General features: G+C 41.8%; 5 protein-coding genes across 10 annotated transcripts in view; all 5 read right to left on the bottom strand.

The window, feature by feature from the left end:
* Window positions 1-23,593, bottom strand: part of efna2a (ephrin-A2a) — a 75,685-nt gene extending 52,092 nt beyond the window's left edge. The window contains exon 1 of one of the 2 annotated variants that reach the window (XM_034235355.1): window positions 22,165-23,593. In XM_034235355.1, coding sequence (XP_034091246.1) covers window positions 22,165-22,307 — 143 coding nt within the window. In that variant the 5' untranslated portion in view covers window positions 22,308-23,593. The remainder of the gene's footprint in view (window positions 1-22,164) is intronic. The other variant, XM_034235356.1, reaches the window with a different exon arrangement.
* Window positions 23,594-27,329: 3,736 nt separating this feature from the next.
* On the bottom strand, window positions 27,330-42,295 carry LOC117558879 (polypyrimidine tract-binding protein 1-like). Of its 3 annotated transcripts, none has more exons than XM_034235351.1 (16): window positions 42,193-42,295; window positions 41,381-41,434; window positions 41,162-41,192; window positions 37,594-37,654; window positions 37,268-37,440; window positions 36,728-36,874; window positions 36,396-36,605; window positions 35,910-36,020; window positions 35,543-35,726; window positions 34,594-34,671; window positions 34,008-34,162; window positions 32,726-32,759; window positions 31,667-31,759; window positions 31,298-31,514; window positions 30,186-30,263; window positions 27,330-29,953 (listed from the first exon to the last, which is right to left on the bottom strand). In XM_034235351.1, the coding sequence occupies exons 1-16, from the start codon at window positions 42,198-42,200 to the stop codon at window positions 29,821-29,823; spliced, it is 1,767 nt and encodes a 588-aa protein (XP_034091242.1). In that variant the 5' UTR covers window positions 42,201-42,295; the 3' UTR covers window positions 27,330-29,820. The 3 variants fall into 3 exon arrangements, with proteins under 3 accessions (XP_034091242.1, XP_034091243.1, XP_034091244.1); XM_034235352.1 differs by having other exon boundaries at window positions 34,594-34,662; window positions 42,193-42,294; XM_034235353.1 differs by lacking the exon at window positions 42,193-42,295 and adding an exon at window positions 41,644-41,879.
* A 2,307-nt stretch (window positions 42,296-44,602) lies between these two features.
* Window positions 44,603-68,220, bottom strand: palm1b (paralemmin 1b). Its single transcript, XM_034235354.1, has 6 exons — window positions 67,744-68,220; window positions 54,420-54,462; window positions 53,407-53,487; window positions 48,879-48,994; window positions 48,179-48,249; window positions 44,603-47,920 (listed from the first exon to the last, which is right to left on the bottom strand). The coding sequence occupies exons 2-6, from the start codon at window positions 54,459-54,461 to the stop codon at window positions 47,547-47,549; spliced, it is 684 nt and encodes a 227-aa protein (XP_034091245.1). The 5' UTR covers window position 54,462; window positions 67,744-68,220; the 3' UTR covers window positions 44,603-47,546.
* An 8,151-nt stretch (window positions 68,221-76,371) lies between these two features.
* Window positions 76,372-98,280, bottom strand: LOC117558929 (phospholipid phosphatase-related protein type 3-like). 2 transcript variants are annotated; one of them, XM_034235489.1, is made up of 10 exons: window positions 97,691-98,280; window positions 92,858-92,961; window positions 92,324-92,509; window positions 87,546-87,675; window positions 86,276-86,471; window positions 84,923-84,980; window positions 82,313-82,486; window positions 80,997-81,482; window positions 80,667-80,957; window positions 76,372-79,894 (listed from the first exon to the last, which is right to left on the bottom strand). In XM_034235489.1, the coding sequence occupies exons 2-10, from the start codon at window positions 92,936-92,938 to the stop codon at window positions 78,857-78,859; spliced, it is 2,640 nt and encodes an 879-aa protein (XP_034091380.1). In that variant the 5' UTR covers window positions 92,939-92,961; window positions 97,691-98,280; the 3' UTR covers window positions 76,372-78,856. The 2 variants fall into 2 exon arrangements, with proteins under 2 accessions (XP_034091380.1, XP_034091379.1); XM_034235488.1 differs by having other exon boundaries at window positions 80,667-81,482.
* A 7,061-nt stretch (window positions 98,281-105,341) lies between these two features.
* Window positions 105,342-120,665, bottom strand: part of LOC117558923 (glutamate receptor ionotropic, NMDA 3B-like) — an 86,733-nt gene continuing 71,409 nt past the window's right edge. Inside the window, exons 9-12 of one of the 2 annotated variants that reach the window (XM_034235477.1) lie at window positions 111,913-112,064; window positions 110,574-110,738; window positions 107,692-107,759; window positions 105,342-106,917 (exon numbers count right to left, since the gene is read on the bottom strand). In XM_034235477.1, the coding sequence (XP_034091368.1) occupies window positions 105,966-106,917; window positions 107,692-107,759; window positions 110,574-110,738; window positions 111,913-112,064 (1,337 nt within the window). In that variant the 3' untranslated portion in view covers window positions 105,342-105,965. The remainder of the gene's footprint in view (window positions 106,918-107,691; window positions 107,760-110,573; window positions 110,739-111,912; window positions 112,065-120,665) is intronic. The other variant, XM_034235478.1, reaches the window with a different exon arrangement.

Here is a 120,665-nt window from a genome sequence, read left to right as displayed (position 1 = left end):
AGAGTTCTTTCCTCTGCAGATGGCGGATGCAGGGAGAGGAAAATGCACACATGCACACACAGACGCACACATACACACGCAACTGATTCAGGGTGTTTTTTTTACTTCCCAAAAGCACTAAGCGCGGTTCAGATGTGTCCGTTTGGTGGAAAAAACGGCAAAGCTAAAGTGCTTCAGGGATGAGAGGGAGAAACCTGTGTTTTTGCCGAAGATGCCAACCAAGACGGCTGCGGTGAAAATGCAGAAAGGACTTCCTGCCTGTCACTGCTGTCAGGAGAAATTCCTCACGTCTCCGAAGAGCAGGCTTCATGGGAATACAAATATAGGCTATTCACATATTTACAGATTGTGAGCTGTCCAATTCTTGCTTGCAGATACTGGTGGTTTTACTTATTGTATTGGGGTTTTAGATTCCTGTTTTCCAATTATGTTTGTGTGTTTGATTTGATCTGTTGTGTTTGCTTCATTAGTTTGCTCTGAGAGGAGAGGGCCTTTAATCAGCTTGTTGTGTTTTTGTTTTTATCTCTGCCGCCCAAATTGGTTATTTTCTCTCTTCACATCTATGTTTAATCCTCAGAGCCTTGAAATCCACTTTCTACATATGGTACAATACAGACGACAGACAAAAGCACCATATTATGTTTTGTTTACTGCACATTAAGCGCATTAGCACATCCTGTTGACTCATTCTGTTTAAGGGACCTTCATTTGTTATCTGATTATTGCTTTGTCAGATGTTTTCCTCCATTTAGTGTTTGGTTTGGTTTCAGCTTCTGGTATCTAATTCAGTCATGTGTTTACCTGTTGTTTTTCTGATTTAAGGTCAAATGTATTCTGCTTTTCTGTCCTTCTTGTTTTTAACTGTTGTTATCATTGCCATGATAGAGAAAAGACAACACTTTAAATGGGTTTCATGGGAATTAAGTAAACAAAATCAGTAAGAAAACAGCAGGGAAGCCGACCAAAACCTGAAGCTAAGAGGTGCTAACATTGCAACCCAGTCTCACGGCATTTCGTGTTATAGTCACGAAATTGATTTAATCTATTGATTCGTGTTCACCAACACGATTTTCCCCTTTTTTTCGTGTCACACAGAACGATTTTCAAAGCAATGTATTTCTATTGGTAGTTTCGTGCCTGCGCCACGTCTTTTTGTCCGGTCGGGTCTTGGAAGACCGGAAGCTGTGTGGTTCATAAAAACATTTTCTTACTCAATATCTTACCCGAAGCCTAACCCTTTTATTTTAAATTGTATAATGTCGGAGTTTTTTGCCGTCCACGAGGAAAAGAAATCGCTCAGAGCCTCAGAATACTGAAATCTGTATTTTTCTAAATCTTTTCCTTCTAATTTGTTATTATTTACATTGCTTTTAAAATCGTTCTGTGTGACACGAAAAGAATGGGGAAATGGTGTTGGTGAACACGAATCAATAGATTCATTTCGTGACTATAACACGAAATACCGTGAGACTGTATTGAACATTGTAGCTTTGGTGTTTTTATCTTATTTTCAATGCAAGTGTTTACTCCAAAGACTGCTGCAATATATATCAAAATGACTGACTGTGCTCTCTGTCACACTTATGATGAAAGTCAAGAGAGAATCAGAAAAAAAACTGAAAAACTCTCAACGACAGTTAAAGCAGTCACTAAAGAAAGTGAAAAAGGAAATCTTAATAAAAAGCATTAGAAACCTCCGGCACACCTGGCTTTTGTCAATACAAAAGCAGCCTAACGACAAACAATAACTTTTGACATTGGTCTCCTGAAGGCAGCATTGACATCACCCATAAGCGTAGCCTAAGGGTGCCAGCCGGCATGCAAGCCTCACAGGGAAGGATTTGATCTGCAATGGTCGCCCAGAGCTATTTGAATTGGATAATCCCAGAACTTTCCTGGTAAGCGTACGAGTTCATATTCTCCTCATGCAGGATGCAACATTTCAGACTTCTCCGTGGACAAATCATTTGGATGCAGACGGTGGCCTTTTGGTGACACGGCAGAGAGATGGGCAAGACACAACAAGGCCATCAACAAACAGGAGGCTGAGTTTGAGGAAAGGAAGATGCTCTGCTGAGAGAAACCACCTTCCTCATTACTGACTGAGATGTTTGCTAAGTAGCTCCCCAGATGCTTCAGTGAGTGTGTTTAGAGGGCTTCTGAATAAAAGACCAGTAGCTGACACTCATGGCCTATTTGTTTCCTTTTCAAAAGGGATGAGGGCAAGTATTTGGATTCACCCCAAAGACTCCTAGTTTACTAACAACGTTCTGGTGTCCTGAAAGTGTTTTTCCTTTTACTAATGTTGTAATCTGTTAAGCATCAGTACTGACTAGTCGCTTATGAGTATATTGTTATAAATATCTCAAATCCGGGATGAATTTAAACATGGGATTTCAAGACGATAAGTGATTTCTACCTCATCACTCAAGGAACACGTTGCTGCCATGTGTAAAATGGTCATATCCAGTATGTGATTGGGGCCTTTCACACGCTCACAATAGGCCAGGACTGAGTGGCCTGTCAGGCAAGTATCACACAGCGACCATGCAGAAAAAACACAGCTCAAAATGTGAATATTTTTCTGAGCTATTTATAATTATAATCAGCATTATTGTGGAAAACCTTGAATAAGTTTCTCAAGAGGGAAAAAAACACATTTGTTAAGAATAATGTTGCTATGGAGAAAGAGAGCAATAGCATAACCAATCAAAATCAGATATGCTTAAACCAATATGAACTGATGGACATTAGATGCTGAAATACAATAGTAAAAAGGGGGGGGGGGGGGGGTCTGTAGTGTGGTATATAGGCTTTTGTGCATGTAAATGTTTTTCACAGGCTAAAATCCCAAAGTTCTCCCACACACTAGATTGGAGTCCTTTGTGTACTTCCAGTGACAACACCACGTACGTGATAGGCTGAGGGGCGAGATACCTCTAAGCGATTGTGTAATCACAACAGAGCCGGCCAGCTAACCAATCAGAGCAGACTGGGCTCTGGTTTCAGACAGAGGGTGAAAAGAGGTGCTGCAGCACAGGTAGTATGAGACAAATAAAGAGCTTTTTGAACATGAAAGCATGGAGACATGTCCCAGTAGAGGAACAAAATACTAATATGAACCTGCAAATGAGCATAAAAAGGCCCCTTAAGTGAACAGGGAAATCCCCCAATATATATACCCCTTGTTTGTCTTTCCCCAATATATTTGTATACGCAAACCTTGAGCGACAAAAGCCCTATTTATAGGAAAAAAGCCAGGTTGAAATAAACCAGATAATGTGTGTCTTTAAATTGGTTGGAAATGTATTGCCTCTCATATCTTGTGCTGAAATAAACATAATTTAAGGACATCCAAACTTCTATAACAAGGCAATCATTTTAGCAACGCATTGGCCTCACAGTTACATTGCTTGGCCGTGTTCTTCTTGTTTCTCGAACACCTAATAAGGTGGTGCTGATTTAAGCTCCAGGCTCTGAAATGTCCCACCAGAGACCTCACAGGGTGACATCACAGGTACTACACAAATGTTTTCCTACAGTCTCGCTCTGCTAGCACAGAAAACCTCAGATGCATTCACCGTCTCTCTCTGGCTGCACACCGTTTTATTCTCACATCATCTAACAGCTATACAACACAACATTATTCACACCTCCACCCACAGCTGACTAAACTGACCAACAATTGCACAGCTACTGTTAGTATGCTCTGTTAGCAGTAACAAATCTGCTAAATGTATTTCCTGAAAAACTGGAGGTGTTTGTGGGATTTGAACCCAGCACCTCTCATATCCCTTAAAAACTATTGTTTCCAGCAAAAGAAAAAAGAGTCAGGAGTTGAATTATTCCGATGCCGAGTTGTTGATGTCTTAATGTGAGGTCAGGAAGTCTACTGTAACATCAGAGTGTCTTCTAAATCCTCTTCAAAAACATAATAATTACTTATACAACAGCTCGAGGCTGAGTTATCATTAATGTCATGTTCATGAGCACACTCTGCTTTTCTGTTTCTCTGCACACATATTACACCCTTGATAAAGCACACTCTTACATGCACATGATCACAAACTCAAAAGCAGATGCGCACTATGACGCTTGTTCACAGGCAGGCTCTGCACAGCTGGAGATACAGTCCCGTGCATGCATTACTGTAGGCACACGTGTGTACACACACACACACACACACACACACACACACACACACACACACACACACACACACACACACACACACACACACACACACACACACACACACACACCAACACACACACACACAATGTATACATCACTTCATGGGACATTATATTGACTTATGCATTTCCTGGAGACTTATCCTAACCTTAACCAGAACCGACACATGCCTAACCCTAACCCTTACCCTTACCCTAATCCTAACCCTAACCAAGTCTTCACCCTAAAATGAATGATTCCCCTCATGGGGACCTCCAATTTGTCCCCATAAGGGAGGCGAGTCCTCAGAACACAGATTTAGGTCCCCACAAGTATAGTAATGCTAGGCCACACACACACACACACACACACACACACACACACACACACACACACACACACACACACACACACACACACACACACACACACACACACACACACACACACACACACACACACACACACACACACACACACACACACACACACACACACACACACTTCCTGGCCCGTGTCTAATCTACTCCCCACAGACTTCCCACCTTGCAGATCAATAATTCATCAATCTAATCTTCAATGATGTTCCTAATCAAACTTTCATGTGACAGGATGACTTTGTTAGAGTGATATTAATAGAAGAAAATTAAAGTATTTGTTGCAAGCCGCACTGAGAACGCAATGCAACATGCATGAGGAGGCACGGTGAAGAAGGTGAAGGACAGGCAGATATCACCGGTTGAGTCAAAGTGTTTTTGTTGAGCAGTTAGCGAGACCAGAGCAGACAACGGAGAAAGATAGAGCTACTCTGAGACTCCTCTCCACTAATGGCTCTAATGAGCTCCCTGGAGTCCTGGCTCTTTAAGACACAGAAATGCAGTGGAGATCCACAATGGGGGCAAACGGAGAGAATGAAGACATGAAGTGAACTAGATGTAGCAAGCGATTAATGGCGAATAACTTAATAGAGGTGCAAAGAGTGGCGGGGGAATGATAATAGACAAAATAGTGAACATGCATGAGCTCACACAGGCCCAGACACACACGCATGCAAAGGGTCACGCATCTCCATCATTCACACATTTGTGAGCCGCGAGGACGCCGCAGTCATCACCAGAGCCACAGTTCTTGTTTTGTTTAGGGTTGACCCATTTAAGATAAACAAAACATCAATAACGCTTTCCTCAGCACGCACGCACACACGAGCGTGCGAAAACCACGTTCCCGCTCATCCCGACTGCGAGAGGAAGTCAGCGAGGGCGTTTGAAGTGTGTTTGATCAAACAGAGAGTATGCAGCACCACTAGCGGATGCCACAGCCTATACTCCTCACAGCGCCCAGACAGCCATACACGCCTCCTGTCCATTTTCACTCTTTCTCTCCATCTCTCACGCTCTACTCTCCACCCTCATTTTTTCCCCTCTTTTTCTGCTCATCTGTGTCCATCCCATCCATCTTCCCCCCGATTTGAATTCTGGATTGGTTTGAAACACTTTTGAGCTCATTGCCTTAACAAATCAAACAGTAATTGCTACAGACACTAATCTCATTAAGATACATGGCTGACATACTTCTTTAAAAAAAACTATATTTCATTTCAAGCCCTTTCTTTTCATAACACATCCTTATCTAAAAGAAACAAGGAAGCTCCTCACAGCCATGTTCCTTCTTAGGCAAATATAATTCACCACTGTGCCTAAACTATAAATATACCCGTTACTATCTCTTCCTTCCTTCCCTCCTGTCTTTGGCTTCACCCCGGGCTTTGGGTGATTGGTGTCACAGCGAGCTTCATGGCACCCACTTGAGTCAGCCACAGTGCGAAATCAAATAAGTCTACACAGTAAGTCTGTTTGTTCACAGACTGATACTTCCAATAGAGAAACACCTTCTTCTTGTGCAACAGCTATGAAGGACGTCAACACAAAGCCCGGTGGATAACAGAGCCCTCCTGCAGCCCCTTCAGTAATCAGGGATGAGAAGAGGTGGGAGAGGAGGGAGCAAAAAGGGGGGAAGCAGTTGCTTCAGAACTACACAAAAGGCGAGGAATATTTGCCAGTCTTTGATTAGGCTCTTCAAACCGGTGTAAGGATCTTTTCTGCTACTGGAGAAAACACACTTACACACTCCTGAGCCACACCTAAACACCCTGACAATGGGCAAATACATTAAAAAAGGCAGTTGGAAGGCAGGCACACACACACACACACACACAGATATGATAGAAAAAAATGGTGGGCCACAAAAGAAGAAATGGTACATATCCCTCCTCATTTGTGACATAACAACTCCCTGCAACTGAGAGAGAGCGTTAGAGGTCTCAAAGAATGGAGCAATCTCATCAGCTCATTTTGTACTTCTATTCAAAGGAAATGCCAAAAAAGAGAGACTAATAATGTACTTCTCAAATCTCTGCCCTGCTTCCTTTTCAATAGACAGGCAACAGAGGAGCGAGAAGAAGAATCTTAATCGAGTGTTCCGATTCGGAGAGAGGGGAGGGGGATTTAAGGGGGTTTCTTAAAATTGGACTACAGGAGGCGAGAGAACAGCACGGAGTAGGTGACTCATCATGGTCCTTTCATCACTTTGAGTATCCTCAAACCCATTACTAATCACACCGTCTTTGAAATCTTAACAACACCAGGACAATCACTGAAAACATCACGGCTATTGGAATCATTGTCGTTATGTCTATTATTGTCAACACTATGGCCATCATCATCATCATCATCACTTGCAGGATTTTGTGACCTTTTTTTACTCTCCATCACCTGATTATATCTTCATCATACTCATCATCAACACTAGCATTGTCATCATCACTTTCCCCACTACCCCCTCATTGTCATACATTCTTCATCCCAGTGCAATCATTATGAAAATGGTTGTTATGATTGTTGTTACTATGGATACAATATAACCACTGACGTCATACTCACCAGTTTATCATCCTACTTTATAATGTGCCACTTTATCAGCTGCCTCATCATCAGTATCTGCATCAATCTGATCAATGATAATCACATTCACCATGTTTCTAAATGTCACCTTTATCCTCATTATGTACACCTCCAAGTGTGATGATGAACATATATTTTACAGCATCATGAAAAGAGTCCATTTTTTACATCATAATCATCATATCATTATAATAGCTTATCCAGTCAAATCATCATGATGAAAAAGTGCTTGCCTATTAGCAATATGGCCAATACCTTCATCCTTTTCACCATCCTCCTAGTCATCAGTGTATCCATATTAACAGCAATGGCATCTGTTGGAGCTATATATATCTCTTTATATTATTTAATAGTTTAACATTTATTTTTTTGCTGTTTATAATTATCATTTATTTATATGTATTCTTAGTTAGCGTCATAAGTTAAAGTAGTTTCTATGCTTTTATTTTGAAGGCATGTTTTGGGCACTGGGTGATTAGAGCACCTGGTGTAATTGTATATATTGGAGACAGGTGGGAGGTGGGAGGCAGAGCACTAGTAGGCAAACGGTTTTTTTATCAGGGTGTTTCAAGCTACACAAAGGAAAGCCATAGGAACGGCTTAAGGAAAACTGTTCATTGTACTATATTATTGGAATAAAATGCACAAATGGAGGTTCTTGTCTGGACTTGGATGATCATTGCCCTGCGTAAAATCCGCTAACTAGTGCCTCGGCGGCTGTTTTAGTTCTATAGGATTTTGGCCGCTACAGCATCAGTAAAACTATCAAGATTATAATCATCAAACCACCTTCATATTTATCCCTTTGTTCCTCATGCTTTTCATCATTCTTATACCAGTGTAATCCTTGTGATCATTAATATAATCTCCCATTGTGTTATTTTATATTTGTTCCCTGTACAGCACTTTGGTTAACTGAGGTTGTTTTAAATGTGCTATATAAATGAACAAAGATTGAGATTTAGCAGTGGCCTTTTTAAGATGCAACACCAGAGGATTACACATTTGGGCAAACAGTTACGCACAGGTGATAATTGGACTGTCACTGAGCACATACCTGTTCTCCTCAATTTGCTGTTGAGAGCAATTTCCCCGCGGTGTCCTGCCTCTATCATGTTTGGTAACTCTATCCTGTCCCAAAGACGCTTCTTGTTCTTACATCTACTACGAATGAAGTTAGAGCTCGAAGGAAGAAAAGACAGAAACGAAAACGCGTTTTCTCTGCCAATCTAGCAGTTTAATCCTGAATACTCTCCGTGTTAAATTACATTGTTTGGTTTCTAACCTATATCTAATCGAATATCCCGCAGCTTGTGGGTACTGTCTAATCTATGGGGTTCCTAAAGGCCCCTTTAGTAAAGGGGCTTTAACATGTGTGCTTGAGAAGAGAATCCACAACTGTCACGGTAACCGGAGTAACGCTTTCCGGTAACAACGATAGCCTACAAACTTCCGTCAATAACGAGAAAATAGAGGTTTCTCAATACTCTAAGTTCCCCTCCTCGACTCCTCGGTCCTCCGGTAGTGACCCGGAAATGGATTTTCAGCGCGCCATGTCTCTAATGCACATCGAGGACCGAGGACCGAGCATCGAGCATCGAGGAGGCTCTCTGGAGGAGCTCTAACCGGCACTGATGGGTCCTCCACGGATGCATATCCAGTCTCTGATTTTGTAACGTTATTATGAGAGTGCTCTCATACTTGTTTGATTCTGAAATTGTATATATTTATAAATATATGTGTGTGTATATGTCCGCATCTGTAGCCTGTTATTGTCTCATTATACCGCACTCTGAATGAATTAAAAGTAAATATATAAGTCGTCATGAACACATCTGTCCATCAGACAGAGGGCTGCTGTGCCTCCTGTCATCATTAATGGACGTCTCTTTAAAATGACCGCTCAGAGGAGAGGAGTTCTCATTTCTCTAACCGCCTGCTGCTTGCCCTTCTCTCTCCTCGGTTCCCCTCCTCGGCTCCTCCGCTCGAATCTCCTGTGAGTGGGACTAAGTCTTGAGGATAGGAGTCGAGGAGGGGAAATTAGAGTATTGAGAAACCTCTAGTGACAACGCTACCTTCCAAACAGCCAATCCAATTGCAGCCGGGCAGCCAATCAGCAACAGTTGGAATCAGTGTGTGTGGCGAGGGTTTCATGAAATAACCGTAATTATATTAAGCTAAATTGTAGATATAATGGTAAAACAACCGAGGTCATGCAATTATCTATATATCATATATAATATATCATATTGCAATAACTTGCCTATAGACTCTTATTGCATTATATTTCACTTTTTTAAACTATTTTTCTTTTTGTATTACTATTTACTTGCACTATATTTGTCTGTTTATCTGTGTTTTGTGTTGCACTGTTGGAGAAGCTTGTGACACAAGATTTTCATCAGCATAACTTCACTGTAGCTATGTTCGTACTGTATGACTAAATAAAGAACCTTATTCTGAATTATGTTCATCATCAGTAGCAGCAATAATAACCTTTAGGATGTTATTTTTATATTCTCCTCATTACCATGACCACCACCCTATTATCATCAGTATCTATATCATACTTGGGCAACCATTTCATCATCATGCCATGGTCAATTCTTAAATGTTCTGACGATATTGTGCTTACAAATAATATAAAACAACTCTGGTATACAAAAAGACGAGTCCCATTTGCAATTATGGAATAAACAGCACTAAAACAACCACATATCAAAGATGACGTTAAGTTGTTTAGCAAATATCTGACTGTATGCTGATTGGTGATGAATGTATGCATGCAAGTTAACACAAAATAAAAATGGTGTTGAGTTATTATTGCCATATATTTGTCTTCATTGGAGAGACACATTTTCTGTCCTAGTTTAACGACACACTTCAATTCATCCTCCTGATCACTACCCATCCTTAATATAATCAACATCACATGAAAACAAAGCTATAATTCCCATCATCAGTCACCAGCATCATTTTCCTCATCATTTTAATCACTAGTTATATTCCCCGCTGTTTTCATTATACGTATCATCTTCATATACATCATTAGCATCAGGGTTATGATCAACAATGATTTTATTAGTGTAAACAAAGTGTTAAATATATATATATCTCTAATTTAAAGATATGTCTATCAGCGCGGTTGAGAGAAACACAAGCTGGTTTGAAATCTATCGAAGTCGACATAAATCAAACAGCATTGTTTATAAATCTGTTGGGGAAAGTAAACATGCAGCTAAAATACTCAGGTGTAGAGAAGCTATGAAAGTAGTTGCTCAAACATCCACACCTCAGCATGGTGCTTAAATAAATAAATGGCCTAAATTAACCTTTGCAAAAGGCCTTTTGTCCCCGAGGCTGTCAGCATCCTCGACAACACCAGATGAACTATTACTGCTGCATTGTATTGAATCGGCACCTGTCCTGAATCTGTAATGTAATAGGTGCAGAGTTTTAATTTATGAGTCTGAGCTGAGATTGAAAACCCATTTCCAGACTGGATTCGTGACAGATTTTACCGCCATTGTATCATTCACACCTCTGCTGTCATCATAATCCATAATGTCGATCATCACCAGTCCCATGAGCTTAATCACATCAGAATGATCAATATCATCACCGCCATCTTCACATCTTCTCTGTCTGCAGGAGCATCAGATTAAAGGGCAGCTTTTAATATCAAGTGTTTTTTAGAATTAGCTCCACTACATTTATACTTTGTACATTAAAAAACACATGATATGCTGATATGGTATAATGAGGAAATGTTTTACTAATCTATACAGTATTTCAAGTATTTCAATTTGGTCCACATTGACGAACTACAATACTAAAATTATCTTACGTAAAAAGATTATAATAACCATAATATAATTCTGAGGAAACATCCATTCTACATGATGAGTACTTCTACTTTTGATACTTGAAGTAAAATTAGATGATAATATTTCTGTACCTTTTATTATTCTAAAATGGGCCTTTTTGCAGAATCAGTATTTTTTTGATGCAAATACTTTTGTACTTTTACATAAAGAACACTTTAAAATTGGGATTTACACGTAGTGCAGTATTTTAAGACCATAATGTTTCTACTTTTACTTAAAGTGGACCTATCATACTGTATTTGAACAATATATTGTAGGGCCACACGTATATAAAGTATATAAATATAGGTTTTTTTCAAAATACCAAACAGATCCTGCATTTTAGCCATGCCTCATTTCGCTCTATTTGCTCTTTCGAGCCCTGTTTTTGCAGGGGGCTGATTCTGTGATGTAGCTTTAATGCAAATGAGCTGCAGCTGACCACGTCCCCCTGCAGGAGAGGGGAGCATGCTCTGATCAGCTGCTGGGCTCTCAGAAGAGGGGGAGAAAATGAGATCTCCGTCCTCCGTGTTTTATTCGTATATGATTATATAGAGTCGTTATTCATTTGTTTTAAAGCTCAATAAATAACAAAGAAGACCTTTGACCGGCACTTTTCTAATTTTGTCCGGAAGATTTAAACTTTAACGGACATGTTGACCGTCGAAAAAAAAATCTAACTGAAACTCTGCCGCACGGTCCCCTCGTTCCTTGGAAGAGGCGGAGAGGTGGGTGTTTGTCATCTGCTGGTGGACTAACCGGAGAAAATTACAGCGAGGGAGGGATTGCATTGAATTACAGCAGCAGGAGCAAACGCTTGCCTTGGGGAGGGAGAAAAAGAGCCACAGTGGAGAATAAACAGAAGGGCAACCATGGCAACCATGCGCGGGAAATCTTCTTCGCTACTTTTGTGGCAGACGACAGCGCCACTTACAGGCCTGGCAAATGTTGATAAAACCAAGGTAATGCTATTTTCAAAAGCTAAAAAGACACCAGAGCCTGTTTTGGATATTGTTACTATGCAAGGACAAGTACTTGAAGTGGTTACCAGTTATAAATACCTAGGTATCTGGCTTGATGATTGTCTTACTTTTAAACTTCATGTCAATAACCTGCTTAAAAAGCTGAGGGTTAGACTAGGTTTCTTTTTCAGAAACAAGTCCTGTTTCTCTTTTGAAGCCAGGAAAAGGCTCTGTGACCTTTTTACCTGTGCTGGACTATGGTGATTTGATCTATATGAATGCACCTGCCCATTGCCTGGAAAAGTTAGATGCCGCCTATCACAGTGCTCTGAGATTTGTTACTAACTGTAAAGCACTTACTCATCACTGTACCCTGTATGCCAAGGCAGGTCTGCCTTCACTAACTGTACGGAGGCTCAGTCATTGGTACATGTTCATTTACAAAGCCATGTTGGGTAAACTACCTTTTTATATCTGCTCTCTGATCTCTCGACGAATTGAAAGTACATATTGCCTGAGATCTCATGATGTTGTTTTATTAAATGTGCCAAGTGCTAGGACTGTCTTAGGGAAGAAAGCTTTTAGTTGTGCAGCTCCACTAACTTGGAACAGTCTGCAAACATGTTTAAAACTGAGCACTTTGGTTCCCCTGCATCATTTTAAAACTCAGCTGGGTGACATGCTGTTTGATACTCATGGTACCTGTCTCTGTAAATAGAGTTTGTAAACTGTACCCTGTACATTATGTTGTTTGTCATCCTTATTGTTGTTCTGTTGTTGTTATGTTACATGTGTAACTAATGTCCTGCAGGTCACCCTTGAAAAAGAGATCTTTTAATCTCAAGGGGCTTCACCTGGTTAAATAAAGGCTACAAACAAACGTCCTATTAGCATAGTGTAAAATGAGCGGTCTGTTTACGGTGCCCCCTTTCTGGATGAAATCAACGTAGCGAGGCGTCCATAGCTGGCAAGAATTAGACAGTTCTCCCTCTGCCTTGTCTGATGGATTACACTGCAATGATTCACTCACTCCTTCTTTTGTTTGACTTTACACTCCTACTGTTTGAAAATCTATTGGGGATTTTCTTTTGGATGAAGATGAAAAACTGGTTTTCATTATTGCTCCAACACGCATGCCAGGACTCTGGTGATGCTATTGTGCTTTCTGACAAGGACAAAATAACCCCGTTGTTGGTAAAAAAAATGTACGGTCCAAATATTTTTAGGGTCAATCCGGTTGCCAAATTGTTTCGTAAAAACAAAAACATCCAGCGTGAAAGTTGCGGGGGTCAGCTGTTCATTTAGTTTAGTCTCACCTGCGATGATGCCAAGTGGAGAACAGGGAGGGGAAGCATCATTCGCCTCACCCCTCTATCTTCTCCTACTGTATTTTAAATGCCAACTTTCTCATTCTAAGAGCTGCGTGCGCCAGAGGGCATCTTTAACATTGGGCGGGGCTCTATGCTAAAGGCCAGTGTTTTCCCTGTAATTCCAGCCCCTCGACATTCACCTGCTGGGACCATCCAACCATGCGCTTATAGGAGCTTTCTCGCCAACTCCGCTGTCTGCCTTCATACTTCCAGAAGTTATTTTCCTTTGCTATTTTTCACCGTCACTTGTTTTCCACCTAACTTGTCTCCCCTTTTCATCTCCCTTCCTTAGCTTGGATTTCATTTCCTCCACCATGAACTCTTTCTTCTTTGTAAAAGAAAAAGAAGGAAATAAAATGGCCTTGTCTTTGTTACACTCAACTTTATATGCATGATAATTGATGCTGTCCTTAATCCTTCACACAGATCTCTCCATTCCCCTTGGATTGTCTTTTTACTCTCTCAGGACCTGTCTGAGGCGAAGCCACACAGTGGTGTGTGTTATTATCACCCTCCAGCTGGTCTATAGGACTGAGCGCCGGGGTCCCATCTGAGCATCAGGCAGACAGAACAGAAAGAGTCCTATTCTCTCGCTCAGCTAACACAATCAGGACAACCAGCCGGGACCTAAGAAAAAGTATTAGAGGGGAGCAGAAACAAGGATGGAGCAGGAATGACAATGTCTATTGTGCGCTATGTATTGAGTGCAGTCTGGCATCTTTCATATTCTGGGCTAGTATCTCCCTATTTTGTCCTCTCTTTTTCATGCTTTCATCCATGTCTGTTAGCCTCGCTGTCTCTTTTTTAAAATCCCTATAGCTCACAATCTCCTTGCTTGAACAGTTTCTCTTTGCTCTTCATTAAAACAACAACTCCTGGGATCTCCCCAGGTTGTTTCTGAGCACTTACATCATCATCACCATCACTGCCATAGTCATTACCGTAGACAAACCTCATTAGCGGGGGTAGCAACAGAGGCAGCGTTACATCTTTACCTCCTCCTCTGCAGGAACAATCAGGGGGGGGGGAAGTCAGGTAAATATTTCACATTACATATTCAGTGCCATGCTGCTGACAAACCAAACACATCATGACACTCCTATATTAAATGTTGATGATATTGTGCAGCTTGTGCAGACACTCGAGGCAGCATTGAAATCTGAAAACAGGTACATTTTGATTGAAAAATGCACGGTAGAGGTCTGGTTTCAATCGCTTTCTGGGGACGTTCTTTTTCGTAATCTTCTTTGAAAATGAAATCCTTTTTAAGACAAGGATTATGATTCAAGCCACTACCTTAACAGACAGAATTAAATCATTGATCCTGAAGTAGAAGGAAGATATTCCTGCCACAGAGAAATACAATGACAGCACTGGAGAAATGTCTCAATCTGACATTGGATTTCACTGCTAATTGTTACATCCAATGACAGTACGACACATGATATGCGCATTAGTATAATGGCCCGGGTTGCCTTTTAGCTTGAGGAAGATCAAGTGTCATACATGCAATAAAAAACAAATATTCATACCTAAAAGTTACAGAAAACCAGTCGAAAAGAAAACAGATTTCTCAAGCAGAACCATGAAGAATGAGAAACCTGAATGTGACAAAGTTTGTGCGTTTACGACATTTCCTTGTAGAGACTTCCTGCGTCCCGTGGGCATCAGCTGATTGGCAGTAACCAGGAGAACAACTTACGCAGCAGTGGTGTGAAGATGCTCAAATCAGGCACAACAAAAAAAGGAGATAAAAGCAAACTACTATTCTCATTATGTTATTTTAGTGTTGCTGACAATAAAAGGCAAGGTTTGAATCTCAGGAAGTGTCGAGGATAACACAACAACGTTTAGGTCCGCAACAAATGCATTTTTGTCATAATTAAATATTCTGTTGATTATATTTCTCTTAAGCCATGAATCTTTAAGTTTAAAAAAATGCACACACAAGATCACTCTTACAAGTCGACATGTTCAAACAGGTCTTTTTCACAGCAAATATGTATGCCTTGTTGTCAGAGCAGTTTGTCAAAGCACAGGTGTAATTAATCAGCTTAACGAGGCTGTGCAGCAGCATGCTGTGAACTTGAACACCTGCATGGAGGCTGCCAATCAGCTGTGTGTGGAAAGCCAATGTATTCGCAGAAAAAAGTCTATAAATTGCTTTTTTTTACTCAAAACTAAAAGATATCCAATTTATTATTATTACAAGCAGTGAAACGCAGCAAATTATTGCATTTCAGGACACAAAACAAATGAATGTTTGGTATTTTTCTTGATGAATTACTTGCATAATTAGGAATGTATCTGCATTTTTGATTACTTTTCTGTCTAATGGCTAATTCAGTCCAATTTTTTTTCCGATTGCGGCTCTTTTTCCATCATTCACAGCATTTCAAAAAGTGGAAATGTGGGGGATTTTCAACACGACAATTATGTTTTATCAAAATACTTTATGGTAGATATGCAGAATTTGAAGAATTTGTCAATACCATAATGTTTATCAATCATGTTTCCTTTTGAATTAAATCCAGCATTTCGAGTTATCTTTATTCAAGATCAAGAATCACATGCGTAGTTTGTTAAACATCTACTTTTTGACTTTCATGGCTCTAACGAAAATAATTGGCAGTGCATTTAAATCAGCAGAAAAACTGTTACGCTCTAATGCCCCTGAATATTTAGCTAACCTCAACCGTCAATCAACCTGCTGATGATTAAGATCAGAAACGCTGGATCCTGTTATGTAACCGTCTCTCCTGCTGAGCCAGGCGAAATCATTTACCCTGACTTTAATTACTCAAACGATCATCTTTAGCTTGACGAGAGAGGCACCGCTGTTAACTCATGAGACGGGCTCCTCTCAACATGAATCAAAGCAGTACTGACATTTAAAACAAACACTTACACTGTCCAATCATGTAGGTCATAACGAGAACATGTGACCCTATGTACAGCAGCTTTAAGTGTGCACGTACAGAGAGTGGTTGCCCGAGGCAGTGTATACAGTTCATGGTCGTGCAGAAGAAAAACATGCTAAGCACATCCCGATGGCAAAAAGGGAGGGGGGGGTTAGGGAAGGAGGGGGGGAGAAGTCGTGATACAAGAGATAAGAGAGAGTGGAAGATGAGTGCTTGATAGGGAGACACAAAGACAAAGGAAGAAAGGCTGGAGAGAAAGAGAGGTGGAGTGGGTGGTGGTGGTGGAAGATGGATTTAACCCAGGGGCAGGTTTGAGTCTGACAAACTGTCAGTAACTGAGCGGGGGTGACTACGAGTCTCCATTTAAATTGGATGCAAATCTGTATGTGTGTGAGTGTGTGTGTGTGTCTGTGTCTATGTGTCTGTGTGTGTGAGTGTGTCTGTGTGTGTGTGAGTGAGTGAGTATGTGTGTCTGTGTCTATGTGTCTGTGTGTGTGTGAGTGAGTGAGTGTGTGTGTCTGTGTCTATGTGTCTGTGTGTGTGAGTGTGTCTGTGTGTGTGTGAGTGAGTGTTTGTGTGTGTGTGTTTGGGCTGAGGAAGAGCTAGTGACTATACTACTCGTATGAATATGCGCCACCGGGGACGCAACAGAAAGAAAGAGAGTGTGTGTATGTATGTGTGTGTGTGTGTATTCATGTGCAAGGATAGCATGTTTGTGTGGTTGTACGTGTGCATGAAAATAAAACTTCCTGTGTGACGGTATATGTACAAGTGTATGGGTGATACGTGCATAAGGCACTTCTTCCTCAAGGAAGTGTGGGCGCATGTGTGTGTGTGTGTGTGTGTGTGTGTGTGTGTGTGTGTGTGTGTGTGTGTGTGTGTGTGTCTCCAAGGAGATAGATTCTGTCCCATAGAATGAGAGCGTCGTCAACCATCAGCACTTCTCCCTGACACGGAGTTCCTCAAAGACACAGAGATGAAGAGAGAGGAGGAACAAAGAAGAAAAGGAAAAGAGAGTCTTTTGAAGGATAAACCATGGGATTAGATAAGGTGCTCCTTCTGGACTATTGAGCCTGTGTGTGTGTGTGTGTGTGTGTGTGTGTGTGTGTGTGTGTGTGTGTGTGTGTGTGTGTGTGTGTGTGTGTGTGTGTGTGTGTGTGTGTGTGTGTGTGTGTGTGTGTGTGTGTGTGTGTGTGTGTGTGTGTGTGTGCATGTGTGTGTGTGAGAGAGGGTTTGTGTGTGGAGGAGAGCCCATTGCTCTGAGCACATTAGCTGCTTGGGGTGAACAAAGCCCCTCACCTGCGAGCTATATAATACGGGCCTGGAAGCCAGAAGGGGGCTCAGTGTGTGTGTTCACGTGCACGCCTGTGTGCCAGCCAAAATAAAGGGCTTTCACTCAATAGAAAGCCACTCTGAGTGTGTGTGCATGTGAGCATGTGCATGTGTCCCATATCTAGCTGCCACTAACTGTTTGCGTGAGGGTGTGCACATGACAGGGAATAAATATAAAAATGTAGGCTTCCTAAACGGGTATTCAATGAACAGCCATTCTGGTTGCATGTGATTGTGAATTTGTGACCGACATCGAGCTACCACTGGAGAGAGTGTGTGTGTGTGTGTGTGTGTGTGTGTGTGTGTGTGTGTGTGTGTGTGTGTGTGTGTGTGTGTGTGTGTGTGTGTGTGTGTGTGTGTGTGTGTGTGTGTGTGTGTGTGTGTGTGTGTGTGTGTGTGTGTGTGTGTGTGTGTGTGTGTGTGTGTGTGTGTGTGCCTACATGTGTGTATTCTTCCTCGATTCCTTCCTGCATGAGACATTAATCCCATTATGTGGGCCTGGGAGATTTCCAGATCCTGTTCTAGTGTTACAGTATTGTTGTGATAATGTATGTATTGGTACTTTGTTAGTGTGCGGCACCACGTATCTCATCACGACACGCCGATGGACAACACTGAGTGTGTGTGTGCGCGCTTCCCCTGCCGTGACCAAAAGTGTCCGGAGCTGTGTGAATTGGATTATCTCATACATTTTCTATTATCCAGCTAGACCTTGAAAGAGATAGGCCTGCTGAGAGCCAGAGCCCCTTGATATGAGCGGTTTGGCCAATTTGTAGCATGCCTCCTCTCTCATGTAGGAACATATCTTAAACTCATTTGATTTATCCTGACTTATCTGGGTTAGTCTCATTGAGATCAAGGCATTCAAACAAAAACGGCAACACAATTAATTAGCAGGTACAACAACGATTAAAACGTCAGCGTGGATGGTGATTAATGCCAGAAAAGCAGGAGAAAGAGAGTAGAGCAAAGGAAGGAAGTAGACACATATTAATGGAAGTAACTGAAAAATATCAACAGTATTGGGAAAAGTCGCAATTCTTACAGGGTCAGTTCCATGAAATTACAAAAAACATGTCCCAGCTCACAATAACTTTGTGATTTCTTATGCCATGTGAGATATCCCAGAATACATTTAATTCCCCCCAATTTCATTTGCAATTCGATCATGTGCTCTATATTATCAAATAAAAAAAACAAATGGAAGAAAAACAAAAAACACAATAGTAAACCCCTGTCATTTCAATTCAGGGATCCACAAAAAATATCAAATGCTTAGTGCTTAACTGTCTGGTGTTCAAGTCAATCTTAAAAAGAGTGTTAAATGGGAATTAATTGACAACCAAACACATGGATATGGACCGACGGTAGCACTCACTTTGAGTTTCCAGCTAAAGGAGGAATGTAAGTGTAATATCCACTCTCCTGATTTTGATCCTCACCACTCCTGAGGGAAATATCCGGCTCTTTAGCGGCTTTACACTGAAGTTTTGTGCTGGGCAGGTAGCGTGCAGTCATTTCTTTGAGTTTTTCTTTTCTGCTGAAAACAGCTGCCGGCTGCGCCTGAAAGCGATGCTAATGAGAGCATTGAGAGTGAACCAAAACAGTAAAGTTATGGGCCGGAAAACCAAACAAATGAGCAGTAAAACTCTACTCTGTGAAGCTGAGGGGAACTGTGGAGCCAGGTTTTAAGGGGCTATTAGAATAAGGAACCCTTTTCACAATAGAAAAGTTTTGATCTGTCGTAAATTAAAAATATTGATTGGCTGCTTCAAAGTTTATGCCTAGCATTTAGAAAAGGGCTTACAACTTGATATTCATCCATTTAACCCAGGGAAATAATTCTCTGAGGTGATTCATGTTTCAGCTGGATTAAGAAAAAGTCTGAAAGAAAGTAGAACCGCACTAAACCTGATGCCAACAGCGTTATTTCAGAAGGTTAACATATCTCTTCAACAGTTTTCCACATTCCGTTTATTCTGGCGGTACAAAACAGCGAGTTATTATTAATTCTACAGATGTCAAGTCAGTACTTGTTGTGACCTTGCAGAGAACGACCTTCTCAAGCTGTTTTGGTTGGAGCAAACTTCTGATGAACACAAGAAGAGACAACACATCCTGATAGCTCAATACCAGCGGTGCGCTTGATGTTGTGTGATCAATTAAGACACACATCTGTTCATTTTGCCAGCTGTGTGTGTCATTCCGCTGCCTCAGACAATGGCAGCAGTTTGGATGCAATTCATTATTCGTGCATAGCCTCTGAGCTTCTCATCAGTCCTCAGTGCCTCGAGCTTCTCATCAGTCCTCAGTGCCACACATCAAATGTGTTGCGGAAGGACGCTACATAAAAAGTGCACTGAGACAGGAGTCGCTGTAGCCTACTTCATGCTAATATCGCTGGATACCATACAGGCTGTTGCCTTGAAGAACAAGATAAAGAAAGACATCCTTCCAGCAGCCTTTACTGATCCTCCACTCTTCAATCACAACACTTCCTGGTTTTTCTTGGACATGTGATTGAATAATCCAATCAGGAGTTAGGTAAATGTTAGGAGAACTAACTCAGGTAAATTCAGAGGGTTGGGATTGTCTTAAATTGCTAGTAAATGATCTAACCTGTTTATTTGGAATTTTAAAAAGTAGATGATTTTACATTAAATAACTAGTGAAGCTTATTTAATACAATTTGTGTTTAACTGGTTGTTTCCAAACTTTTTTAGTTTTCCTTTAGTTTGACAGGCATGTTTTACTTACATTTTCAAATCAAGATTTTATCTTGTAATTTAGTCATTTTGTTGTATTGGTATGGAATGTTACTTCCTCTACCAATGCATTCTTTGAACATCATTACTTTTATTTAATTGGTTGTTTATGCCAGTATGATTATGTGGTGGTGTTTCTGGCTCTATATTCTCTTACTATTTTTGTTAGTGTTGCAGCATCTACAAAAAACATTCGATATAACACATAAAACTGTCATTGCATTAAATCAGAATTGTCCTATACATTTGACATGAGCTGCTGGGAAGAGCCAGTGGGCTACTCTCTTCCCCAAAACACTTTCCATGATCTTCAAAGTTAAGAGAATTATGTTTGGATTGAGAGGAATGAATGTTGTCAGTCCTCACAAGTGCAGCAGGACTGAGTTGTGTGTGTGTGTGTGTGTGTGTGTGTGTGTGTGTGTGTGTGTGTGTGTGTGTGTGTGTGTGTGTGTGTGTGTGTGTGTGTGTGTGTGTGTGTGTGTGTGTGTGTGTGTGTGTGTGTGTGCAGAAAAAGGTGCAGCATGAGCAATGACAGTGCCAGAGTCTAACAGGGGGAACCGACCTCGCTAGTGCTCCAGAGCCTAAATTCATTGCTTTGGTGGCAATGCATTTTTGATGTGCCCCCTTTCTGCTTCAACTTCTCCATACGACCCTGCCGGAATAACAGCGCCCCCAGCAACCGTCCATATAGCTTAAATTTACCCTGTGACGTGTAGGTGTGTGTGCGACGTGGTGAGAGAGAGAAGGAGCGCAGGGAGACTAAGAGAAAGACAGAAAGAGAGGGAGAGAGAGCTAGAAAGGGAGAAAATGTTCCCCCTTGCCTGTTAAATATTTGAGAAGCCTTCTGTGGAGAAGTGATGCCGTCAGAGGCAGGCCCGTTACCTCAGTGTGTGTGTGTGTGTGTGTGTGTGTGTGTGTGTGTGTGTGTGTGTGTGTTTTGATGCAGAGACAGACAGGGCCGTTAGTTTGAACTAATTCAGCAGTGAGCGAGCGGGGGGGGAAGACATTTTCACTGTTTATTTATCTACCTGGTAGAGAGAGGGAGGTACAAGAAAACAAGAGAGAGGAGAAGAGAAAGTAAGAGGAAGAAAAAACAAAAAGGCTGAAAGGGGGAGAGAGAGAGTGAGAGACCAGGTTGTCACAAACCATTAGACAGACGAACTCAGTGTGCTTTGCCCCATGTCAATGAGGTTGGCTTGGCCAAAGACTGCCGTGTGTGTGTTAATGCACTTGCATGTGCAACCTTGTGAAAATGTGTGTGTTTAGATCTTCCGTTGTGTTTATTTGTTTTATGGATGTGGTTTCTGCACAAGTGCATGCAATCGACAGAAAATAATACGCGTTTTTGTTTAGGCCTATGTACAAGTGTGTGTGGGTGTGTGTGTGTGTGTGTGTGTGTGTGTGTGTGTGTGTATGTATGTGTGTGTGTGTGTGTGTGTGTGTGTGTGTGTGTGAGAAATCTCCAGACATTGATGAGAAGAGGTGGCAGACTGCCCTCATTGTGTTAGACAAAATGAGCTCCCTGTGCCTTAGAACAACATATCTAGTGTTTATGCGCACACATACACACTTCCACTTGCTTATAGTGTGTGTTTGTGTATGTGTGCCTTTCTTGCTCATTTGTAGAAGACATCAATATTGCAAAATCCAGCCATAACACTACTGAAACAAGAAGAAAGAGAATAGAATGGGGAAAAGAGTGTGTTCAGACAGCATGTGGCAAAAAAATTGAAGTAGTGTAGACTGCATGCTTCTAATTATTATTTAATAGATAGACAATGCTTCACACACACAGACACACACTGTAAAACTCACTTGGGGTTGGAGCTGTTCCAGTAGACAGCGTGTCTGTCAAATATGATCTTCTCCTCTGCCCACACGGACACCCAGGACAGGAGGGTCAGCAGCACCACCACCATCACACACCTCTGCCCGAGCTGGCACACCATCATAGACATCCAGGGGGGGGGGGGGGGTTGGGGGGGATCTCTCTGTCTCACTCTCTCTGGGATCAGACTTTCACTGCACTGCTGCAAAAATCCTCTTTAGATCATTAATGTCCGTCTGCGCGTCTTTGGACAAATCGTTTCGGCGGATCATGGGTCGTTAACTGGCTTGATGCGAGTTCCGATAACCCCGGAGCTGTTTCAAGTCATGCTTTATGGTTGAATTTCACTTTCAAACTCGGTCTGCCTCGGACGGATCGGCGGGATTCACATGTTATTTATACGCGCGAGGTCGGCGGGATGCTGCGAGTGCGTCTCCTCTGCAAGGTCCGAAACTTTTCTCCCATTACGCGCAGCCGGGGAGATAGATGAGCCACCTGGATTAGATCCCTCTTCTTTCACCGAAAAAAAAAACAATTAATTAAACTCCAGAATTCATCCGAGGTTTGTTCTTCTTGCAGCGGTATTGTTTCTCATCAGCAGACACAAGTCGACAAAATCAGCCGTCATATTTATTTGGGGATTGAGGCTGTCACGCGCTTTGTTCCGCTCCTCGCATCCGCAAATCTCTCCACAACCTTAAAACTGCGTCCATTTGACCTTTTTTCTTATTGCAGTTCAAATAAATACATCCCAGATAGACACGCGCGCTCCTTTCCGTGATTTTCAGTCCAAACTTATCACACAAAAACAACTGCGAGACGGAAGCATCCTCCTCAGACACATAAACACACACACACACACACACCACCACCACCACCACAAGCTCTTACAGCATCTCAACTTGGTGATCCCTCCGCTGTTTCTGGCTCTAATCCAATGTCCAGTGTCGGTGCGCCTCCACTTTATGTGCGTCACGCTGAGCGCCGCAGCCAGCAGGGAGCCGGTGATGATCACAGCTTTAATCCGAACAAGCTCCCATGCAACCTGCACCTATGGCGGCAACAACACTCACCGGCACCCTGATTCGGTGTAAGTAACCCCCACCTCTCCCTCTCTCCATCTCGCGCTCGCTTTTCTCTGCGCAGGCGGGGTCTATAGCCACGCTGCCTCTGGGGGCTCGAGGCTGGCTGACTCACTGCGTCCCGCTGAAACACAGCCGGGATGTATAGAGGAAAGCAACTCAAACTAACACATTTGTTTCACATTTCATACGGTTATCTGACCCTAAGAACATTATATAGCCTAATACATATAGTCTTCCCCAGAGAAACTGGAAATTATAGTTGGACTGTTTCAGAGTAATTAGCCATTTATTTTCTTCACATTTTTTACTGTTTCAGGTTTTTTTTTGTATGTATATTTCTTATAAACATTTATCTTTCTTCTATTATATAATATTTTTCATATCGTTTTATTTTTGCATTTTTCACAACTTAGTTCCTCAAACTGTGTTACTGTATGCAGCATTATACACCAAACCAAATTCCGTATGTATAGCCCACTTGGTAATCAGTGGTGTAACTACAATTACTCTTTAGGCCTACTTAAGTAAGAAATTGAGGTACTTCTGTATTTTCACATTATACTTTACATATTTTGTTACTTTGCAGATAGGTTATTAATAAAAAAATAATTCTAAAATAATATTATAGTGATGCATTGTTCATATAAAGCCCACCTTTACCAAGTGCATCATTAGAGTCATGTACACATAAATGCACCAATAACGTATTTAATATCTGGAGAATGGCCATTTTGCATAAAGATTACTCTTGGTAGCCTATTTAAAGTGAGTTTGTTTTACTTGTACTCTGGTATAAATTAAAGCTGTGCATTCAAGATTGTGTATTTTACACTATTGCTACTTTTACTCAAGTAAATTATCTCAGTACTTCATCCACTGCTGTTGGCCATAAACCTGATTCTGATGTTTACCCGGCTCATTAATCACCACTACACCCATCTGTGTGACTTGATTCCGTTTATTTGCATGGCATCTGGACATATACAGCACCTAAAAAGTTCCCTAAGTGTTTGAAAGCTGCTGCCTGATAGATGGGCACACGGAGAGGGAGAAACAAGGCGTCTGATGGATCGCTGGAACAGTGGCGTCATTTTCCATCAGTGTCCATTAGGCCCAAAGGGCAAGCGAACGCAGCACAGAGTCTAAAACCTGTGAGCCATAAACCTCCAGATAGCTCTGTCTGACAGAGCCCTGCTGCCTGTGTGTGTGTGTGTGTGTGTGTCTGTCTGTCTGTCTGTCTGTCTGTCTGTCTGTCTGTTGTCTGTCTGTCTGTCTGTCTGTCTGTCTGTCTGTCTGTGTGTGTGTGCATGTCTCCTCTGCAAAAACAGATCCATCTTTGGTATTTAGTCTGAGCGCTGACGGGGGGAGGTGTAGTAACTAGACTGTTTCCACAAAGCTCTCCATCTTCTCTCTAACATGTGTCGATAGCCTGGGCAGAATGAGCTCCAGTGAGGATCAATCCACTCCCAACGAGATGAGAATTGATTTAGGAAATTATTTGCAACAAGTCCATTTGAATCCTTTAAAAAGGGCAGCAGACTGAAATGAGAGAAATACAATCAGACTGAAGGATGTTCTGCAGTGTTAAAACGGTGACTCCTGCACAAAAACACTTTCTGCAGCTTCTTATTTCACATCTTATTGTGCCTCTCCGTTGGAACCTTTATGCAAAGTGTCCTACTTTTGCCCTGCTCTGCCTGTAATGCCTATGATTTGGGCTGCATGAAATCAGGCACGGAGAGAACCCATGCACCCCTTTAACCCAAATACAGCTGTATGTTGTCCGCCTCTGTGGATGAATTATTCAACAACTGTCTGGGGCGTGCATATGTAAACAGGTGGATCGTCTCCTGATGGCTTTTTTTTTTTTTTAAAGGGAGCCACTATGCACCAAAGACATCCTTCACCTTGGCATCACGCTATTTCTTCTCTGCTGTCACCCTGAAAGTGGGTCTAAATCTCATGTAAACTGTGCAGACTCCACATTATTGGCTATATTCACACATGAAGGCCTCTTAAGTGATCCTAAATCTAAAAATGAATGTGGGTCAGCGTATGGATACAAGCCTCCTTAAAAGGCGTTAAATCCATGAATTTATAGCCGTTTAAGTCTGTGATTGCTATGCAGTTTAACTCCGCTCAAGAGAGACATCAATTATAGACACATGAATTATCTTCCAGTGCCAGACATTAATACCTAAAACAGATGAATGTATGTCTTTCCAAGCTGTTGACTAACAAAGCAGCCATTCAGACTCAGTTAACTTTTAAGTCTCACACATTGGAAATCCAGATTTTTCTCAGAGACTTACTGGCTTTTGTGGGGATTGAACACGTCGTCAATTATATACAAGACAGTCTGTTGACCCCTTCAGTCACCATCAGGCTTACATTTGTGTGTGGCCTTGATGTCTGCCAGTAATTGCTTGATTAGAGGCTGCAGTACTAATGTAAATAAATGCTGCCAGATGTGGAAGGATCACTGACCCACATGGTTTCATTTAGACCCCGGCGCACCTCATCTCAAGGGTCTCAGTCTGGCTAACCAATGGAGAGGAGAAAGGGGGATAGAGTAAAATGCATGACACACGGAACTATAGTTAAAAGTATGTTTGATGTTGTTTATATACACAGTAACTTCCTTTGGCGTTGAATAACTTTAGGAAAATAAGTGTTGTACTTACAGTGCTTGCCAGTTTTAGCTTTAAAAAAAAAAAAAGTGTCTCCACAGACTTAAATGATCTTTAATATCATATTTTATGTGCCAGTGACTCCTCATACTTGATAACCTAAAAAACATCATATAAATATGTTTGGATAATTTTTCCTTTGAATTGCCCTTGCACCCAATTATGCAATCTCTTTGCATTTCAATATATTCCAAAGAGGTTTCTGCTCTAAATGACTCCCGGTACAGAGTGCAATACTAAGACACTGACAGTAAACAAGGGTCTGAGGTATCAAAGCAGCATCAAAGCGTCAAGTTGCTGACTTGGAGAGATGCACTGAAGTTTTTATATATTTTTAAAAAGGTACCTGAAATAATCTTGGCAAAAGTTCAAGTTCCCCAAGGGAAGCAGTCAAATAAAAATGATCTGCTCTTCAGTACGAAGCTTCCCTTTGCATGGTAAAACTGAAATGTCTATGCCATGCTGGTATCGTATGAGAAAGGTTTTTTACTTTGACCTTCAAGCATGCTTTCTCATGCAAAGTAATGAGTAGAGAAACAAGTGCCTTCACTGTGGAACTCAGTATACTTAAAACCAGGTTCCACAAACAGCTGGGATTATACAACAAATCCAGCTCCTCTCAGCCACAAATACAGACACTGCTGGACTCAATTCTCCTCTCATTTGTCCCCCTCTCGAAAGGCAGGGAAGATTTGAGGATAATCCTGTCTACGCCTCTGTATGGAAGTCAAAGAAAAGAGGTATAATAATGTCAGAAAGCTCAAGGAGGCACTCGAGATTAAGCCACTAACTATTGACTTTGTGTGAGTGGCAGGTAAAGTCACCTCTGCGCAACAGCCTGAGCAGCAGAGAGCAAGACCTCCCCCTAGTGGATCAGGAGGGGTATAACAACCCGTCTGTCATTGAGGTTTTTCCTCTCATCCCTGAGGAACTTGGTGCCAAACATGATGGATGCCTGATAGCCATGTTTGTTTTTAATCTTAATTATTAATCTTGTGTGATACGGCAATTTAGTTTCCACGGCAACCTGGCTCGTCTCCAGAGAGCCAGGCAGACATGCTACTGAAAAGGTCAGCGCAGAGCACAGCAGGATTATTCAGAATCATGGAGAATAGCAAGTACCCAGCGTTGCATATCGAATTAACTCTCCATCATCAGCGCCGCGGCTTCATGAAGGGATTGGAACTGGATTTCGCTGAGCTGTCAGTCAAGGTTCAGATGGGATGAGTACAAAGTTGGAAATATAGTAAAAGGTTTAGAAAACAATATAAAAACACCAGTAGTAACAAGGATGGGAAATGTGGAAAGTGTTACGAGGTGTTAACCGAGCAGTTTCACAGGACAGAGGGGAAGAGACAGAAACCAAATGAGGCCAGATGAAAGAAGGAACAAACTAAAGATTTATTGAAGGCAGCAGAAGATGCAGACAAGAACAGAATGGTAAGGTGGGGAGCGGGGCACATACAGAGACACTTCTGTGTTCAGATCGATTTAATGTTTGAGTTACAAAAGTGTGGTTTTTTTTTACAGCTCCAGAGAGCTTAATAGGTCTGTATTGTTTATCAAAATATACATGTTTTGAAACGTAAAGTGGATAGAATCCAAATGATTTTGTGGTACAAAAACATGAGTATATACAACCATCAATCCCGCATCATACAATAACCCCGCCCCCATATAAAAAAGAGAAAAATAAAAGCTTTAAACAAAATAATCAAAAGGCATATAATCTTCTACACCATCAACATCACAGCTACGACTGTGGTTCATTAAAGTATCCATTCTAAAGCAATCTACCAAAGTAGGCTCTTTGTAAAGTTGATCAACAAAAAGGAATACACATACAGTATAGGCTGATGCACAACATATATCTCAATTTCATGTGACATTTGTCCAAGGCATCTGAGAAATGGAACCGAGGGAAACTGAAGCCTGGTGAACTTGTGGAAATGTGAAAGAGAAAAAAACAACCTTTAGAAATCACGACACTACAACACAGCAGGGGTAGAAGATACTTTGGTCCTTATCAGCAATAACCGCCTGTAGCTACATGAAGCTTGGTTAAACCATGCATAATAATCTTTTACAAAAATAGAGACAGAGCGCATCTGTGTCTGGTCCAAAACTACAGTGGTCCAGGCTGTGGAAACCGGTGCACGAGGCACGCAGGAATGTGACAACGTTTAAGACTTCAGCGTGATGGTGCCAATTTGGACCTATCGTTGAGGAAAAGTGCACTAAGGAACCTGACTGTGGCGTAGGGGGACAGAGAGGACCGCTGAGGGCTGCCCCGACCTGTAATCCTGTTATCCTGAATTTTAGAAAAAAAATATATATACTGGGTTTAGGGTTTTTGGACCCCAGTCGACAAACGAAGCTGCCCTCTCACAGGTAGGATCACCTGAATATAAGGGGATAAAGGCATCTTTGCAGAGGGATTAGATAAACCTGAACGAGCGGTAAACAAAGTCAACTGACCGGGCCAGAGTGTTTCAGCTTCAGATTAAAAAAACTCAAGGCACTGTGATAATGATCAAACCCAGCCACTACATATAGGTATCAGTTAAGCTTAGAAGTGATACACATGTAAATGCTAACATTAAAAGAAAAGATAAATGAATATATATATAGATGTCCACATATACATGAACATAATATGGTTAAATGACGCCCCAAACACCATTGTCCCTACTGAGGAGGGACTACATGGAGGTGAGTGGGGACTGTAAGACAGGAAGGCTGGACACAGCTCTAACTCCTGCCACAATACACCTAACGGAGCTACATCACCTAGCAAGGATATTAGGCATCTAACTGACTTACATTCATATTTCTACACACATATAATGGGGATATATGCATACAAATCCTTAGATAAACATCTGTGTTCTTAAGGTTGAATGAGCCACTTTCCCTCCTTTTGTTATCAATGCTGGTACATAGCAGAAGGCATGAAAGAAAAGAGCCACGTCTTTCCCAAATAAATCCAGAGCAATGCTTAAGGCAACCTGGCTGGGGCAAAGTAAGGCACAAGACTGTAGATATAGATATTGAAAGAAAAAGACATGCTTATTCAATGACTTCAGATAGTGGTATTGATCCCCCAAAGAAAAAGGCGGATAGTAACAAGATATCTAAAATCAAAATGGATACTGGGAAATAAAATGGTCTGTGAGCCAAAACAAAATCCTTTGTATCAAACCGTTTCTGACTGGCCAACAAGATATATCCACACGACTATCGTAGTAAAAGGAATGCTGAAGTGTGTCTGGTGTGGACAGGATTCGTCTACATGAGCATTTGTGGTGGAGGGTGTTTTTTTTTTTTTAATGATTTGGTCTAAAGTGACAGTTCATCAGCTGCCCCTACTTTACCTCCAATACGAGGCCTCGGTTCACTGCAGAATGTGGCCCCTCTCAATGGGCCCAACTTGAAACCATATCGTGGAACAAATAATGATTTGTTTGGGTATCAGGAACCTGAACTGGAACCAGAAACTCCTTTGATTCTAGTTCCTGATTAATGTGCTGAATGCTGGCTAATTGTTACATTTGGCCAGTGAGTAGTTTAACCATGTAGAGAATTAGCCAATGTTAGCACAAATAAAAACAAGTGAAAGCTTCGCGAGCGATTTGTCAAGTTCTAATTAAAAATACGGAGTTACAATGCTGTTTGTTTTCCACATATTTTGGTGAAAATTGGAACCATGAATCGGAATCAATACGCAGATTGAATCTAATGTGATACCCAACTGGGAATGATTAAGAGAGCGACATTCTGCAATGAACCACAGCCATTCATATGTAATGATGCCTATTCCCACCGAACACAATTCAGGTGACAATAGACTTGGAGGGAGGAAAGGCACTCAGATGGTGGACTTTGAGAAGGACACTCTGAGGTGGTGGTTCTCTCCCAGGTCGTGGTTGTGGAACTCGATGAGGGACTCGATTGCCTCCTCCACTGAGCCCATCTGGATCAGGGCCATCTTGCGGTCCTTTCTGTAAAATAAAGAAGAGACAATGTGTTATAAAAAAACAAAGAGGGAACAGTGTGTTCTGAAGGTGTGAGACTTTGAGGTGTGCTTGCCATTTGTTATGTTGCGACTATTTTCTCTAAAACACATCTTACTCAGAATATAAACCATAGATAAAAAGAAAAAGACACGCTTTCAAACCCCCCCCCCCCCCAAGGTGCCGAACAATTCAAGAAAATAAAGAGGCTGAGACTTACTGAAAGAACTTGAAGGCCTTGACTGTGGATCCTGAGCTGGCGAAAAGCCTCTGGAGGTCCTCCTCCACCACGGCAGGTCTACAAGCAAAGAGGGGGGAGCAAAGAATTAACATCAAACATTTATGGAGGTTTACACTAGGGCTGAACGACTAATCGATATTTGAAATTATGCAATTATCAAATTGCAAAGCCTGCTATTTTTTTGTTCTTCTTGTGTGTCAGTCAGTCACACCAATCAGTGCTGTGCTCCACATGTACCAGCCATTGCTAACCAATCAGAAGTGCTGTGCTCCACATGAACCAGCCATTGCTAACCAATCAGAAGTGCTGTGCTCCACATGAACCAGCCATTGCTAACCAATCAGAAGTGCTGTGCTCCACATGTACCAGCCATTGCTAACCAATCAGAAGTGCTGTGCTCCACATGAACCAGCCATTGCTAACCAATCAGAAGTGCTGTGCTCCACATGTACCAGCCATTGTTAACCAATCAGAAGTGGCCCATGATAGAAGGTGATAGACAGATTGATCCAATCACCTGCCAAGTATTTTTGAAATACTTTTCCAATGGTTTGGTGAAACAAAGCATCTGGGTCAGGTTAGTAATGCTCCATCACATGTTTCTATTAAAGGGTGAATCTTAAACTGAAGCTTGACTTTAAAGCAACCCAACGGAAGTTTCATGTAAGTTTAGTTCTTTCACTCGTAGCTCGGGCTGCGGGGGTGCTAGAGACGGGAGCACGTTGATGCGACCTTCCGAGCCGGAGATATGGCCGCATTTTACAATAAACTTCCGTCGGGTCGCTTAAAAACAAATATCGCAAATCGAATCGCAATTAGATTATTTCCCCAAATCGTGCAGCCCTAGTTTACACCCCCTCTACCTATTTGCATTTTCATGTTTATTTCCTGGCATTGTGAAACTAGACACAGGAGGCCTGATTAAAATCTAAAACATGCACCTCTAGAGTAGCATGATTTAGAAAACACCGTCGCAACTACTGAATCCCAAACGCTAAATATAGATTGAAATGAGTCAGGACTACAAAGGGAAAAAGCTTACAGCACAGAAGCTGCTGGGGAGGGAGTGGGAATTCAAATGAGGCACTCACGGTATGTTGGAGAGGTGGAGTGTTGCCGAGGGTGGGAAGATGTTGGAGTAATTTTTGGAGCCGGGCTTCTTGAAGCGGTGCAGCGGTGAGTTGCTGTAGTCCTTGGTCAGGCCCTGGTCCTCGTGGCCCTCTCTGGGAAGCTGCACGGTGGTGTGTTTGGATGAAGTCACACGCATGGCCCTGCCGTGGAGGCGCTGGCCATTCAGGTGGCTCATAGCTGAGAAACATTGAGATTATATGAGAAGGGATATTAACAATCACATTTCTGTTCATCAAAAGAAGACCCACCAGGTAAGATAATGTGAGGGGGTAAAAGAAAACAAGATGAAAGAAAATGAAACTTCAAAAGAAATCAAATGGTGTAGCTACCTAGCTGAGCCTGTGTGCAATCTGACATCTGGATCAGAGCATTCTCCTTTTTATTAAACAGGATCTTCACTCGCATCACATCGCCGTACACACCTGGGGAGGAAGAGGACGGGGTCACAAAACAAGGTACACAAAGAACAGTCCAAACAGCAGCTTTGAAACCAATCACAGCAACAACACACCATCACATCAGGGACTGTAATACTCATACTGCTACTTGACACCGTTTGATTAATAAGTCATTGTCAGGCTATTCTACTAATTGTTCAATTCTGCATGGGATCTATAGAACTAATCCAACATGAGCCCACTTATATTACAATTACAGACGCTGAGAGCGATGCTTTAGAAGGGAGTGATGTGATTAGAGTAGTACGAGTGTTTCTGATCGGTTTGATCGCTCTAAAGTGAAGACAAAGGTGATTCCTTGACTAACCTGAGGGCCTAATAGAGAAACATGCAGGAATACGCTTAACATGCAGATACCTACATTAGGCTAAACAACTGCAAAGGACGTGGTGACATAATCTGAGGGATATGTCACCTCACAATCACTCAAAGAAAAGCAGCGGCATTTCATCTGTATTTGTTCTGTTGCCGAGCGACTCAAGGCAACCAGAGGAAAGAACCGACAACAATAGAATTTGCTGAATCTCCATGGCCTACAATTGGACCGTGTAATAAAGTGTTGGCTTTTATCCTGTTCCCGAGGCTTTAGAATTCATTCCTGAACAAAATGATCCCCATATTTATATTTAGCGAGGCAATATTTCCCATTGAGGGGCTGTGCTCTTTGAAGATGCCCATGAACAGTAAACCACTGCCATTTAAAACTGAATGAAATGCTGCTGCTTTGTACGGTGTTCTCACCTTAATTTCCTCACACAAACCCACAACAACCAAAACAGACACCCCCCACCCTTCATAATCCCTGTACCCTGATGACGAGCCATCAGTGGTTAAAATAAAAACAAAGCCAACAACAATGAGACAAGACATGCCCACCTTGCCGGGTAACAGTAGTAATAAAAAAAAGGAGATGAAAGGATGATAACGTACCGAAAAGAATAAAGAGGCAGTGTGGCGTAACGCTCTTTAGAGACAGCAGGGGGAGCAGCGGGGCAGGGGGCCAAAAGGGGGATAGGGAACAGGGGACAGGGGAAAAGAGCGGAGTGGAGGACAGTGGAGTGGAGTCAGGACATGTCCGCAGGCCACAGGCAGCGAGGTCCACAGGAAGGCCACAGTACCATGGAGGAAGGAGAGGCATGAGGGACGACGAGAATGAAGAGGGGAGGAGGAGGAGGAGGATTCATAGAGCATGAGAGAGGAGGGTGGGGTGGAGGAAGGAAAGGAGATGGTGGAGGGACAGTTGATGGTAACATGTGCCAATGTTGTGTTTTTGTGTTTTCATTTTGTAGGTGGTGTCCAAATTGAGGAGGAAGAGGGTTGGGTGGGTGGAAGGAGGAGGAGTGGTTGTAGTGGTAACAGAGGGGGGGGGGGGAGAGAGGGAACAATTGGTGGTGGGGCGTGCAGTCAGTTGGCAAGAGTTGAGGTGAGGGGGTTTTAAAACAAAGGGGGGAGAGGGGGACAGAGAAAGAAGAGAGAGAAAAAAGGAAGTAAAAAACAAGGTCAGTATACACAAAGAAATGTAGTGCTTCAGACAGTAGGACTGGCTAAATTAAAATGCACTGTCACTATGGGAACACTAGGAGAAAAAGAAGAGAAAAAAAGATTAACAATGAAATACAGAAAAAGGCAGAGACAATATGTACTTTAAATTACAGGCTACGTTTGTTCATATTTAATATTACATCAAACAGTTAAAGCTGATCTTAAAGTTAACAATGCTAAAAGGAAAGGTCTGCGTAACTACAGTAAATAGAATGAGTCACTTATACATCCTAGAGAGTTACCTAGATCATGGACATTTCTTTAGAATACAAATATAAAAAGTAATATTGTCTCTCCAACAACTCAAGAATGATTTCAACTAATGGGACAAAAATGAAGATGTGAAATGGTAAGTAAAACAAATTAAAATAAAGAAGTTAGTGTTTTTGAATAAACTTAAAATTCACAGTGAGCAAAGTGGCAGAAACGCAGCAGGTTTGGTCAAACACAAAGAGGTCCTGAAAGAGAAGAGGGTTGGACTCCATGACCCCCTTTTAATTAAAAACATTGGTGTGATCGCATGTCGTGTTGTGCAATGTGTGACCGGGGGGGGGGATCCAGATCCATGAACCCGTAGTGTAAACAAATGGCACTGTAACATTTCTATGTTTCTCAGCAGCTTTGACAGAGGCAGGGAGTGGAGCTGTTAACGCCCAGTGAGAGTACTGACCTCAGGGTTGAGATTGCTGACCAGCAAGACATTGTGTCCCCCAGAGGCAGTGAGCCCTGACAGACCCAGCCTGTTAGCAGCTGCTGCAGCAGCCGCCATGCCACCATGGCCCATACCCAGAGAGGCCAGGCCGGGCATCCCAGGCATCGACAGACCTGAGAGGAACACATTATTCATTACATATTGCTTTCTGCATAATGAAGGGACTTGGTGAGGATATAAAAACATGGAAATATATTATAGGGCTGTGCGATTATGGCAAAAATCATAATCACAATTATTTTTGGTCAATAATTGATATCACAATTATTAAAAACGATTATCCATTTACTTTGAAAACATCCATTTATTTAAACATTATTTTTGAACAGTATGTTTTTAACAGTTGATTACCCTGAACTTGAAGTATAATTCAACTGAAAATAATCCTTTTATTTCGATTACGTAATCGTTGCAAGCCAAAATCGAGATTAAAATACGATTAATTGCACAGCCCTAATATGAAGGGGAAATATATAGGGTAGATCTAAGGAGAGGAAATACAGGTTTCATTTGACATGGCGTAAAAATATGTATGTGTACTGACCTGATTGCTGGAGGGCAAAGGCTGGGGGGAAGCCATGAGCACCACCATAAGGAGAGGCTGAGATCAAACCTGGAGCAGCTGGGAAGAGATGCAACAAAAAGCAAAACAATACCCTCTCCGTCAAAAGTGTACTTGGAATATTGTTCGATCCTCAAATTAAAAAAATGCTTGAAATTGTTGTTTCAGGGCTCATTATATATATATATATATACACACACACATATATATATATATATATATATATGTGTATAAATGTATAGAGGCAAAGTCCCTCCCTTTCCGGGGGAGCACCATGGGACCTTATTTCGGAAAAAGTATGTATTGAAGTCGATGGAGAGAGAAAGATTATCTTTCGATCCCGTTTGAATTGTGCCACGAGTTACACATATGATGTTTGTCCATTTAAAAAGATAATTTTGCAAGTCAAAAAAATGTAACTGAAGTAACACTTTTTGTGTGAAACGCTCAATGAACTACATCTCCCGTCTCGCACCAAGACGGCCGTCACGTTGAAACATTTCACTTCTTTCTTTCAGAATGAGGCGAAAAGTATTAAACGAGGTGAAAATCACTCCAAGTCTGGGCACGTTGAGAGCTGCACATACACACAAGGGGAGTTAGTCGGTTCCGTAAGAGCCAGCATGCGGGACCGGGATTCTGGGATTTGTAGTCTTTCTAGTTGCGTATTTTTCATAGTCTTGTATTTCAACAGTTTTACGATAAACTGACTTTTGACATGGACATTATTTTTTACGATTGACAAACATCATGTGTAACTCATGGCACAATTCAAACGGGATCGAAAGATAACTTTTCTCTCTCCATTGACTTCAATACATACTTTTTCCGAAATAAGGTCCCATGGTGCTCCCCGGAAAGGGATGGCCTTCACCTCTCTATATGACCATTTATAACCAAATAACATTTTTAAATCGTGTTCCAATCCTACCAAACGCAGCGGCTGCCTGCATGGTCTGGTGGTCGAGGGAGGGCTGTGAGTCAGCAGTGGGGAGGTCCGGTCGGGTGTAATCTCTGCTCTTGTCGTTGTTGTACTTGACGTTCAGGCTGGTGAGCTTGGAGAAGCTGATTCTCAGGGTACAGCAGGCGTTATAGATGTTCTGTCCATCTAGAGACTGAGACAGACACAAGAGCATTAGATGCATGATAGTTTTACACTGGTGATTTTAATTACAGTTGAATTTTCAAATGGTCCCACAATGTTTACACGGCATGCGTGTCAACCTTACTGCAGAAGTGGTGTGAACACACTGGGAGTTAAACACCATGAGAGAGAACATATTTAAAACCAGTCTTACCAGTTTGGAGTGCTGAGCTGTCAAGCCATCGGCATACTGGATCAGAGCCTGGAACTGGTTGTTCTTGGTGAAAGTGATGATCTTCAGCACAGTGCCGAACTTAGAGAAAATCTGGAGGGGGAGGTCGCATGATTAGAGATGACATCACAAACTCATTTCATTCAAACATTATGGTCCGAAAGATAAATGGAAAACATTTGCACATCTGCGTCCCACGACTAAAAACTTGTTTACGCAGCTCCACCACATTTGCAATGCACTTTCCTTACATGGTAGTAAATGTCAGCCATAGAGAAACACTTCTCAGTAACATCAAAAAGTTGCAAATACAGTTGCGTGTTTCACTGCTAATTCTCTCTGAAAACAACACCAGAAAAACAGGTAAGTTCTACTGTAAGTAATTGCATAAAGGGTACCGTCAAGCCTATAATACATGTAATAATTCATAACTGTAGCCCCTCTAACAAATTACTAAAACTCCCGTACCTGGTGCAGAACATCTAGGGTGACGGGGTAGAAAAGGTTTTCTATGATGACTCTGAGCACAGGGCTTTGGGAGCCTGCTCCTCCCATGGCAGCAGGATCTGCAGGGATGGCCATGCCTCCCATGCCCATGCCTCCCATCCCGACCCCCATCCCGACGCCCATCCCGCCTCCATGCAGCGCATTGACCGCCTGCAGAGCTGCCTGGGCACGCTACGGGAAGAAAAACGGGAAGCCTCTTAGCAAGAATGGTGAAACGTATGCAGTGATAAATGATTCAGACAGTTTCATAACTCTTAGTATCCAGCAATGACTGCGCGAGCGAAAACACTTACCACTTGGTTGGGGGAGTTGTCTGTCTTGAGCTCCTTGTGGGTCGAGTATTGCATGTAAATGGGGTGGTTTCTGATGACGGGGGTGACAGAGGAGTAGTAGCTCACCATCGTCTGTGCACACTCCTCACTGTTCATTTCCAAGAATGCCTGCAGGGGAGGAGCAGAGAAACTTCTTTAATATGTTTTTCCCATCACTCAACATTAACACAATTTAGCAGGTCTGTTGTAAAACTAATTAAGAGCATTTTTACTGCCCATCACAGTTCCTCTACTTTTAGCACATTTTCAGTTTTACATCTGTATTGGATTTGATATAGAACCCCAGGTAATATAAAGAAAAAGGGACTTCTTCCAGTACAATTCAGAAAATACAATTATCATTCTACCCATTAAAACTTTGAGTACGTGACAAAAGGGCATGTCTTAATTTTGATGGCAGGGTAGAAGGGTAGAGAGCTGACCTCCACCTCCCAGGCCTAAAGGGATTGCCCCCAGGGGTCATACAGGTTTGTGAGCAGCCCTTCATGTATCAGTCCTTACCTGGTTTTTCCCTTTCAGCATCAGCAGGTTGGTGACCTTCCCAAAGGGCAGTCCCAGCCCAATAACTTCTGCTTCATTTATGTCGTTGGGCAGCTTGCGTACATGGACCACTCGTGACGGAACACCAGGACTGCGCACGTCACCTTTGAATTTTTTGCTGTCGTTGCCATTGGCTGCGAGAGAATAAACACACGCAGATACAATCAGGGAGGGAACAGAAGCCTCTGGTTTGTCTTGAATAATGGATTGATCGTCATGGCAACAAAAACGACACAGAAAACACTTCAATAAAAAAGGATTCACTCCTCCATGGCAACCCCCCCTACCTGAGTTCATGATATAGGGCCCAGTGGGTATGCAGGAAGAAAAGAGTTCGTCGGATCCCCTCTGTAGATAGAGAGAAAACAATGGTTCACTTCAGTGCATTCACCAATGAGGGCGCAGCATAGCAGGTGGAGACCACGGCTCTCATATTACCCAGCCATTGTGTGATCTAGCAGGAAGTAATCCTATAACCAAAAGAGGATTGTGCATACATGCTTGAAAAGAGCTCCACCTTCCTCACAGGGAATAATTAAATGACCCAGCCTGTCAGCAGGGATATTTGACTTCTCATCATACTCATATCTTACCATCCCAACTCAATCCCAGTTCTCAACCTTCGCCACAGTCAGGATCATTATATTGTGACTTGGGGGCAATGTGCAAAATCATCATGTTTTAACACCAGTCACCCTCACGGAGGAACAGCCGTTCCACCTTAGCTTGACAGCCGCTGTCACTCAGTGCAATCCATCTTCTAATAATTCAGTATAAGAAGGAAGGATAGCACACAAAAGCCCTCTGGATGGGAAGAGAAGATGGGAATACTCTGTGCCAATGCCCACACAGGCTTACTGTCTACTGAAACAGCCTCTTCTGTCCTCTCTCTCTCTCTGTGTAGTAGATATAAAATGCTGTTTCAGGGCTGTTCTCATGGTGTGTAAGTTTGTGGTTGTGCGAGATGAAGTATACTAGTCACAAGAAGTGGCTCAGCAGCCTAAGCTCAACAACACTACAATGAAGGTCCTGTTCCGGCTGAGACTAGGGGCATTGTTACACGGCAGCACACACACATATGGAGCCACAAGGACTCTCTGGGAGTTGAAGAGCCCGGAGCGCTTAACAACAACCAGTCATGCAGGTTTGCTAGCATACCTTGTGAATCTTGGTCTTTAAATATGCATGGGGGGGGGGGGGGGGGGGGTTTAGTCAGGCTGCAAAAGCTTCTCATAAAAGGAAGGATTAAGGTGATCTGAGAGAGAACGTTTGGTGGTGCCTTCTAAACACTGTGAAGGGGGAGTACTAAGCGCACTAACTCTGTTACCATTAGAGCAAACCACTGTAAGCTGGAACATAAACTTCCCTTTGACTTCCAGATGGTTTGGTCGAGGCGGTCACTCTCACTCTGAGGCCCACGCAAACAGTGTCTGTTATCTCAATTCATGGCCTTAGAGCAACAACAGACATTCCTTTGCCTTTTCACTCTGGCTTCAGGATCAGGGGCCTCCTGGTTTGGCAAATGTTCAAATCTTTACATAAATGGAATGTATACATGGCAGAGTTTCTGAGCAAAGAGAACTTGGGTGTCACAAAATCTCTAAGTTGGTCCCGGAAAAGACAAGTGAAAAAATGCATTTAAGGTTTTTTTAAATTATTACTACACTCATAAATAATGGTAAAAACAACAAGTGTGTTCAGTGGTTGGGAAGTCAATGTGAAAACAACATTTATACTTGATAAATGGGCCTGGGCCAGTTGCAAGCTATGAGAAAGGAAGGAAGTGGCTCCCTCCTGACTCGGCGCTCGTGGGTGGGCAGTCACATTATCAGTCAGCAGACTAACTCCAAACAGGAAGAGCAGCGAGCTCAGGCCTGCTTCCAGGCTTTTTACTCAACTTCCTCCTGGGGACTGATGGTTACTGTTCCATGGCAGGACTCTTTCTCTCTCCCCCTACTTCCTCATTCTAAAAATAACCACAGAGTGAAGGCAGCCTATAGTACAGAGCAGGAACATCAAATCACACACAAAGGACGATTGTATACAAAAAAAGACTAAAGAATATACCTATAGCCTTGGGAGTGAGTGGTGCAAAGATAGCAGAGTAGCACATAACCAAGATACAAAGTTGATGCAAGATATATAGAGCATATAAAAGGTTTGTTAGTTAGACTGCAACATAGTGCCAAACCCACGTTTCCTGCAAAACTCACTGAATGCGTATCGACTTGTTCACATCCTGTTTGCTCTGACAATATAATAGCAACCTTTGGGAGGCGGTGACACATTACTGGCCCGCATGATGAAACTCTTCCTCTCACTGATAATAGCACTGGCCTACCTTGAACTCAACTTAAACAAAAAACAGGAACATGGACTGAGGGCAATATGACTGCTCCATACATCACTTCACACCTGGTTTGCATTGCATCAAATAATGAGGAAAAAGGACATTGCCACATTTGTGAAAACTATAATTTTGTAAGAAAACTAATTCTGACTTCCTTTGTACTTGTGCTGGTGCCTGCAAGCAGCTTCACTTTGTTCTATGTTGGGGGGTTGGTGTGAGGTAATCTCCTGGGAAAAGCACAAAGGCGAAGAGCACAGGTACAGACATGTTTGCTCACTGTGATCAGCCTTTGCCCATGGAGGGGGCAGGGAGCTGTGCCTCACCAGGGGGGGGGGGGATTGGAATGTGACCGCGGAATGCCAGACGCTCTGCCCAGACGGAATAATTACAGATTCCAGCGAGGCAGCGCTCCATAACTCAGCATCCCCTTTACCACAAAACTTCCCAAAAACAGGAAAAGTTAGAGAAAGAATCACAAAAGGAGTCCGATCTTGAGTACCATCAGTAGCCTTTAAATCATGCATTGTTAACACGTTGAAAAACATCAGGGCCTTATTGAAGTGAATAGAGGGGGTGGGGTGTGTCCCTGTTACGGGTGAGCTTGTTCAAACAGTGTAAAGACCTTTGCCCGAGATGGTGAGGACAGTTGAGGCGCGATGGCTACAGCCGTAAGTTCAATTACTCCTCCTACACATAGCTGCCTAGGGGCCCGTAACCAAGGATTACTACTTAGACAGGCATTTTTATTGGGTATGCAAGCAGCAAACAACAAATGTGGTCCCACTTCAACAAGTTTGCACACACAAGCTACAAAGAAGGGCTATGACAGTCACATTAGCATACAACAGCTCCCTCATGACTAAAATGATAAGAGCTGATTCATGCACAAAGATATAACTTTGGACACTTTTCTGAATTCTTCTACTGGTTTGGGTTAGGTGTTCTAGCACCAGGGCAGGATTCAGCTGCTTTTGTTAACATTCCAGTTAGGCCAACATTCTATTAAGGAACACACAAAATAAACAACAGGAAGTTTCATTTCCCTACAGCCACACAATGCATCAGAAACAGGACAGGAAGAAATAAAACCCCAACTCAGATAATCCATTGTAACTAAATTATCACGTTTTTTTGTCCAGTCTTGGAGATGCAGCTACCTTAAATCTGAGTGTTGAACATTATGTATCTTTTTAAAAGAGCCGGTCTGCAACTGAATACTCATTTCGCATAGGAAACATGCTTTGGACTGCAGTTCTATAATTATAGAGGACACTCTTGCAAATTGAAAGACTTTGCATCTGAAGTCCTGAAAACTGTTGTTTTCCATTTCCACTGACTTCTCTTAAACCAACATTACCCAACAGCAGCACAAATGTATATATATTACAACCGTCATGTCAATTACACATACATTTAACCTGTGGCATTAATTATGTGGTCTAGCCATGTAGTGAAAAAAGCAGTACAGCAAAGAGAAGATTTATAAAAAATAAAAAACATCTTACCTTTGTGCCAACTGATATGTCATGGACACTTCTGTGAAAAAGAAAGTTGATCATTCATTTAGTAAATCAGAGAAAAAATAACACAAATGATCGTGGAAATGCATTAATCTTTAGATGTATGACATAGTGCAAATCAACCAAAAGAACATTCACTTTCTCATACGAAACTAGAAATCAAGGGCAGACGTACACATTTACAAATATAAACAAAATACTTACTCGAGTTCAGGGACGTAGCCGGTTCCCAGGGGGTACAAGTCAGCGTCTAGGCGGCTGTAGCAGGTTTGGGAAACATACCACAATGAACACTTAGCATAGAAATAAGTAATAACACATTAAATCTCGCGAATAACACATGTGCGTCAAACGTATTGTAAGTTATGTGCAACGTTCACTATGCATTGATAAGTCCCTATACACTGTCGAATTCAAATGATCAAAAAGTGTCGAATGAAACAACAAATCGCCATTGTGTACCATACCCTTGATTAAACAAACCAGTATAGAATTATCTGATTCAATCAACGGGAAATGTTCAGGCCACACATCTTCAATATGGCCCTGGCACTCCGCAGACAAATGAATGCGGAAATGAGACACGTTGCTTTAGCTAGCGCTCAATCTCCCGTGAAACCAAGTAACCAAGGTAGTTGGCTAATGCTCACATAACGTCTGCTATAGCAAACGAAATAGGATCACCAGTATTTCCCTGATACAACAAGAGTGTTTACTAATCGTAATCATAACTCTTAATATATTTGCTGTTAGTCTGTTCACACTAAACTACAAAACATAGTCCGTACAAATGGTCCCCCTAACTACCGTTGTTAGCCATGGCTAGCTAGTTAGCATTCTCTGCTGCTAACTGTTGCATGTTTTGATGGAAAAAAACTGTTTCAAAACTTTCAAAAGTGAAACAGCCATTGCGAGCAAAGACCTTTGTCAAGTAACTGTAGTATCAAAGTCTAATACACAGCAATATGTTAGTTTTGTACAAATTAAGTCTCAAGTGTGGTTATTTTTCCACTTACCCGTCCATTGCACAAGAAAAAAACTGCAGGTCTGAAGCGAAGGTAGGGCGGCAGACTTGCTTGATTTTCTTACAAAATGGCTGAACACACGGAGGCGAGCGCTGATTAGTCCAGGCACTTTCAAGAGCCAAAAAGGGGCGGGGACAAGCTGCTACTTGAGCAGCCATTGGACAAGACGGCTATCATTTTGTGACTATAGAAAGGCCGCGGCAAATTTACAGAACATCATATAAAGTGTGATTAGGTTTTGTCTGAGTTGTATGTGATGAAAAGAAGAGCGTACTATGACTCATCGACTTATCGTTAAAAAGGAAATGCCCCACTGTTTTCTTAAAGACCGAACAAGTATGAAGTCGCAGTTAAATGTATTGGCTCTCGTTATATCTTATGATGAAACAGTACAAAACACACCTTCAAAGATGAACACCAAGGAAGTGTTTTCAGTGGCGCATTTAAATTAGTCCTCCTCAACACCAGCTTTTAAACGAGTATGTGGAAGAACTATACATCTTTTACTATCTATTCATTGGCTATACTCAACATGTTTATCTTTATTAACAGTTAAGAGACTGCCAAATAAATTAAAAAGTATAGTAAATGTAATAACATAAGGTCACATACAGGCCAGTTATTTTAATGATTTTCACCACTGTAAATATGAGATAATTAACAAAGAATTAGGAGATTCCAGGTGGAATATTTTTGAGTAGGTTCACTTTCATCCACACTATTCATAAAGTAGGCTATTGGGATTAATCTGAATCTAGCCCTTGGGGCCATAACTCCTTGGACCTTTTGACACATTTTCAGAGTGGAGTATCAGATACTGTGGTGTTTACCTCTCAATGTAATGTGTGAACAGCACCTTTAGTTTTGATGGGGCACACCACAATCAGGGGGTAGGCGTAGGCCTAATTGCCCTGATACTGTGGTACAAGTTTCAAATCAGCAAATTATCCTGTAAACAACATAGGCCTACGAGTTAACTCAACATTGCAAAAGGAAGGAAACAGCTCTGGTGTGACAATAAAAGAAGGAGTGAACACTAAAAACACAAGGCAAAGGCAGTGTAGAGCCATAAATAGGTTGCCAACATAACCAGTTTAAAGGTAGGACATGCAGCTTAATTACACACCCAACAATAGAGGTATGTGCAAAATAAACCGTCTATTCTACTGAACAAGATTTATAGAGAAGTAATGAACTGAAATAAGCTCTGCACAAGTAGGATGCAGTTATGTAGACTAAAAAACACATTGGATGAGCTTTATACAAAAAACAAGGAAAGACCCTCATATCAAGAAACGTACAACAATAATGCACTTGTAGAACTTACTGGTTTGCATGGGAAATAAAGTGAAATAACTTAATTATATGGTGCCTTCAAATACAAAGTTGAAAACAGAAACATAAAGTGGCTTAAAATAGCAGTCATCATCAAGTGTTAAGTGTCACAGTTGGTGATCTCAATGTGGCTCTCATACCGGGGGTTGTATATGCTTACAATTCAATTACAATCTCCTTCTTATTTCTTAAATTCCACTGGTTGAATCTATGACATATATTGTTTTTATTCTCTGTTTGTGTGTGGGGAGAGTGTGGAATAGCACTGTAAGGGGTGTGACCAAAAAACAGCATACAATATATTCTCTGTCTCGTGATGTGGAACACTGCTACTTTTATTTAATGGTGAAATGTGTCTCATCACAGAGAATGTGTTCACAAACTGAATGTGCCCCAATGGGCTCCTCATTTAACTGTCATTTAATCGGAGGCAGAAATGCTGCAGGATGCAGCAATATAATTATTAGTTTTGTTGAATAGTGCATAATAACCTCAATCTGATGAATGCCATGTTTAAATGACCCTCTTCCTTTGTCTCCCTTTTTCACAGTAGGTCTGTATGGTCTGTATTTGACAACAGTCTAACAGGATTAACTCCAAAACAGAAGGTGTATGTCCTCTAGTGGCATGTTCTGGGTATTGCACCTTAGATACAGCTGCCTTTTGCCAGATCTCAGTTTAATGATGCTGAAATCTAATTTATGCTCAACAATATACATTACTACTGGTGGAACTGCTCTCTGTAACTTTATATTTTATCTATCTACTCAATTGAATTGCTCCTCAAACCACAATTTACTTATCTAAATTGTCAATTCTCCATCAAAGGGATAGTTTAATCGTATATTATTCTCATACTTATTTTTTACCATTCAATTGTGTTAATCCTATAATAAATGCATGATTTATTTGAGTATAATTGTGTGTACGTTTCCCCAGAAGGGTGTTCATCTGTGGCTCCATCAGCTGAGATGCCAAAACCACACACATCATTAACCATGTGTGCGGCGCGCTCATACAGCATGTGTAACTTACATTTGGCTGATTAGATAAACACTTTCCGGACTTGCTGTAAACAAACAGTTGTTTTATTCAAGATTAAACATTTAGACGACCACAGAATAGATGAACAGGCATTGGTCTAACACAAGGTTGCTTTTTCTGCTGCTGTCCCAGAAACCCACAATTAAGCAAAGCTTTAGCTCAACAAATGTACATCTATGTATAAAGATGCATGTATGCATATAGATACGGCTACATAATGTACATACATACATCAGTCAGTTAGTCTCCTGTATAAAGATTTATCCCCGGAACATGATAACATTTGGATGTAAATTGTCACGTTTCTAGTATTTGGGCTGTACAAAAAAATCAGTCAGTTAAAGGAAAATCAGCAATTTTGAAAATGTAATACAGGCTACACACATTTTTTCAAGACACCGACAGTAGTCTGCATCTTATGCTTGAGGTGCATTTATTTATAGTTACCATGTGAAAAACAATAATAATATTCTAAGTTTTATTACCCCTCTAGAGTAGAAGGCAGTTTTTCCATTGGGCATCATATGACCAGGAGCAGAGCAAGAAAAACCCCGGTCTAAAAATGGCGACAGACAGACAAGTCCAAGCAACTGAACCTGACAAAGGCACAAACAATACACAGATGTAGTTATATCTTCTTTTAAAAATACACACATCATAATACAATATGCCGCCTTGCAGAGGCCATAGGAAAAGAAAAACATGAGTCAATATCAGAAAGAAATTGCAAGTTGTACAATTACATTGGAACTGTACATATGGAAAGCATAGACTATATTTCGTCATCCATGCCTGTTGACCTTCCTTTGGAATGTTAGAAGGGATAATTTCTCTGGTGGTAAATGCAGGCAGGACATGAGAGAATGCATCTGGCACTGAAGGTTGCGAAAGACTCAACAAGTGTATGCAGGAGGCAGTAGATTCCCACAATCCCCCTCACCCGTGGCGTGAGTAAGACGGTAAGGAAAGAGTTGAAGTGTAGTTGGTGGATGGAGTGTTAGACAAGACTCAGGATTAGCACCAATTTCAGAGATTTTTGAATTGCTGTGTCTCCGAGCATAGAAGGTAGGGTTGCGTGTGTTTGACGATGAAGGATGGTGATAATGGAAATGGTGTGTGGGTGAATCAAACGTGGATGAGCCTGAGGGGAAGCAGAAGGATCGGTGGTGTAGCATTCCTGACCCGGGACATCAATGGCCTCTGTCTTCCAAAGAAATGAGTAGACTAGAGCCAAAATCTATTTCAATAGGCTTCCAGGGCTTTCAATTGTTATAGTGTAAATGGACCATTAGGCATCCTGCACTGTTTAAAATGGTTAGATTGTCTGTCCCCCCCCCCCCCCCCCGAATCAATATGGCCTATTCCTTATAAAACATTTACTTAATAGCTCTGGGTCCCTTGGCATAAAGTAAAGTCTTTAGATTGAGAAAAGTGAATTATAATCGCTCCAATCTTTGTCTTCAAATGTATTCAAGTACCCGGGTGTGCAGACAGGGGTTAAACTGGGAGCGAGCAGGACAGAAACCAGCAGCCGACCAACACACAGGGAATTTACAGTATCATCAGAATTTTATTTGGTTCATAAAGAGACAAAAAGCTTCTTTTTTTTACGGTGAGCTCATTATGGTAGAATCCCAATTTAACCCCTGGATTTACATTCAAGTGAACGTGGAAGTGTATAATTAAGACCTTACAAGTGACAAGACAGTCAAAACAGTTGCAAGGCTTCATGCAGTGCTACCTCATTAGATTTACATTGATTCTACTATTGAGAGAACAAAAGCATTTAAGCTAGTTGTTGCGCAAATGGTTCAGCATGACTTTAGATCATAAGGTATCCATCTTATTCAAAAAATACAAAAGCTGTGATCTTCATGTACATGTGTCACATATAGTATATATGAGAAGCTAATGCAGTTTGCAATAAGGTCACTGTTCTATTCAGCCGTTTGTCTCCGTGCTGTAGAGTTCTTTTTAAAAGCACACTGCCAATTATATCAACTGTTACTGATAGAAAAAAGACTAAAGATATGAGCACATTTGAGTCTATAAAGCACAGACACGTGTTATGATTGTAACGCAAATCTGGTAGTGCTTACAAGCTTACATGCAGTTAATGGTCTGAGATGATATAGAGAACCAAAAACAATAAATACATTGTATAAAACATCATTTCATATCAATATATTAAAATACTATTTAAAATAATATCTTAGACAATATTGCAATATGAAATTGACTGATAAATAGTTGGTAGGCCTACACAGAGAAATATATACTGTATATATTTAAGTATCTGTGTCCTTCATAGTTTGCTGTTTTGATTTAGATGAGATTCCAGATTTCCCTCAGCGGGTAGCAGTACAATCCAGAGAGCGAATACATTTGTCTTTTTTTCCAACAATAATAACAATGAACTTACAGTACACAGTCCCATAATAAAGATATACATACCGAATACAATATAAATGTCAAGACAGAAAAATAGAAAAATATCAATAGAAATCAAAAGTCAAATACATATTGGAGAAAGTATACAGAGTAAAGTGTACTTATGAGTCTTTGTGGTTCTTGTTGTTGTAGCTGGAGCTTGTACTGGCTCTCATTGTTGGTAAGTTGGCTGTGTACTTCGGTTATTTGTTTTTTTCTTCCAGTCCCAAGTTAACACACACACACACACACACATACACACATACACACACACACACACACACACACACACTCCAAGACAGACACAAAGTTACACCAATCCGCAAACACAGACACATGCAATGGCACAAACGCCACAGGTGCAGGTGTGTACTTGCACCCATACACGCACACACACACATGCGCACGCACACACACACACACACACACACACACACACACACACACACACACACACACACACACACACACACACACACACACACACACACACACACACACACACACCCATACACGCACGCACACACTCACACAGCTCACATGACCGTGCAGCACTTGCAGGTCTGTTTCTTCTCCTTTCCTTCCTCTCCATCCTCTCCGCCTCCGTTGGCCTTCTCTTTCTCCGCCATGCTCCCATTGGGTGGAGCCTGCTCATCTGAGGCCGCCTCTCCTCCAGCTTTCCCCTCCCCATCCTCGATCACCACAAACTCGGCCTTGACGTTGCCATCCACCCCTTCCATGGCCGCGCGGTTCTCCTGCTCCTCCTCCATGGTTTTGTATCCCATGAACACCAGGGTGACAGGGTTCTCTGCACTAGCTTGGTCAGGACTGGGCCCCAGCAGCGTGGCCTCAATCCCTGTCACCTCCCTCTTGGGGGTCTGACCAGAGCTCTGCACTACTCCATTCTCACCTATAAGGGGCGCCAGAGTGCCATTAAAAGGTTAGGAGTGAGAAAAAATAAAGAGGGTGTCAGGGTAAGTCAGAGAGACAAAAGCAAGAAAGGAAATATTGCTTTAATTACCTCTGGCTGAGAGGAAAAATGTAATAGAGAAAATGGAGAGGCCATTATTAGCTCACTTTCTCTTTCCGACACAGGTGTCAAGGCTGCTTTGCCTTGGTTTCCTGACTGTGTGATCATACAGTATGTCGCCATGGGTACTGAACTTACCTCCATTTTCTTTGGCCACACCCTTATTGGCTGGAGGGTCTGTCTCCAGTTCCTCAATCTCTTGCTCCAGCCTGGCTCAGAAACACACACATGTGCAAATACATTATTGGAATGAATACACAGAGACTAAAATACTGTTTATAGACAGGCAACATTTGAGTATATGATCACTTCTACAAATAAATATGGCCACAGCTGATCATGCTTGTCACTGTTTCCTTACACAAACTGACCATCCCTTTTTCTCATAAACAATAGTATTTTCTATTCAAATGTAGAGAAATTCTGACTGATATTGCACTTACCTATGCTTGCATTTGGCACAAATAAAGACAGTTATAGTATTTATTTTATCAAGGTAAAAAAACTGATATGTCTATTCTGTGTTTTCAAATTGATTTAATCACTTATAATATAACACATAACTCTCACAAAAACATAATCAGGCATCTGTTAGCTTACTATGGCAGCATTTTAAAACTGATTATCCTCCTCTATCTCTAATGTTGATATAGAGATTTATTCCATTGTTTATACATACAATATCTTGTCCATTCAGGTTACAGTTTTGCTTTCATGTTGGATAAATAAACCACAGTCAACATTAGTACCATGATAACCAAACATATTTGAACCCTTTACATGCTAATAACAAAGATTGTTTTAAAGATAGGACGTGCAGGGTTTTTTAGATGCTGACCTGAGGATGACCTGCTCCAGGAGTTTAGTCTTCACCTCGTCTTCATGCAGACGCTTCTGAGTCTCCTCCTCCGCCGGAGCTCCATCTAACAACCAGCGCTCCCTCAGTGCCTTCGACTGCAAGAGAACACAATAAATATCACCATGAGAACTAACATAACGAAAAGGTAAATCATTTCCTATAATTGCTTTATATGTGGTAAAAAGGAGAGCACGTTTCACTTTAATTTCCCCCTGTTTGATGTCAGTGTATGTCAGCTATAATGAAAAGAGAATAAGCATGGAGGGGGCTTTTGATCATGCTTCTTTCATCAAGAAACAGTTGATTAATTAATTAGCAGAACTTCAATCACCCACAATGCAGCTCACTCTCACCCTTTCAAACTATGACATAAGTGTTTTTTCTTTCTGAAGAGATTAGGGGTATTTTGACTGAAAACTACAAGCACTTTAGCTTATCACCCGCGAAAATCGACCAGCAAATTGCGTCCAGGACTTCCTGCTGAGTGCTGCCACTCAGTTATTGTGTCACAGTACTTCAAATGCTGCCAAGTTGCTGTTGCCAAGTCGTAACTATGATACGACTTGTGTTATACTCCATTGAGCATTGGATTAGAGATCTAGATAAATAAAAAGTTATCATTTCCTAATCCTAATCTGAATTAAAACATTTCATGGAGTTTGATAATGATTACAAAAAGATATCGATGGGGGAGTTAAGAGCACTGACTGTGTTTAAATGTACTGATTGTTAGCTGATTGTCTCATTATTATAAATGCAGATAAAGTTAATTCTAGGTCAAGATAATTAAATAATGAATTGAAATGAACGACTAAATGGGAATGAAACTTTATTATTCTCTTATACTCCACTTCTTTATTTCCTGGTACATGTTTTTGTCCTCCATCAATTTCCAAACAGTGTTGTATTCTTATCTTAACACCCCATCCACATTCCCTCCTGTTGATAAGCTAATATCAAAGCAAATACTTGGCATGCTTTGAGGTAAATATAACAGTGTGTCTTACTCGCAGCTGTTGGAGCGCACAGAGAAATCAGACCCTGCCTGTCCATATGGAAAAGTGTTGGAAAAGCTCTTGTTTTCAGGAGTTGGACTGAAAATCTGGACCTGAGCTTGATTTGAATTCCTCTCCAGTGATGCAACAAGAATTTCTACAGCAAAACTCCCTGTATTTTTTTCTGTTCTTCCCCAACTCGACCACCGCCCCTTCCCCTCTCTTGTATGCATCTCTATCCTTCATACAGGTCATAAACTATCATGGTTTGTGCATGTTTTATTGAATAAGGTTGTAAATGTCAGTGCGTGTGTTCCTCAATCCCAATCCATGTTTATCTTTTTAAAGTTAAAGGGACTGATGATCTTTTTTACTTTCCCCATTGGGTAATTCAGGTCCAGACATTCAGCTCAGCAGAGCATTACAGCACACACACTCTCACGGTGTAATTCAACACTCTTCAAACCCCTGCCCTGCATAGTCTCCTGGGCACTGAATCCAACTCTGCTACCCTCACTCTCTCTCTCTACTCTGTCGCCACACCCTACTACCCCAATGTCTGACATCACCAAGTTAATGTACTCACTCATGCGCACTCACACACGTGCACATGCACTCTCTCTCTCTCTCTCTCTCTCTCTCTCACACACACTCATGCGCACTCACACACGTGCACATGCACTCTCTCTCTCTCTCTCTCACACACACTCAAACTGTCACACACGCGCGCGCGTCTGCATGAACAGTCGTAAAGCTGGAGCGCTGGCTGAAGTTACGTCTCTCTCCATTGTTCTTTTGAGTAAAAGCTGCTAACGTAGCAGACAAAGGGCGGAACTGTGACACACACACACACACACACACACACACACACACACACACACACACACACACACACACACACACACACACACACACACACACACACACACACACACACACACACACACACACACACACACAAATGAAATGAGCAGCTGTAAGGAAAATAGTTTTTTTTATATTCACGTTACATTTTTCCTTCTACAAAGTAGAATGGCAAAACTTTTCAATCAATATAAACAAAAGCCAGGATAGGGTTAGCTTAGCACAAACACTTAAAACAGAAAGAGTACCCTGGCTTTACGTTTGTGTTTTTGCAGTAATAATTTTGTAGAAGAATGTCAATATTAAGTATTGGTCAATTTGATTTTCAAATGTGCATAACATAATACGTTATCATTGAGAGGTTTAATTGAAGACACTGCCAGTTACTGTATACATAAGCATATCTACCATGGCTAGTTAATTAAAAATAGAACTCCTGTTAATGTTAAAAACAATGCATTACCTCATCTCACCGTTATCTCTGCACTGTGACAATGTGTATTCAAGTATGTGAGATAATCCTGTATTAGTGTGATTTAATGATGGGGCAGGTACTCCCTTGTAAAAATGGTGTGTAAACGGAGACATTTATTGGCTTTTCCACATGAAAGCTGTGTCTGGAAAAGCAATACTTGCTGTGGTTTGCACAAAGGGCCTTCTAATGCTCCTGTACAGCAGGATTATACTTCCCCTTGGTGAATCTACGCATGTGTGTGTATGTGTGTGTATGTGTGTGATAGAGAGACGAAAGTGGAGTGTGGTGGGTGTAAGGGCCCTTTCCTGTTGGTGGGAGTGGGACAAAAATCTGTTTCCTCTCCCAAAGCCCTCTGCATTGTCCGAGGCTTCTGTGTTCTTTCATGAAGCATCGCACACAAAAAAATAACACACGCATACAGATACACACTTACAAAGGTTTGCTCTGAAAATAGCTAAAAAGTGGGAGCACGCAAGGGCAGTAGAACAGGTCACAGAGGCTTTTACCACCAACGCACGCACGTCTTTGTCGGCGTGTACACACCGCAACCTTTGCTCTTATCTGTGACCTGCCGAATTGTCCGTGGCTGAAATAGCTTTGATAGTGCTGACACATGCACGGACAAAGGCTTCAGCTCTGATATAATGAGTGTGTGGCCACATGCACGGAGATTTGAACTTGTTTTTTAGTGAGTGTGTGTGTGTATAAAAAGCGTGTGGAGGAGCTGCCGGTGTTATCTGCTGTCCATTCTGAACATTCCGTGACAGCAGTGGTTAGGGAGTATCACACTATAAGGGGATGACATATTTCAAGGGAATGGCTGACTGTGATTTAGTAATTTGGACGTCTAAACAAAAGCAGAAATCACAGAAAACACATAACTGACTGTATTGATTGTATCTTGGGGTCTGGTCAAAGTAAGGGAGAGGCATTTAGGGGTTTAGATTACGCTCGGAAAGAATTTAATCATAAATACATTCATCTTATCAATTTGAGGGCTCCAGTACATTTCAAACAAAGTGGGATTGGAGTGTTCTCAGCGGGTGTCGAATACAGTGCTGAGGGCATACCAGTGGCAAGTCAAGGAGAGGCTAAGGACTATAGTTACAAGACAGTAATGTAAAGCAAAGACAACACGAGCATACGTAATGTTGTAGCTAAGCTAAGAAGAGCCAACTAACTCCGCTTGTAAGAGCCATTTTAATGAAGACCCAAGTTCCCATCAGCAAAAACACGTCGGTTTGCTATCCTGGCTCCAAAATGGTGGAATGAGCTCCCCATTGAAATCAGGACAGCAGAAAGCTTACACACCTTCCAGCGCAGACTGAAAACTCATCTCTTTCGACTCCACTTCGAGCGATAGAATTACTAACAAAGAATTGCTAACAAAGCACTTATATACTAATAAAGCACTTATATAAAGGACTGGCTTATCTAAAGCTAGTTGAGTAGCACTATGAAACCTGATGTACTTATATGATTCTGTTTTCTTCAAGTTTGTATCTTGTTGGTCGAATGCACTTATTGTAAGTCGCTTTGGATAAAAGCGTCAGCTAAATGCAATGTAATGTAATAATGTTTGGGTTCAAGCTGTCACAATTATGTGTTATTTACTGTGTATGCCAAAGGGTGTCACTGCCCTAATACCATGGACAAAGGTCTTTAAGGTGTGTCATGATTGGGTGTGTCTGACCCCGGAAGCGCGAGGGTTGTAAGTACCACAAAGATTGTTTGGGAAATGAATGAAACATGAATGGAAATGGACTCTTGTTTTACGATGCACACTGAGACAATACATCGATTGACTTGATGCTGCAACTGGAAACGAGCCTGCAGGTTCTTCACTGAAGTAGCAACACATTCGTTAACTTATCCACACAGTATAGAGCGTCAGCCAGGTCATTTCCAGGAGTTAAAACACCACAGAGTAGCTTTAGTATTATAATAAAGCTCCTACACCATTAGTCAATTACTTCTAAACATGAGCAACACCCACCTGTTTGCAGATAATATGTTACATTATTTGTTATGTTCAATTACAGTTTTCTCACTTGTACAGCAGGACAAAAAAGGCGTGTGTAAAATGTAAATGCATGTGGAAGTGAGTGTGTGTGTGTGTGTGTGTGTGTGTGTGTGTGTGTGTGTGTGTGTGTGTGTGTGTGTGTGTGTGTACCTTGAGATGCTGGAGTTGCCGTCGGTCATCATCCAGCTGTCTCCTTTTGTTTTCTATCTCTGTCTGCCTCTTCCTCTTCTCCTGTTACAAAACATACACACAAGCATTACAATTACTCTGCAAGTTCTACAAGAGATAATAGGAAAATGATGAAACAGATGTCTTCTTTAACACCGCTCTGTGTCCTTAATAGGGCTGAAATGTATTAGGTCTTACGATGAAAGGAGCTCTATAAATAAAATAAAAGGTATTATTATCAAACAAACCCAGCCTATGTCTTTAATTGTAGTGCTGAGGATTTAATGGAGATCTTTGATGACTGAGTACATATAGTTTCAGTCAATGTAATTACTATAAAGAATCAAGAGAAAGAGAGGGAAGCTGGTGCACACTAATGCATTATAGGAACACATTATATACTCAATATGCCAAGTTAATCTCAGATAATTGTGATGAGAAACGTTTTGATATTATAGTGTGTGTAGTGTTTGGACCCTAATGTTGTTTTATTAGAGGTGCACTTATCGTAGTTGTAGAGTTGTATATATCTAACAACATTAACTACCTATGGAGGCCATTTTGCCTGACAGATATTTCAAATGTTGGACGTTTCTGTTTAATTCACTGTAAATTGATTTTGATCTATTGGGTTGTAAAACTACTCACAACAAATCAAATCAAATGCATAACTGTGTTTGCCATCAATTGTAATTTGTATGCGAATATTTATATCCCAATATACATAATTATACTTCGCAGAAACCTGGATATTGTGCGTCTGAAAGGCAAAGAAAGAAGATAAAACAGGACCAGTGGAAAGAGACATGGAGCCGCTGCATTAGCCTTGGATGTCCTCTAATGGGGGAAGGATATTGGATCTAAAAGGTTGAGTCATTAAGACGGGAGGCCAGATCCTGACAAGCCTCAATGATTTGTTGTTTCTATAGCTATGAGAGTGCCCTAACATGTACTGTGTGTGTGTGTTTGAGTGCGTGTGTATACAAATAACTTACAGCGATGGCCTGGAGTTTCTCCTCTTGTGACACCTCAGCCATCCTAAAGAAAAAAAAAAGAGAGACAGAAAGGGAGAGTAAGTTATAGTCAGATATGAACATCAGACATGACACACAGTGACAAACAACTTTCCTTGCACTCGCTCCGTTCGGCCATTTACCTTCCAAAGATTTCCCGGTGACTGAGGTTAAATATCTGTCTGCTGGCACTAAATCAGTGTCTCTTTCCTGTCAGGGAGAGTCAGGGAAGGCATGCTAATGTGCTAGCAGGGCGCTGCTGGAGATTCCTGCTCTAATGGGTTCCAGACCAGAGGCTCCAGGATGGAGGATGGACGGAGCAGAGAAGAAGCAGAAGAAGGACTGTCACTTTTGCTCAACTGACACTGGACAAAGATAATTGATCTTCTATCAAGTTCAACTTGTTTCTGTAGGCAATGGCTTACGTTATCTCTTCCAATTGGACACTTGATTACTTTTGACTTTTAAAAAAGAGTAAATGTATTTATAATGGGAATCGGCACACCATCTGAGATGACATTCCTCTGTAATAGAAAACCATTTTTACTTATGTTGTGTAGGAATTTATATACAGGGGTGTTGTTTTAATTTAAACTTTTGGGGGGCGTTAACTGAGGAATGCTTAAGCCATAGTCTCCCTAGAAAATATGTGTGTGTTTTTGATGGTACACTAAAAGCAGAATACATTTTTCCCACTTGACTATACATGAGATTTTTTACCTGGCAAAAAAAAAAAAACGATGTTAATGCTGATCCTGAACTACACTATTTTCTCTTGAAACTAAATCTCAAATCGAAATCTGATATAAAAGGCATGTTGAATTTAAGATTACTGTGCACCTTGAATATTACAAAGTGAATCTCTTTGGGTTTTTGCCTTGTTTCTCAGACATGTTTGAAGAAATTAGCTTGGACTCTTAGAAACGTGATAATGAATATAATTGCAGTCCCAATTATGATATTAAGAGTTTATATTTAAGACAAATGAATAGCTTCTGGTGTTATGGCTCTATCTGAATGTATGTATTACCAGTAAAGCAATATTTTACTTTCAAGCATGGTTGAGATTGTCTTGGCCAATTGATAAAGTTAATTCAGGTGGGCAAATTACTCATATCAAGTTATAAATGGCATCTTTGCGTTAATATAACTATTTTGCCAGACTAACAGACCTCTGTGAACTTTACAGTGTGGCCCAACATGTGTACAGCACTATAGCAAAGCAGCAGTGTGCCTTTTTCCATTCCAAACTGAAACTGTATCACAACATAAATGGAATTCCGATTTCTCTGCACTGGTCCAAACCAAACTCTTACAAAACAAGCATGACACAACAACTCTACATAACTCCCCGCCCACTCCTCTCCAAAGCCAGTAAAATGTGTTGAAACTGTTTGATCATGTCAATTCTCCTGTTGAGTGGCCAGGACACCCACTGGTTCTGTGAGTTAGCTTGCATCATTTCCCAACTGAATAAGCTTAGATTGTGAACGTATCAACAGAGAAAACCATCACAATCTTGGCCGTGAAGTAGGGTTGATGTGATTGCTATGCTTTTTATTTCCCACACAAAGGCATGTAATGAAACAACACTGGCTCCTCTCAAACGATAAAGAAGCATACATTTTCCGTCCTGCTTGTAAGTGAACTATCCAATCAGAGAAGCTGCAGGACACACAAAACCGCAGGGGGATATTCTCTAAAATCCCATCACACACTTCGGGCAGCACACACAAACAATTACCACACTGCTCTTTGCTCCTTAACCAAACCACATTACCATCACATGGAGACCCTTTGGAGAAAATGTAAAACCTCGATCATCTGATCAACCTCACATAAACACATATTCTACTGTCTGGAAGCTTTCATTAAAAATATTCGCCTTTTCCACTGAGCCAGCACCAACAGGAAGTCTGAAGAAACATCTTGAAATGCACTGAAGAAAATGAGGATGAATAAGGGAAGCCAGCACTGTCAAGTTCATTAATAAATAATCAAATAAGGATCCAGTATATTATGTTTTTCAGACTTCCAGCCAGGTACAGTTTTAGTCTTAATCTCCTTCTCTTCCCTTCCCAGCCCTCAGGTTACAGTTGGAGCAGGGCAGATAGCTGACTGAGCATCTGGATCAGTTCATCAGTGGTATGAAGGAGCAGGGCCGGCCCTCGGCATAGGCAGTATAGGCGAATGCTAAGGGCGCATCAACCCATAGGGGGCGCCGGAAAAAAAAAGTTAGAAATACAATTTTTTATTTTTATTTCATAACACAATTTCCCGATTTTGGATCAACAAAGTACATCTTATGATCTTATACTAACAGAACTACGCCTATATTGCGTACAGCGCCCATAAACTATGGCACACCCCCCCCCCCCCCCAAAATCAAGTTGAACCGCCCCGGCCCCAGTAAAAACCAGAGGTTTATGTGAAATAGTTCTTTTTTTGAAATAATGGTTTTAGTGGGAAATTATAGGTTTTAATTTTGTATCTGTGTTAATTTAAAATAAATCAAACTCCCAAAAAACGTACACAGCTTCTGTGTGCTTTTATTAACATTGGAATTTACTGTGTAAGCGGCCGCGGGGGGGGAGAGCTTTAGAGAGCTCTCTCCTGAAAGACTGAGAGGCTCTGATAACCTCAGCTCAGTGAGGTAAAGGCTCACCTTTATATGATCATTATAGTTATGAAAAAATAAGAGAGAGAAAATATATATTTATACATTTATAAAAAAACACATACTTTTAAAAGACTTAAAATTGTCAAAACTCAAGAAATTGTGTTTTTCAAGGATGGTACAGTGGTGGTATGAATTTGGCTTTCTGTCAAAAACCTTGATAGCTCTCTTGTACAGCTGTTCTATGGGTTTCAGGTTTGTGGCACAGGCAAACGACCAGTTTGTAAAACAGTATTCAATGTGGGATAGAATCATGCAGTGGAGGTATGACTTTGCAGCATTGACAGTTAAGAAAGGTCTGATTTGTTTAAAATGTTGCAAGTTGAATTTAATGGTATTGGATACTTTCTTGATATGTTTCTTAAAATTGAAGTTCGAGTCCAGTATGACTCCAAGATACTTGAAGTGGGAGACTAGTTCTAATTCTGCTCCGTTTAAAAACACATTGGATCCTTCGATTTTGACTGGTCGTTTACTGAACATCATGCATACTGTTTTGTTTATGTTGAACTGTAAGAAAATGTTGTTCAGCCAGTGTTGAACCTTGTCCAATGTATTTGAGAGACAAGATGAGATTATGTCTGTATTTTTCCCGTGTATAAAGATGACCGCATCATCGGCATACATTTGCACATTCAACTCAGGACATACATTAGTTACATACATCAGGCGAGTAAATGCATTCCACTTTGTCCCTCCGACTAAATCTGCGTAATTCATTTACTCAAAAGTTTATTGTAATGAGGTTTGTGGGGGAGAAATACATCACCATAGTCGTCTTGAAATGTTTGCCCACAATTATTATGAACTCATGTAACCCAATGTAGTATTACAAATATGTATGTGCTAGTATTGTAAACTGAGAAGTACGTAGAGCTGACACAAAATAAATATCACATTGAACAGTACTTTTTTAAATATATGTTAAATGATCATGTATCAAGACCCAATAAATTAAGATACACTTCTCAAATTCACTATTGTTTAAGTACGTCTTGACATAAAGTCATTATATGGGATCTTCTCTTGAACAAAATAGTTTGAAACCATCAAAAAGTTGGTCAAAAAACTAACATAGCAAAAAAAGGTAAGTAGACCTTGAGTTTAGATTATGTTGCAAAATAGAAAGTGATGTTTAAATAAGGTATTATCGGCTCCTAAAATAAAAACAACACTGAAAACAATCAATGCTCAACAACTGTAGAAAACCTGGACATTTTATCATAACTATCCAGTTCATCACGAGTTAACAACAGATGTCCATTGGACCAACTCGAGGTTGTGCTCATATTTCAAACCTGCATTGTAATGTTAACCCTGCTCCTCTAACCTCTAGGCTACATCTGTTAAGATGTATCGGAAACAAAGATGTCCACCTTGTAGGAACATGGTGGGGCTACATCCTTCTGGCTCTCTCATAAATTATGGACGAACAAGAAGAAAGCAGAGTAGGCACAAAGACAAGCATCTACAGCATGGTAGGAAGAGTAATTACATTTATGGGCGTGAACAGAAGACATCCAGGGACGCTCACAGACTGGCCAGCAGAAACATATTGAGACAGATAAATAAGAAAGATTATAAACCAGACAGGACTGAGCGACAAAGCTTTATTAGCCAGCAGTGTACATACAAACAACTAAAAGTAGGGATGTTTTGCCAATATGTCAAAGCAGGTGAAGTCAGGGAAACTAATGACCAGCCCTATTCCCTGTTGAGTGCACTGCTGTTGTAGCATTTCCAGGAACACATTAACTGCCTGCATAGAGCACCAGCATCCTCTTCTAATAGCATCATGGTCCTCTGGCACCAGCAGTCTCCTTACATACTCTCTATCTGGACTGAAACGCCCTAAAAGTGATGATCTTAATGCCCATGGAGCTCAATGAATGGTAATCCTGCTGAGCATATTAGTTTAGGGATATCATGACGAGCCAGCGAGGCTTTCTTTCCAAGATTTTCATTCAACTTAATTGGCAGAATGTACCAAAGGCAAATCATCACACTCTCATCTTCAATTGTATTTAACTATTGCCCTTGCAGTAAAACATCACTTTTGAATGATTAAAGGATTGTTTTTGGAGGAACCAAATTTGTTACAGGCAATTGCACTAAAATGTTCTGAAAAGTCGGTTAAGAGATGTTGTATTAATTATTTACGCTACAGTCTGGGAGTAAAAAGGTCAGCTAGTACACGCAATACTGATCTGTACATGAGACAAGTCACAATATGTAGCTCTGAGAAAGCCAGGGGCCATCCGTGCATGTGTCTATCTCTTGGTAGTAGTAGAAGATTACAGCAGGTCTGATCACCACTAATCTCGGATTATCTAAAACAAACACACCAACAACCTGGAATTAGACTGAGTCTGATCCTTCCTCCCAAGTCCAGATCTTTTTCAAAGCTTGTTTTCATAGCATCTGTTTTTAATTATAGTAAACACTTCAATGCACACCATCAGAATTGACCTAACACCAACAACATTGCAACCATATGGGACGGAAAAGGATGACAACAAAAAGAGAACATAGGAAGTCATTTCTATTAAAGCATGATATTAAGTTATTAAAGAATAAGTATTTTATATAGTTTATATATTTTAGCTATTGTCAACAGATCACATGACCAAAACTGACAATAACTTGATCCTAATAGCATGTATCGTCTATGTATTTTCTGCCTAATAGTACATTTTTCTGTAGCAATAACCTCCATTTTGTCCAACAACCATTCAAAACACATCAACAAATGTATTCCCTCATCACAATGAACTTGGGCATTGTAGTTTATTTAGAATAACACCATCCCGCTCCCTTCAAAAACACAATAAAGCACCAAATTCGTCACTGAAAATAGATCCCATGATATCTACAACTCCTGATTGATGGAGTTCACAAAAGAACTACAGAGCCCAGATGTTTAAGAAAATTATTTTTTATTTTTAAGGAGAAAATAAACTTTAAATTGCCAAACTGTATTTTCCACTTATCTAAACAATCAGGGACAACCTCCTAAATTGCTGTACCAAATACATGAGGTCTCTCGTTTACTAATAAAATAATAATGAGTGAAATAGAAACAATAAAAAGAAACAGAGAAAGAGTTTCATATTCATATCATATTACAAATGGCCAAAAATAACTTGGAAATAGCCTCTAATGGTTCCGGTTATACAATACTGACGTGACGATTTTGACAACCTATACTTACAGAGCCCTTTCTGCCATGCAAAAAGGAAATGTGTTCACTCAGGTGTTCATTCACAACAGCAAAAACCTTTTCGACTGATATTGCCATAATGAAACTTCCCAGCACACACGCAAGCAGGCTTACGTGAACTAAATTCTGTGAAGAAATCAGATGGAATTGAGTAAACATAGGTCAAGCACAAATTCAATGACTAATTACATCCTAATATTTAAAATTTGGAAAGATCCCAAAGGCGAACAAGATAGAAATACCTGGCTTTTATTGAATGGAAATCACGGAGAGAACACACATAAATGCATTCACACAAAAAACACTGTCTGGTACAAAAATGGTTCCTCTTCAGGAAGAATGATGACTGTGAAAATGGCGCTTGAGCTTAATGACCCAGGCCCTGCATTAGAGAACTGAAGAGAGTCTGGAGGAGGAAACTCATCTCAAATCCCTTTCACACTCACTGAGCTAGAGTGGCACTTCTTTCTCCTTCTCTCTACTCCCCACTTCCACGGCTTCCTTCCTTCAGGCCAGAAGAGCAAAGGGACAACAATACTCCTCCTTGCCTTTTTGTCCCTGCCATACACACACTCACACACATACAAATGTCCCAGGCCATCACACACACTACAGCTCCTCCATCACCACACACGCAGCTCTGCATCCTTCTATCCGAGGCACAAATTCTGCCTAATGTAAACAGAGCGGTGCCAACAAAAACTCTCAGGAAGTCTGCTGAGGTCACTTGTTAGTGTTTCAGGGGTCAGAGGGTAAAGCCCCACTCCCCCCAGAGGTCGCCCATACATAACAGCTTTATCAGTACAAGGCAGAGTGACACACTGTGAAACATCCATGGTGAGAAGACAAATGAGGAGCCACACACAGACACAGACACATGGGGCGACGGTCAGTTCTGATGTCTTACTTTGCCCAGTTTCAACAAGAAAAAAGCTGAAGCACTGTGATTTTAAATCTGTGTATCAAACATATTTTTTAGTAAGACAACACAAGTTAACAAAGAAAAAAGCTTTTTTTTAAATCGCCCATATAAGTTTTCTGCTGATTTGCAACAGACAGAATATGAACATCTTGATTACTTTTATCCAAAGTGACTTACATACATTGAGTACTGTGGACAATCCCCACAGGAGTAATTTGGGGTGAAGTGTCTTGCCCAGGGACACAACAACATGCTGACTGCAGTGGGACTCGAACTTGCTATCCCCTGATTCGAAGTCCATCACACTCTCCACTGAGCCACAGCCTCCCATAATAATGTCTCCAAGATAACCCATACTACACCTACAGTAAATATTTTGACAAGACACTCCCTGGCTGGTATATGCAGTAAAATGTGTTTCAAACTCCATGCACCCATGTTGGTACACAACCTTTACTTGTTACCCTAACTCTAAAAGAATATAGTCTTCAAGGTCCAAGCCAACATAAGATTTTGTCAGACAATCCGTGTCAGTGATGCGTTTTACATAAAATGTCAAGAATTCTTTACTTAAAAGCATACATAAGAGCCCTGATTTGTACATACAAAAGAGCGATGGACATAGAGGAGTAAATAATTAAAAAGATAGCTGAGATCTTCAAATCCTGCCCACTTCATCACCTCTGCACACACAAACCCAACCACTGCTTAAAGTGATGTTGTTCGGCCACTCAATAGGGAGTATTCTGCCTTATCAGACCCCAACCTGACAAAAAAATCTGCACCATTACTCACATGCCTTCCAGAAACCTCTTTCTTGTTCTGCCTCTCGTCACTCTCTTTTCTCCCTGAATTCGTTCTCATCCCCTCGCCTCATGCACACATTTCTTCACTTGACCACACTCTTTCTTTACTTTAATTACATCAACAAATATTACATGTACACTGCAAATCTGCTGAGTTTTTGTGTTTTCTTTTTTATACATCCAGGGAATGCCCGCTGAGTCTAAAGCTCTTGTGACACTTTATTGATTGCAGTGTTTTGATTGCAGCCGCTGCATGGAGGACAGAACACAGGTTCAGCTTGTAATCTGTAGGAACATAGCGTGTGTGATGTCAGATAGGTATGTGCCTGACTGTATACAAGCCTGGGGTTTGGTTTACTTCTCAGAAAACAGGGTGAAGCGACAGCCATAACTGAGAGTGATATAAAGGCCTTTTGGCTCCCCAACAGGTAGATAACCAGTTTTGATTTACAAGCTTCATATTTATAGAGGGGAATAGGCAAAGTCACTGGATTGGCAAGAGCATGGAGAACTGGTTAGATACAGAAGTAAGCACAAAACGAGAAGTCATTCTAACTTAACAGATAACCAGCATGGTTACATATACATATATTAACGGGACGGGTGGCGCAGTGGTCTGTCCGTTTGATCATCAGATCAAGGGGGCGTTGGGGAACTCCAGTTCGAAACCCGCTCCTGCGTCAGGCCGTTGTGTCCTTGGGCAAGACACTTCACCCGAATTTGCTCATGTGGGTATTGTCCACAGTAGACGCTTTGAGAGTCATTGATAAAGCGCTATAATAAATATAAGGATTGTTATATTTAGTTGTATATAGCAACATCATAAAGTTGCTAAAAGAGAACAAACAAGAGATTATAGATACGGATTATTTCCCAGGAGAGCTCAACAATTTAGAATCATGAGATATAAAGGGCTTGGATGTGCTCAAGAAAAAGGGTCAATCTCCACTGATGCTTCTCACGACACAGCTACACAATAACGCAACTGGGTGTAACGGCTCACAAATAACAGCAAGCCTTAACCCAAAAGCACGGCACACACACGTGGACATAAAAGTTAACATTTACTTCAATCAAAGACGGGAATGGGTGAAAACCTTCAAGGCAGGCAAACTCGTCAAACTGGGTGTGGCGAGAATCATTTCTAAACAAATCAGGATGGCAGAAAAAAGCTATGTAAAACTATGGGTGGACGAAACTAGACAATCTGGCAAAATGTGGGTGGATATGCAAGACTTAGGAAGGAAATTGGGAACAGGTGAGCAATTGGATTGGGAAGGTCAGGTGATGGGAGTGGCAGGAAAGGGGCTGGGTGGTGGAGTGAAGTCACTGAGACAGGTGGGACATTTTGATGGCATGTGGTGGACAAGTGGAGCAAAGTCACATGTTGCTAAGAGGAGTTTCATAAGGGCAGAATAAGCAAAGCAAACTGAAGCAACAATGTGTCCCTTGTATGAGTTTTCTCACATGATTTAATTCAAGAGTATGTATAGGCATGGAAATACAAATTCTTGTATGAGTACCGAATGTCCCGACAGCACATTACAAATCAATCAGCTGATGGTGGTTTTCAATGTTGGCCTTTTCCTTAGTCTGCATTTTTCCACAAACAAAGCACTGACCTGCTGACAGCAATTCTATAGTGGAGTGTCTCCTCTGTGGTCAATCAGCATACTCTATATACCCGGATATAGGAAGTCTATATGGCCTTGCATTATTGGAGCAGCCTCTCAATGTTAACACAGGAACCATTAGGCCAAATGGAAGCCTTCCCTTATGGCAAGATCCCAATCCCACTTAAGGCCCTCGAGAAACTTAGGAATTGTTTATGCAAAGTATGTTAGTCCAATATCCCTTCTGGGATAATACAAAATACTATGCTTCATTTATGAGGGCACAAGACCTATTCATTCTGTTCCTTGCCCTTAAACCAGATGTGAGTGTGTGAGTGTGTGTGTGTGTTTCAAGTTCATCGACAGTGCAGTTATCAATAGTGCTTTTGATATAATCTTTGCAACAACACTGATGATCGTCATATGAGAGGATGTGCGTGTGTTTCAGGAGGGGAGCAAAACACATGCACACACACACATTAAAATACACACACCGCTGAGCTTTTTCCTCTGAGATTAAAATGACTTGGAGGCTAAAAATGACAGTTTATAAGAAGACAGACTATCTGCTGGGAAGAGAGAGACAAAAAACAAATCCTCCCTTGCCTTATCTGTCATGACAAAGCAGCAAGGAGAGGGGCTAGTAATGAGAGATAGTGTGAAGAAAAAGTGACTATCCAAGAGTAAAAGAGGAGGCACAGATTCATAGAAAGACAAGAAAAAGTGTGAGGCTGAAAGGGCAAGGTGGAATGCACCACATTATCAAAGATATCTCACATCGTTACTATCCGCCCAGTTGTTTCTACTCCTTATCTGTGCGCCTGCTGAGTAAGCTTTCACTTCCACTTCCTCTCTGTCCCTACAACACCATATTTCCATAACACAGTAACTATAATGGCTTCTCTAGAGCATGACATTCATTTTCCTCGCCTACTATACTGATGTGATTTTATAACCACTTCAAAAATGGTCTCTAAATGACAGCAAGGTCATTAAGGATGATTAGCAATATCTATCACTCTAGGGTTACTCGCCCAGGGCAGGATGACGCCTTTTTCTTGATCCAACAAGCTCTTCCACTTCCACAAAGGCAAGACAATTGCAGTTCTCCATTAGCGGCGGTAGTGCTCAGTTAAAAGCAAAATCACTTATGGTTACCTTTAACTTCCCGGCATTTTCATTCACCTGCAGTGTTGGCAGTGAGAACAAGCTGTAAGCACAACACTGACAGACTTTCACCTTCTACGGTAAGTTGATATGATGATGAATTTGTTTGCAAACTGTTGCTTTTTAAAACATCCAGCGAATATGGAGCCCCATTGACCTTAAGGAAATGGGTTTCTGACCTGATTCAACAACTCTGTATTATTTTATTTCCGTTTTGGTCCGCACTAACTCCTAAAGGGAAAATACTTAAGCCACTATGTTCACCAGCTATTCACTAACTTTGTCTGTTTTGCTGTTTGGGGATGGGCCTATGGGAGTTTCTCCCCTTTGAGACTATACCATAACAGTAAAGTTGAGCGCTGGAAAAATCTCAACAGTAGGCTGAAAGTTAAATGCTCTGTAGAGCCGAGGGGAACTGCAGAGTTGGGAGCTAATGATGTGTGAGTTGTCAATACAAGGTACTTAGTAGTAATTAGATCCATTGTTACTGTAAAAGCATTGATTAAAGCCACAATGAGGTCTGGCTACAAGTAAGTGTGACCTACTGTGAGGGAGAATGGGGTTGTTTTAGCATTAGATAGCGACACAACTGCAGTGTCATAAGAAAGGCCTTCAAACTGTGTTTATCGGGGAAGATAGTGAGTGTGCTCTTTTTGGCTACAGTTTCACACTTACACTCCAAGGAGCGGCTCAATGTGACCAGTTTTCTCCTGCTCACTGAGAACTATGTCGGGTAGAGCTCACTAAAGGGCAACTTTGACTGTAGTTGGTTGGTAGAACAGCGTGTGACTCGTTCATGTTTTGCCTCATTTTCTATTGACAGTCCAACAGTAGGATGAATGACCTTCCGGTTACCAGCCCATTCCTCCAATCTAAATTGGTGAAAACAGATCCATCCCAGTGTCCAGCCTGTCAGGTCAAGAGACAGCTATCAACACACCTAAACGCGCCATCCAGACTAAAACGCACACACAGAGCCGCACAGAGGCAAACACACAAAGACATATAGGCACACAAAACCTGACACTCAAAAATGTGGCTGTCCAGAGTCATAATGCTGCATGAGGATTGGGTGGACAAGACAAGGGCTGTCAGCTCGACTGCCAGTCGCTGACACGACACAGAGCAGCAGACCGGATATAGACACACACCGCAGGGCTGAGGCCTATGGTGGATAACACATGCCTCGCTCATACAATAAAAATAACAAACAGTGCGCAGAGATGTGCTGTTATTGCTATTCAATCTAGTTGGTTGGCCGTGCACCAATGTAGTCTTTATCAGTGTTAAATTAAATATTTCATTGTGATTCTTAATTGTATGACGAGTATTTTTCATTTGATGATTTAATTTTTGGATCAGAGGTCTGAATTTTAGTATTTTTTTCTAATAAAGAAGGAGACGTTTTCCAAATGTTGGACAGTGAAGACTAATAAGTGGAGGTTGTGATCCATAGAAAGCTGAGATTTCTATAACTTTTTGTATTGACTGATTCCTGAAAAGGGTGCTATAAAGTGTTTTGTTAAGGGTCCTACCTTGTGCATTTATGCTAGATAAAATAAACATATAGTTGTGCCTGTGAGACAGGCAACAGAGAGCCCAACAAGTTGCCAGTGCTGAACACCTTTTGATCTGATCATCACACCAAAACATAACAAATCATTACTCGCACTTTTCTTCACCTTGCAAAAACATGCCTTTAGGACTTGAGATGACTTGCTTCAGGAAAAGCTGTAACAGGTGTGACTGTAGCTCAAGATGAATAATACAAAGAGTCCATGTCCTGTTTAAACTTCGAAGACAAAAAAATCATCTCAGAAATGTTAACAAACAATGCTATCATCTTGAAATGTGTGGTCTTGTCAACAATGATCCACAACAGTGACGTCTGTAGGGCAGAAACCCAGCAGAGAAACAACAAACCCAAACAAAAACACACTCTTTGTCCGGTGTCACCTGCTGTGATCAAACATGATCGCAAAAACAGAGTTACGCCAAGGAGTTGGTCCAGCTGATATTGTTCTATTCAGAGACTGGAATAGAAACAGAAAGCCTAAGAGCCAGACTTCAGTGGCAACATGAGCTGAAATCCATCTGAGCTGAGCCATTTAGGGATGCACAGACCCATTCTCTGCTCTCATAAAACCCCACTGCCTCCCTGATCCACTGTACAGTGTAAATTCCAGACAGGAGTATGTCATGGCCAAGGGTTTTTCAGCTCATGCGCGCCATGTTAAAGCAGACTGCTCACATCACAACAAAGCAGAGAATATGCTACCCTGGAACTGTCCTCCCCTCCACAGCCTGCAGCTTGACAGCATCCCTTCACCATGCCATGATGGCAGAGCACTGGAAATACACCGTCGAGATAAAAACATCCTGAAGCACTCTCCTCTCCAAACAGATCGATGTTACATAATGTATCATCAAAAGCATTCCGCGTAAACATATCGCCCCGTTACACCTGTCGTCCGGCTGAATCATGGCTTCAAAGTAGTACAGTATATAGCGGGCCTCTGACATTACCATAACGCCTGTTGACATGACATGATCGTGCAGCTCTTTTTTCTCTCCTATTTTTCACCACCAAAACAGCGCGTGATTTGATTGTAAGCTTTTCTAATTTGCATTCATGTCCATTTGGAGGATGCTGCGCCTCTTGTGAGTTGTAACCGTAAATATTAATGTCTTTACAGTAAAGGATTTCACAATATCGCCCTTATTTTTGTATTGTGTCCTTGTCCCTGAGCCTCTCAGTCATCTCCACAGCCTGAATTAAAAGGATGCTGCCGGGCTGGAAGCTTAAATATTGTGCCATTGCACAACCAGCCGCTGGATAAAGCACAAAAAGCAGGTCACCCTGATGGAAACACACACACTGTACAGTAAATCACGACTTACTCAGATGCAGATGCCTTCCCGCCACGGACGTCTTCCAAACAGGGGCTCTTCTTGTTTATTTCTGAGCGTCAATTCGGAGTACTCTACCACCCCTTCCTCTCCTCCTCCTCCTCCGCCTCCTCTTCTTCGTCTTCTTCTGGTTGGCACCCCTCCTGTTATTGCCAAGGTGATGCCGTGGGCAGCCTGAACGCGCAGTCCGACAATAATAAGAGCCCAATGGCTTCCTCTCGAGCGAAAAAGACGCACGACGGACCTGGCTGTGCCCTCAGTGGAAATCTTAGGGGCGGTGGGGCGTCGTCTGAAGCAGGTTGTAGTCTAGTTAGTGCATGTGTGTGAGAGAGAGAGAGAGAGTGATATGTGAAGGGGAGTGGGAGAGAGAGGGGGGAAAGGATACGCCTCCCTGCCTTGTGGAGATAAAGGGGGCCCAGAGTGTGCGCGTTGACTGATATATGGGTCCGGCTCTCCTCCAGCCTTATCATATGACGTCCAAGGAACCGCTTCAGGGCTGCAGAAGAGAAGAAATGTTCGTAGACCCAAATTGGGATCAAATCCAGTCCTCCTGCCAGAGGGAAAAAGGACAATTCGTTCAGTGTTTCTGCCCCACTTCTCCATCTAGTGGTGGAGCGGCTCAATGTCAAGACCTCTAAAGATGTGGTGCCATTATTTTTACATAAATAACCTCAGGCTCTGAATGGATCACAGCCTGAAGCAGTGATTTTTCAGTTAGAGCCTTTATTCTCTGCAGAAGTACACAAAATGAATCACAGCACCAAAATAAATGATTTTACTATCGCCTATTATTGTCTGACCCAAATTATTCTGTCACATCTGCATCCTCAGATAAACCATAATATGTTGCACCTGCACCCAGACCCCAGCAGGGGGTGCTCGTGTTCTAGACATGTCCCATCGTATTATTTAAATCTTCTTATGCATAAGTGATGGTTAGACTAAGAAGTTGTTTTTTTTCAACATCCATGAGGATTTTCTTTTCATGTTAACAAAGACATGTGCCATGGGACATTTTAATCTTTATGTATGGAGGATTTTCTTCAGGACTGTTGTATTAGCTTGCTAACTGTTAGATATCCCTAAACAAAAACTAACATTACATCAACATAGTCTTTTAATAGTTATTATGAGAGGGTTTTATGTCACACACTTAATCTCATGCGTGCGGGTGATTTGTTTTTTTCTGCAAATATTGCAAATGTATGTAGGCATTAGTAGGCAGGCACATAAACACTCTGAGGTGTTGTTCAGTAAGAGTTTAACATTTACATTTGCGTCATCAGATTTTCAGATCACATCAAATGCTACTTAATTAAATTAAATCAATGCATGCCGGGTTATTAGAAATCAATAGCCTTATCTATTAACATGAGGCATGGACGTTAGATACATCATTGACACTGTAGAGAAAAGTAAACCATGGGTTTAGGGTCCTAGGTTTAGTCCTTTAACCTAAAGTCATTCTACTCTTTCTTAGGGAGTTTCAATAATGAAATGTGCAGGCAACCCCAATGCCAAACACAAGCTTTCCCTGACATCTAGGAATTTGGAAATATGGAACATTTGCAGAAAAGGGACACACAAATCAGATTGGCATGTGTGTAAATAGGAAAGTAGCTGAGCAGATTTGGGAACTGGTGATGGAGAAAAGGATTTAAATCCACTCTGAGAGACAAGCGCCTTATTCTCTCCGTGTCTCTTGCTCACTTTTTGCACATCACGTCTCTCATCTCTCTTCCCCTCTGGCCATTTGAACTGCAAATCCGTCTACACACTCGCGCACGTTTGCATACACAGAATCCCTAAGTAGACAACAGACAAATAAAACTACACTTAGGAGGGGGTGGGTTTGGAAGAGAAACGCAGGCTCCCTTCTTGTGTCATGACATCATGATAAACACTGCTGACAGATGAGGGTCAGGCATATTTTGGTACAGGCATCTCAAAAAGACAATGATTTTCTCCTTGACAAACAGAAAGGGAGGCAGCCGGCTGAGTCTTATTCTGAAAATGATAGTGATGTTTCACAGACAAAACACCTCCGTTTGTATGTGAGGAAAAGCTGAACACATGTGTTTGTTTGCAGGAAGGTTAGCATGTGTGTGTGTGTCTTTTTGCAAACATGTGCCTGTGTGTTCCAGTAGTGTGTATGCGCATGTGTGTTTGCAGACTGACTTGGAGCCCTCACAGCCCTCGGGGCCAGCTCAGCACTTGGCGTTTTATCTCTCTCTCAGAACCTCGGTCATGAATAAACATCGGCGGAATAAAAAAATTACCCAAAACGAAAATAACTTGGAAGTGGAATTTGGAGGAGGCGGGCGTAAATCCAAAGCAGGGGAGGTGTGTTGAGAAAGTGAATGGATAAGGGAGAGTGGAGGCAGAGACTAAAGTATTGAAGGAGGGAGCTGAAAGGCAGATTGAGGCCAGGGAGGGAGGGGTACAAAGAGTTTCCTCCACCCTGGAATACCCTCAGTGCACAGGGCCAGAAAAATGCCAAAAAAAATTCTCTTTTTGCTTTTTCGTCTATCAGTTTGTGTCTCTCACTCTATGCTTTAAAAAGGTCAATAGCGCACCTGTGGGCTACTGTAGATTGTTTTGTTTCCTCAGCAGTAATGTGCTGTTGTGCCTGTGCACGTGGGTGTGTGAGTGGGAGAACTGTTGCACTTTTCTTTTGTTGCTCTGGTTTGTAATGAGCTGTTTCACTCGACTACATCAAAAGATAATGCTTCTATCCAACCCTTTAACGTGGTGTCCATCTAATTTGCTACATTTTGTCATTCTTCCTCTCTTCATTCCTCCCTCCTGTGTCATTTTGTACTTCTCTTTGTGCCTCTCTCCATGGCGGCAGAATACCGCCACTGAAACAGACATGAATAATGAAAGAAGAGCGCTTGGTCTCTGTCTGAAAACGTTTTTAAATACCGTTCTCTTAATCTGCCGGCTCTTTTGAATATGCACCCAAATGAACATCAGTCTGAAGCTGTAAATCCACAGGGGAATAATGAGGGTCATGCAATGGAAATGTGTGAGTGTGAATGGATGTGTTGGCCTCATTATAAAGTGGCATCATTAGTTACACACACACACACACACACACACACACACACACACACACACACACACACACACACACACACACACACACACACACACACACACACACACACACACACACACACACACACACACACACAGCTCATGGTACTGGACCTGTGTATCCTATTTCTTCTTCTCTGTTTCTCAGTATCTGTCTTTCTGTCTGTCTCTCATACATACCATCACTATGCCCCTCCCCCTCCTCCTGTCTCTTCTGGTGTTGGATCCAGTGGAGATCAGATGTGACACTGTGTTAATTGGTATCTGTTATGCAGGTCAGCGAGTATTGTGGTGAAGCCAGTGATCCATTTATAAGCTGAACTGGGAGACACAGTGGATTGACAGCTCTTTCTTTTCTGTCTTTCGCCCATGAAGTCACTTTAAACTGGTCCTTTTTATCTCCACAATTCATTTATCTGTTTTAGCTTCCTTCCCCCCCTCTTTCTTTAATCAATGTTAGTCATCTCTCTCTCTTGTTTCCCATTGTGTCACATTTCAAATTCTCTTTTTCCTTCATTCCAATTTTAGCTTTTCCACCTTCATTCCTTATGCACATCTCTCCCTGTCACATGCATTCTCTTTTGTTCCTTCCACCCTTTCATTCATCTCCTCATCCCATCTCTTTCTTCAGTCCCTGTGGCTTTTTATTGTTGATTCCTTTATTTGTTACTCTGGTCCTTCCTTCCCTCCTTGGCCTCATTTTTTGCTTTTATTTAGTTTCCCTCCATTCTTTATAATATCAATATTCCTACTTCCACCTCTTATCATCACTCAAGGCGTATGACACAAGATGTAGCATGACTACCACTAAACAGTCAGACTCACTTAGAGCCAGTCAGATATATTTAGATGCAGTCTTTATCTCTGCTCCCCTGCTTACGGCTGATATGAAATAGGATGGATTATAGGCGTAAGTACAGATGAGTTTTTTGCCGCAGCACTTTAATTTACTCATTAAATGTAGGCTCACTAATTTAGACTGAATTAATGATGGGATTGTCTTTTTTTAAATGTTATACTGGATTATTTGCAATGGTGAAACATGTATGGGAGCTACAGTACACATATGCCTGTGTTGCAGTTTTGATAAAGTGTACTATTCACTTGTGACTGCTGTGCAACGTTGCAGCTAAATGTTTGTGTGTCTTTTATTTATTTTTTGTGTACAATGCATAACATCCCTGAGCATCTTAACTGTGGCGATGTGAGGACTGAAAGTGGGTCAGACGGTTGCAAGATCGTCTGCCAAGAGCTTCCTTTAGAAAACCCTATCAGATATGACACCATTTTCTGGCAGGAGATATATATGAATTTGAGAGGACGTAAGGGAATAGAGATAAGCAGTGCAGAGAGATGAGGTTGTTTATGGCATATGCAGTCAGGGCAGAAGCATGCAGAGACATGATACAAGCAAGCAAGCAAGCAAGCAAGCACATGACGTATGTATAAACACACACTCTTGATTTCTTACATTTACATTTAAGAAGGTTACAATGTAAGAGGGTGGTGAAGGACAATTGTTTATAGGGTTTGATGTAAATACACGTAAGGGTAACACATACATCAAAACATGCATGCACCAAGGCTCCCACATCTACACACACATACACACATAGTCCCAGACCCAATTAGTCTGGTCTGATAACTGTGTCAGTGTGTTACCCTTTGCTAGGCCTGTAGGGTATCAAAGCCATGTACTGTACAGTCTTACTCATGCATGTGAGGCCAAAACCACATCAGCGCACTCACGCTCAAATACAGCGCCATATCCCCTCTCCTCTGCCTCTAGATGTAGACGAAAAGCACGAGGCCAAATGTAAGAGCGAGTGTGTGAAAGTGTGTGTGAATATTTATGTGATTGGTGTCCGTCTGTATAAGGGTGTTTGTCTTAAATCTCTACGTCTGGGTTTAGTAAGTAAGTGTGTCACTGTGTGCGCTCATGCGTGTAGGGTAAATGGTTACAGGAGTATGTTGTTTCCATCTCCATCTTTATCGCCTCACTTCTCAGTTAAAGCATAAGGAGACAGCCAGGCAGACACATCAAGAATAATTGGGGAAGCAGAGAGGGGACTTACAAACTTTCCCTGCTTTGTAGAGTGTATCTTTAAGCTGTCACAAAAAAGCTTTGCATCTAAGCTAAGTCAACTTTGGAGGAATATTTTAAAACAGTCTTATTTACAGACTCTTAGCCATGTCTGAGTTTCAGGAATCTTTGGCCTTTCTAGCTGAGGGGCTTTAGTGATGACAATGCCAGTCTGTTGGCCAGTGCACCGTTAAGTCCTACAGACTCAAATATATCGTAAACTACTACAAGGATTTCAGGATGGCATGACATTTCTTACAGACATTCATAGTCTCTAGAGGATGGAGTCGTACTCACATTGATTATCCTATGACTTTTCCTGTAGCGCCACCAGTAGTTTGACATTTGTGGTTTGGAGCGAAATGTCACCGGTTATTGACTTGATTGCCATGAAATTCAGTACAGATATTCATGCACCCCTTAAGATGAATTGCAAACACTTTAGTGATCCCTTAACTTTTCATCTACTGACATGAAAAGGTCAAAATGTTGATTCGTCAGATACTTTGGTTTATGAGCAAATAACTGCAAAACTAACATTAACTTTATAATCAGCCTCACCTGTACTTTGTCTTTTGTGCGTATTAACAGATGTTAGCTTACTGACACATGCAGAGATGCTGAAATAGTAAATATTGGGCCTATAGCTGCTTAAAATCAGTGTGTTGTGAGCATCTTGGTGTGATAACGTTAGCATTTAGCTCAAAGAAGTGTGGAGCTAGTGTGGTCCAAACCCTAAAGCTTAGGTCTTAATTTAGGTGTGAAAGTAAAACTGGTTCATGTCAGAAATATCCAATGAATCAGTGTGCTTGAAAAGCGAGCTCCTATAACGCAGCAGTGGTCTTAAGAGGTGAGAGGCCAACCCTATAAAAGCGTCAGGCTCCTTGCTGGGCTAAAACAATGTAACATGTAGCTTGGTATAGGAGATTTATCACCCTATGTAGCCTGCGGGTTAACGAGAAAGGGAGCTAGCATATATCCTTAACTCCAGACTGTTTCCATGGAGGGAAATAGTTTCTCCCAACAGCTAAATGCCTGCACATTCTGGGTGTGGATGTTATTCTTAATTTCAAGCCACTTTGTCAGGTTGTGGGTCATGTTTTTGTCTTTACATTGCCTTGGACCCCTAGGTAGAAACAAGGAAATGCAGCTACTGACTCAGTGAAGCCCGCCTCAGAGAAATGTCAGACTGAGCTCCCAGCTGTGCCGGCAGACGGCTGGCTGGCACATTAAGGCTGGTTATCTTTTGGGATCCGAAAAAGCTCGGTGTCTGTGTCTGGCTGGTCGACAAATGACAGGATTTCTAATGTGGTTTAATAAGCCCTTGTGGGACTAAGGGTAATTTATAGTTGGTCCCAGGATGAAACTTTTAACAAGCGTTACACCATAGGAATATGACACCATCACTTTTAGATTTTTTTTGAATTGGTTAAACAGATTTTCCTCAACCGTGGGCCCTTATCTGAAATAAGCCTTTAGACGCTGAGATCTAATGTCAATATAGTCAATGTATATCCAGGAGGGCGATATTTTGGATATGACAATCTTTCCATGTTAAAAAGGGATCCATATCTGAAATGTAAGAACAATTACAGCCTATATTGATCAGAGTGACAGTAAAAAGATCCCTGCCACCGTTTAAAAGCCGAATCCGTTATTCGAGAAACTCAAAGATGGAGGAAAATCAGGATAAAAGCTCCAAATCCTCCATGTGACAAAGGTTCAAGAGGAGCTGGATTAGATGACAGTAGGTAGAATGACAGTGAGCGACAAAGATAAAAGTGAATATACGGACAATAGGCTTTTGTGCTGTTCTGCAGTGGTAAATCAGTCCTGAAAAGAGTGTCAGCAGCTTCCCCTGGACAGCCACTCTCACCGCACACCCACACACGCACACACACACGGCAGCAAAAATAGAGTCATGCCTAAAATCACATTTTCTGTTTCCTCCTGCAGTCACACACAAATCCTTACTTGTACTCACTTTCTGGGCCACCAAAGGGAGAGAGTAAAAGAGAGACAGAGCGAGAGGAAGACAGAGAGATGCTGCCTTGCTGAGTGTGAGTCATGGACAGGCTGACTGTCCTCAGGCATCAGTACACCATCTGCACCTCCGCTGCCTGTACGGCCTCATCACACAGCTCAATGCTCCAAAGCCCGGACACACACACATGCAAACATGCCGAAACAAACAAGAATACAGAAATAAAAACGCACAAATCTGACACATATCTGAATGGACACATAACCTGAATACATCTGGACCACATACTACTTTTATACACATACATACAAACCCTACCTTCTATCTGATAATCATCCACCCGGGCCTAAAGCATGTGAATCATGCTACAGTTAATATCAGAAAAAAACAACTGGCAGAATATGAAATAAGTTATTTTAAATTTAACAAAAAACACAGTTAGTGCACATGCTCAAACACAAATCCATCTTATTAATAATACCTCTATTATCGTTATTATTATGAAAATGAATACATACTCCCAATAAATGAGTACAACAACACAAAAAAATCAAAATGTACACACACACACACATACCATGTATACATCACTTCAGGAGACATTACATTGACTTACATGCATTTCCTGGAGACTTATCCTAACCTTAACCATAACCAACACATGCCTAACCCTAACCCTTAACCTTACTCTCTGTATTTCAAACTTCATGTACCTTATCTACTTTACACCATGATGCTAAGCTAGGGCATGAGCCGACACGTCCTCTAGTACCTTTCCTTGGATCTCTGTATAACCATGAAGTCGTCGGGCGACATGGGGAGATCCGGTGGCCCTTACACAAACCTAACCCTAAACCTAACCAAGTCTTCACCCTAAAATGAATGATTCCCCTCATGGGGACCTACAATTTGTCCCCATGAGGGAGGCGAGTCCCCACACGTGACTATGTAAACAGATTTAGGTCCCCACAAGTATAGTAATGCTAGGCTGCACACACACACACACACACACACACACACACACACACACACACACACACACACACACACACACACACACACACACACACACACACACACACACACACACACACACACACACACACACACACACACACACACACACACACACACACACACACACACACACACACACACACACACTCAGTATCCCTGCAGGTCATTTGGGACTGACCAGTATTTCAGCAGTATTCATTATGGAAACCTGACACTCGCCCACACAAAAGGAGCAAATGTTGCAAATGTGCTGTATCTGTCTGGCTGTGTGTGCTCATGCGTGTGTGTGTGTGGTGTGTCAATGTTTGAGTGTACAGTATGAATGATCATGAAAGTACTCATAACCCAAGAATCAATGAAACATATCCTTTTCATTAGAGCTGCAGTAAAAGCTGCTCCGGCATTGACCCTCAAGTAACACAAGATGAAACCTCAGTTAAGAAGTCTTCATTTTATTATTCAAATGAGTTATTAATGTTACACATCACCACAGATAGAAAACATTAGCCCATAAAAAAGGACTGCAGAATAATGAATAAGATTAATAATATTAAGTAATATCAAGTATTTTCACAGACAAAATGGGGGAAAGTAGTACGATAATCACCAGCACTGTAAATACAGCATGTCTGTCCGTCAAAGGCGACAGCACAGACTTGAAGCATAGTTTTAAAAAACACGCTCGTACACACACATGCAGCACAAACCAACGAGCAACATTATCTACCAGCTCCCCCTCAGAGGAGCTCCACTACAGAGTACAACTTCCATTTAACTTTCCCCATCCTAGCACAACTTTACAAAACCAGTTCATGTATCCTTCTGATGACGTGGTAAAAGTCTTCCATGTGTTTGAGTCTGTAAGCGACACTCTAAAATAAAGCACTTAATTGAAAGGAATCTCTTTTTGTATTTAGAAAGAACTGCAATGTATAAAATGATAGGTACCAAATAATGACTTACACCGTAGTATAAATACACATAAGAGGCAGGGGCGAGAAAGCACACACTTCCTCTCGACTTGAAGATTTGAAGTTTCTTAGGGCTGCAACTACTGATTATTTTTATTATAGGTTAATCATTTCATTATTCCATGGTTAATTATTAATCGTTTGATCCAAATTTGTAAAAAATCTAGACGTAAACCTTTAATTGGTAAGCTCATTCAGGACATACTGTATGAAACAGCAGTTTGTTGTACCTACTCTCTTGTTCTGGACCTTTTGACTGCATTACATAGACCTCATCAGCCCATGTAGTTCATCTGTTTGTCCGACCATTCAAACCAAGCAATGCAAATCCAAAGCCGAAGAGAAAGTGGAGCTTACTTTGAGTTTGTTTTGAAGGTTTTGGAAGGTTCTGTCACTTTAATTAAAAAAGGGAATTTATTTGATCATAAAAAAAGACCTACCTAAAAAATTGTAACACTTTCTAATAAGGCATACTTAAATAAGGGTGACGATCTCTAGAGACCCTGCAAAGGATAAGTGGGTATACATAATAGATGAAGTCTGGAGCTGTAAATATTGTAAACATTATTTAGTCTTCCTGCAGAGCTTTTCCTATAAAACACATTTGCACCCCAACGAAAGATGTTTTTCAACCCTGAAGTTGCTCTTAAAAAGGAAACATTTCTTATTACCGATGTTTAAAGCATAAATAAAACATCATTAATAAAACAACATATTTAAAACCCCTTGTAAAGTATGCATGTTTAGAAAGGAGTGCCACAATCTTTGAAATGTAAACATGTGTAAACAGAGACTGCTAGCAACACTACGTTGCATCCAACCGGCACCTGTGCATGTCGGTGGGGATGGCGGTCTGCACTCCTGGCTTCCCATTAACAGTCCCGTCACCATTGTGTTTTGCCAGAGGAGCAAATGCAAAGGCCTATGGAGGGAAGAGTGTGCTAGCATGGTTTGATAAACAACCGTTAATCTCCTTAGTGCTGCTTCAGGCTCCGTGGCAGGTTTCGCACACAGCAGAGACAGACTGGCTGCCCACCTCCTTCGATTTGGGAACAATTCCCTTTCCATTCCGACGCCTCTGATGTTTACAACAGTAATCCAGTCAGTGACGTCTGTATAGGGGTGCCCAACTGTGCGTGATCCTCCTTATGCCCACCCCTCCTCCTCCATCTCACACCCCGACCAGAAGTAACACTTCCTAAGCCGGATCTCTCTGGTGGATACTACAGACAGATTTGCATGGTGTCTAACATACATTTCCCCATTTGGTTTGTGTAATCAGAGGGGGAAAAAAGACTCATGCTTTTGTGGGTTGTTGCTAATACTCTTGAATCTGTGGTTGAACTTACCGTGGCCTGTCTTTTCTTATTTTATAGCTTTTATTTCAAGTTTTTCTTACAACGGCAAATTATCTGTGTGTATTGGCTGGCAAACAGCTGCACTACTTTTAGGAGAGCTAGTATAGCCTGTAGTTGTTTTGTTTTCTGAGTCTTATCCCTCCTCTCAAGGGAAACTCAATTTAGCAAATCCCAAACCGTTTATTGTGATATCTCTCTCTCAGCTGCAGCCTCTTCCACGCCTTCTTTGAATGCGTCTTAAAGAGAAACGGAGGATGTAGGTGAAGCGAGGGTTTTTAATTCTTCACCCGGCTCTTTGACTCCCCTGCTCTCATCTGTTCTTTTCCCAGTCAGAGCCGTTGAGCCGGCGCTGTGGGCAGTGTGTGTGAGCAGGAGAGAAAACCAGATCCCCTGCTAGGCATGTGTGAGCTGCCAGACCTCCACCCCTGCTGCCCCTTCATTTCCAGCGTTTTCACTGAAGCTTCTGTTCAGAGTCTCTAAACCCTTTTGTCATTTTTCAAAAGTCACTATTTGCCTGCCACATCCTACTTTGTTTCACTGTCTCTTTTAGCGGAGTCCTCTGCAGTACATAAATATGACAAAGCCGTCGTCACTATAACATCCTCTCATTCTGCATGGCCTTGTAGTAGTGCTCCTGCTCGGCATGGCTACGGGCGGAGGGCCGGCGAGGGAGGGTGGAGGTGCGGGACAGCGACTGGTTGTGGCCGTCCATCAGTAAGTCTGGATGGGGAGGAGGGGGAAGCATGCTGGAGCAGGACGGGTGAGGAGGTGGAGGCATGGAGGACGAGGAGTGAGGTGGAGGGGGCAAAGGGGTTGAGGATGGATGATGTGGAGGTGGCAAAGGGGAAGAGGATGGATGCGGAGGTAGGGGCATTTGAAAGGAGGATGGGTGAGGTGGTGGGGGCATTTGAGAGGAAGATGGGTGAGGAGGTAGAGGCATTTGAGAGGAAGATGGGTGAGGATGGGGGGGAATGGGAGAAGATGATGGGAGGGGTGGTGGGGGCAGCTGAGAGGACAGGTGAGGAGGCATGTGAGAGGAGGCAGGGTGAGGAAGATGAGGAAGCATCGGAGAGGAGCTTGGGTGAGGAGGCGGAGGCAAAGGGGAAGGAGACGAGTGGGGAGGCGGTGGTGGTAGAGGGGACGACAGCATGTGAAGAAGGGGAGGCAGAGGAGAGGTGGAGGTGGGGAGGGGTGGGGGAGGCAGATCGGGTCCTCCCTCGGCGCTGGGTGAGGAGGAGGAGCAGTGCGATTCCTTTTTCACCGGCAGAGTCCGGTAGTCCCGGTACTGACTGACATTGTCCTGCCGCTGCAGCGCCAGGCGGTGTTTGTCTGCTGCCGTGTCGGCGGACATCATGTTTCCGCTGATGGTGTTCCTCCACTCCCACGGCTTGCCGTTAGCGGCCGACACGCGCACCACCGGGTGGTGAGGGGCGTGAGCGTCGATGGTGACGATGCTCCCGCTGCCGGCTATGCTCCCCGGGTTGCTCCCTGTGCAGCTGTCGCGATCAGACGGGATCCGGTAATAGGGCGACTCAGAGCAGATAGAGCCACCGCCAGAGGAGGAGCCGCCTTCTGACGTCTTAGTGGACGAAGTGACCCCATGACCCTGCTGCTTGGACATGGCTATCACCTGGAGGACAGAAACACATGTATTGAGAATGTAGAACCACTTGTCCCAAAGCGTTTTAAAAACAGCTTTGTTCCAGTAGCCGTATAATAAATTATCAAGCTGAGTCAATGTCACAGATGCTAAGAAAGCGATGCATATTTATTTATTAACTTTCTGGGTTGCTCATGTTTGTACTAGTGGTTTTCAAATGATTTTAGATGTAATGTATGTGTCATAATGGATCCCTTTTCTTTTATCTGCAAACCAAATCTACCTACAGGTACAAATAAATAACATGAACCTGAAAGGAAAAAAGATCATCTGGAAAATTGACCTCACTTTTGCATTGTCAATTTCTGGTTCCAAAGTAAATGATGAGCTTTCATTGCTTTCAAGAGCAGCATTTTGTATTTTTCAAACCAGCTGAACGATTATGTTCAGAGGCTTTCATTGCAGTAATTATGAAAAAGGGATACTGAATGTGTTACTATAACCTAACAGACGTTTTATTGAGATTTAACTCCAACTATAATAAGTGTTTGAATCCCAGCGTGAGTATTTTATATTGGAAATAATCAGTGAAATTGGCTCCACACGTGTTTTGATTTGACCATCACAATAAATCATTAGGTGTGTTGCACATGCAGCGTTTGGCAGCCATTAAATCTTCTTGTCTGGACTATATTTGTAAGAACTGGCTGCATGCCACGAGAAATCAAAGAAGGAGAAATTACTTCTCTAAAGAATATAATTATATGACTTGCATGCATTAATTTTCCAATTTCTTCCTCACCTGAGTGACTCTCGGCTGGCTGGGCGGCTGGTTGGGCTGGGTGTTTGGCACACGGGGGGTCGACACTGCGATCGGCCCGACCCCCGGCTCTTTCCCCCCGCCTCCATCTTGGAGTGACAGCCACTTGGCGCGGGTCTTGGCACTCTTCGGAGAGACAGGCGGCGGCCGGCTGGCCTCTTCAGGGATGTGAACGAGTGGGGGTGACACCACCATCCTGGCTCCAGTTGGTGTGGCGATGCCCTTGTTGGCTTGCACTGTGGGATAAAGAGAGGAGGGCATCTCCTGGTCCTCCTCCCCCTCATCTCCCCCGTCCCTCCTGTCCATCCCTTCCTCCTCGTCTCTTGAAATCTGGCTGCGGAGCTCCACCGACCGCTGCCTCCACTCTGTCACCAGTTGCCGAGACCTCTGGGAGTCATAGGGCACGCTGAAGGTCATGTGACGCTGCGTGGTGGGCAGCTCGTCTGAGGGTGAGATGGGGCTGTTGCCGTTTGCGACGCGGGGCAAGGTGTTACTGAATGTAACCATGGTTTCCTTGCCCATTGGACCCCGGGTTGCCAGGAGCTCCACATCAGCACTCGCTCGTTTGAGGGAAGCCAACGACGCCTTCTCCCTCCTCACCTTACTGCGAGCTCCAGACCCTAGCCCCGCCCCAAGCTCCTCTCTGCTCTCAGACACCCTGGGGGTCTTCCTGTACAGCGAGTCATGACTCCGCTGGGTCAGCACCCTCAGGCCGTCCTTCTGCTGAGCTGGGGTCAGTCTCTGTAGAGAGGGAGCATCTTCCTCTGATGCTTTGAAGTTTCCCACTGCGAACACAGCCTGAGACACGGATACAGGGCGGTGGGGGGATTGGGAAAGAGGAGATAGAAATACCAAGCATGTTAGATAAAGACTGAAGCGTGAAAATGTGCTTTCTTTAATCTTTTGGAGGGAAATTGTTTTATATTTCTATTAGTGGGGAGCAAATGCATGAATAATCATTTCTCCTTCTTTCTGTTGTCTAGTCTGAGTTCAACGTGATTCATCTGCTTCCCCCTCTTAAGATTTATCCTTTAATGAAAGGAGGAAACGCTCTCCCTCTTAAAATGTAAAAGACGAGAAAGAAAGAGTGAGAGGAGGAGGGAAGCGTGGAGAATGGAGACGACAAGTTTTCTTAAAATGAAGTGTGAAATTGTTCCAGAGAATTCTTATCGGATTATTCTTTCTCCCTCCCTTCCCTCCGAAATAGAAAAAGGCTATAAATAGATCCTGTCCAAAAAAAACTGCTGAAGTGCAGAAGCCACATGGAGAGGCTGTTAAAATAATAATTTGTTAGCAAATACTGTGATAGTGTTATAATAATACAACGTGACAATTCAGTCAATGCAAAAATAACAAAAGCACTTAATTAGAAAATATATTTATGTGTATTTGGTCATTACCTTGCTGCATGCATGGTGTTAACTTCTCCATAAATGACACCCCTAAATACTTAAAAACAAAAGCTGGCACTCAAAACTAAACCCTGAAATAGGAAAGACATTTCAAAACAGTCTCACTTGTAAAAAGTTAAAGTAGCATAAAAGGTAGGTATCTTGAAATCAGCTAAATAAATTAAGCCCTTTAAGTATTTTCCCACAGGTTTTAGTTTGATACATATTTTCACTTACCAGGTAGACTCCTACACCGGCTCCTATGAGGTATCCCACGTATACGTCTATGGGGTGACTGCGGTGCTGAGTGATCTGTGTCAGCCCGGCGAGGCCCGCGGCCATGCAGAAAGCAAACACCAGCAACGGCTTCAGCAGCTTGGTCGTGGTGTTGATGCTGGCATTTAAATACATCTGCAGAGAAAAAAGGCACGCATTGATATGCCAGCCAGATGCATGGAGACTGAGCTGGAGATGTCATTAAAAGGCATAACAACACACTTCAGTAAAACTTGACCTCAGCGGTAGACTGATTTACAGTTTACAGGATTAAAATAAAATTGTATTTTATACTTTATTATTAAAAGAACAATTAGAAATGTTGGGAAATATACTTGCTCAAAGTTAATTGGGATGATTAATACCACTTTTATGTTTGTGTTTGAAATAAAAGGCTACAGCTAACAGCCGGTTAGCTTAGCTAAGCTTAGCATTAGCATATCGTGTGGAAGCAGGGGAAACAGCTTTCACTCTTGAAACCAAGCTAAGCTAACTGGGTCCTTCCTTTCTGAGCAAAAAATGTAAATAAATGTCACTTAATGTTATTTATATAACTGGGTAACATAATTTCACTTCTTTCAAATGCAACTGCAATTGTTTAAAAATGCTCTTGAAGTGACATTAGGCTGAAAAAAATCAAACAACCTTTCTCTTATTGTTTGTGGTCCTTGCAAATTATTTTAATAATGTATGGATTGTTAGAGGCATTTTAAACTAGCTAGGCTAAACTAGGTCATTACGATGAATATTCTTTGACAGCACAGTAGAGTGGGGAAGTATAAGCAGGAGGGAAACGGGAAGGGAGACAGTTTATATTCATAGATTTACATTGAAATTCTCTGCATGCACACCATATTTCGATTACATAAAGTAGCTGATAGCTGAGTGACAGAGAAGCAGGCTTGGCAAAAATATCCATTTTAACAAGCTTGTCCATCTAGTAGTGAGCTTTAAAATCCAACTTTTCAAGACGCAAGAATCTGCCAGAAGGTTAACATTTCAGTGACTTCAATGCAATCAAATGTGTTCACTTAATCAAGCCATCTGCTTTTACTGTCAGGTTCCAGCAAATACAAAAATAAACAACCAAATGTGTGAAGAGAAGGTAGGCTATGGAAACTACTGGAAACATTTCACTCGATTGTGAAGTTTTTGATACTTAATACAATAAATACATGTTCTAATGTAATGGGAAGTGTAGAATAACACCAAAGAAAAATCATCCGAGTTAACAGATATTAACAGAGTCTACACAGAGACAACATGATGCAACAATAGCAACCAAAACAGCTGCTTTCCATCTCTTCCTCTCCTATTCCCTCTCATCGGTCTGGTAGGCTTTAATGAGCACACTCTGAGTGAGGCAGCAGAGATATGGCCAGTAGCTTGAATAGCCTTTGTTAGAGGTGTGTGTGTGTGTGTGTGTGTGTGTGTGTGTGTGTGTGTGTGTGTGTGTGTGTGTGTGTGTGTGTGTGTGTGTGTGTGTGTGTGTGTGTGTGTGTGTGTGTACTTTGCTGTACAGTTCACATACTGCTGCTGTCAGCAGCGGAATACAGAATGGCACAACGCCACTACCAATATGATCTAGGATGTCAAAGCCAACAGAAATCTGACCTTAAAAGTCAGTTCATATTATTTTTTTAATGTATGATTTGGATGGTTTTTATCCTGAGGGTACTGTAGTCTAAAATCCGGAAATCTCTCAGTGAGTAAACAACATAATACAATTGTGATTTATGCATGAAGTGACAGTGATGTTTTTCCAGCTAGAATCCTCTGTGATGCAGGAACTCATCTTATTTTGCCAGCAGCAACATTCATTAAAAATAAGTAGTTATCGTGAAAACAGATAATTTAACGGATAAACTGTTGACTGCAAAAGTCATGGAGATTTTCTAATAAAAACAACATTTAACAAATAAATGTAGTGCAAAGGTGATACTTCTGTATCACCGAGCATTTGTCTTACCAAAATCATATCAAAACTAAATTAAGGCAACAATCCAGCTCCTAAATGGAACAATACATATTTTCAGAGTGAGAGTCGCTGAGTGTGTTAGATATCAGCGATAGAGATAATTGCTTTCTCTTGGATTTAATGGAACGAGATGGCACTCTGAGTGTGGTCAGAAATGTATACAAAACTCTAAAGTAATGACTATTTGCAGAAATCATGAAGCGGTTACACAAGATAATCCACAGACCCTGTTGTGAGCAGTTCTATTTACTATTTGTATATCTACCTTACTACACTTGCAAACCATATCACTGTGCAGAAGCAAGCGTCAACTACTCATAGGGGAGAGACTTCTCTATTCCAGATATCTCCAACACATGGCAACTCACACCAAAACAATCTAGATGATAATAATTACTACAGGTAAGAGGAAATATAAATGTCTCGTTTTAAGGTGAACTGTCCCTTTAACTACTTCAAGGTTAGAGTGAATTAATGTTCATAAGAGAGACACCTCTAATTAACCACACATACACAGTCCCAAACACATGAAAGCACAAAGTTAATGATGCAATTACATCAAACTCAAGGTACACAAACACAGAGGTGCTTACGGAGATATAGACAGCAGCGAAGCCAGAGAGCGTTGCATGCTGGGATGGAAATGTTTTCCTGAAGGAAAAAAGGGGCAGAGTTAGGCGGGAAAGAGTGAAGGCCAAAAGACAAAGAGAGATTTATGCCTCATAAAAAAAAGCTGAGTGGATTTTGTGTGTTTATTGACTCACGAATAAACCTGAAAAAGCTGTTTGTGATGTTGACATTAAACCTGTGTCCCTGGATCTGAGCATTAATCAACATACATTTACAACTATGGGCTTTAGTGGGAACATTAGGGGAGAGTAAATTAGTTGAGGTCAAAGTCGCTAATTTAGAGTTTAGAAAACTGAATCGTGAATCTGATTTAATTTGCATTACCAAGGCACTGTTATGTTTTATGAGTATGCTTGTGTGTTTACCTTCTCCCACTTGTTCAGGGTTAAACCTTTGTGTACGCTAATAGTTGGGATTAGGAATTTAGTTGACATTTGTTGAAGTTTTGCTTTCTTGCTGAGAGTTAGATTCCATCATAATTATCCATAACTATTCCTTTAAGGATATGACATTTGGAAAGCATTACGTAAATATGGGTTCTCACAAGTATGTGTGTTTATACTAGGATATCATCTTTAGCAGATATTTAACTGAAATCGTTTCTGTCTGTTTGCAGTTATTATGCCCGTGTAAACCTAAAGTAGCTGCTGAAGCGTGTTTGTCTGACCTCTGTCGGTTCATTTGACTGTTCACTGCTAAAGAGTTTATTCAATACGGTCGATTAGCCGCAGCACCTGACAGTGAGATTTTACTGCTGGGAAGAATAAGCGTATTATAAAGGGTTTGTACAGTTGCAAAAAAACACTTAACTTTACCAATATCCTTCGTAAGCAAATATTATTCTACTATACAAATGTTACAAACATTTTACCCCTACGCTTTTTTTAATCATTTGTAATCCTTTTCAAATCTAAATTAGTTGAAGGACTCTTAGTCTTAGTTTACACACTCACCCCTGCAAGATGGTGATGTGTAGAAATATACAGTATTGTTCTTTCATGAGTGAAACTAAATGTGGTTTGTAGCATTTTCTGATAAATCATATATATGTATAAGCAGAACCTCAACAGAAGGCATTAACCTACAAGATATTTTTTATATACTTTTGTGCATCAACTTGCAAGGGAACTAACATTGCTGTAGAAACTTATAAAAAAACTATAATCCTGGAATGAATGCACTGAATATCTGAGTGCCATTATGTTTTATTTTCAGTTGTATCCAGGAAGCAGATTTTTTTATTCAGGCAGGTTGACACTTTCCACGTGTCCATGGATGCTGTTTTTAGGACGTCTACATGTATCTGTGTGTCTTACCTAGCTGACATGATGGCATACTGATCCTTCCCCAAGCATATGTCCCGTGTGATGTAGGCATTATTGTCACATGACACTCCTGGAGCCGTGTAATTGGGCTGGCAGACGGTGAGGAAGAAAGGGGAGTGGTAACCGGTCGCTAACTGGATGACATCTGTCACCAGGGCTGTTGCCAGGAGACCGAACACATGAACACCTGAGGGAGACGGAGATAGAGATGGTCGCCTTGGTAGATGAACAAAAAAAGCCCTGTGAGAATTCTTCACTATGAGCGGTTCACTTATGAACACCTGCTGGAAAAACGACTCGAAATTTGCTCCAACCACCTGAAGTGACACCACAAGCCTTCAATTTGTAACGTTGAGAAGCTTTTCCGCAGACAGGGAATTAATTACTCTGTTCACTTCAAAGCTCAATGTCTGCCTAAAGGTATACTTCCCGTGGAGCATTCTATCATGCCCATTTCCTTTCAAGTCACCCTTCATTTAATGCATGTAATTAGCTTTTTTCCTTATTCTAAAAAGTGGAATCAAGGTGGGGGCTCAGCCCGTTAAATGGAAGAGTTTATCAGAGCCAAAACTGATATCCACCTTAAAAACAACAGCATTTATTCTCTAACTACCCTCAGCAGGTTGTTCATTACAGTGTTGACTGTTTTGTAAGCCTAAAGGAGCAGATGTAAACTACACATGAAGACAAGTTCCCTCTTATCTTACTTTGAAGAATTAGTCCTCTGTATCATTCGACAAATGCTTCACTTCAGTGCTTGTGTTGAATTATGTGATTTAGATAGCATGTGCAGAATATGCTTTGTGGCAAACCATGTCTAGCAACCACCATATGTCAAAGTGTCCCTTAGCAAAAAAACGTTACCCTTACATTTGTCTTTGACCATAAGGTAAAAACCAAAGTTAAACTGAAAAATCTAAATAAATAAACCTTACAAAGAGGCACATTTAAGTAAAATCGAGCCTGACATGGCAATATTGTCACACTTAGTAACTGATTGACTTAAATACACTGCATTAGCAAGCACTTCAATGTGGTGCTTGTTTTGGATCATGTAATTCAAATGCTTTATATATGCATCTTCATTACCAACAGAATCCGATGCTTCTACGGGGAAACAAATTTGACAAACCATGCGGTTAATGAGACCCTTTAAAAAGTGGCCCCTTAGGCAAACTGCACAACAACTATTGCTACGTCCATACCAACAACCATGTATCCCCCCAAAAGCTCCTAAAGGATCGCTAGGAGTTGGACGTACCGACAAAGCGCACGGTTCTGCGTAGGAAGGAGTTGAAGCTGCAGCCTCCAGCGTTGATGCTGCTCTCCGACTTGGGACATGTCTTCAGTTTGGACTGCAGACAGTACGTTAGGCCCTCCCCCATCATTATCTACAAACAGAAAGGAAAGGGAAAATAAGTGAAAAAGTGGGGGGAAAGTACATTTCTGTTGTATAGTAGGCACAGAGAGAAAAATATGAAAAAAGAACAAAAAGAACGAGACAAAAAGAGGAAAGAATCAAATAAGAAAACGGGTAAAAGTGCTATTAATGTCAAAAATCCATTTGGGTGATTGTGATCTACTGTGAGAGAGAGCTGTGGAGGGAGAATGGAGGCAAGGTGCTATCGAATAGTGATCACTTCCAATCTGAGTGATAGATGAGTGTTGGAGAGCTCTGCTCGTTTCCATGCTGCTGATGGATTAGCAGTGTGTGTGTCAGTGTGTGTGTATTGATTGGAGGGCCTGGGGTGTGTTTGATGGTGTGTATTGGCATGTCAGGTGTGAATTTATCAATGAGGCCATTGATTCGGCATTTCGGAGAGGAGATTGAATTTGCTTAGCGAGCGTTGGAGAAGCTTTACCTTTGCATATTTGCTTCTGTGTGTGAAGAACATCAAACATCCAAACCCGAGACACTTTAGATCACTGAATATCTGAGACAAAATTAATCCTTTCCTCACCAATACGGGTTTTTTTTGCTCTTATAAGGCTTCACTTAACAACATGTTTACATGAAAAACCAGCAGGGAGTTATTACTCTACAAGATGTTCAGCTTTTGGTGGTACAGACTGAAAATTCTGCTTTTATTAGTACGTTATCTAGCAGTGAGAAAATCTGATAATCCAAATAAACGCTGCCTGCAAAGCAACATATTACAATGTCAGTGATAGTTGTTAAAATAGTTACACAAAGCCAGCTAAAGAAAAAAATGGCCGTAACTACACTGTAGCTACTGTGCATATGACAATACAACCCTTGAAGCTTGAAGATATTTCTCTATGGAGTTGGTGGAGACCAAAAATGAGCTAAAAGGATTATTATTCTTTAAGCTCAATTTGTGTTCATCTCTGTAGGATCAAGAAGAAGCTAATCAAGAAAATAGGCATTCTCAGTGTCAATTATGAGCTGGAAGTATACTGTGTTCAATATTGTCACTCTGAGGCATTTTTTGCCTATGGCTATTCATTAGGACTAGAACATATATTGTGATCAATATCGTAATGAGCCAAGCTATCTGCTGTCTGGCAGAGGCTGGACACCAGGATTTGCTTGGGCTTTTGCCTGTGACCGTGTCACTACGAAACAAGAAACATGCACTTTCTGTCCTGACAAGGGTTCACAGACATGTTTAGTACTGCTAAGGAGGTCATATCTGATACTGGAAAAGACTGGGATAAGTGGTTACCCTTTCTACTCTTTGCCTACAGGGAATTGCCTCAAGCGTCCACCGGATTTTCCCCGTTCGAGCTACTCTACGGCTGGCCAGTCCAAGGGCCCTTGGATCTGTTGAAACGTAACTGGGAGGAAAAGGTAACAGACAAAAAGGCAGAAGGGCAGGGTATTTTGCAGTATGTCCTCCAGATCAGGGACCGGTTGGAGCAGTACCGAGAGGAGGCCAGGCTCAATGTAATGGATGCCCAGAAGACTCAGAAACGATGGTACGACCAGCAAGCACGCAACCGTGAGTTCAAACCAGGTCAAAAGGTCTTGTTACTCTTGCCTTATTCCTCTAGCAAGCTACTGGCCAAATGGCAGGGACCGTTTGAAGTGTTAAGGAAGATGGGGCCTACGACTTATGAGATCTTGCACCCGGAGAAGAAAAAAAAAAAGCAGACTTATCATGTCAATCTCCTTAAAGCATGGGAGGAAAGAAGCAGCCCTCCTCCCATCACCTCACTACTGGCTCGCAGGGTGGTTGAAGAGGATGACTCCGAAGGGGTAGTGGGTGCCTGGAATCAGCAGCCAGCGAAGGTCGATCTCTCCCACCTGGATGGTAAGAAGCCAGTTGACTTGCAAGTTATTTTCGATACCCTTCCCCACTTGTTCCCACAGAAACCAGGCTGGACAGGTTGTAGCATGTAATCCGAGTCAAACCGGGGAAGAACCCAGTTCGGCAAGCATGCTACAGAGTACCGGAACGTTTAGTTGAGGCGTTGAAGGAAAAAATCCGCTTGATGCTCGAGCTGGGAGTAATCGAACCATCAACCAGTGAGTGTAGTAGCCCTATTGTCATTGTACCCAAGAAGGATGGCTCTCTCCGCATTTGCATTGACTTTAGGAAGCTGAATGCCATCTCCTTCTTTGATGCCTACCCAATGCCCCGGATTGAGGACCTGCTGGAGAGGATTGGTCGAGCCAACTACATCACTACCTTGGACCTCTGCAAGGGGTATTGGCAGGTCCCCTTGGAAAGCCAGTCCCGGCACCTCACCGCGTTCAGAAGCCCACTCGGCCTCTTCCAGTTTACTGTGATGCCGTTTGGTCTACATGGTGCCCCAGCAACCTTCCAGAGGTTAATGGACAAAGTTCTTCTGGGATGCGAGGACTGCAGTGCTGCCTACCTGGATGACGTGGTCCTTTACAGCAGGACCTGGGAGGAACATCTCGATCACCTTCGTCGGGTCCTAGGTGCAATCCATGCCGCAGGACTCACACTCAACCTACAGAAATGTGAGTGGGCTAAGCAGGAGACTCGTTACCTTGGGTATCAGCTGGGGAACGGTGAAGTCAGGCCGCAGGTGGACAAAGTTGAGGCCGTCCTGAACAGTCTGAGACCTCGTACCAAGAAACAGGTACGGCCCTTTCTTGGCCTGGTTGGATGGTATCGACGTTTTATTCCTCAGTTTGCCACTCTAGAATGAAGAGTGTGAAAGGGCTTTCCAGGAGTTGAAGAAAAAACTGTGCTCGTCTCCGGTACTGCAGAGTCCTGACTTCGAAAGACGCTTCCTGGTTCAGGTGGATGCCTCTGGAGTGGGCATCGGTGTAGTGCTGGCTCAGGGAGAACCAGGAGAGGAACGTCCAGTGTTGTATCTCAGCAGGAAACTTCTGCCCCGTGAAACCCGGTACTCCACCATCGAGAAGGAGTGTCTGGCAATCAAGTGGGCATTGGACAGCCTAAGGTACTACCTACTCGGGAGGGAATTCGACCTACAGACGGACCATAGAGCCTTGACGTGGATTCAGACCATGAAGGACCGGAACGCCAGGGTGACTAGATAGTATCTTGAACTACAACCGTTCAAGTTCTGTGTGTGGCACAAAGCAGGCAAGGAAAACGTCACCGCAGACTACCTGTCAAGGCTGCCAAACATCGTTGATGCAGGAGAGGAGGGTGGTAATGTGAAGAAGAAGCCTTCATCACAGTTGGCATAGGGGCATTGTAAAAGGCACACTGAGGGAAACACATTAATAACTTACCTGGACATTGATAAAATAAAACCCAAGTCATTGTTCAAAACAGATTTATTGGAAGTCTTTTTACAAGTAACCTGCTTACCCTCTCCTTCAAGGTTGTGAAGGCCAAACAGAGCAACAGAAAGAAGCAGCCTTAAGTAGAGGCTCAATCAGTGGGAACACCTGTGCTCAATTGGAGCATGGGCACGGGTGGCACTTTTCTTGCGAGTGTAAAAATGTTATTGTTTGGGGCTTCTGTGGTCAGAAAGATATAATATGTTGACCTATTTTGATTTGTTGTGTTTGGGTAATTTGTCTTGCATTGTGAATGTGTTTGTAGATTAGAATGACATTGGTTAGGGGTATACATAGTGGATTGTCCTATGGGGAGGGGCTTAACATGTATAAAACCCTGGCCACAAGTGTTTTGGAGGGTCTGACTGTGGCTGTAGAGCAGAGAGGTACCAGTTATATGTCCTCGACCTGTATGTATATATGAGGGTTTTTGTTTTCTTCCTGTAAAATCCTTGTTACGTTGTGTTTTTTTCGGCATGTTGGCTGTCAATAAAAGCACTTAAGGATACATTTTTGGTGACTAGCCATCTTATTTAATTCCTAGTTTTTTCATCTAACCTTTTTGTAACAGTGTTCATCTCTGTAGGATCAAGAAGAAGCTAATCAAGAAAATAGGCATTCTCAGTGTCAATTATGAGCTGGAAGTATACTGTGTTCAATATTGTCACTCTGAGGCATTTTTTGCCTATGGCTATTCATTAGGACTAGACGATATATTGTGATCAATATCGTAATGAGCTAAGCTATCATGTTAGATTTTGGACAGTGTTTTATCGTAACGTAAGCGTTGAGTCTTCCTGCTTTTAAGCGATGTCATTTTCCAAACTAACTTTCTGGTCTTGTTTCTAGCATGCTGTGTCTGTGTGCATTAACATGGAAAGTTCATTGGTTTTAAAAATGGGAATATGATTTGATGTAATCCTATTTCTCGGAAATAGCGCCATTAGGAAAGACAAAAAATAATCATTTAAAAACCATTAGATCAGTGATCCATCTTTGAAGAAATCTAAGAGCATTTAAAGCTAATTTGGTACTTGATTGTACCCAACTAGTCTAACATCACCATAATAGAGCCTTAAACTGCATGAGAAGACCATTTTTGGGTAACAAGGAAACAACACTTGCTCCAAAATGTCAGTATTTCTTAAAAAATCCAGTTCATTAAGCAGGGAACTCTCTTTTTAGCAAACAACTATCAATCAATGTGTGTGTGTGTGCGTTTGTGTGTGTGCATTTGTGTGTGTATATGCGTGTGTGTGTGTGTGAATGTGTGTGCCTGATGGACTTACAGATGCTGCAGGTCCAGCGAAGGCCAAACTGAGCAGCATCAGCAGCGGGATGAGCTCATCGCCCGTCTCCACGTAGGGCATGGAGAGGTCACGGTCGTGGCAACGGAAGCCAACCATCGCCGGGGACAACACATCTGTCAGCTCCAGAAAGTACAGGGACACCAAGGAGGATAGGACGATGGGGAGCTGGACAAAAGCACACAAGTGCAAGGACAAAGCAGAGAGGGACTGGCATGTAATGTGTGCCTGAAAAAGGGGGTGATTCATCCAGTGTTTTATCTCAGCTCTTACCACAACTACTAACACTCACCTTCAAACATACACAAGGGATGAGGAAAAAGTGATGACACTATGATATTTGCTTGTTAAAAAACATCAAACTCTGCTTTCAGTAGAGGTCGGATGCATAAGCAATCATCATAAATAGGCACTATAGAACGACTCCATGCAGCAGAAAGAGTGATTCATCTATATAGTGTGTCATAGCATAGACGTATTATAAAAAGGGAGAATAATCAATCTATCAACACATACCTCTACAAAATAAAAGCATGGCAGCAGCGTCATGCTGTCTTTGGGTGTTTTCTTCTTGGCTTTGTTTTTGGGAGATGTCATCTTGGGGTGGGACCATTCACAGCCTGTTGGGATAACAGATTGCCAAGAGAAGGCTTTAGAGTACTTTCTATATTTCCACCATCAATATTTCTGAAAGCATCAAAAGAACATCCTAACTTCTGTCAGGCCTGGACGTATCTAATGAAGGAATCATAGGTTTAGAAAGTTGCCAAAGGCTGTTTGAAATGCTTAGAAATAGACCAATTACAATGCATTTGTGTAAAGAATGTGACCACTTGTTTTCACTAATGGATTCTGAGTATTTTTGTTACAGTGTTGTTGTTCGGTAATGAGGTGCCTTATTAGCACACACACACACACACACACACACACACACACACACACACACACACACACACACACACACACACACACACACACACACACACACACACACACACACACACACACACCACACACACACACACACACACACACACACACACACACACACACACACACACACAACACACACACACACACACACCACACACCACACCACACACACACACACACACACACACACACACACACACACACACACACACACACACACACACACACACACACACACACACACACACACCACACACACACCATGTATACATCACTTCAGGGGACATTACATTGACTTACATGCATTTCCTGGAGACTTATCCTAACCTTAACCATAACCAACACATGCCTAACCCTAACCCTTACCCTTACCCTTACCCTAACCCTAATCCTAAACCTAACCAAGTCTTCACCCTAAAATTAATGATTCCCCTCATGGGGACCTCCAATTTGTCCCCATAAGGGAAGCCAGTCCCCACACGTGACTATGTAAACAGATTTAGGTCCCCACAAGTATAGTAATGCTAGACCACACACACACACACACACACACACACACACACACACACACACACACACACACACACACACACACACACACACACACACACACACACACACACACACACACACACACACACACACACACACAAGGTTAAAAGACGCTGAAAATCTACAGAGAAAATAATTCAAAAGGACGCTTTTAACTTCCAAATGGTTTCTACAAACTAAATGAATCTTCCTCACAAGCTCTTAGACATGCCGACATCTCCTACCATCAGTAACCTTAAGGCGATCAGAAGGCCTCTGAGAGACGTGAGAGCCAAGGGCCCGAATGGAAAACTAAACAGAGTTAAATATTCAGAGCCTTTCCTACAGCTCCCTATTTCTCTCCTTTCTGCCCAGACTGATATCTCTGCTTCTGTCTTCCTTCTCGCTCAATCTTCCACCACCAATTTTACTTATCACTTTCTCAATCACCTTCCCTCTTTCCTGCCAGTCTTTCTTCATTTTACCAACACCTTCCTCTAGACTGCTCTTCTTCTGTCTCTGTATTATGTAGTTACCTATCTTTTTCTACCTAAGTCTACTCCTGTGTTGAGCGGGCGGCTGTGGCTAAGTGCTGGATTTCGGATCAGGGGGTCACAGGTTCAAACCCCACTGCAGTCAGCATGTCGTTGTGTCCCTGAGACACTTCACCCCAAATTGCTCCTGTGGGGATTGTCCACAGTACTGAATGTATGTAAGTCGCTTTGGATAAAAGCGTCTAACAAATGACTGTAATGTAATATTGACTTTTAGGCAATATTGACTTTTTAACTAAATCTATACTCATCACTATGATGAACATACCTCAGAGGTGAGTCACTTTCTAAACCACAATGAAACATGCTGCACATTGTGCTGAGTCGACACTATTGAGACGGGTCTCAGTGGAGATGTTGTCTTCCATTATTGCTTAAATCACTTTTCTTCTTGAGATTTCCCTTTTTATGGCAGACAAATGGACAAGGCAGATTGAATATGAGCATAACATAAGCTGATCTGATGCTTCAATCTAAAAATACTCTCCTTAAAGAAACACATTTTGTCTGGTAAGGCATCCCTACCTCTTTCGTTCTCTTTCATCTTCACATTTTATTGCTCAGTGTTTGCTTAGCTTTGCTTAGCTTTGCTTATTTTCTCTCACGGGCACTTCCTTTCTCTTCACTGTTTTGTCTTTAAATATCTGTTTATATGTCAAATTCCTGCCTCTGCTTTTTCAACCTTTCCACAGCTTCCCTTCTCTTGCCATCTGTCCTTAGTCTCAACACCTCTCTCTCTCTACCTCTCCCTGTTCTCTTCATCTCCATCCTCTTTTCTGGGTTTCTGTTTCTCTCGTTCTCTCCAAGATAAGAGGGCCTGACCCTGAGGCGGTGTGAGGCACACAGAATCAAAGACTTCCACGTTGTAATTTCCATGACCGCCAGAAATGAAGAGGAGAGGAAAGGAGAGGAGAGGAGAGGAGAGGAGAAGAGAAGAGAGGAGAGGAGAGGAGAAGAGAGGAAAATAGGGGAAAACTGGGGACAAGATAAGCGGAGATCAAAGACCTAAATAATAAAAGAAAATTAGAATGAGTGTAGCTCCAGTTTGTGTATGTAGTGCTGGTAACGGGGGAGTAGGGGGTTGCTGTGAGGACCAGAGACGTGGAGGATATTGGAATGGATGGATTCCAGCGTGGCTGAAAGCAGCTTAGAAAGACGCTCTGTCCTGGGTCTCACTCTCATAGCTGCTTGCCTGCTTGGTCTCAGTGACCTACTCCAGTCAGCACTTAAACCTCACCCCAACACACACACACACACACACACACACACACACACACACACACACACACACACACACACACACACACACACACACACACACACACACACACACACACACACACACACACACACACACACACACACACACACACACACACACACACACACACACACACACACACACACACACACACACACACACACACACACACACACTACCAAGAATGCGCCTCCTGTTTATCTATCACACCAGCATTTGTCCTCTGGGGCACAGCATAAGTGTGTGCGAGTGCAAAATGTGTATGCTGTGTGCTTGCAAAACTCATGGCAGTGTTTGCATGTGGATGAGGTGGGTTGTGTTGCCTCCGGTCGACAGACACAGCCTGTCAGTCTGTCAGGGTGGGGGGTGTTAGAGAATCAGAATCAGAATACCTTTATTAGTCCCACAGAGGGGACATCTCAAAATGGATTAGAGACAAGTCTGGACTGGAAGTGCATTATGGTATGTATTCCACAGTACAAGTTAGTGAAATGATTGTGTTGTCAAGTGGCATCACTGACTATAGATTATCGTGATATGGTGTAGTGGGTATGGCTTATATCTAAAGTGTATTAGTATGCTATACAGACAGGTGCGATTATTAAGGACAAAGCAATATCAAGTGTGTGGTTAAGGTGAACCATCATCTCTATTTCACTTAACATTATATTCTCACAGTGTCTGGAAGTCTAATGAAAGGATTAATATTATTATTTTATAAAATAGTTTTCATTTTTATTGGAGATTGTTGTCCAGAATCTCCAATATGTGGAGTATGAGAGCCTTATTATATGACTCACATCATGTTCATCAAAACACTCAGTGACCCCTCATGCCCTGTTGGGAAGCATCTACCTTATAGGTTTATCTAACTTCAGTGTCCTTATTTGATATATAAAGTAATATCAAATAATAAAGTAATATAACACATTTGAGCAGTTAAGCACTGCATGGAAGGCAGAAAATAAATATTCTGTTGATTAAAGACTTTATTTAAGCACATATGCCAGAAATAAGGCTGCCTATAGTTAGATGTGAAAATATATTGCTTTTCTCTGTGCTATGTGATAATAAACTTGACATCATGGGTTTAAAAAACAACCGAATAGTTGAATAATTGACTAAAATTGGCAGATGAATCCATTTTTAAATAGTTGGTAATTACAGCCTTGGCATTGTATGATATAGTGGCATTTTAAATAGAGTGGGTGATTGTGAACTTTTTATTCAGTCAAGACACATAACAGTCCTATTTTCATCACATTGGTGTGAATTCAGAATGTTGTCTTTATAGTTCAAACAAAAAAGCAGAATATGTTTTGGTTTATTCACACATAGATCTGCCAGGAGATTTCTGTAGAATTGTAGTAGTTTAAAATGGCACTGAAATGTTAGTCTCCCAACAGGCCATTCATTGACCACTAACATAAGAATACACAGTGTAGAGTTGCTGTTTTTATGATGACCCATGGCTAGTAAACATGAACCTTAAAAATGAATTAATGAGGTGAACATAAAGTGCAACAGAATCAATTTTCCATTCACCGTGTAGCCCACTCATCCATCAAGAAAGTTGCAGTGCCAGCTGCCATGTCCACTGCAGGGCCCCAAAGAGCCAGAGAGACATAAGGGCCATATGCTCCATGTGGAGGAGGGTTAACACAACACCTAGAAGAACATGTTTTAGGCTGCTATCAGTCCTACTAATATACATTCACTAAGATGTATTAAAACGTGGTTAAGATGTACTCATTTCCTGGAGGGAATGTATGTTTTTCTGAAGATGCATTTAATATGAATAGCAGTTTACTACTATAGGCTAAATGTTACATTGTGAGTACGATATCAAAAGGAGACACAATAAAGGAATGCCATATAAGCTACTGATAACATTGCTGTTCCTCCACCACAGGCAGAGATCGGCAGATTGCGTATGAGATCATAAATAATGAACGTGAAAACCATGTGCTGATTCCCCCTGCTCGCCTCTCAGCTCGTACCAGGAGCAGCGGCGGGTTTCTGGAGGATGCATGCGGGGAGAGAGAGCTGCCAGACAGCCCGAGCACTCACCTCTGTCCCGGGGGCTGCGTGAATTCACCGAGTCCCGTCGCCCCCTTCCCCCCCGGCGTGGTCTTGCGTGCTGCTCCAGTTTTGCGGCACACCGTCCCTTTAATCCATCTCCAGCGACTCCCAAGTCACACCGAAATCCAAAAAAGCCTCCACTAATATTTAGAGAGCGCTCCGGTGAGAGGCTATTCTGGGATGACTAAATGAGGCTGAGAGAAATTAGGTTGGATGGAAGTAAGTGGGGGGACCTACAGAGCAGGAGGTGTGCGAGAGAGGAGAGGAGAGGAGAGGAGGGTTGCTGATGGTGGAAAGTCCAATTTGCGTCACTTGCTGGTTCCTCCTGTCTATTTCCTGGCTTTGAATAAGTGAGGGATTCACGTGCGTCCACCCGGTTTCTCTTCTTTACTCGCACCTGCAAGTTGTCTAATTCCCCACACAGTATTAAAATAAGATCAAATTGAAATTCCCCAAAAAGGTCTTTGCAAGGCATCCATCACACGGTTTTCGGGTACGCAGTCAGCTTCACAGCGCACACATACACACAAAGGCATGGGGGCGAGTAGGGCTAAGGAGGAGGAGGGGGGTACAGGGGGAGGAGAGAGTGTGGTGTGTGTGTGTGTGTGTGTGTGCGCTTATGGTGGGGGGAGGAGACAGTCTGGTCCATACATATCCTTCTCTCCTCCTTTCCCTGCTGAATTCCTGTTTCGGGGCTACCGCCGTGCAGCGACCGAGACAAAGGGCTAGATTTGGGAATGTGTGTGTGTGGAGCAAACGCAGCCTGCGCATGTGTGCGTAAAAACGAGGGGGCGGTGTTGAAGATAACCTGCCATCTACAAGCAGGAGCCAATTTCATTGTAATTATAATATTAGGCGCACACATCAGATACGCCTCTTGGTTCACTAAATGCCATCAGATTCGTTTGTTTGACCCTCAACTTCTTTGTCATTTAATGCATGCTGGCTCCCATGTCCCCGCCTTTGTTGACTCTAAAAGGGTGTGGCCGGCAGGCGTCTGGCCACTGTGCTGCATCTGGATTCCCCACGAGGAGCTGGTGGTGGACACGCGTTCAATAGCACCACATCCAAATTGTGAATCACATTCAATTTCACACACACCTCTGCGCTCCTGACTCATCGCGAATGACATTGCGACAATTAGCATCAAAAAGAGAGCTGCATGTGCCATGTGCCACTGTAACACTGTGTTGGGTCCCCCCTCCAAAAGAATGACTCTATGATAATGCACATTGTGATGCAGCCACTGCTGTGCTGTAACCTGGGCCAAAGTGAACAGAAATGTGTTATTTTTTTTCAGTAATTAAACAAATAGAAACTAAGTTACTGAAACAAGTTCTGTTACTAAAACAAACACCAATAAATACAGTTGATACACCTGGATAAATAAAGGTTTGAAATGAAATGAAACCAACATATTAAGAGATACAGTAAAAAACAATGTGTGGCTGCATAAATAATGTATTTATTACCCCAAACTGCATTTAGGTTAATGGTTAAGTAAGTAACCAAATACAATTCTAACTAAGTCATTGACATGCTATGACTTTATACTTACTCCACCACTTAACTGGAAACGTTTAAATCTTGAACACTGTCTTTGTCTCCCTTATCCAGCAATACAGTCCCTCTCATTCAATAACTGACCAGAAAATCGGTCTAGAACCGCCATTTGTTTTTACACGTGCACTTTTGTGGTTGCTGAAGGTGTTCTCTGTTGGAGATCTACATCCTCTGCTCCCACATGTATCAGTTCTTAATGGAGCTTAAAACTGAATTTACAAATCTATTCAATACCCACGTGTTTGTCTCCATCCCTAAATAATCTCTTATGCCAATCATTGTTGAAACATAGTCAGGGAGGGACACTTGTATTTTATTTACAGTGTATGCACATTTTAGAGTGTGCAGAGCAGGAGGAAGTAGCCTGCTGACCAGCCTGCAAGGGTTTTGCACTCATTCATAGATTTTCAGACAGAAGCACCTACACCCCCAACCTCCCTCTCCCTCTCCCTCCCTCTCCCTCAATCTCTGTCATTTGGCTCTGTATCGCTGCTCACTGCTAGATGAATGGGGGGCGCTCCATTTAGTGTTGATCCAGTCTCCGGTTGCCAGGGAGTTTCTCTGGTTCTCATGGTTCTACTCCCTCGTCTCTTGACTCCCCTTCTCATTCCCTACCCAGGGCCCCCACCCCGACAGCATCTCACACACACACACACACACACACACACACACACACACACACACACACACACACACACACACACACACACACACACACACACACACACACACACACACACACACACACACACAACACACACACAACACACACACACACACACACACACACACACACACACACACACACACCGCCACCATCTCAACACCCAAGGATTGGTCACAGCTGGCAGGAGCTAATAAACTCATCACTCACAGGGTCTGGATCCTATTTACCTACTAGACAAAGCGTTATAGAGAGGGAGAGAGATAGACATGTGAGGTGGAGGTGGATGCACACTGTCCTCTGCTTCCCACAGAGTATACTCAAACGCCTCTCAACATGGTGGATTTGGTCACAGTACCTCTGAGATGCAGAAATCGCCACCATTGTATTTTCTTTAATTCAGAATTAGTGCATTATCAGCACTAGTTGGATGATAATTGATTGCCGGAGGGATGCGCGTTGGGGATTCTTAAGTTTGATTAGAATTCTTCTCCATTGCTGTTCACACATGTGACCCAATTACTAGTCTGAGCTAAATGACGACCATCTCAGATATGTGCAAAATCACAGGCAGACAACCACATGTGCATGGCTAATGCAGGTAGGCATTCATGCAGGTTCACACATACTGCACACATTTAGCTAATGCAGACTAACAGGCTGAGCACACACCTCACATGTGTTGCATGAAAGCATCTCTGCACGTCCACACACTCGTCCACCTAGCCCACACGATTCTGAAATTGGATTCTGATTGATTTTTTTTTAACAACCCATTGTGTGCACAAAGCTGACAAAGAGCCCATTGTTTATTTTATTACAACAAGGAGAATCCAGCCATGTCCAGTGCAGAGAACATGTGATCGATCGGATCCATAACTGTGCGATTATCTTCACTTTATACAGTCTAGTCAATGCACCAGCACTAAATCATCTGCATGCTACCTATCTCTCACTAATCCTCTTCAAACAACCCACACACTGTTAGCTCTCATCTGTATTGAAGAATTATGTTCTGCAGTATCAATTTTTCCTCTCCCTCACAAAGTGTCACATTTAATTTAAGCTCTCAATTTTCAGTGTTAGATAGTAAATGCTATCTTAAAGGAGTATTAATGTTACAATGATTATATGGTTAAGAAAACATTCCACTGTGATGTGAAACACAAGAATATATAAGATCAATACAGATGAAATGTGAAACGTGATTTACTCTGCCATGTTATCTAGGCCACTGCTACATGGGGTGACTGAAGTGTGACTGACACGAGGGCAACACACACACACACACACACACACACACACACACACACACACACACACACACACACACACACACACACACACACACACACACACACACACACACACACACACACACACACACACACACACACACACACACACACACACACACACACACACACACACACACACACACACACACACACACACCTCACTACCTATACAGGGATTGGAAATCCTTCACACACAGTGAAATATCCCTAATGTGATTCTCTGCAGGTATGTTCACTCCACACCCTACACTCATGTTAGGTTCAAGTGCCTCTTTGTGGTTGAACGCTGCCATTACATGATAAGTTAAACAACACCATTACACCCTCAGGTGGAGTAGCAGTGCTTACACCTCCTCCCAAGTGGCCTCAGAAACTAAGACATTTCAAAGTGACGTCTCTGGATCTGTGCCTAAATCAACCAAGAACACATTCAAACCTTACTACTCTGCTGAAATCCCACATTTTACATTGATTGTAATTGTTTCTAATACAGATTATAGCAGATATAACTATGTCATGGATTTCATAATTTAAAATGTGACCTAAGTAAAGTATATCAATTTCCTGACAAGATAAACACCATAATCAGCCACAAGTCACAAATCAATTACTCTCAAAAGCACTCTACGGTAACACTTTGCTACAGTGGGTGTAGATTAACTAATCAAAGACAGATACAGCTCATGCATTCTGAATTGTATTAAACTGTACAGTCCTATTGTGTCAATTTGTTTTACATGTTTGAGCTATGAGATATTTGCAGTTCTTTGTAGTTGACTTAGTTTCTGAGCTGCTACATCTTCTCAAGGTAATACTACAGCTTTATCATGCAACACAGTGCTCCTTAAAGCATTAGCGTGGAGCACAGACTTCCCCCCTTTGAAGATGCATTATACAGGTGCTAGAGCTTATAAACAAGACTCCGTTTTTCAGCCGGGGACCCAAGTGGTACGGTGAAGCATAGACTGTATATACTATAAAGGTGCAAGCTGCCTATTTGTAAAACCCTTGTGATAGCAGACAACAACAGCAGTGCCCCCCCCCCCCCCCGCCAAAACAAATGCAGATCGGTCAAGGCCCTTGTGATTCTTACCAGTGCTAATCAGAGCAGACACACATTTGAGCAATACTTGTTCAGAGGTAACAGGTGTTGTGGTCTATATCCAAAGATACAAAAATCCTGCTCTCTTTGGGTTTTCTCAGTTGACTTCGCATTAGATAATTAATTAAAACCCATTTACTTTCTTTAAAAAAATCAAAAAATCTTAGCCGAATGGCGAGGTTTCCATTTACTGAAATATCTGAAGTATGCGCCCCTAACACCTGTTACCAATTACAGCTCATCCAGTATAATAGCTAGTGGGGCAGATGCTCTGTTTCAACACTCATGGGGAACTGAGAGTTTGAAATAGCCGTGATCTTGCACATTCGGCTCAGCTGCAGTTAAATATGCATTTAACACATTTCCCATCGGTACACTTGGCTGTTATCACAGAGTAATTTGTGGTAAATGTGTGATTTTGTACTCACGTATGAAGTGGCCTTGACAATATGGGATGGATTTCTATCTGAAAAAAATCATTAAAACAACCTTTGATGAGATGACCATACAAATATGCAATGAAATGAGTGAATTCACGGCTTTAAATGGGCGAGACAAGGGCTAAATGTACCACAATGAATTGGACAGTCTGTGCTCACCTAGAGGAATATTCTTAAATAATCCAAGGATGTCAAAGTAGCTTGGGGACAGCTTCTTTGCAGTTCACACTAAGAAATATGAGATTATACAAGAAAATAAGTATATAAATGTTTTATTTCAAAACATGTGAATGATCTTTATGATAAAATTCAATAATATGCAGATACAATTTTTACAAGGGGTAGATTTTAAAGTATTTGTTTAAATATCCAGTACCACAAGCTCTTTCTCAATAAAGACCTAAAATATATATATTTTTTCCTCATAGACACCATGGCATGTGAACACAACCACTTCACACCACAGCAACGCTTAAATGTACATCAGTACCATCATAAAAGTTATCTTTTTTAGTAATATCTCTGCCTCACACCAGTGGGCCAGTGAAATTCCCAACACCTGTTTAAAGTGTCCCCGCACAAGATTAAGGATCACAATATTATTAGCAGACATCACATTGTATAGTGCTGGAGTGGTTTCACAAAGGCCTTATTTCCCCAGGTCCTCTGCCGTTGCATGAGAACAGCATAAACCACACCATCAATCTTTCATATTTATTTAAGTGGTTTTGTTGGAATAAACCTCAATCTATAAACTCTCCATTGTCCATAGCCGTGGGAAGCAGCTCCCTCTGGTGGTTGGCTGAATAACTGCGTAAGAGTCCAATATAGTCAACATCTAAAGAGCCTTCTCTCTTTATCATTGGCATGACACCTATTTCCTTTTAAGTAGTAAACAAAATGATTATGCTTTATCTGAGTGTAAACTGTTTTAAATTGTACATGTTTTTAATGATTAGTAACGATAGAAAACACTAAAAACACTCATTCAGATGTGCAGGAGCTAGTTATTTGTTATCAGTGTTAATTCATGCGCAATACAGTCAACGACTCATGATGTATATGGTGAACAAATTCATTTCAAATTGGTGACATTTGATGCAGATACACAACTGTTTTGAGCTGTTTGGGGTTTTGTTTGGACAATTTAAAAGGTCCCATGTCATGCTTTTCCGGTTATTACCCGTCCCCTTGTGTGTTGTGAAGGTTTTTCTGCATGTAAACGGTCTGCAGAGTCACAAACCCTCAAAGTACACCCTGTAGCGAGTACAACTCTAACACAGAAAATATCTGTCCCAGAACGCCTCGTTGGAGATTTTCTTTTTCAATTTCTTTCTTCAGGAAACCAAGTGACGTAACGACGACCCCTCCGTGGATTGGTCCAAATGGACCAATCCGTGGAGCTGTTACGTTACGTCCGCAGAGCCGTTACGTTAAGTCCGTGGACTTCCTCACACACACACACTCAATCTTTTCTCAGCTGCAGCTCCGCCGATTTCTCCTCCCTGACCCCTAGATTCCACCGGGTCTGTTTTTTGCACAATATAAATCTATTTTATTATACCTCAACAATGGAATTATGATCAGTAGAAATGGCCATGACATGGGACCTTTAAAGGTTCAGATAAATAAATACTTCTTTAGTTTTAACTGCTGCAATGTAAAACAATGTTGGGTTGTTAGATTATTAAGAGTCTGAAGCAGATATAAAGAACCACTGTCTTTGAAATGATGCCAGCTACAGCACTTTAGAAAATGGAAAGAGCTTTCGAACACTGACAGCCAACTCTGACTCATGTTGCTGCAGCTACTGATGGACACATTAAATGTTAATGTAGTCCAACAAGTAATAAGGGGGGGTCATCTGTGTTTCCACCTCAAATACACCCAAAAAAGGGCCAAGTTTCACATTAAAGTGGTACTGCAGGGATTTAGTATTCCACCTTCATAGAGTTCGGGGAGTCATAAATGTCCTGACATTTAGTCTGTAGTACACTGATCTCTAAATGTTCAAATAGCATCCCCTTGTTAGGAAACCCACCTTAACTTACGCCTTTTTATATCAAGTTTTTAGAAAGAGACATTTGGGAGCCACAGAACAAATCATAGTACTGTTTTCACAGACTGCCCGTAACGACACAAGGTAACAACATCGACAAAACCATTTAAATGACATTGCACCTTGATTTAGTTAATGCAGCAGCCATGAAAGGGGTTTGAGGTATGTATTTAAGTCTAAATGGCACTAATCCATTTCACTACAGACAGTATAACAAGCAGGTTTTCCTTTAATGTGCATTTTCCTGCCCTGGTATTCTATTTATGAAAGACCATCAAATCACAGGGGAAAATTACCATCTCATAGCGTCTCTTCCAAAAGCAAAAAACCTTTTTAGTTTTTACACATTTTACGAGAGTGGGTTTTAGCTATAAAAATATCCGTTTTTGAAATACTGTCATCAGTCTTGTAGTGTTGATGGCGGGACAATACTCACAAGGTATCAACACAGAAGGATTTGTTTTATGTCATGGGGTATTTAGGTACAACAATTCGGGGCTGTAACACTCTTTCTTCACAGTTTTAATCCCTTTATTATTCACATTTACTGGGAAATTATTACTTGAATGACTTTGAATACATACATTTTTTGCATGTATCTCCTGCTATTAGCCCTCTGTAAAAACGGATGTTAAATGCGCTTTTTCAAATAGTTTTGTTTGCTGTTTTTTTCACATAATTTGGATTATTCTGTGCTCTTGTAGGCCTCTTTAGCCAGGACAATGGATCATATCTGTAATTAAGTTCTGGTGTCTAGATAACAGTGGTTAATGGTTTCAACCGGTCTCCACAAGCACACTTCAGCATTGTTAGATTACCCATACAGTCATGGTTGACCTTTAAATACACTGATACTGTCATTCAACAAGATTGCATTGCCTTTTTATGATTTCATGGACAATGTAGACATTTTAACAGCAATTGCAGTTATAGAGTTGTTTAGTTGTAATTATAAGCGAGTGTGAAAATATTAGGGTTGCAGTAAGTAATAGTGTGAGTCAACATATACTGTAATTTTTTAGCAAGCATCCCGTAAACTTAACCCATTCCAACAAAAGCCATCTTCCCACGGCTATCCAAATACCAGCTGCCCGACTCCCTTTGAAATCCTACACACCAGCAGCATCAGAAAGACGATCAAGTCCCACTGCTCACACCTGATTGGTTGGCTTTTGTCCTCTCCAAAGCGTTCAGAGTGCGTGATAGGTTCACCATCTGTCTGTCCAGGCTAGAAGTGTTCCGTGATTGGACAGTAATGTTTACAGCACCTGGTTGGTTGACTCTACTCCGCTCCAAACTGGTGGAAGTGCGCGAATGGACAGTCCTTTCTCCGATCAAAGTATTAACAGTGCGTATCTGGTTGGCTCTCCCTCTGTCCAAACTGTTCACTGTGTTTAATTGGCTGCTTGGCTGAGTCCCAGGAGCGCCTGATTGGTTAACCCTCCCTGTCTGTTGATTATTGAGGGTTTGCAGTTGGCTGGTCCTGTCTCTCTCTGGGAGTTTGGGCTGAGTGGAGCTACTTCTGTCTGTGTTTATAGTCTGTATCCTCTGCCTCTCCCTCTCCAGGCTGGTATCCCTGCGTACGAGTCCGCTCCTCTCTCTCTCCAGGCTGCTCTGGATCTCTGCCCTCCTGGCCAGGGCGTCTCTCAGCTGGGTGCGAAACGTCTCGATCTTCCCCTGCAGGTCCTGGAGCTCCCCCTCCCACAGGCTCGTCTGAGCGACCCTGCTCCCCAGAGGAGAGAGCACCAAGCCTGTGGAAGCCAGGGAGGAGACAGGGCCTCCGTTGGCTTGGAGGCTAATCTGCGGAGGGGCGGTAAAACCCCCCATCCCCCACCCTCCTAAACCGAGTCCAGGACGGCCCACCATCCCGGGCCGGCCGCGCACTGAGGCGGTGTGTGTGTGCAGGCGGTAGCTGTGCAGGGTTTCCAGGTCAAAGTGCACGCGTTTCTCCTTGGGCTCATGGGATGGAGAGGAGTTGCAGGTGTCTCCAGCTGTAGTGGAAGCAGGGAGGGATGTGGGAGGAGATGGGGGAGAAGGCTGATGGTGTTTCCTGTGGAGGGTGCAGTTCTCTGAGATACAAGAGGAGGGGCTAGTGAAAGAGAGGAAGATCACAGCAAAGGGCATATATCCAGTGAGATATACTGTACAGCAGTAAACATTCTCCTATAACTGAATGCAAACACACAATACTGTATTATAACACATTAAGCATGGCTATCCGACTCATACCTATTAATATCCCTTGTTTTAGATTAGAATTGCTCTGGGTTAAATATAAACAAATAAGTCATGTTTTATATCTAACATGAGGCTGTCAGTGCAAGATATCCTAATTTTAACAAATTATTTTGTCTGTTATTAAGTTAAAAAAGCGAACAAATCACACTAATTGACTTGTTTTAAAGAAACAGTTTGACATTTAACAAATATGCTTATCCGCTTTCTTGCAGAGCGTTTGATAAGAAGATCGATAACATTCTGTTCGGTAAATATTAAGCTGTCAGCAGCTTAGAACAAAAACAAGATATAACGTGTTAATTAGAGAGGTGCTGGTAGGCAGATCTAAACTCGGACAGAGCCAGGCTAGCTGTTTTCCGGTATTTTTGCTTAGCTAGACAGTTTCTGGCTGTAGCTTCATATTTCCTGCACAGACATGAAAGTTATTTATCATCTTACTATCAGGAAAAAAGCAGAAAGTGTGTTTCTCAAAATGTCAAAATAGGACTTTTTCTTGAAAGAAGCTATTTCTCGCTAGACATGAATGGTGTATCTTGTTTAAATATCTCTGCATGCATCTGAACTGGCTTATTCTAGCAGTTTCAAGAGAACGGTGAAAATGAAGTGAGTAGATTACGTAATTTACTTTTGGTCAAGGTCCGTCAGCTCCTTCCCAACATCCTCATACGTGGTGTGGAGGGCTCTGTGAATTTTCTGGAAGTAAAGAAGAAAAGAGAACCAGCGATTATAATGTGAAATAATTTATCAGCTGTGAAATAGAGCAGGAAAGATGATTACTTAGAGCTGCTAACATCCATTAGTCTAATAAGTACAAAACATCAGTGACAGCTATTATTTAAAGAGGACATATTATGTTAATTTTTAGGTTTGTATTTTGTGCCTCCACTGTGACATGATTACATGCTTTAATGTTCAAAAAGGTCTCTATTTTTGTCATGCTGCCTAAGTGTGTGTAAGAGAAACTCCCTCTAACGGCCCGTCCACACGGCGGCGTGCGTTGAAGCTTCAACGCTTCTGCCCATTCACTTTGAATGGGGTGATGTCAAGCTTTGCCGAACTGCATTGTGGGAGCGTCGCTTCGCTTTGCTCGCTTCAAAAGTTGAGCAATGTTCAACTTTTGAAGCTTCGACGGAAGCGTCAGCCAATCAAATCAGATCATATGCCAGTACAAGCTCTAGCCAATCAAACCGCGTGCTTGTGTGTTCGGGGCGGGAGATTCATGTGATTGGTTGTTGGTCGAGTTTCAGACACGGCAAGCTTCAACGCACGCCGCCGTGTGGACGCTGCGTAAAGGGAACTTTGGGATTTTATCTTCCGCAGACCATTTACATGCACACAAACCTATACAACTACAGGAAAGGGAAAAGCCCAAAAAGCACAATTGGACCTAAAAATCATGCTGTGGTGTTCCTCTGAAGGATTTAACTATTGTATATTCAGAGAGACGGTATTTTATTAGGTTAATGTGTCAGTTGCTAAAGTCCATTTTGGTTCCAAAGTGCTTTGGTTAGACTGAAAACAATCACTCCAAAGCAATTTTAAGCTACATGAGTTGAATTCTTTCTGATATACCTCTGGAGATATCAGAGGGAAAGTGAGACTCTGGGTGTTTCTCAATGTCGAGTACGCTTGCTTGGTAGCACATGTCTGCCGAGCATCTTGCTTCAGAAGCGAGGCAAGAATACTTCCTAGCATTCGGAAAACGAAGAGTGGAACAGGCGAGCAAGTGTGCAGGTGTGCGTCATATGAGAAGCCCCGCCTTACATTTTCCGCCACAGATTTGGGGAAATTGGTCCGTGCGCAAAGCATTGTGGGGATTTTAAGACCGCAGAGTCTACACATGTGCAGCCTCGAAATGTCTCCAAACGAAGTACGCCGGGCTCGGTAGAATTCCAAGTATGCTGGACATTGGAACAGCCCTTCGGCGGCACTCGATGACGTAGTATGCTTGAAATAGTGGCTCTGACTCGAGATTGAGAAACACCCTCTCACTCTAGGTAGTCATTATCTTGACTTGGACTAACTCAGACGTCCTCCTCTCAGATAACGGAGCTTGGTGATGAATGCTAAAGGCTGCCTGGGAGTGGTTGCCCTTTCAGAAGGATGAAGTAAACTAATGGGAGGCGTGTTGACATCCATTGCTCCCTCAAATATATTGCTACAGGCACCTCATTTGGGGAAATGGCTAGACTTTCTTAAAAAACTCAACATGACCTTTAAATCCCCAATTTCTGGTTCCTGTGATGTACGTCGTATTAGAGACACCAGTTCTCTAGAGCAGTGCTTCTCAAACCTTTTTCAGTAATGTACCCCCTTTGAAACATCTTCTCAGCCAAGTACCTCCTGACCGACCCCCAACATTTTTGATAGAAAAAGCCTATATAAATCATTACAATATAGTGATGTTCCATCAGTGTGTGATCTATTAACTCCTTAATGCATGAATTACAACAAACTAAGGATATTTTCTCCTTTATGCATTTTTTAAAAACAGATTTTTCCAAGGAGTTTTTCAATTGAAGTGAATCGAAATGATATATTATGAAAAACTATAAAATACAATACACACATTTGAATGTTTATATGAGGACCTCCTTGGTGGTTCTAGGAATATTTTATAGACAATTGTGTTTTCTATATAATTTTTGTAATCATGCACGCTATTTTTTTAATTAACTTTTTTTATTTTGTATCTCATGTACCCCCTGCAGTACCCCAACGTACCCCTAGGGGTTCACGTACCCCCTGCAGTACCCCAACGTACCCCTAGGGGTCCACGTACCCCCTGCAGTACCCCAACGTACCCCTAGGGGTCCACGTACCCCCTACAGTACCCCAACGTACCCCTAGGGGTCCACGTACCCCCTGCAGTACCCCAACGTACCCCTAGGGGTCCACGTACCCCCATTTGAGAATCACTGCTCTAGAGGCCCTAATGCAAAAGTAAATCTTCCAAGTATGTATTTTATTATCTTAATTTTCTTTAAATCCTCTATTATGATATTTAAATCCATTTTAAATAACCATATTTCCAAAGTATTAGAGTAAAAAGTGATAATAGATGAGCATTTGAATGAAAACGTACATTAAATGATCCGTGTAAGATGTTTATAAATGATTCGCCTTAGAATAGAATACAAAAAGAATACAGCACTGCCAGTGGGAACAGTTTAATAACTTTTTACTTAATTAACATATTAATTCAAGAATAGTCCAAGTAACTTTATGCAGCACAATTAAAAAACAAATGAGCTAATTAACAAAGTATACAATTAGCAATACATTTAGCTTCAAGTTATTAATATTTATGAGAAATCATCGTTACATTGTCGTTTAAAACATGATTGCATTCAGTTTTAAATAAAATAATAGTCCTGTTCTTGTTCCTGTTATGAGTTTTAAACAGTAGAGGGCGTAGGTTACCTGTTAAATAAGCCTTAACTAGGGGACAGCTGTATATTGGTGTGTGTGTGTGTGCATGTGTCCAAACATGATGCCTGTACTCACCTGGCTGGTGTGCAGCCAGTACTGCAGAGTGTGTGTGCGTCGGAGGTGAGGGATGACCAGGTGATAGAAGGTGTGTTCACCTGCCAAGGTCAGCAGGGCTCCGACCACCCCCATACACAGCAGCACGAACAGACCGGAAAAATGCTGGATCCCCATCTGTAGAGTCTGAGGGCGGTGAGGAGAGAGAGAGAGAGGGGAGAGGGAGGTTTGGGGAGTAACGCAGATTAGTAAAGACTTAAGCCGACGCAAAGGAAAATACAGAGATCGATGATTTGTATTTACATAATTACCATTGAGGCCACTTTTTGTGAATATGCAATTGATATTCTGCTGTTGTGCATCTAGTTTGTCTGTGTACGCCCATAAGAACAAACACAAAGTGGAGAGGGCAGCAGCGTAAAAGACATGTTTGGAAAGAAAAGGACGTGGAGAACAGAAAAGCATATAGAGCTGAGGGGGAAGCAAAACTGAGGGTAATAGAAAGGAACAGCAGTAAAGAGGGAGACGGTAAAAAGAGATGATGGTTAATTGACGAGCAGTTTGTTCCCAATTGGGTCGCCCACATTCCCCTTGACATTGTGTCTATCTCTCATGAGGATTTCTATGTGCCTGGAGGAAGTGGAAGAGACAATGGTGAGCTTTTCCAATACTCTCTAATAATGTTTCCTTCACCCGACTCATTTCTGCATTGCCTCCGATGGCAATTAGCCCTTTGCTGACTCAGCAAATTCATCAGCGACAATACTGACCTCCTTTTGCTCCCAATCCAGCGGGCAAGATCGCACTAATGCCTACATTGTTCGAGAGCAGTCCACTCCCTGGGCTTCAAATGCGATGAAAAGTAATAGGTTCCTGATGCAGGGAGAAGTTAAGGTTTTCATTTCACTGGAGAAACCTATGACTGTGTAACTGTGTTTGTTGCGATGATATGACTATGTGTGATTTAAAAGAGATGGCCAGAGGGAGTTGAATAGCTTCCATTTACAAACAGAGATAAAGAGATAAAGATAGTTGGCTCTTTTTACAGATCCCCAGTTCTTTAAAAAGGGAGGGCAAGAACGACGAGTTCCCTGTCGCAGCACTCAAATAGGTATCGACACTCCGACACCAGGTGACTGTAACTCAGGTTATGGTCAGTAAATAGGCCTGGGTTTATGTGATACGTATTTGTCCATGTGTGTATGTGAACGGGTCTCAGTGTATGTGTGCTTGGCTGGCAGGCAATCCAGTCTGTGTCCCAAAGGGAAACTCATTTATAGGAGTACAGCAGCACAAGGCTTTGCTTTACACACCACACACGTACACAACACATGAGCACACTCTCCCACCAATGACTTACCTCAGTGACGGCAAAGACTCGCTTCCCGCAGGGGACCACCTTATACCATTTGTCATGTAGCATGTCCATGAAGCCGTCAGACTTGTAGCGACTCACAAACTCTGACACATTACGGGTTAGAGGAGAGCCCTGCGGCAGGCCGATACCGTAACCTAAAATAGGAGACACACACACACACAGGAGTAAATACATATGCTATATATAACAGAATCTGAAGAACATGCCTGAGGAAGAGACACGAAAAAACTGTCTAACGTGCATAACTAACCACAGCCAGGTGAGGTTAGCTAAAGGGCTGATGCCCTCTGGAAAAGGGAAGGGCTCAGGCTTCAGAGGGAATCAAGATCAACTGCTTTTCTCCCAGTGCATATGCAGTGCAACTACATTGCCCCGGGCTTTTCCCTGGTTTAGTGTTTTGTGGTGAAACAAAGCACAAACCCACTGATTGTCGGAGGTGTCCCCTGCGTAGAGGACAAATATCAGCATGCTGTCTTTTATGAGACAAGACTTGCTAAGTTGATGCCCGATTGGTATCACGCCAATATTGTCCTTACTAAGTGGATCGGATATTGGCCAGATGTGACCCGTCCATATTAATACAGTTTCTTTGTCAGTGCCATTATAAAAAATGCAGTGTTTCCGCTATCAGTTACATTTAATCACAGCAGGCTGTCACATCAGTTTTCAGTGCCAAAGCCATCCCTGGCCTCATGTAACCTCACATCAAAAAATGGTGCATAGAGTTTCAAGCAGTGAGGTTTACAAATCTTTAAAGCTGTTAAAAAGAGAGCACTAGTATCTTATCGGTACCTTGAGTTGGGGCATTGGAATTGGTATCAGGGTGGAAAAAGATGGATTAGTTCATGCCTAGGCTAGAGATAGACTTCTGGGATCAATGTGGACATCTGAGTATCACGGAGCATGCTGTACACGATGTCAAACGACACACTTTTCGACTGGAGCCTTGTGAAGCATCCTACACCCAGACTGGAGTTGTCCTACATTATGGAAACACTTCACAAGATAAAAATGACAAATTGTCATGCCTGATACTCTTTTCCATTTCCAACACTTCACATCCGTCAGATTGTTGGGCTGACATGGAGTCATCTCTGAGGTTGTAGTGGGATCAAGTTCCACTCAACCCTTTCTCTCTTTAGTGGATCAGACACACTCTACCCGTCTGTGCTCCTTACAGGCTGTTCCCTTTGGATATGCACTCCCATGGCTGTGGTCACCTTGTGGTGATTTATTAGTGTAATATAAATTACTTCTGTGAAAATGAAAACACTATGTGGGAGGAGTTGGTCCTGCACCATCATGTGTTATGAGACTCAAGATTTAGGAAGAAATATCATTACATGACACTTTTATCCAAAGCGACTTACAGTACTGTGGGGAATCCCCACAGGAGCAATTTGGGGTGAAGTGTCTTGCCCAGGGACACAACGACATGCTGACTGCAGTGGGACTCGAACTTGCTACCCCCTGATTCAAAGTCCAGCACTCTATCCACTGAGCCACAGCCGCCCATAATAATATCATTAATGTCAATTTTATCTTAAGTGAAATTTGTTTGATTGCCTTAAATTACTTTGTTCTCACCTGTACACAATCCCCCATTGCTTTGTCACCTTCAATTATGTTTTTTTTTCATTTCCTGCATGCATGGTTATTTTTCATTTGTTACATGGTTAGATTTCCATTTGAGTTTTCAGCCAGCCCTGAAGCATCCCTGGAAAGTATTAAGAGGAATATGATACTCTATGCAGCCATCAGCGTATAATAGACATTTCATTAATTTATTTTACTGGCAGTATTACAAATCTGAATGTGTAAAGAGAGAATACCACCCTTCTCCAGGTGAAAATGTTGTTTTGTCAAAAAAAACATCAAATAATAATAAAATAAAACCGCATCAGTCGCTAATCGTAGCGCGTGACTCATAGCATTCACTCCACACTCACTACACACACATCGCCTCCAGTTACAGAAACAAGACTCAGTTTTGTACAAAGGCCAAACAAAGATTAGTTTCACTCCATTTGCAGGGAAACCTTTTAAAATTAAAGATTTTTCTTTTCTTTATTCTTGTTCCTCTGTCGATGGTGTTCCTTTGAAAATACTGTTAATGTGTTGTTGTTGAAGTTCACTGGTGATTTCAGGCAGGGTGTGTTACCTTAATTTAAAAACACCTTTGTTGTTAAATACCGTCAAACTATGTGCAATATATACTTTATATACATATAATAACTGTAATATATACCGGGCTGCTAAATCCTAAGAACTGCTACAGGATTTGATTTGTAGGTTTGATTTGTTTTTGATCTGTATTTTTGAAAATGATGTAACTTTTAATCTTTTTTTTAGCATATTGTTTATTATATTATAACTTAGTACTTTTTTTAACGCATGTAAGATATGCAACACTAAGCTGTCTGTGGCTCTGTCCTGCTGTAACGCTGCAAATGCCCCCTCTGTGGGACTAATAAAGGTATTCTGATTCTGTAAGTAGTGAAATTAATGTTTATTTATAGGAAGCATGGTTCACATCTACAAATGCTTTGAGGCTTTCTTTTAGATATCTAATATCTGAGGATTTTTTTACCATTGCTTAAGGGTGGGTGGAGAAAAAATAAATGCACGTGAGAATCGAGTTTCTTATCTTCAAAGACTCTGAATCGATTCCAAAATCCATTCTTATAAAAGGCTTTTTCTACAAAAGCACCTAGATTCTGCTAGTGATGGACAGTAATCCTACACTGAGTCAACGTTGTGTAAAGCATAATAGTGGCATAGAGTGTTATTAGGGAGGCGTGTGGTGCAGTGGGTTGTGCGTTGTTGTTCGGATCAGGGGGTCACAGGTTCAAACCCCACTGTCAGCATGTTGTTGTGTCCCTGAGACACTTCACCCCAAATTGCTCCTGTGGGGATTGCCCACAGTATTGAGTATGTAAGTCGCTTTGGATAAAAGCGTCTAACAAGTGAAATATAATGTAATTATTTTCTGCACATTAGTTTTGAAATTGGTACGTTTCTGTGATATAAAAAGGAAGCGAGCCTCTCATTGTATTATTGTAACAGTTAGCTTTTCATTTTTTTGTTTTAAGGGGCCCTGATATGCCCATTTTCAGTATTTAGTGTCTCTACTTTAAAGAGTCCTCTCCTGCTGATGTTCAGGTGTATATCAGTATGTAGTGTCTCTACTTTAAAGAGTCCTCTCCTGCTCATGTTCAGGTGTATATCAGTATGTAGTGTCTCTACTTTAAAGAGTCCTCTCCTGCTGATGTTCAGGTGTATATCAGTATGTAGTGTCTCTACTTTAAAGAGTCCTCTCCTGCTGATGTTCAGGTGTATATCAGTATGTAGTGTCTCTACTTTAAAGAGTCCTCTCCTGCTCATGTTCAGGTGTATATCAGTATGTAGTGTCTCTACTTTAAAGAGTCCTCTCCTGCTGATGTTCAGGTGTATATCAGTATGTAGTGTCTCTACTTTAAAGAGTCCTCTCCTGCTGATGTTCAGGTGTATATCAGTATGTAGTGTCTCTACTTTAAAGAGTCCTCTCCTGCTGATGTTCAGGTGTATATCAGTATGTAGTGTCTCTACTTTAAAGAGTCCTCTCCTGCTGATGTTCAGGTGTATATCAGTATGTAGTGTCTCTACTTTAAAGAGTCCTCTCCTGCTGATGTTCAGGTGTATATCAGTATGTAGTGTCTCTACTTTAAAGAGTCCTCTCCTGCTGATGTTCAGGTGTATATCAGTATGTAGTGTCTCTACTTGAAAGAGTCCTCTCCTGCTGATGTTCAGGTGTATATCAGTATGTAGTGTCTCTACTTTAAAGAGTCCTCTCCTGCTGATGTTCAGGTGTATATCAGTATGTAGTGTCTCTACTTTAAAGAGTCCTCTCCTGCTGATGTTCAGGTGTATATCAGTATGTAGTGCCTCTACTTTAAAGAGTCCTCTCCTGCTGATGTTCAGGTGTATATCAGTATGCAGTGTCTCTACTTTAAAGAGTCCTCTCCTGCTGATATTCAGGTGTATATCAGTATGTAGTGCCTCTACTTTAAAGAGTCCTCTCCTGCTGATGTTCAGGTGTATATCAGTATGTAGTGCCTCTACTTTAAAGAGTCCTCTCCTGCTGATGTTCAGGTGTATATCAGTATGTAGTGTCTCTACTTTAAAGAGTCCTCTCCTGCTGATGTTCAGGTGTATATCAGTATGTAGTGTCTCTACTTTAAAGAGTCCTCTCCTGCTGATGTTCAGGTGTATATCAGTATGTAGTGTCTCTACTTTAAAGAGTCCTCTCCTGCTGATGTTCAGGTGTATATCAGTATTTAGTGTCTCTACTTTAAAGAGTCCTCTCCTGCTGATGTTCAGGTGTATATCAGTATGTAGTGTCTCTACTTTAAATAGTCCTCTCCTGCTGATGTTCAGGTGTATATCAGTATGTAGTGTCTCTACTTTAAAGAGTCCTCTCCTGCTGATGTTCAGGTGTATATCAGTATGTAGTGCCTCTACTTTAAAGAGTCCTCTCCTGCTGATGTTCAGGTGTATATCAGTATGTAGTAGTGTCTCTACTTTAAAGAGTCCTCTCCTGCTGATGTTCAGGTGTATATCAGTATGTAGTGTATCTACTTTAAAGAGTCCTCTCCTGCTGATGTTCAGGTGTATATCAGTATGTAGTGCCTCTACTTTAAAGAGTCCTCTCCTGCTGATGTTCAGGTGTATATCAGTATGTAGTGTCTCTACTTTAAAGAGTCCTCTCCTGCTGATGTTCAGGTGTATATCAGTATGTAGTGTCTCTACTTTAAAGAGTCCTCTTCTGCTGATGTTCAGGTGTATATCAGTATGTAGTGTCTCTACTTTAAAGAGTCCTCTCCTGCTCATGTTCAGGTGTATATCAGTATGTAGTGTCTCTACTTTAAAGAGTCCTCTCCTGCTGATGTTCAGGTGTATATCAGTATGTAGTGTCTCTACTTTAAAGAGTCCTCTCCTGCTGATGTTCAGGTGTATATCAGTATGTAGTGCCTCTACTTTAAAGAGTCCTCTCCTGCTGATGTTCAGGTGTATATCAGTATGTAGTAGTGTCTCTACTTTAAAGAGTCCTCTCCTGCTGATGTTCAGGTGTATATCAGTATGTAGTGTCTCTACTTTAAAGAGTCCTCTCCTGCTGATGTTCAGGTGTATATCAGTATGTAGTGCCTCTACTTTAAAGAGTCCTCTCCTGCTGATGTTCAGGTGTATATCAGTATGTAGTGCCTCTACTTTAAAGAGTCCTCTCCTGCTGATGTTCAGGTGTATATCAGTATGTAGTGTCTCTACTTTAAAGAGTCCTCTCCTGCTGATGTTCAGGTGTATATCAGTATGTAGTGTCTCTACTTTAAAAAGTCCTCTTCTGCTGATGTTCAGGTGTATATCAGTATGTAGTGTCTCTACTTTAAAGAGTCCTCTCCTGCTGATGTTCAGGTGTATATCAGTATGTAGTGTCTCTACTTTAAAGAGTCCTCTCCTGCTGATGTTCAGGTGTATATCAGTATGTAGTGTCTCTACTTTAAAGAGTCCTCTCCTGCTGATGTTTCAGGTGTATATCAGTATGTAGTGTCTCTACTTTAAAGAGTCCTCTCCTGCTGATGTTCAGGTGTATATCAGTATGTAGTGTCTCTACTTTAAAGAGTCCTCTTCTGCTGATGTTCAGGTGTATATCAGTATATAGTGTCTCTACTTTAAAGAGTCCTCTCCTGCTGATGTTCAGGTGTATATCAGTATGTAGTGTCTCTACTTTAAAGAGTCCTCTCCTGCTGATGTTCAGGTGTATATCAGTATGTAGTGTCTCTACTTTAAAGAGTCCTCTCCTGCTGATGTTCAGGTGTATATCAGTATCTAGTGTCTCTACTTTAAAGAGTCCTCTCCTGCTGATGTTCAGGTGTATATCAGTATGTAGTGTCTCTACTTTAAAGAGTCCTCTCCTGCTGATGTTCAGGTGTATATCAGTATGTAGTGTCTCTACTTTAAAGAGTCCTCTCCTGCTGATGTTCAGGTGTATATCAGTATCTAGTGTCTCTACTTTAAAGAGTCCTCTTCTGCTGATGTTCAGGTGTATATCAGTATGTGGTGTCTCTACTTTAAAGAGTCCTCTCCTGCTGATGTTCAGGTGTATATCAGTATGTAGTGTCTCTACTTTAAAGAGTCCTCTCCTGCTGATGTTCAGGTGTATATCAGTATGTAGTGTCTCTACTTTAAAGAGTCCTCTCCTGCTGATGTTCAGGTGTATATCAGTATCTAGTGTCTCTACTTTAAAGAGTCCTCTCCTGCTGATGTTCAGGTGTATATCAGTATGTAGTGTCTCTACTTTAAAGAGTCCTCTCCTGCTGATGTTCAGGTGTATATCAGTATGTAGTGTCTCTACTTTAAAGAGTCCTCTCCTGCTGATGTTCAGGTGTATATCAGTATCTAGTGTCTCTACTTTAAAGAGTCCTCTTCTGCTGATGTTCAGGTGTATATCAGTATGTGGTGTCTCTACTTTAAAGAGTCCTCTCCTGCTGATGTTCAGGTGTATATCAGTATGTAGTGCCTCTACTTTAAAGAGTCCTCTCCTGCTGATGTTCAGGTGTATATCAGTATGTAGTGTCTCTACTTTAAAGAGTCCTCTCCTGCTGATGTTCAGGTGTATATCAGTATGTAGTGTCTCTACTTTAAAGAGTCCTCTTCTGCTGATGTTCAGGTGTATATCAGTATGTAGTGTCTCTACTTTAAAGAGTCCTCTCCTGCTCATGTTCAGGTGTATATCAGTATGTAGTGTCTCTACTTTAAAGAGTCCTCTCCTGCTGATGTTCAGGTGTATATCAGTATGTAGTGTCTCTACTTTAAAGAGTCCTCTCCTGCTGATGTTCAGGTGTATATCAGTATGTAGTGCCTCTACTTTAAAGAGTCCTCTCCTGCTGATGTTCAGGTGTATATCAGTATGTAGTAGTGTCTCTACTTTAAAGAGTCCTCTCCTGCTGATGTTCAGGTGTATATCAGTATGTAGTGTCTCTACTTTAAAGAGTCCTCTCCTGCTGATGTTCAGGTGTATATCAGTATGTAGTGCCTCTACTTTAAAGAGTCCTCTCCTGCTGATGTTCAGGTGTATATCAGTATGTAGTGCCTCTACTTTAAAGAGTCCTCTCCTGCTGATGTTCAGGTGTATATCAGTATGTAGTGTCTCTACTTTAAAGAGTCCTCTCCTGCTGATGTTCAGGTGTATATCAGTATGTAGTGTCTCTACTTTAAAAAGTCCTCTTCTGCTGATGTTCAGGTGTATATCAGTATGTAGTGTCTCTACTTTAAAGAGTCCTCTCCTGCTGATGTTCAGGTGTATATCAGTATGTAGTGTCTCTACTTTAAAGAGTCCTCTCCTGCTGATGTTCAGGTGTATATCAGTATGTAGTGTCTCTACTTTAAAGAGTCCTCTCCTGCTGATGTTCAGGTGTATATCAGTATGTAGTGTCTCTACTTTAAAGAGTCCTCTCCTGCTGATGTTCAGGTGTATATCAGTATGTAGTGTCTCTACTTTAAAGAGTCCTCTTCTGCTGATGTTCAGGTGTATATCAGTATATAGTGTCTCTACTTTAAAGAGTCCTCTCCTGCTGATGTTCAGGTGTATATCAGTATGTAGTGTCTCTACTTTAAAGAGTCCTCTCCTGCTGATGTTCAGGTGTATATCAGTATGTAGTGTCTCTACTTTTAAAGAGTCCTCTCCTGCTGATGTTCAGGTGTATATCAGTATCTAGTGTCTCTACTTTAAAGAGTCCTCTCCTGCTGATGTTCAGGTGTATATCAGTATGTAGTGTCTCTACTTTAAAGAGTCCTCTCCTGCTGATGTTCAGGTGTATATCAGTATGTAGTGTCTCTACTTTAAAGAGTCCTCTCCTGCTGATGTTCAGGTGTATATCAGTATCTAGTGTCTCTACTTTAAAGAGTCCTCTTCTGCTGATGTTCAGGTGTATATCAGTATGTGGTGTCTCTACTTTAAAGAGTCCTCTCCTGCTGATGTTCAGGTGTATATCAGTATGTAGTGTCTCTACTTTAAAGAGTCCTCTCCTGCTGATGTTCAGGTGTATATCAGTATGTAGTGTCTCTACTTTAAAGAGTCCTCTCCTGCTGATGTTCAGGTGTATATCAGTATCTAGTGTCTCTACTTTAAAGAGTCCTCTCCTGCTGATGTTCAGGTGTATATCAGTATGTAGTGTCTCTACTTTAAAGAGTCCTCTCCTGCTGATGTTCAGGTGTATATCAGTATCTAGTGTCTCTACTTTAAAGAGTCCTCTTCTGCTGATGTTCAGGTGTATATCAGTATGTGGTGTCTCTACTTTAAAGAGTCCTCTCCTGCTGATGTTCAGGTGTATATCAGTATGTAGTGTCTCTACTTTAAAGAGTCCTCTCCTGCTGATGTTCAGGTGTATATCAGTATGTAGTGTCTCTACTTTAAAGAGTCCTCTCCTGCTGATGTTCAGGTGTATATCAGTATCTAGTGTCTCTACTTTAAAGAGTCCTCTCCTGCTGATGTTCAGGTGTATATCAGTATCTAGTGTCTCTACTTTAAAGAGTCCTCTTCTGCTGATGTTCAGGTGTATATCAGTATGTGGTGTCTCTACTTTAAAGAGTCCTCTCCTGCTGATGTTCAGGTGTATATCAGTATGTAGTGTCTCTACTTTAAAGAGTCCTCTCCTGCTGATGTTCAGGTGTTATATCAGTATGTAGTGTCTCTACTTTAA

This window comes from Gymnodraco acuticeps, unplaced genomic scaffold (genome assembly GCF_902827175.1).
Source record: "Gymnodraco acuticeps unplaced genomic scaffold, fGymAcu1.1, whole genome shotgun sequence".
In the NCBI taxonomy this organism is placed as follows: domain Eukaryota; kingdom Metazoa; phylum Chordata; class Actinopteri; order Perciformes; family Bathydraconidae; genus Gymnodraco; species Gymnodraco acuticeps.
This window is presented reverse-complemented; position numbering and strand designations above follow the sequence as displayed.

Coding starts and splice junctions, on each gene's coding strand:
- LOC117558929 (XM_034235488.1), bottom strand. CDS start 92,938: ATGACATCTCCCAAAAACAAAGCCAAGAAGAAAACACCCAAAGACAGC. Junction 92,510..92,857: donor CATGCTTTTATTTTGTAGAG/GTATGTGTTGAT, acceptor GCTTTTGTCCAG/CTCCCCATCGTCCTATCCTC. Junction 79,895..80,666: donor GCCAGCCGAGAGTCACTCAG/GTGAGGAAGAAA, acceptor TCTGTCCTCCAG/GTGATAGCCATGTCCAAGCA.
- LOC117558879 (XM_034235351.1), bottom strand. Junction 41,193..41,380: donor GGCTACGTCCCTGAACTCGA/GTAAGTATTTTG, acceptor TCTTTTTCACAG/AAGTGTCCATGACATATCAG. Junction 29,954..30,185: donor AAGGCCTTCAAGTTCTTTCA/GTAAGTCTCAGC, acceptor TTTATTTTACAG/AAAGGACCGCAAGATGGCCC.
- palm1b (XM_034235354.1), bottom strand. CDS start 54,461: ATGGCTGAGGTGTCACAAGAGGAGAAACTCCAGGCCATCGCT. Junction 48,250..48,878: donor CTGGAGCAGGTCATCCTCAG/GTCAGCATCTAA, acceptor TTTCTGAGCCAG/GCTGGAGCAAGAGATTGAGG. Junction 47,921..48,178: donor TGTGGCCAAAGAAAATGGAG/GTAAGTTCAGTA, acceptor CGCCCCTTATAG/GTGAGAATGGAGTAGTGCAG.